The sequence below is a fragment of the Rhamphochromis sp. 'chilingali' genome (assembly GCF_963969265.1).
Source record: "Rhamphochromis sp. 'chilingali' genome assembly, chromosome: 3".
Classification (NCBI taxonomy): domain Eukaryota; kingdom Metazoa; phylum Chordata; class Actinopteri; order Cichliformes; family Cichlidae; genus Rhamphochromis; species Rhamphochromis sp. 'chilingali'.
In genome coordinates this window covers 13840372-13984550 of record NC_137931.1, presented here as the reverse complement: position 1 = coordinate 13984550, position 144179 = coordinate 13840372, and the positions used below count along the sequence as shown (strand labels likewise).

The 144179-nt window shown below is 40.4% G+C and overlaps 1 protein-coding gene and 1 long non-coding RNA gene across 2 annotated transcripts; one reads left to right on the top strand and one right to left on the bottom strand.

Moving 5' to 3' along the window:
- Window positions 1-56693: 56693 nt before the first annotated feature.
- Window positions 56694-57937, top strand: LOC308394023. Its single transcript, XR_013971082.1, has 2 exons — window positions 56694-57025; window positions 57635-57937. It is a non-coding gene; the product is annotated as an uncharacterized lncRNA (long non-coding RNA).
- A 9760-nt stretch (window positions 57938-67697) lies between these two features.
- On the bottom strand, window positions 67698-142440 carry LOC308394123 (cholecystokinin receptor-like; the record flags this gene model as incomplete). Its single annotated transcript, XM_080878295.1, has 5 exons — window positions 67698-68661; window positions 70500-70627; window positions 81045-81306; window positions 111181-111429; window positions 142320-142440. The coding sequence occupies 5 exons, from the start codon at window positions 142438-142440 to the stop codon at window positions 68093-68095; spliced, it is 1329 nt and encodes a 442-aa protein (XP_080734421.1). The 3' UTR covers window positions 67698-68092.
- Between the last annotated feature and the right edge of the window lie 1739 nt (window positions 142441-144179).

Sequence of the window (144179 nt, the reverse complement as noted above, 5' to 3'; positions counted from 1 at the left end):
CCCCTGATAGTTCTGCGGCGGTTCAGGGCAATCTCGGGCCCAGTGTCCTTCTGCTCCACATCTCAGACACGCAGTCCAAGACACACTGCCAGGATTCCCCGGATTCCGAGCCCTTTGTCCTCCCCTCACGGATCCACCACGCCCTCTCTGCGGTCCACCGGTCCCCCAATTCCCCACTGGTTGACGCTGCCTTGGTGGATTGGCGGGCCAACGATCGTCAGGGTAGAGACCTGGATCCTGATTTGGCCAGTCAGGCACAGGATCAGGCTGGGGCCTTGCCACCATTATTTTCCTTGCGCTCTCTTTATCCTCTTTCTTTCTGTCTCCTGCTTTGCTTTTTGCTTCTGCCAGCTGCAACTTGACCAGCCACGCCTGGGCTTCCTCCAACTCTTTCTTTTGTTTGTTTGCCAAGTCCTGTTCCTGCTGAAGTCTGTGGGTCACATGTCTGTCCCACTGCACCAAGTCTGCAACGGCAAAATCTGGGTTCTTTTCCAAGTCAACTGCAACCTGGTTGGGCAGCCCTGCCAGCACTGCCGAACGAAACCACGCTCTACTTTCACCCTCCTTCCCCGGATGTATTCCTGTTTCTAACAACCATTGTTCCTTTGCTTTAGCTAAGAACTCTCTGGGTGTGTTTTTGGGATCCCAAATAATTTTTGGAATGGCTCCAGAGTTAGGAGTTGGGTACTTCTCCCGGACTGCATCTGCTAAGTCATTCTGCACCTCATGGTATTGTAGGTCATTTGCATATCTGGTTGTTTGAGCTATCTGCTCTACATCTGCTAACCCACCACCCAGCATACAACGTCCGGCCAAAGCGCGAAAATCGCCCAGCGCTAATTCTTCTCCTTCGGTCAACGCGCCCAGCCTTCTCAACCAGCTAGCTCCTCCCTCAGTTATTGGTGGAAGTTGTTTAACCAATGCTTCCAAATCTCTCACCTTATAGGCGCGATAAACTGGTTCGTTCTTTGGACCTGCTATTAGAGGCAGATTTAAACCAGGGTCAGGAGCTCCTTGTTCAAAACTCACTTTTCTACTCTTCCTCAACTTTCCTTTTCCCTTTGAGCTCCTAAATATGGGCCGTCTCTGTGCTTGGTCTCTCTTCACACTTCTTTTCCTCAAAATTAGGCTTGTACTTGGTTGGGGCTCAGTTCCTCCATCTTCGTCCTCCTCATCGTCCTCTTCTTCTGATGACCTCGCACGGTCTTCATTCTCCTCTTCTGGCCCTCCCTGCATTACTCTCTGCTTTATAACCTCCAATGCCGTTAATGCCTCTATTAACGCACGTGGGGGCTCATGCATTTGTCCGTACACTTCTCCTTCCCAATGTTCTCCCTTGGTTATCACTCCTTGTGGTATTTTGTCCTTCATTCTAGGGGTCCTTTTGGCCTCCCCGTCCTGCTTTGGCTGTTCCACTATAGACACTTCGGCCCGTATGATGTTTCCACTATCCACCAAACTGGGAGGCGAGGTCGAGCCTTCATCTGCAGCTGAGGCTATCATTCTCCCTCCCATATCTTGGGACTGACATTCCACTGCCCTTATCCCTTCCTCGGGGATATTCAGGGGAGTAGTAGTATATTCAACATCTGCTATTCCGCCAAGGACAACTCCAGTCTGTCCATCAGGACCACGAACTTGTCCCCCTCCAAGGGTCATTACAGGCATGACATATGGTGGTGGTGGTGCACAACGTGCCAATTCGGCCCAAGGATATAGTTTCGGTGTGTAATACCTGTTAGCCTCTTCTACCTTCGGAGTCAAGTCCTTCACTTGGTCCTCTAGCTTTTTATTTTCCTCCTTCAAATGTTTCAAAGACTCCATTATACTCACCATGTCTCCTGATTTTCCTGTGTCATCCTCCTCCTCAGTCATCCAGGAAGAGGCTGCCCTCCACAGGAACAGCCACTTACAGCACCTGTCATGAGTTTCTTTTAGGTCCTTAATTTCTCCTCTGGCTTTCCTGTTCACTGAATGTCCCTTAGACTCCTCTTCTAATTGTTTCAATTTCTGTTCACATCTCTCTCCTTCAGTTTTTAACACCAGGCTCAGAGCTATTTTATCACCCAGCCCTTTCTGTTGGGATGTAATAAGTTTGCTTACCTCGACCTCCATCGCTTGGCACTCTTTCTCTGCTGATTTCAATGCTCCAGGGGAAGCCAAACGAATAGCTTTCTTAAGCTGTTCAAGCTGATCCTTCAGAGGTTTGCATCCCCTTTTCCCACTAGGTGTCACACCCGAGCTGTCAGCCATTCTCTGAAACACAGACTTACCTCTTCCAATGGCGTTGGTCGACTCTACCTTCTAGGTCTAGGTCACCCAGACACGCTTAACTTTCGGTTTCAGTCTTCGTCTCGCTGTTCTCGCAACCACTGGCTCCTCTTCCCCTGCTCGGTGACACACAAAGTTTAACCCAGCACTTTAGACGCTGTCCTCGCGTTCTCAAGCGTTGACACTCAATCAAAATTATTCGCCCTCAAAGTGTTAATATATGACACCAGCAACCCTTATGTGCAACGCGCTCACCTCCGTATACTTACCTCTCCAATAGTTCCTCGGATTAGTGTTTTTTCGTTTTTTCATTTATTTTAAACCCATTAACGGCGCTGCGCGTCCCTTATATACTTTACAGCAACACACCCTCAAGGGTCCCTCAACTTGTCCCGTACTAATAAATCTAAAACCAAGAAATCACCTTTATGTCATTATGTCAAAGCTTTCTCCATTTTGCACAGCCTGCCACAGGTTTAACAAAAAAATCGCTGCCCGAGAAGGCTCCCACATATCAAGGTGGTCGTTCTCACAAATTTCCAGCAGACCCTCAAATAAACAAAAACAACGACCCAGGCAGGCTTCCAGTTCAGCCTCCTCAATTTCTATGCACACCGAAAACTCATGGGGAGATTCTTCTGTCTCCCCGTGTCCTACACAATTCACCTCCAAATGATCCCCTACAATTGAAATTTCAGTGTGGAATGACGCAGAGATTAACATTCCCTTATTTATTTACTATATGTAACCTGAATTTTTCTCTCTCTTATCAAATAACAAAGGTTATCTTTAAAATTTGTTATTGAACTACTAATTGAGTTGCTTTTTATGGTATCAGTGGTAAACTACCCCTAAAAAGTCCACTTTATTGCGTGTTCATTGAGTTACTTCTATTAAGGCTATTTAACAAGTTCAATTTACACATACTCATTAATCTGTCACGCTTATTAGTGGCTCATGGTTGCTTAAAGCCTATGTCTGACTTGACCACAGAGTTAGAGCATCATTCAATCCTCTCAGGATGACCACTCCACTTACTCTGCATCCAGTCAGCTCATGAATTAACAACACTTGCAGACTGTAACCCTTTTATTTTTTGTTTATGCCTTCAAATCCACCTTAAATCTTCTTACCTAAACGTTGGTTTTACACACAAACAATTCTTATATTCTATTTTGAAACGCTGTCACCATTCATATATTTACAATGTTATTATTTACTAAGCCAGCATTTTAATTGCAGACATTTATCCACATTTGCAAACAATAGTTATAGAGCTGAATGACACAGAAAACCGAAAGCATAGTCCTCTCATGCGCTCTGCATCAGCTGCCTCATTTGCATGCACACACACTCTTCATCTAAGAATAGCAGCAGGCAGTCAGTGCATTGCTGACTCGACCCACAGAGATCTTTTTTTTTTATTACAGAGACGTCTTATATTTACAACTGCACAGATTTTAAACCTTTTAACACCTATCGAATTTCGACAAATTTAACATAACAGTCTAACCGATAAACTCCCTGAGTTTTTTGCGATCAATTAACCAGTATCAAGACTTTAACTGTTTCTGGCCTCATTTCTAAAATCCCTAACTCAATTTAAAAGTGTCCAACACCCAAGGTCCAACCTTTGCTGCCCAAAAAAGCGCAGATACCGTTCCAAACGGTAAGGAGACTCTAACTCCTAGTTATTCTGGAGTGCCCCAAACTCCACAGTAACCAACTGACTATCCCTCTTTGAGGACAATGCCTAAGCGTCCTTGGCATTGGCAAGCGTTACCTCTGAGCACTGCGCTTCCTAGAACCCCCACGGTTCCGTTCTAAAATAATTTATAATACTTTGAAACAACAATCAACACCCAAAACAAGTGTATAACTGAAGCAGGTCCAACCTTATAACCAAAAAATAAGCAGATTCCCTAACATACTAAACGGTCCAACCGCATTCAATCATTACCAGCAGTCCAACTGCTTTAAATCCTCAGATTCTTATCAAAATCAAAACAGACATCCACCAGTAATTTCAGTGAGTAGACTTTTAATTTTCACAGCCCAATTTGACACATTTTGGAAATAATTCAACAGGTAGTGTCTTACCTTTTTAAATATGATGCGCTGGCGTACGTCCACTCACTTTTGACCACTGGCCAAGTCTGCCCGTCTGACCACCTCGGACCACCGCTCACACTTTAAAACATCGCATAAGTCAAAGGTGAATGAAGTTGTGGACCCATTAACATAGTTCAACTCTAAACCACCATATGTACTCAGGCACTCATCCCTTTTACCCGAAACCTCGCGTTTTGATCTCCTTTTTAGCCCTGTTTCAATAAACGGTTTCTCTTTTGGTGCTGGATTCAACTGGCCCCAGTGTTCAGACAGTTCGCGGGGGCCTCCCTGCAAAATATAAACAAGCAAACATAGGGCCATTATCAATATCATCACAGTCATCAAACTAACAATCACAAGCAACATTTTAATCAGTCCTTTCTCCACACGAATCTCCGGTTCGCGGGATGGCATTGTGTTATGTTGTGTTATGTATATTTATACTCAGCATAAATTTTAAAACTTCTCACCACTGAGTTCTCATCGCTCCGTACCACATGTCCGTACCACCGCAGCCTCGCTTCTTGCATCTTATCTGTGATTGGCGCGATTCCCATCCTCTTTCTAACGTCGGTGTTCATGACGTGGTCCCATCGTGTCAGGCCTAGGCACCATCGCAGCATCCGCATTTCCATCGTGTGAAGGGCTTGTTCGTGCTTTGCGGTGGCTGGCCAGCACTCGGATCCATAGAGGGCGACGGGGCGCACTACACTCTTGTAGATCTTTGACTTGAGGCGATTGGGCATTCTTCGGTCACACAGGACGCCGGTGACTTGGCGCCATTTCATCCACGCTGCGTTGATCCTGGCTCGTACATCTAGTAGGATATCGCCGTCATTGCTGATCATCGATCCGAGGTATTTGAAATGAGGTACTTTCGCCAGATCTTCTCCATCGACGCTGATCGTGCCGTCGGTCTGGGGGCCAGCCTCTAAGTATTCGGTCTTGTTGGTGTTTAGATTATCCATTGGCCTGTGATGAGCATTTTCACCATCGCCATCTTTAGTGTTTTGAAACCAGATGAGATAGGTCAAGAAAGGATCTCGCTTCCTCTGATCCGCACGCTCAGTGGCTAATGAATTTTCACAAGTCATTAGCCAACAAGCATACCCTGAATAATCCTCGTCTGTGGCAGTTAGAATGACCAAATCTGGTAAATGGGCTTCAAGTAATGCAGTATGACCTGAATCGAGTGACTGACCCCAACACTTGCTTGCCAAGCAAGTGTTTCTATTAAAGTCAGGGATTTTGCATAATAAAGTTAAAAATTAATTTAAATCCATCTGTTACATCTCAGCTAACGTTGGCTGCACAGAGAAATTCTTCTGGTTTGCCTGCTGTTCAGAGCCTAATCTGCAAAAAGCTATGTGCAGACAAAAAAGTGAACTGTTCATGCACGAACTCTGGACAGTATTACAGGTTAGAAGAGTGTATGACTCTACAATAATAGAAAGAAAATCCCAACAATCAGATATCCCCCTATAAAAAAGCACTTAATGATGAAAACTCCCTTTTAACACAACGAAGCCTCTGGCCAAAACAGATTCAGGGAGGAAAGCTTAGTGCACCTGGTATTCCCAGGCTATCTCTCATCCAAGGACTAACCAGGCACAACCCTACTTAGCTTTCAAGATAGGACAAAGTCTGGCATGTTTATGGTGGTATGGCACGAGACCTCAGGAGGAAGTCTCTCCAAATGTATGACAAGCACCCTTTGATCAACAACATTGGTCATTTTAGTTTAATTTAATGCTATTAGAGACATCATAAAAGAGAGAGAGCTGAGTTTAAATCAAAGGGGGATTCTATGTTTTGTTCTATGTTTTGCTTGACTGATAAGTCTTTTAACTATACTGCATAAATAACATGAATGTTCTGATTATATAACATATTTAATCTCTTAAGCCAGTATCCAGCTAGATTTTTCTAACTACAGTTTATTAGCTCAGGAGTTTATTTACAGATCCTTTAGCTAACTGTTGCAGACCATTGTAAATATTCTTACTATCATTCTAACTTTTGTTGTCTTTCATATATATTTAAACATCTCCAATTTTTTTTTAGCTATTTCAATTAGGATTAATTAAACTCCCAAAGAAGGGTGATCTGGGCGACTATAGCAAGTTGCGAGGAATCACAATGCTTTCAGTTCCTGGAGAAAGTATTCTGTCTAGTCCTCCTGAACCGATTACAGCGGGCAGTCAACAAAATGTTACGTGACGAGCAGGGCGGATTTCGATGTGGTTGATCAGGCGTGGAGCAGATCGTTACTTTGCGCACCATCATCGAACAGACCCTGGAACACCAAAGAAGCTCTCGATCAACTTCATTGATTTTGAGAAGGGCTAAAACTATTAGAACATCTTCTTTTTTTTGGCTAACTAGCTAATGCGTTTATTAGGCAACTATATTTAGATACATTTAAGCTATTTAAGACAATTTAAACTCTTTCAAACAGCGTCTGATACTATTTAAGGGGTTAAAAAATTACTTCTTCTTTTCCTTTTAGTTATCTTTGCTAACTGTTCACACCATTGCTTTGCTTTGATTTCTCCTGCATTATGCCCCAAATTTATTTGATCAGATGCTATAGTTCAATATCCCATGATCTCTACTTCATTAAATTACTTCTAGGTACAACATGGGATACAAAAACTCTGCACTAATACTGCCAGGCTGCTGTTTCTAAATAAAAATGTAACTACAGTCCCACCTTATAGTGTTAATTACAACAATATTCCTTTTCTATTTTTGTAGATAAAAATATGTGTTTAAGAAGTACCATTAACCCAAGTGAGAATTCCACAGCCACTATGGTCGGGGTTGTGACATTGCACTCTGTATTGTGATTTACATATTGTTAAATGCTTATTGGTATGCTGAAGTCTGGCACTTTTTTCAAATTGTCTCATTTACTCAAAAACTGTATGAGGAATATACACCTGTAGAAAAACAATCCCATGTAAAAGAACCCTTTCTTTGATATAAAATACTGTTTCTCTGGATTCTCACTGAAGCAGGACTTTTCATCTACACAAGTATAATATTTCTTTTGTACTACTAAGTGCATTTCAAAAATACCTTTCATCTCAACACTAAAGTTGAAAAACTTGCATGTGGAAGACACAAGAACAAATAGTAAGTCAAATATTGTTCTTTCTCTTTTCTGTGTGAGTAGATCGAGCACGTGTGTTTTTCTTGAGCAGCTCATCACTAACGCTAAAAAACCCAGTCTGTGTTCTCGCTGTCACATGCTCAAAATGAATCGGAGATGCCAGCCTCCCTCCCACATCTTGTCCTCTTGCTGCCCACTCTTCTCTCCAATCGCAGTTTATTCACTTAAGAAACTGGCATCCAGGCTCATTCTTAGCCACTTCAATAACGTGACACCTCAGCTGCCGGTGACCAATAGACTGCCCAGTGCCTGGGCTCATCTGCATCAAAGGCCTCACTGCGACTGCAAGTTGGCAAGGTTACAAAAAAACTCCTGGATTTGTTACTGCAGGTGCCTGAGGGAGAACAGCTGGTGCTACGAGTGCGATGCTCTCCTTTGAGGAGTTAGTCAGTTTGACATCAGAGTGAAAGAGAATAATGTGTTTACATGGTCTTTTTGTCTGAAAGGAAAGCAAAGGAAAAAAGGTGCAACACAAACAGCAATGCTGAAGTCCGGCAATTCTGTAGTCTCGCATTGTGCCCTCGGGACACACGTGTCACTTCCCATCTGTCTTGTGCACTCTTGTCGAACAAGCTCCCAGAGCCATTGTGTTTTCAATCTTGGTTGAAAGAGCAGCTACTCTATCTTGTACAGCACATTAAATTTTAATGCTGTCATATGAGTTTCTTCATGTGTTTTGTTGTGTTTAAAGAATCGCCTTGTGGTGCTCATGTGTCTTCAGCAAAGGCGAAGGGGAGTTTATTAAAAAGTTGCGACATGTGATCTAATAGTTTGTGCTTCCTGACGCTAATTTTATTTCTGTTTACAAGAACACGAGTGTTCAGTAGACCAGACTCATATCTATTTATCGGTGTTGATGCACAAAGTTTGACAGTTTTCAACATGTGTTGAAGACACATTCTTACTATTGAATTACAGTACATTATTTTTAATGACTGCCACAAAACAATCAGTAATTCATGTAGGCTAAATAGTCAAAGTTTTTGGTGTTTCACTTTAGTGTTTAGTGATTTTTTTTTTTGTCTGTGTAGGTTCTCAGTCATCCACGTCATGGAAAGAAAAGCGACTGTACTTGTTAAAGTTTCCTAAACCTCTCATTTGAGAAGCTTCTTCAGTTCTAAGACTAAATGGTGGAGAGTCCCACGTATTTAAGCCCTAGTGGGAGGGAGTAAAGAAGGTCAGACAGTCCCAGGGACTAAAAACACAAACACAAACTGAACAACGTAGTGTATGCTGTATTCAGTACTCAGACCTCTACATTGGAGAGACCAAACAACCACTTCATAAGCGCATGGTACAACATAGAAGACCCGGCTGTCCATCTTCATCGCAAGGACAAAGCTCATTCGGTCAAGGACACCAATGTCCACATTTTGGACAGAGCTTACGACATCTGTCACCTAAAATCCACCTTTGAGATCTCTTCCTGGTCGCGTCAGATGGCCGCCCCTCCCTGAGCCTGGTTCTGCTGGAGGTTTCTTCCTTGCTCATAGGAGGTCATGTGATTGTTGGGATTTTCTCTGACTGTATTATTGTACGGTCTACCTTACAGTATAAAGTGCCTTGAGGCGACTGTTGTTGTGATTTGAAGCTGTTTAAATAAAATTGAATTGAACTAAGTTGAATTCCCAGACGCCTTAACGCCCACTCACATCTTGACAGTCTGTTGATCTCAATAGGTTACATGATAGGGTGAGGCAATGTCTCACAATGGTTTGACCTGAAACCTCTGCTGATAATGACCCAAACCCTTTTCCACACCTTGACTCGTGTGATGCGGCACACGATCAATATTGGGTTGACGACCCTCTTAAGGGATAACTTCCACTAGGGCTTAAACACCTGGGACTCTCCACCATTTGGTCATAGAAAAGTGTTTCACATTTTGTCTTGGCTGGTTTCCTTGTATGAAAGCACATAAAAGTCTTCTTCTAATCTCTGAATCTTGTCAGCAAGCAGCTACATAAATGCAAAATTTCTAAGAGTAATGTTCAGAAACTTCTTGTTAAAAATGCCACAGATGGTCATTAGTGAACTGCAGGCAGTATCCTGTTGCTCACATGAGTACTCACTCTCTGTAGGAAGGCGCAAACGAACATCCTGGCCATCAACCAAAAGAGTGACATGAATGAAGCTGTTCTCATGCATATGCTTTGGAAAATGTGGGGAGAGTCAGGCTGGATTTTGTTGAACGTTTTCTGTTGTGGTGTGTAGCGCTTACCAGAAACTGTTACATTTCGTTAAAGAAACACTGGTTTCAACAACAATTCAACAACAATCCTGAACATGAACTCCGGGAGTCATTCGTCTCCACAGAAGTCCTTGCCGTGGTGGTCTGCTGCTAGCTAAATATTTACACTGTTTTTGGCCACACAAACCCTGAAAGTCACTTTATACTCTCGCAAGAATCAAACTGAACACAATGTTACTGAATAACATGCTAAATGATGTTAAGTTAAACAGTCCTGTGAGGCTTTGAATTTACCATTGCACAAGTATTCTATTGGCGTGCAGATTATTTATTTTAAACAAGCAGGAAAAGGAGTAGAGGTAAGTCAATATTACCAAAATTGATTCAAAAAAGGGTTTTTGTTTTGTTAATATCTCGTCTATGTAATCTCAGTGTGGCAGGGTGTGGTTTGTGGCTCAGCTGCAGGGTATCACAGACTCTCACACTCAGGCTACTGCGGTTTCTGTGGGATTTATTGCACTTATTGATAGTCACGCTCTTTGACCATGGGGAAAGAAATAAAACAGGGAATCAGGCTGTGATTAATTGTCTTTCATTGGGAAAAAGAAGGCGCACAAACTGACGCCTTTCCTTAGCAGAAAACAAATATTTTTTAAGGTGTTGGCAGAAGCTACTGAGGCAAACTGATCAATGCGAAGAATCTCCATTCAATAAACTGACAGTATTAGAGGTGAGTAATGTAGGATGGACATAAATAAACCCAAAACACACACACACACACACACACACACACACACACACACACACACACACACACACACACACACACACACACACACACACACACACACAGACTTTTCTTTTTTCGCCCCTGTGTCCAAGAATCTGTAAAAAGTCACAATTGCCAGATGGCTTGAGAGACGTTCCCGGCTGAACCAGCATTGAGCAGATATCACTTTTTGTAAACCTCCTCTAGCTTCTTGCCTCTGTGCTATTAGATCCTCTCACTGCATGAATCATTCATAAACACTAAGCCGTATAGCTGAGCTATAGGGGACTGTTATCAGGGGCCTGTTTTTCTTCAGCACATATTAACCACCTTGTTTCATGGCCTGATGCACACCCAACATCTCCCTTGCTTCTCATTCCACAGACTTTGGAGCTCAGATTCTGACATGCGTCTGAGGTACAGGCAGAGAAGACTGTGCTGTGATTATTCAGCAAAGTGAACTGAAGGCAGCTCGGTAGTCAAGCGTCCTAGCCTTGGCTGATAATTTCATCCTCTTTTCCAAATATGGCAACATGTTGTTTCAAGAAACTAGCATGGAAGCATACCAAATGCGCATGCATATCATATCAGTCAGTATTTGATAATCAATATATTATTAAGTCTCCGTGCAGGTTTCTGCCTCTAAATGCACAAATGTTTTTCTTAAAGTAGCAAATGATAGATAGAGTGGAAATGTCACTAGATTCAAAATACACTCATAAGACACAAGACACAAAGCTCTATCCGTGAGCACAGAAGTCCAACCCACATCCCCTTTAAACCATAATATAAAACATGGGCTCTCACTCACCCTGATTCTTCTGGAGGTTTCTTCCTGTTAAGAGGGAGTTTTTCCTTCCCACTGTCACCAAAATGCTTGCTCAGAGGGGCTCATATGGTTTTCGGATTTTTCTCTGTATTACTGCAGAGTCTTTACCTTATAATAATAATATAAAGCACCTTGAGGCAACTGTTGTTGTGATTTGGTGCTATGTAAATAAAATTGATTTAAACTGGATTGAGCACGGTGCACGGTGCTTAACACTGTTGCAGCACAGCAAGAATTCCACGATCACGATCATATAGTATATTTCTAACTAACTAAGCAGATCATTCTCTCTTTTTTTGGACAATACTTGTAAAGGTGAAATCAGAGGTCAAATGTGGTAAGAAAAGGAAACTAAAGGTTGTGTATGTAAGGTTGTGTAAAAGTATGTAAACTGGTAATTACTGTCACTTTATACTCCTTGGAGTAAACTGGAAAAAATGTAAAGAAAAAAACAAGAACTCAACTGCTATTAAGTCTCCAAAAAAGCAGAGGAATAGGTTTGAAAAGTTCAGAGACATGCTTGAAATATGTGAATTTTTTTGCTGTTTTGTGGCACATAATTACAGCAACGCACCTTTTTCAACATCAATGTGTTCTTCCCACACAGCCAGTGTGACGGCATAAAGGTTGGTGAGAAGTGGGAAGCCCAAGGCGAGCCGAGGCTGTCAGCTACCCAGTTACCTGCAAGGGATGGAGAAATGAGGGGGTGCAAACACTTAAAAACCCACAGCACCCACACACATTGATTGTAATCAGTGAGCTGAAACACGGCGAGCAGATGGAAGTGTTTGTTGTAGAGAGACAAGAACAAAATCCAGGACTGCATGAAAAAAACAAAGCTTCTCTGCATATCTATGACTCAAGTAGCTCTTATGAATCATAACCTCAATGCTTTTTTTTTTTTGGTAGAAAATGAAGGCAGTGTATCTATTGTGTATTTTAATAGAAGTGTGTTTCTGTGCATTTACTGAAACTCTTCAGTCCTTACAATTGTAAGATTTCTCCTAAGGAACACTGGTGGTACATTATTAATCTTGATGTAATTTGAATTTCCTTCCGGTGCTAAAATTAATTTGACCTCAGATCAATCATGAACTACTTTGACCTTCAGGCACATAAAGGAGATTGGCTCCAAAATACATAATAATTGCTGCACCCCATTGTGGCACTGTCAGATAGCTCATATTTTCACTTTAATAACAGTAACACAATGGAGAATATTAATAAAGGATATTTTACCGTGTTAGGTAAAGTAGTTAAGTTAGCACTGAAGTTTGGATGGAGTCTGATGGAGTGATGATAATGAGCTGTGATGGCATGAACATTTTCACACTTTTCTCTCTTGTCTAAACACTCTCAAAATTCAAACCATGTAGAAAAACAACTCCAGTATTATAGAATGAAACCAAAGGCGACACAGTACAGCACTTCAGAGTCACACTGCTACCAATCGAAGATTTATGTAAATTTGACAAGCTGAACGCACTCTGTACTGCACAGGAGACAGGGCACAAGATTGACTGACAATGGTCTACAGCCAGAACACAATGCGCTGTAAAAAAAACCCAAAAAAACCCCCCAACCCAAACAAACAAAAAAAAGCATGCAAAATTGAACACAAAGAAATCTGCAAAACAGTGAGGCCGCGAAAGGTGAATCACAATATAGAAGAGATGGCAAGTAAATTTAGCATTCCTATTTGAAGCACGGTGAAACTAATATACAGATATAATATCTAACACTGAATCACTATTTTTTTTATAAACAATGCAGTCATACGGCAACATCAGGAGGGGTTACTAATTAATTAGGATTCATGCTATTAGTTTAGGATTCCGCAGTAAGCTAATCCTAAACTAATAGCATGAGTGCTAGTCAATAACTTTCCCGTATAGATCCCATGGAGATCACCAGGATCTGATTTTTCCTTTGATATGCTATGTTAGGCCTTTTTTGCAGCCAACTTCCGTTGTTGTTTGTTTGTGGATCTTTCTGCCACTGGGTTGACATAAAATGACCAATCTGGACAATAATTTGGTCAGAGGGCCCGGTGGCGCCAGTATCCGGCAGCCTCGCCTCTGTCAGTGCGCTCCAGGGCGGCTGTGGCTACAATGTAGCTTGCCATCACCAGTGTGTGAATGTGTGTGTGAATGTTGCACTGGCAGCCATGTCAGCCCATGCTATAATATTGCCAGGACTGTTTGACAAATAACGATGGGACGAAAACTCTTCCCATCTTTCTGTTACTTCTTTCTTCCTTTTTCTGCAGACTCTTTTTGATGTTTTCTGTCTTTTTAAAATCTGCCCTCCTTGTTCTTCAGTGCATCCGTTGGTTTGTACTTTGTTGTAAACTGGAATTTCATTACATTCACGAAAGCATCTCAAGACTGTACTGTAGCAATTGAAAGAAGTCTTCATGCAGTTCAGTTGTCTTCTGTGGTATTTCAGACCTTGCTGAGTTAGCCAGTGCATTCCTTCTTTCAAAGAATCCACCAAATTGCTGAATTTTTGCTATTTTGCTGACTGATTGAGTTTGTTTTTTCAGTGTAATGATGGCCTCTGTTCCTTGCATCAACAACTGAGAGTACCAGGTAAAGGTAAAGTTACCAAATGCAAGTTCAAAGCTGCAGACTTTTTTTTTAATCATGTCGCCTCGTCATGAGTGAAAAGAAGCAGCCCTCACCTGACCACAGAAACCGCTTTCCTGTAAATTGTGTAATTAATTTTGAGCCACTGAAAAAGAACAGAACTGACATAACTGAAATAAATATCTACCAAATCTCACAATCATTTGTCTTTTAACATACATAAGATCAGCTTATTGCTATGTGCAGGCTACTTTTAACCACATGACTAAACGTCTTTTTACTTAGGGCATTTTTAAAGAGTTCAAAATATATTTTTTTCTGATTACATTTCTGTTTTCCCCTTTTATTTCCCAAGCAGTAGCTAGCTACTTGGATTCACTGAATGCTAACAACAAGCCAACAGCTTGTTATAGCAGCCCTGAAGGACTGTTAACCTATTGGAGAGAACAGATTGGACCAGGACTGCAGTAGTAACTAGACTATGAAGGGGAACAGATGGATAGTTCTGCACTGATGGCACAGCCTTGGACCTTTCTGTCTGGCGAAGAATTCAGAAAACACTTCATTTCTTTCATAATTTTAGCTAATACAAGAAAAGGCACGTGACAAAACTTCAGGCACCTCAGACAGATTAAATAATACATATTACATCCATTTACACAGTGTAGTATATGAACACTATAGTTCATATACTTCATCAGGTGAACAGTGCAGAAAAAAGTACATACACGCATTTAAGCTGGATTAACTGATTTTACAGGTGTGTTAAAATTACTTTTTTTTCCCAGCACAGGGATCAGTAGTAAGCTACTGGCAGTGGTGATGGCATGCATGCTCAGAAAACAGCAGTGTTTGGTGTCTAATGAAGTACGATTCTCTCCAAAGAAGCTCTCATAAATAAATCAGTGTCTAAAAACACCAAAAGAGTGGGATTAAGTCAGTAGTTCCACATGTGGAATCGGATGTTCTTCTGAAGCCCTCAGTGAATAATGCAACTCTACTAAAGAGAATGATGTGAAAACAGGCAAACCTGATAGATGAGAACCTAGAAATTCAAGTTACAGGATTAATAAACTGTTTACGCTCTCTTTGTGTGAGCTACAACAAACAGCGTTGAATTTTACAAGAACAATCATGAATACTGCTGTTTGTGTGGAGAGAAGCACACAACCTGGTGGCAGACAGACAGACAGTTAAACAGACAGAGAGAGGGGGGAGGCTTGATGGAGTCATAAGGCTTAAGAAACTTTCAGCTGAAAGTATTTTCTTTGAGTGGAGTGTAATTCATTCACACTCAACTCTCAGACCGCAATTTTTCATGGTTAGGTGGAGTGATGGAGCGAAAACCCTTTTCTGCCTCATTTCCATAAATCGGCTGTTCTAGGCTGTTTGAATACATTTAAGAAAAAAGCATTCTTTGTAAGGCTTTGCTGAATGATTGAACTTTTAAGTGTGTTAGCAACACTTATTTCCAAAAGCTAAAGATGTTTTACTAGTGGGGTCAAAACCATAAGAGGTCTGAGATGGTGCCTCACAAAACTGCCATTATGATGATATGAAGACAATTAGCATTGTAAGGAAGTGTCTCTCTCTATAGATGGAAGTTGGCACCTCACTGGCAGTGAAGCCAAAGTATCTCAAACAGGCTGTGAAATGGTTGCAATATAGGTCTGAAATCCTGCTCAATTCAGCCTGCAGGAGTCATGGAGGCGCCTGCAGACAGGTCAGAAGTTGTACATAGGAACGTGTGGTTTATTGACTGTTTCAAACTATGAGGTGAGTTGTGCTGTTGAAGGATCGCTGGATTTTAGCAGTTTTTTATTTGGCAAATTAATGCTAATCTGACCTTTAAGAGCTAAAGATGCTTTTACACAGGATGCAACACACACTGCAGGCGAAGTTCAAATTAAACAGCTCTTATGCCCAATTGAAATGAGCCATCTAGCCAGCAGCAGGGAGTTTATGTTGAGCGTTGTCCACCTAGGATCCTAGTGCAACAGATCTATCAAAGCTCTTACGGTAATGAGAAAAAGAGCCACAGAAAACAGACTTCCTACTCTGCCCTCTGCAGCGCCCCCGAACCTTGAACTAGCTAGGCTGCTAGTACTTAAAACTAGCAGCCTAGAAAACTGATAATTTTCAAACTACAATTAGCAACTAGCTAGTTACAGTAGCAGGGTGTAGGACTTAATGGCTGAATCGATAGACCAAAAAACAATGCTAACAGGCCTCTGCATTAGCGATGTATGAATACCACAGACTGTTTTTAAAAGATGGATGTAGTCGCCATAATGTCAGCCATTGGTTCCAAGTCCCAGTGTGAAGCCTCATAGTTTCACCATCACTGTTTTCGAGTTTTGAAAGCGGCTTTGGCTGACAATCTGCACACTCATTTGCTAACACATTTTCTAAAGCACGTCCACTTTAGATTTCACTTTTCAGACTCGAAACTTACAGCCATCTTTTAACTGGGGGCTATAGAAATAATATTTAATTCAATTCAACTTGAATCTAGTCTATGGTAAACACAGATGACTATTTGCTAACCAGTGGCTTTTACAATTCAATTCAATTCAATTTTATTTATATAGCGCCAAATCACAACAAAAGTCGCCTCAAGGCGCTTCATAGATACAGATAAAAAAACCAACAATCATATGACCCCCTATGAGCAAGCACTTTGGCGACAGTGGGAAGGAAAAACTCCCGTTTAACAGGAAGAAACCTCCGGCAGAACCAGGCTCAGGGAGGGGCGGCCATCTGCTGCAAGAGAAGGAAGAGGGGAGAGAGAAGTAAAACAGGATAAAAGACATGCTGTGGAAGAGAGACAGAGATTAATAACAGATGTGATTCAATGCAGAGAGGTCTATTAACACATAGTGAGTGAGAAAGGTGACTGGTGCTCAACCAAAAAAGGAAAATTTTAAGCCTAATCTTGAAAGTAGAGATAGTGTCTGTCTCCCGAATCCAAACTGGAAGCTGGTTCCACAGAAGAGGGGCCTGAAAATTGAAGGCTCTCCTTCCCATTCTACTTTTAAATACTCTAGGAACAACAAGTAGGCCTGCAGTGTGAGAGCGAAGTGCTCTAATAGGGTGTTACGGCCCTAGCTGGGCCTCCTGATACTGCCCTTCTTCTTCTTCTTCTTCTTTGTGTTTAACGGCGGTTGGCAACCAACGTAAAGGAGCATTACCGCCTCCTACTATTCCGGAGTATGGGTCAGACAGTGAGTTCACAAGCTGCTGATACTGCCCTTGTGTGGGCGTGGTGTTTTTCTCCGCCTCCTCCTCTCTTGCTCCACCCCTCTGTCTCTCTCTTGCTCTTCTCTCTCCCCAGAACACAGCTGCTGCTCATTGGACTCATTTACCACCTGGGCCCAGTCAGCAATCACCTCTCTGAGGTCATATAAGCTGGGAGCATGGTGGGATGTTTCTCTGGTGTCTTCTGCTTTGTGTTCTTGGTGTGTAGTTATCCTGCCTGAAGTGTGGAGTTGTGGAAACAGTATAGCTGCTTTACGTGAGTAGTGTGGGCTTGTGGGCCTCGGCGGCAGTAAAGCTAGCTGCTACTAGTGACAGGGTGAGCTTGTGGGCCCCTGGAAGTGCCTCCTCGTGGTGTGGAGTTTTTGTTTGGTTGTTGTGTTCTTTGTTGTTGCAACCTTTGTTTTTCCTTTGTTTCTTTGGCATTATTGGTAAAACGGCATTGCCGGCTCTTTAAGTTAATGTCGTTTGTAATAAAGCTATATCATTTGTAATAAAATATATCAATACAGAACAACTCTGTCTGTTTTCCTTTTCATTCTGTTTCCGGACTCATTTGTTACTGTTCCCCTCACTCGCATGCCTAGACCCCTTTGGGGGGAACGTAACATAGGGTGATATGGTACTACAAGGTCATTAAGATAAGATGGGGCCTGATTATTTAAGACCTTGTATGTGAGAAGCAGGATTTTGAATTCAATTCTGGATTTAACAGGAAGCCAATAGAGGGAAGCCAAAACAGGAGAAATATGCTCTCTCTTTCTGGTCCCTGTCAGTACTCTTGCTGCAGCATTTTGGATTAGCTGAAGGCTTTTCAGCGAGTTTTTTGGACATCCTGATAATAATGAATTACAGTAGTCCAGCCTGGAAGTAATAAATGCATGAACTAGTTTTTCAGCGTCACTCTGAGACAGGATATTTCTAACTTTAGAGATGTTGCGCAAATGGAAGAACGCAGTCTTACATATTTGTTTAATATGTGCGTTGAAGGACATGTCCTGGTCAAAAATGACTCCAAGGTTCCTCACAGTGTTACTGGAGGCCAAGGTAATGCCATCCAGAGTAAGAATCTGGTTAGATACCATATTTCTAAGATTTTCAGGGCCGAGTACAATAACCTCAGTTTTATCTGAATTAAGAAGCAGAAAGTTAGCGGCTTCCAGGTCTTTATGTCTTTAAGACATTTCTGCAGTTTAACTAATTGGTGTGTGTTATCTGGCTTCATAGATAGATAGAGCTGGGTGTCAGCTGCATAGCAGTGAAAATGTATGCTATGTCTTCTAATGATGCTGCCTAAGGGAAGTATGTATAATGTAAACAGAATTGGTCCTAGCACTGAACCCTGTGGAACTCCATAATTAACCTTAGTGTGTGAAGAGGACTCTCCATTTACATGTACAAATTGGAGTCTATTAGATATGATACAAATCACTGCAGCACAGTACCTGTAATACCTACAGCATGTTCTAATCGCTCTAATAGGATATTATGGTCGACAGTATCGAATGCTGCACTGAGGTCTAGCAGGACAAGCACAGAGATGAGTCCACTGTCAGAGGCCATAAGAAGATCATTTGTAACCTTCACTAAAGCTGTTTACAACATACAAGTTGATTTTTTGGCAAAGTGTTTCACACAATAGGTAACAAATTAGCTATTGTTGGTTTAATTTGCACCTTTGCAGCCAAAAATAAATTCAACTTCAAAGTCAACCTCAGTGCCCGCCCACTCTCTCGCACACTCACATAAACAGTCATATACTTTTATATAAATGACAATTGCATAATTATTAAACATATGTGGCAGCTTCAAATTATGTTAATAATGCTTGCAGCCATAGTCACACATGGAGAACAGATGGCAACAGCACTTACTGTGATTTCACCTCACATCTTTGTCACAAAATCTCTCTGTGTTTTACAGTCAGATGGTAAGAGGTAGGTGTTAAACAGTGTCTAGCGAACATAAACAAAAGAGGAAGTCCACACATGCAGTGTGCAAAATTTCACATATTGGAAGAAAAAAACCGAGAGTCTGTACCTGTATACTAAAGAGGAACGAACATGTAAAAGGTTGATATCCTGCAGTTTTGAATTGTTGTGTAAGTCAGAGGTTAGCAGATGTTAAGGTGGTTTGATAAGATACAATGGATATGCGTTTGTCCATTAATATCAGCATTATTTTAGAAAGTTACAAGTTTTTTAATGTGGCCTTGTGAATTGGATAGTGGGGTCATTTTTCAACATGTAGCTTGATTTTCAGTCTAAATTTGTTTATATTTTGAAAAAATTGCAACCATTATTTTTTTTTCATCAATTTGAATCTGCATTCTTTTGAAATGGCCAGCAGGGGGAGACTCCTCTGGTACAAAAACCAACCAACCAAACAAACAAACAAAAAAACTTACCAGGCTTCAAAAGGCTTTAAGTGATCAGTGAGGCTAGAAAGGCAGGGTATGAAGGCAAGCGCAAATACATTATGTCATAGTGGCTATGACGTCCATGTTTCATATACAGCTGAATGTGGCAAAAGTTAAAGATAAAAGTTAAATGTATGTAAAAGTAATCTTTGTGAGCTCTGGGGTTTTCATCTTCTCCTACAAGCTGTAAGAACACCTACAATATAAAGGCAGCCTATCACAGTGCTGGTGTGCTGCCCCTCAGTAGGCTTCAGAAAGCTGGCCATTCAGAAGAAAGTGGGCTTAAAGAGACAGTAACTTAGACTGCTTCCCAGTAGAACATAAGGAATTATGCAGATATGCACTAATGAATAAATAGCCCCTACAGATCCAGATATCAGCATTTTTAGCTCCCCATAAAAACATGATGGTACTACAGTTTCTTTGTCATTCATCAGTAATTAAGAGATAGTCATAAATACCAGATAAGGTCTGTTTTAGAGTATTAGTGATTAACGACTGCATCTTTTTCCACAGTGCTCTTCTTACTTAACTAAAAAATACCTTAAGAAAACTTGCCTGATTACGTTTTTGTCAGTTAAACAGCGCAGTAATATGTAGCCTACCTGTTTTATCAGAAAAGGTCGAGTTTTGACTCAAAATTTAGAACAACTTCTTTCAGAGACCTCGGATTCGCAGAGTAACCAAATGACAGTAAAACAAAGCTTCTCGCTCGACTGGTTTGTGCTTTCTTTCAGCAGACTGAGTGAATATAATACAGCATGTTTTTAATCAAAGTGAAATGCCATGTGCTTGGAGAAATGAGAGACTGAGGGAAAGCACGAGAATGCAGGACCTCTAAATCGTCTAGTGGCTACTTAATCCAACACTGCACTGAAAGAGTTTGAGGATGCTCATTTATGAGGCTGTGAAAAGCCCAACCCCGTCTGTTTGTGCCTGTCTTCTCTTTCTCCAAGAAAACCACGAAAACATTTCGAGCCATTATCTTCTCTTTGAGACTTTGGGAAATGATCATGTGTTCGAAAGGAGTGGGTTTCTTCCCACAGAACTGTACATGGTCTGAGTTTGACAGAGAACATGTTCCTGTGCATATGGTGCTTCCAGCTGGAGGTTTGAACAGTGATGCACTTACAGTATGCAGATCTGGACGTAATGTACATGACCACGTGGACTATGGCTAATTTCTTATAATGGCAAGGTGATACATGTATATACACTAAATGATGCTGAATAGGTTATATAACAATTCTTGCACAGCCTGCGTATATATTTTAGTTATTTCTACATTTCTAATACCTAGATTTGCTTTTTTTCGCCCATCACTGTATTCTATCAGCCCAATTTCCCCACAGAGATTGTACATTGCTTTTTCTTGGCTCTACATATTGAGCAGTTTTTGAGCATAATGTTGCATAGGAGAGATGTGGAGATGAAGACAGTCTTGCATTAAAGCGATACCACCCTAATTTTATGCTTTTTACATTTTTTTTAATTCCCTGATTGTTCTTTCTCTCTAGGAGGACTGCCTTCGTCTGTGAAGTTGTCAGACCGCAGTTCTTCCAGATCTACTAAAAAGCTCATTATGAAGCCTGGGTTCATTTTAACTCTGACCTTTGCTCCATTGGGGGCCTGTGGCACAACCCAACCATTTTCAGAAATAAAAGTGTAACTTATTGCTCATGGAGTTAACAGACATGGTGGAGCTTATTTGGGCTATGCAAATTGGACAGAATTTAAAAAGCACAGTTCAAGGGTCAATATTTGCATGAGGCAAGTAGATAAGACTTGAAAGTAAGCAGATCTCAGAAGTTTCCAAGGCTCCCAAAAAGCATAAAAAAATCTTTTAGGCAAAGACTAAAATGTAAATACATTAACACCTTTATCTCTGCCTGTATGTAAGGAAGAAATGTGAGCTCAAGAAAACAGTGCAGACAATAAAAACACAATTTACCTATACGTTATATAAAAGACCATCAAAGTGCTAGCATTTTGCATATTTCTATTTATGGTTCCTTTTTTTCTTTTTTCTTTTTGGCGGGAAGAATGTGCATTGCTAAATCATGCCAGTAACATTAGCATGCGATTACACAGAAAATGTCCGAAAAAGAATATACTGGAAGTGATACTGCTTGTCTGATTATTCCATTATGAATTCTTCAAAAGTCACCAACATGGCAGAGAGGTCAAAGTACTTGAAAGAGCGGAGCTGAAAGCCCTAAAGGTTGTTGCTTGATTGAATATGAACAATACCGTGTGGGAGAAATAATCTTTTAAGCAAACTGGAACTGTTGACTTACATACTGTATGACTTGTTGAATAATAATCTAAATCAAATATTTATAGATTCCCACATTACCGTTACTGTGATACTCATCAGGAGGAAATGACTAAAGCATTTATACAGTGAAATAAAGCATTTATGACAGCTGAAAAACACCTGAAATCAGCACACTGAGAGAAAAGAAGTCTTTTTAAAGCTTAAATATTAGTATTATGAAAAGGGAGGGGCATCCTCCCCTCCCTCCTTTTCCTCCCCATCCCCGGCTACCTCCCTCTTCCCGCTCCACCACACTCACCCACACAGGTAGGGCCTTGGGGTGCGGGTGTGTCACAAGGGTGCAGGGGAGACATCAACTGTGGGAGCAATCATCAGAAAATGGAAGACATACAAGACCACTGATAATCTCCCACGATCTGGGGCTCCACGCAAGATCTCATCCCGTGGGGTCAAAATGATCATGAGAACGGTGAGCAAAGATCCCAGAACCACACGGGGGGACCTGGTGAATGACCTGCAGAGAGCTGGGACCAAAGTAACAAAGGTCACCATCAGTAACACACTACAACGGCAGGGAATCAAATCCCGCAGTGCCAGACGTGTTCCGCTGTATTTTTGTTATTGACCAAATACTTATTTTCCACCTGATTTCCGAATAAATTCTTTACAAATCCTACCATGTGGATTCATGGATTTTTTTTTTCACATTCTGTCTCTCACAGTTGAAGTGTACCTCTGGTGCAAATTACTGACCTCTGTCATCATTTTAGGTGGGGGAACTTGCACAATTGGTGGCTGACTAAATACTTTTTTGCCCCACTGTATATATAGGGCCTTGAGGGTGGGCACGTTAACGGCGTCCAGTGGACGGTCTGTGTACTCAAACCTACCTCTGGCGCTGGTGCCCACCTCTCAATTTTAAATCCATGTAGACATTGAGGGTTCTCGGGAGGGGCCGTGCTAACACCTGCTGCTCTCTGGCAGCAGCACCATGCTCTCCCTTGTTTTAAATGCACTTTAGAACAACATGCAGCAACACTACACATGAGCGGGAGGAGGGAGGTATGGGGTCTTCACACACCCCCGTTCTCTGCTAGCCATTGGGGCGGGGGGGCTGGGAGGAGATGTTAGCTATCCGATTGGCCTCCCTGCTGCTGCGGAGCCTGGGACGGTCTGCTTGCCTCCACCCCGGGGGGAAGGGTAACATCTCTTGGGTCTGGGTTCTGTTTCCCCCTCTGGGGGCGAGGGTACCTGGACCCGGGGTATAGAGTATGTTTGGGGAGTGTGATTGTGTGTACATGTCCATTTATGTCAATCCTTACGTTGGGTGAGTGCTGAGTGTTTGTATATGTGTGCATGAGGGTGGGAATGCATGTTTGTGTCTGTGTGTGCCTGTTTGTCTGTGTCTATATGTCAGGTCGGGTCTTAGACTCCACCTCTCTGGGAACTCCCAGGCCCTCCAAGGCCTATCTCCCCTCACCACACTCCCTGCCGGTGACTGATGCCCTCAGGGGTCGGTGCATTGGTGGTTCTTGGTGTCCGGGGCTGGGCGCTCAGGTATGTACCGGCTCACTCCCGGTGGCTACCTGGCGGGGCCTGGCGCCTGTTGCTCGGTCAGGCCTCCTCCGGGGTGCGGGGGGCCCTTGGGCCTCTGGGCCTGTGGCTTGGTTCACTCTGGCACAGCTGGCTGCTGGCAGAGCCGGCGGGCACGCCGGTACAGCCCCCTCTAGCTTCTGCTAGGTGGCTACTGGGTGACACCTCGTCTGGGGATCCTCAGCCCTTCCCATGAGGGTGGCACGGATGCCCCTCCGGTGGTCCTCCTTGGGCTCTCGCACTCTGAGGCCTCTGGATGTCTGGGGCCTGGATCTCCTCCATGCCTGCTTCATGCCCTGGGGGACGGGGCTATGGCTCGCTACATCCTCTTGCAGACCATTACATGTGGAAACCATTTGAATACAAGCGCGCTGATCCACACAGGTATGCACACGGGTGTTCACTGCTCGTAGACTTAAATTACACCTTTCTTGGCTGCTACTTCAAAGCACATTGTGCGCTGTCTGTCCTGCGTGCTGCACAACAACATTGAATATTTAGTATTTACTGCTGTTTACACTTAGCTAGATTAATGCGAAAAAAAATATTATGAAATATGATTATCTGCTTTCAATTGAATATAATTTATGTTATTTTGGGGTACTATTAAAACTTGATGTAATCTTAAAGTGTGATAGTGTTATAGAGCAGGGATTTTTCTGGAGTGACTGCACCTGGAAACACTGGAAACACAGTCCATTTGGAGTGATTTTATTCAACTGTGCACATAGAAGTACTTATGAAGACCATTATGATAATTGGCATACTTTTGTTTCCACCTCCAAGAACTTCTCCTAAATTGCCCCTTCTCTCATTTTAGTGGGACTGACAGAGATCAGCAGATTTTTACTGCTTCAATTATTACTCTGTCATAGTTCTGTGTTCTGTGATAGAACATTTTCATTACTGTAACCATGGTTTTTATTTGCCTAGTAGAGTATTCAAATTAGAAATTAACCGTCTTTTGTGACAATATGGCTCTGCCGAGGCAACATTTTTCAGTGCAATTTGGGCAAAAACTGTCCTAAACTGTTGAATTGCTCTGCTGGAGAGAGCGCTTCTCTTTGTTTCATGAAAGCTTCAGGTGTTATGAGCTCAGTCTTTTGTCCATGTGATTTTCCTCTCATTTTCAGTCACTTTGGCCTTGCGCCTGTCAGGATGATTGAAAGCATCTAGCCTGGCAACTCAAGTCAAAACCTTTCTGCTGGATCAGTCACAGAGTGAGGTTTTGCCCAGAGGAGTTAAAATTACATTTCATATTTCATGTGGCGCTCTCACAGGACTGTCAAAATCTTTTACTCTGGGTACAGTGCCATATTTGTGACATTTTACTTAAGCAGTGAGCAGTAAAGGTGGGTATAAATTCTGAGATGATGGAAGACATGTTTTATCTCCCTCCCACACACACACACACGCACGCACGCACGCACGCACGCACGCACACACACACACACACACACACACACACACAGAGAGATGAGATAACAAAGGAATCACAACTACAGCAGGTTTAACTTAAAACAAAGCACATTTAGCCTGTTATTTCACAGTGCACACCAGGCTGGCTCCCAAAAAAGAATTCAGCTCTGTCAAAAATTCAATCAACATTTCCCTCCACAATGTGCAGTAACTGCCTTTAAATCAATCCTAGAGATTTTTATTGATTTTAATTGTTCCAATTAGGATATCACAGCTACAAACAGCCAATAATTGAATACTGTCTTCATATGTTCGCCTAACACGAGAAAGAACTCCAAATCTAGACTGGGAGTAGGGTTGTGTCAGGAAGGGTATCTGGTCTGTGCCAAATCAAATATGTATATGTGAATAATGATGCAGCCAAAAGGAGCTTTTAATTGAATATTGAACATTCTTCTGTGAGGTACAATCATTGACCCTTTTTGTGTTTTTTCATATTTATATTCAAATACTCATGCTGCAAGAAGTTTTTTTAGTTTATGATTGAAAATAGGAAAAATATAATAGTGCATGGGATCATGACATCACTGGTATGGATACAAGGTATTATTTTAGCATATTGTAGAATATTACAGATTATATTCCAGGTATTGTAGAAACACTAATTAACCTAACCCTAATTACTGCATGACTTTTAACTATGGCAGGAAACCAGAGTACCCAGAGAGAACCCACTGCAAACTTGGCCAGATTGCAGATTTGAACCCAAGACCATCTTGCTGCGAGGCAACAGTGTTAACCACTGCGCCACCGACCTGTCAATCTAGACTTCCAAAAAAAATAGGGAAGCAATGATTACAAGGCTTGATATAGAATTTTCTGTACGTTTTAATCCTTTACAGGTTAAACCACAATAAATAGTGAAGGCATATACATAGTGTGTGTATGGTTGTCTGTCTCTTCTGACCCCAGTGATTTTCCTGTGGTTTGAACTCTTGTGTGATCTTATGAATTTTGTGAGTTGAGGTAACTAACCACTTTACTAGATTGTATCATGTCATCTCAACAAGAATAAATTAAGTTGCTGAATATATCAGTGCTGAAAATATCAGTGCAATAATGTAGGCAGACAAATGACACGACAAACAAATAAGACTGTACAGCTTCTGAAGAAAAACACGGAATGTTTTTCTTCAGGGGGATTAGGTGGATTATGTTTTAAGAAGATGGCTTTAATGAGGTGATTTTATTGGTCTTATTGGTCTTTTTTAACTTCTCTCTTTTTTCTACATGATTTAATTACGTTCACCACAGAACCATGAATTATTTTGTTCACAGTACAAGTTTGAATTTTGTAAATGTGACAACCACCCAATTTCATTTTTTCGAGTGCTGATCGAAGGTTAACTGTTAACATTTAAGGACATTTATAATATCATTTTATGTATTTATAAACAGTATTTATCATAATACAAACAGCAGTCCTACCTCTTACTCAATGTGCACTACCACCGATTACATGGCGATTGTGGCTCAAGAGTTGGGAGTTCGCCTTGTAATCGGAAGGTTGCAGGTTTGAGCCCCGGCTCGGACAGTCTCGGTCGTCCTTGGGCAAGACACTTCACCTTCCGCGATATGGCAACCTCGCTTCTGTCAGTCTGCCCCAGGTATGGCTACAACTGTAGCTTGCCACCACCACCAGTGGGTAGATGACTGGGTGTATAAAGCCCTTTTGGGTCCCTAGTGGGGACTAGTAAAAGCGCTATACAAATACAGGCCATTAATTCTTGTATTGCACCTGCTCCTTTATATGGCTAACTTGTACATATCTGTGTAGATACTTACATTATTAAGTTTAATTTTTTGGTTTCTCTTGTCCTAAAGGAATTTTAATGTAAAAATCTACATGCTGCTATTGGAGAGATGCCAAACTGTGTTTCATTGTTCTTGTAACAGTGACATTAAAGATCTATTCTATTCTAAAAAGGTTGGATCTGATTGTAAAATCAAGTCTACCAAGGAAAGACCACTCTTTGGCTAACAATTTGTGGCTGGCAACTCATTTAAACCCTTTTTCTCAACAAAAATACTAAAACAGATCAGAACAATAACAATTTGAACCTCATGTTGTATCTAATGTGACATGAAATTAGCCAATAAACCAATTAAGTCATCAGTAAAGTTGTTACTAAGGTGACAGATGAACGCAGCTGAGGACATTTTTTGAGGCTTTTGCCCAGAACCATTTATTAAAATCTTTATTTAAGCCTGTGGCAAATTCACCTAGGGGAAAAAGTAAGCAATCCACATTCAAGTGCCCACATCACAGTGATCTGAGTAATCCTTTGGAAGCCAAGAAACATATGTGGTATTTTCAGCCTCTCTGCCTACAGTAAGAACGTCTGTGTTTTGTGCTTAGCAGCCAAAACTTGCGTCATTTCAGCCTGATTTAGAGTTTAAATGTTCATGTATGTTCACGTTTTCTTGCTCTCCTCTGCCAGTCATCCTGTCATAACACACTCATGAAGAGGCCAAGGAAGCACCCTCTGACTGCCCTGCTGGCTTACAGGATGTCTCAGAGAACAGAGCCAGCAGGCGACCTTGTGCCACAGTGCCATGTGGCGTGGCCTCCTGAGATCACCATTTTCATAATTAGGTGTCAGCGAGGACGACGGATGATGTCTCTTCTCCTCCTCAGTTTGGATTCCAAGGTGCAGAGACTTGATAAACATCACCAGGAGGAAATCAGAATGCAGAGGAAATGTGGGAGATGTGGGCAGCATGACTACATGTTTTTCCATCTCTCTCATTAATAGAGACATCAGCTGTGACGCAAGCGCCGACAAGTGCCACAGTCCCAGATATTACTGCCAGGACTACTGATCGGCTGATTTCTTTGGGCTTAATAATTCGATTTCCTCTGAAGCATGGGTGTTGATCAACACTCTGAAATGCTATTATGGCTATTTTGTGCTGTGAGCCAGTAAAATTGCATTTATTGACACTTTAAGCGTCAGCTGTAAATCAGGTTACTCCTCTCTGCTCTCCCTCACTGCCTTTCTTTGTTTCACTCCATGATCTCTAAATGTCTGTAAAGACAGAAAGTAAAGTTTTCACTCTTTGCTTCCATCACTCCTTGGTGGAAAACTCATTTATGGTTGGGACCAGAATGCATTTTGTTAGCATTTTTGTTTGCTTCAGTTTGTCTGCCATATCGCCATATTATCAGAAAACAGAACAAAAGTCAGCCAACATCCAAAAAAGGATTTCAGAATAAATAATGATGACTATGTTTATTAATGAATAAACATAGTCATACCAAATATTAACATGGAAGTTAGTACAGAAGAATTCTATCTGGTCTTTAAGTGATGATGTATGAACTCTGCTCTGCGTTTATCAAGGCTGTTGTGTTTTTAACTTGTTTTAATGCTTTGTATCTTGTTCTATTTAATCTGAACAAACCCTTAAAAAAAGTGATCACTATTGGCCTCTCTCAGTTTTTATTACCACTATTCACTATTTTAAAGCAACGTGGATGGATTATCTCTATACTAACCATAGCATTCAGTTATGGTTAGTATATGTTATGCTAACCCACAGCACCTCTCCCAGTGCACATCCTCAAGGAAATTGCATAGTTGTAACAGTAAATGAAAGGAAGGCGTTATATCATGTGCACCTCTTTCTGGAAATAAAAACCCCATCCCGCATTATTACATCATCTCTTAAAACGGATGTATTGAAGAAAACTGGGTACCAGGCTAACCGGCTTGCAGGTACTGGTAAATGCCTTGAGGTTACTGTTTCTGTGAACTGGCTCTCTATGAATAACAGCGAAATTGAATTTTGAGGGGAAATGGTGCTCTATCTATATATCTTTTCCCATCAAAAAATATCTATCTTTTATTTTAAAAAAAGAATTAAAAAAGAATCAAATCGATTCCACCTTGTGTATTTCCTACTTTACCATTTCACTCATTGAAATTTTAATCTTTACTACAGGCTCCTGTGTGATATTAGATCTATTTGCTTTGTCAGATAAAAATGATTTCTCAGGAGCTACAGTACTGTGCAAAAGTCTCAAGCACCCCTCATTTCTTTATAGTTTGCTAGGAAAACAGGCGCAGCCATTTATTGAAACGTATCAACATACATGGTAACAAACAGTATATAAGTCAAAAAGGTTGGTACAAGAAACTAAGGTTTGTCTAAGAAACTAAATATTAATAAATTAATATAGATTAATATAGAATAGAGTCGAAGTGGTCTTTAAATCTGACGTCATTAGCCATTTCCGGGTCCATCTTTAATAAAATGATCGGTGTGGCTGCTTTGCAATTAAGTTTAACATCCAGACATCCATGAAAACAGGATTTATGAAGTTTAACAGAGTTAGAAGTTAGCAGGAACTTCTAACTCTGCTAAACTTCATAAATCCTGTACATGCACATGATATAGCACCTTCCTTTGTATTTATTGTTACAACGATGCCATTTCTTTGAGGATGTGCATTGGGAGAGGTGCTGTGGGTTACATTACAATAAGCACCTTGAGGCGACTGTTGTTGTGATTTGGTGTTATATAAATAAAATTGAATTGAACTGAATAGTGCAGAAAGAAAATAATGACCAAAATCTGCCTATGCCTCTGAAAATCTGTGATGGTTGAATGCTGATATCAGTGATCTCAACTTTTTTGCTATGCTTAGTAGTTGAGGGCACATGTGAATCACAAGTTATCATAGCACATGTGGATCATCACATCATTACAAGAAACATAAAATGATTTAGAAATGTAAATGGCTGTAACATGGTTGACTAAATAGAAAGTTTGAATCCAGCTGTGCTCCAGATACTAATTATGATTTTGGTTGTATTAATGATACTCAAAATGAGTCAAGACGTTATTAAATTACCAACCAATTATTGCTGTATACGGAAACCTGAGGTGTTCACAGTGTGAAATGTGAAGGATCTGGTTGTTTGATGTCAGCTCAGTCTCCCTGGCAGACTTAGAGCTGCACTAGAAACAGTTATGCCTCTGCACTCAGTAATTACTTCATCCAGCCAAGCATTCCTAATTAGAAGATCGACTTGATGCCAGAATTAAGATGAAATTAAATTTAGATTAATAAATAGCACTGGAAAACTTACATTTTAAGTTATAGGCCATATATGTAGCAGTACTGTAACTTACAAATGGAGGTTCCTATGAACAAATTAAGCCAGAGATGATTATACAAACCAGGCCCCCAGTGTGCTCCTTGGTGCCACTGTAATAATTAGCAGTGCGGTAATGATCAAGTTAATGAAGGTCCTGATGATGACATTCATTACCAGTGATTGAGAAGATATTCCCTTTATGTGGTGCAGCTACTTGGGATATTTGCAGCAGCCCATCACCAGTATTGATTTATTCGGTGCTGCTCATTAATTTTTCTTCAGGGTTGCTAATGTTAAGCCAACAGGTTTCTTAATGTTACTTCATCTGTACTGACTGAGCATTACTGTGCCCAGTGTCTGTTACATTAAACATGCGTTGCATTTGACCAATCAGATGAATCTGTTATGACTCCATATCAGGTGGGTTTGTGATAGAGTACTGTAGACTGCAGCGCACATAGATGTTATACACCAGGCACAAATGAGGATTTGTATCTGTAAATGTTTTTCAAGTTTATATATATACTAATACTATATGTTCATGTTTTCCTCCTAAAATAGCATGTCTTCAAGGATTCAAAGGAGCTTGCAAAGAAAAGCGTCTGGACTTCTTTAAGTTACTTGAAGACGTTTCACCTCTCATCCGAGAAGCTTCTTCAGTTCTAAGGTCAAATGGTGGAGAGTCCCAGATATAAATAGATATCTATAATCCAGTTTTGAGATCCCTTCCCAGACGCCTTAACGCCCACTCACATCCTGGGCCATCTGATCTCAGGAATTCGCATGATAAGGTGGGGCCAGGTTTCACAATGAACTCACCCGAAACTCTGGCTGACTGGGACCCACACCCAGTTTCACACCTTGGCTCAGGCGATTAGAGGATCATCAGGGGGTCCTTTTGTCCCTCTGTGGGGGGATACTCCCACTAGGTTTATATCTGGGACTCTCCACCATTTGACCTTAGAACTGAAGAAGCTTCTCGGATGAGAGGTGAAACGTCTTCAAGTAACTTAAAGAAGTCCAGACGCTTTTCTTTGCAAGCTCCTTTGACTATGATGACCTGGCTGACTGAGAACCTTCACAGACGTCTTCAAGGATTGCTATTTGGTAAACTAACAAAACTAACATTTGCTGTAATCATGTCATACTTTTTGGTAGCGCACTAATGTCACGCATTAAATGCATTGAATTCAGAAATCACTTAAAATTACAACAATGTATTTATTGCATTACCAAGGTTATTCAATTATCTGCAGGATGTCGGGAAAAACTAAATAGCAAATGCCTTTTTTCTTCCTGCACACTTAGAGTTACCTTATTTCAGAGGTAAATGGAGAATTAGCCTCCAACTTTTGAATAGTAGAAATATAGGCATTAATTTTATTTTTATAGTACAAAAGAACAAGACACAGACAGTATGGTAACACAAAGCTAGTGATGAAGTCAGGTACATACCTACCCCTGCCCAGTCTGATATCATACAGGTAAACTATCACAGTGATGAGCAGTCAGGCTTCTGGCTTTGTCGAATCAATTGTATATTATACAGTTGTATCAATAGAAATATTGTGGTGATTGGTTTATAGTTTTTTTGGACTTGTTTTCAACATGTGTATCTTTATTAGGTTAGGGACTTCAGGTTGTGGGACCATAGCCCAAGGTTCATATGGTTAACTGACCGAGAAGTTACAAAGTAATGTAAAAGTGAGATAGTGAGTAATGTATCAAATGAACTTTTTCCAGGGTGTGTTAAAATGTAATGAATCATGTAATTCATAGCTTTGACAAAAAGTAATGTGTAATGTGATATATTTTTTTTGCTAGCTAGTTAGCCAGATCTCACACAGACAAGATGGTGATATGAGCACATGGTCTCAATAGCTTTATGTTTTAGGTTTCATTGCTATGACTGTGCATCATGTCAATCAACAAAAAACTGAAATGTAAAAAGTATTCTTAAGTGGTAGTTAATAGGCTTACTCCTCTATATTATTTGCTGACATTTTTGGGAGCATGTAGCATAACTAAATTGCTAAAATAAGTTTATAGGCATTCTATTTTTGTCTCACAAATCTATAAAAACTATGTTTGCGAAATAATTTATATTTGAAACCTTTAATAAAAACACTTGGCATTTTATAATGCTAACATGATAGCCTAAACTCCTCTCCAAAAGCGGTTTACTCGCCATTTATTTCAAGGTTAAAATTAGCTTAGCTCAGCAGCTAATGACTCTCAGCACCAAATTAGCAGCAAATCTGGAATTTCATTCACATTCCTTTAACATATGTTGATATGTTTCAGTGTTCTTGTGGGTTCAGTCTTTAATTTTCTTCACGGTCAGTGCTCACAAATTTAAAGCAGTCAACTTTGGCACATTTTGACTCGCTATTCAGTGAGTTTTATTTAACGTGAACGACAACGCTGGTGTGATTAGACAAATATAGTTTATCTTCTGACATGTTACAATGCTTTGCGGGTAATGTTCTAAGGCTATCCATTGTAGTGCTAAATATTCTTCCTATAATTACTACAGTTTGAGCCCATGATAATGAACTAAATAGTCTCAAACTAGACCAAGTTTTGCCGGATTACCCTTGCGGAATATGTTTTAATTGCGCATAAAATTATAAAACTGCTATAATCATGGAAGAAATGTTCAACTTAGTTACATGGTGCAGTTTTAATTAGAAAATGAAAAAGATTTCTAACTTCGCAGTAGAGTCGTACCTTAAGAGCATTAAGTACTGTTTATCTTTCTCTGTTCTTCACAGTTTCACAGTACAGCACTCGAATCCATTTTCCTTAAGAGGAAAACTTCAAAGTCCTTCTGAGGCTGCTTATGCTACATGTGCGAATCTTTTTTTATATGAAGCAGCAAAATGTTCATGTGAGGAAACAGTCATGCTTAAAAAAACTGACAGTGGGTGGGCTGAGCTTGTTTACAATTCTTTAGGGTTTGCTGGATTTAAGATCCAAGCTGGAAACATCAATCACAGACGTACATTTCTCTAGAGGACAACCCCCATCTGCTGGGCAGCATCTCATGGCAATTTTAGTTTAAGTGCAATTCTCTTGAACCAACGTCTTGAACCAACACAGAAAAGAGACGAACTGTGCCATGCCAAAGATGAGAGCGTAATACTGACACTTCCCTCTGGTGTAGGAAATAAATGCACAAGGCTTGCCAAGTGCAGCAAGCTGTTGGTCCTGGCTTGGACATAGACAGGACAGACAACACACATGCCAAATGGGAAGGTGAAGTCCAATCTTATTACACCCATAAAACAGGCCAAATGATTACTTTCTGCAGTTAAACTCCAATGCAGTGCCAATCCCATCAGCAAGAAGAAAGCTGAGGGAGAGGGGATTCTCAGAGGCTGGCATGTGAGAAGTGTGTGTGTGTGTGTCTTGTTTTGATGATGACATTGGAAAATATACTACGTATGTGTACAGACATGTATGAATTTACATGCAAGTTTCTATCTCAAAACATAGGCTTCACATTGTATCTCTAAATGTAAACACCCGTGATGGCTCTTCATATCCTCATAACCAGCCAATCTGTGTGTTTTATGAGGAATATGTGTAAGTTTTTGATGTACAGACTGCTCTTTTCACTTCAGTTACTTAGCAACTAAATGATTGGCTGCAGACTCCCATCTTTGCAGGACCTGTACACCTCCAGGACATTGCGGCGTGCAGCTCGGATCTCAGCTGACCCTTCTCACCCTGGACACAGTCTGTTTGACCTGCTCCCCTCAGGCAGGAGGCTCCGGTCCATTCGCACCAGAACCTCTCGCCATAAGAACAGTTTCTTCCCCTCTGCTGTTGGACACATGAACAATAACCATATGACTGTCCCCGCCACTAACACATGACCCTACGCTGTGTTCACTGTATCATTCCATGTTTGGCACTGATCACCACCTGCACTCATGTATATATCTTTCAACGTAGCACTCTTAATTCTTACTCTCATGTATATATCTCATGTATATCTCATGCATATATCTTTCCACGTAGCACTTTTAATTCTTATCCCCACTTTTATTTTTTCCATGTCTATTTAAGTGTTATTTATGACACCATGTTTGCACTGAAGCACCGCAGCAATTTCCTAATGTTGTAAACCGCTCAACATTTGGCAATAAACCCCATTCTGATTCTGATTCTGAAATGACACGTCACAAAAATAAAAACATAAGGCCAGAGCAGGGAGAAAAACTTTGGAGAACAGAAGGACGTCACAGCGACTGTTCGCAATAAATCTGTCTCCTCGAGGCCGACATATATTCAAGGTGGGAGTGTCAGCCTCGAGGCTTTCCTCCCACATCAGACCATTAGCGCATCCTTCCTTGGCAATACGAGTCATTAAAGCCACCTGAGCTCTGGGTTAAAGGACAAGAATGACAACTGGTTTGTTAGAAATTAATTTGGGCATCTTCCAATGTCATTTATAAGCCTGCGTGTCGCATCACCATCATTACTGTCTAACATTGGCTGCCTGGAAAAGTTCATTCGATTAGCTTAAGTGAAGGAAAAGTTGTCTGACAAGTGTTTGCTCGTTAGCTTTGTTTCTTTCACGCTGCACCATAAGGGTACTTGAGAGAAAGCCTTTTCTGGTCGATGTTTAGGTCTTTTCGTTGGAGGCTTCATTTCAAGGGTGACCTTTCACTATGCCACTTCCTCTCTTCCATCTATACCAGAGTGAGGGCAAGCTAAAGGGCTCATTATATATCTGAATTGCTCTCTGGACACAGTGCGTGTTATAGCACCTTTTCTGTGCACTATGGATGATGTGTGAATTGAACAGAATAGACCTAATAATTGGTGATTTGAAGGCTTACATAGTTCACGTGGGTTTTCTTTACAACAGGGGCCCATTTGTTGAGATTCTGTACCTACGCAGGCTCCAGAAATGCTCAAAAGCTGCACTGAGTCAGCAGTGTAATAATATTATAGCAACACATTTTTGTAGACTATGAAATGAAGTATAGAAGTGACCCCTTTAAGACATTTCTGTAACTATATGCTCTTTAGGTCCTAAATGCATGGATCCTGTAAGTTATTGAAATAGCAGAGGTTTAGCCTGCTGGTCAAAGCTTCTTCATTTCCTTTTCGTGGAGCTGGTGTTGCATGCCAACACAGGCGTGGATAGGTCATCAGTAGTACCTAGTAGAGTCTGTTGTTACAGTGAGGGAGGGGGGAGGGGGGGGGGGGGGGGGGTTACAGGCTGGGTGCAGCACAGAAGCAGCATACATTTACTAGACGCTGAGCTGCTGACTTCCATCACTAAACCCTGTAGCGGAACAGCAGCCATGACAAATAATGCAGGAATTGGCATGCCAATAGCATACAAGACACAAGCGTAGGCACCTGGAGCTTGTGGCACTGGGAAAACATGCTGTTGGCTGGAATTACAAATGAGTTAATTGCAGTGTGGAGCTCGCCAACCTTATAGGTAACTGCTGAGTTGGAGATATCAACAAGATTGTGTTTTAGCTGTTGTAGTTTCAGAGGACAAAGGAATGAGCAATGCAGGAGCTAGTTCTATCTGTTGCTGAGGCTCGTGGGGCATTTTTACAAGCTTTCTTACAAAAGATTAAAAATACAATATCAGGCTTCAGAGCAGACCAAATTTCAAGTCCTAAAGGGCCTCTTACATTGTCTTTCCTCCCTGAAATTCAGTTTAAACTCATCTCAGGAAGAACCCCATTTGGAAGACGGCGTAATTGTGACTGGACTGCATTTTCTGTTAATGTGATGGGGACATGTTGCAACTGGCAAGTTAAAATTAATTTACAAATACCACATTTTCTTATCTGGAAATTTTAATTTAAATGATACTGAGATCTTCCTCTAAATGCTTTTGCTCCCTAAACTAAGCCTGGATGCTGGTTGCCAGCTGTAGTGTCTATGGAAGCATAAGTCACCCAAGAAATGTGATTCTTGCTCTTGTGGCAATGTCAATTACCCCAGTAAATATTAAGCTTGCAACATATTAACTGGGTGTTCAGTTCTGAGACTGCTTTCTGCACAGATGAGACAATATGTGTCACACCAGCCAAGACCTCATCCCAACTGCGACACACGGAGGAGGGAGCATTATAGCTTGGGCTGCTTTGCTGCCTCTGAGCTTGAATGGCTCGCAGTGGAGTCAATTTTTTATTTATTTTTTTCTTTTACAGGAAAATGGTGAAGCACTCTTTAGAGGAAATGTGCGATGCAACGCTTTTGGAAATTTTGGAAATTGTTCTTTTGTTCATTGAGCTGCTGATTAAATTTGTTCTTTTTAAAAGGGGTGTACTCATTTATGCTGAGCACTACATCTCTCTCTCTCTCTCTCTCTCTCTCTCTCTCTCTCTCTCTATATATATATATATATATATATATATATATATATATATATATATATATACATACATATATTAGGGGTGCAACGACACTCGTATCGATATTGAACCGTTCGATGCAGTGCTTTCGGTTCGGTACACATATTTATCGAACAATACAAAATTTTTTATTTATTTTATCAACTTTTCTTCTGACGATGCTGTCTGTGTTGAGCGCTCAGTGAATCTGTGTTCGACTACTCCGCCTAGGCTGCACTGTCGAGCGCAGATCCACTGAGCGCAGCGCAAGCTAGCGAGACAGGAGCTAAGCTCGTTGCAACATGGCAAATTGAACCTCCCCCACCCTCATTCAGATCTGGCCTTTGGAACTATTTTGGTCTTCATGTGAAGTATGACCTTGATGGTAAGCGCGTCATGGACAAAAGTAAAACAGTATGTTGGATGTGCCACGCAATGCTCAATTACATTGGTGGGAACTAGTGCGTTAGCGCAGTTAGCTCATTAACGTGTTGACGTCGTCCAGCCCCACGCACGGGGCGAACCGCGGTAGCTCGTTAACGGAGATTTGCCGTGTTGTGGCGTTAAGGTCATTTCAACGAGATTAACGCTGACAGCACTAGTGGGAACACAACGAATATGACTGCACATTTACGCCGTCATCATCGTAGTGCAAAGACAAGTGGAAGCAGACAAAAACAACAAGCATGCTACTAACTTTAGCCGAGTCATTTAGACAGCCGTTAGCACATGATTCTCCTTATGGGGACCTGATATGTTTAATATGCTGCTGAGAATATAGCCCAGAAGAAGCGGATAGTATAGCTTTTATTTTGGAAAGAGACATTTCTCTGTAATAAACTCTCTTTTCCAAAGATGAGTGATTCCTCAATCAGATACAGGGCTCGCAAAATCGCTAGCCCGACGTCCCGGGGCTAGCGATTTTTCCAGTCGGGCTACCAAAATCTATCTCTGCCCTGCCCGTCGGCCTATCGTAGGAAGGAAAAATATATGTCAGTGCTTTTGCATTCTGTCGGAAATGTAGCTGGGTAATTATGTCATTGGCATCGGTGAGCCACTGTCAATATGTGACATATTGAAATCCCGTTTGAATTTGCGCTTGTCTTTTGCTTTCACTTTGCAATCGCGCGAACTGTGTATAGAGAGCGACAGCACTGATCTGTGAGTGATGATAATTTGCGCACCAATTCCTCTGACATCGTCTTATTAATCGTTAGCTTACTATGCAAACATGACAAGTGAAATCTCTGCTGAGCCAAATAAGACAGGTCAGGGTGAAGAAGTGACAGCCAAAGAAAAGCTTACCACAAAACGGAAAAATTATGACAAATCAGACTATAAGGCAAAAAGAAAGTGCAGTTTTATGGTTTCATGGACAAAAGAATTTCTGTGGCTGCATTATGACAAGCTAAATAACCAGGGCTGCACATAAGTGGTCCGCAGGTGCGCATTCGCTGTCAAAATAAAAAACGCGCACAAGATAAGAAGTTGCAACGCGTGTTTGCGTACATGAGACAGACATTTGTTTAAAACTCTTAAAGATGTCGAAGAAGCTCCTTTAAGCAATTACTGTGGTGTTCCTCCACCTCCAAAGAAATGTCAGAAGGAGTCCGAACCGCAAAAGAAGCGCGTATTCTCAGAAAAGTGGTTGCAGGAGGTGAGCTGGCTTCAAACGAATGATGAAGGCACAGAGATGTGGTGCAGAATGTGCCGTAAAAATCCCACTCTAGCGGACAAAAACACTGCCTTTTATATCTTGGTTCCACTTGCCTCTTATCCGTGACTTCAGTGGAAATTTCAAATTCAGGATCTGACACAGACTGATTCATGTTCTACACAGTTCTTACAAATTCATAGAAATATCTGTTCAATTAGAACCAAGTATTTGAGTTGATGATTGTAATTTTTATACAATGTTGTAATTTGTTTTTCAACAATTTTTTGATTAATGTTTTGTTTCCTTTACAATATTATACTTTAATGTATAATATTGTAAAGGAAACAAAACAGGAAACAAAACATCAATCAAAAAATTGCTCTCTTTTTTATTCGGGCTACTTAAATTTATCTTGGGCTACCAAAAACTGAAGAGTCCCTGCCCGAAGGGCTACCAGGGATTTTGAAATTTCGAGAGCCCTGAGATACATATATATATATATATATATATATATATATATATATATATATATATATGTATATATATAATTATTACTTTTTTGTTGCAGCAACATTAAATTTAAAAACTGTACTTTTGAGTTAAAATATATATTTATAATTTTAATAAATGACAAATTAAAAAGGCATGAACATTTTTTTTTTGTATCGAAAAAATATCGCACCATGACACCAAAGTATCGAACCGAACCGAACCGTGAATTTTGTGTATCGTTGCACCCCTAATATATAAATATATATTGTAGCGTCCCTCCGACAGAAGACACAGACGATCAGCGTTCCGGTTACCGGTGTTCATTCAGAATAGCAACACGGGCTACTGTGGGCCGTAGCCAACAGCAAAACAACAGGGAAAAAGCGGGCTCTCCAGCAACAAAAACAACCCCCGACTCTCCCTTCTAGTGATGCGCAAATCATAAACGAATCGTTCAGTACTCGAGAATCACTTTACTGACTCATGAATCATGATTCACAAGCCCAACTGACTCACTGACTCATCCCTGTTGCTGTTAGCAGCAATATATCTAGCTTATAATTAAAATTGTGGAGAAAAACACAACTTCCAGTATGTTGTTAATTTTTTTGTTAATTAACAAAAAAATTTCTGCTCTGAACTGGAAGAAAAAACCCTGAGTAGAAGCTCACATCAAGAAAATAGCTCCTCGGTTCACAGTAGCATCGCTCTGCTAACATGCTAACAGCACATTTGAGCTACTTACCCCCTACCTCCTGTGCTGAATCGTAAGCGTAAGCGAATTACTCAGGACTCGCTCACCCCCTCCCTCCTGTGCTGAATCATAGACCGAACGAATCACTCACTCACTGGTCGTGTCCAAATTCATGGGCTGCATCCTCCTGAGGACCCGGCCTTCGCGGGCCGGGTCCTCAGAAGGTCGGGTAGGCCGGAAGTAAACGGCTGGGGAAATTGGACGGTCTAGCCTTCTGATTAGCATCAGCGCAGTCTCGGTGGAGTTTTATAAACTCAGCCGTCTGCTCCTTGCTATCTAAAATATAACAGGACACTGGTGTAAATTCTCGACCGTCTCACACTTCTGTTTAATCAGTTTTCTATTTGCCGTTTATTCAGCTGTGTTATTTAATCTAATCTAATCTAATCTAATAACTTTAATCTCAGCCAAACCGATTTACTCACGAACAAATAAAACACTGAAAAAAGCCCAACAATAACATTTTTAGGTTGTCTAAGTGACTTATTTATTACGTTTAACCTGAGTAGCGAAACTCCGCGGTGATCTGAAAATGATGTGCTGGGAGTTGTGCCGTTCTTGGCGGCTTCAGTGACCCTCGAGTTCCCAGCTTGCTATCGAGCTGGTGGGTAGCAGATGCTCCGAAAACGTCGAAGCACTTTTGCAAATATGTTTACACAGCTACTTTCTCGCCTGAAAATATGTTAAAAGTTTATTTTGTGACCCAGAAAGATTAGTAGGAGTAATTTTAAAACTTCGTAGCGGCCACCGTTATTGGAAACTGGAGTTTGGCTGGGCTGCGCTATGAATTCTGGGATATGGTAAGCCACGAAGGACACACCCGACCCATCCTTCAAATTCGGGGAAAGGGAGGACGTATTTGTCGGCTGCATTCGGAGAAGTCTACGAATTTGGAGAGCCTTCGGCGCGTCGCTGTGACGTAATCGGTCTACAAATGTGGCCTCAGGAGGATGCAGTCCATGAATTTGGACACGACCACTCACTCACCCCTTCCCTCCTGGCTCACAGCTTCTTCTTCTTCTTGGTTGGCAACCAATGTTAAGGCGCATTACTGCCCCCTGGCTCACAGCTCAGTGGACATTTAGATGAGAAAATATATATTTGTTATATATATGTGTTGTTTAAATCAGAAACTGCACTTGTGACAGAACAATAAATATTTTATTTTGATTATATAAGTAATGTAAGTACAAAACAAACTTGTGGTGGGCCTAAACTTATTTTCAGAATAATTAGATCTGAGACTTTGTTTCATTGTAAGATTATAACAGTGATGGCAATATAATTGTTTGTTGTTCAGCAGAACAGTGTCCAGTATGTTGGCTGTTATACTTCGTTGTGTTTGAAAATAAAAGTGGGCTCTTTTTAACATCATTACAAAAAGTGTTGTTAATTATTTTTAATCATATTCAGGTTACCACAAATTGATTTTTCATTTAGTTGAACTTGAAAACAATTAAAATTGTACAGTCAGAAATATCAAGTTATTCTTAATACTGCAGACTTGCAATGTGTAAGTTGTCCTAACAGTCATCTTAAGTAAGCTTTACTTAGTTTTTTTGAGGCAACGAGTTTCCTCAATTTTTTTGAGTTCTGGGAACTAACAAGGTTGTACAGTGTACTCAAAATGAGTAAGTCGTCCTAACTTGGTCATCTTACGTAAACTTGATCCAATTTAGATAGATAGATAGATAGATAGATAGATAGATAGATAGATAGATAGATAGATAGATAGATAGATAGATAGATAGATAGATAGATAGATCGATCGATCGATCGATCGATCGATCGATCGATCGATTCCGCCTGTCATCTCTCCACCTTGCCAGCTCTTTCTGTTGTGGAAACCAGCCCACCCAGTGAGGCATTACCTCACCTCCTATTTGCCCTGGATCACAAGTAAGACAAGCCCATTCATTCACTGTGGCCCTTTAACTCTCCATCAATTCAAACTAACATTGTGTTTCCCTGTTCGTAGACTCTCCCAGTTCTCTGGCGTTGTATCAGTCTGCAGCCTTCTGTGTTTGGCTACAGTTTGGAAATAAACAGATTAATCTCACACGGTGTTGTCTGAGTCTGCTTTTTGATCCCGAAAAGGTGTAAACATGCCAAAATCCAAAAGAGCATTAGAGTAACTAAAAACAGGGAGGCAGAGCTCCGAATGGGGAACAAGGCAAGAGAAAGATTAAATAGACTCCAGGTACAGAGGAGTGAAAAGGAAAAGGCAAACTCCAACATAAACAAAGGCAGGAAAAAGAATAAAGGAGGCTGTTTTTTTTTTAACAAAAGGGAGAAATAAAACTAAAACATTAAAGAAGCAGTAAGATAAAGAGGGCGAGAACACAGGGGGCACAGAAATGGGAAAACTCTTCAAAAACACAAATGAAGAGGAAAACTAAGGATTTAAAACCACAGAACTTCACAAAGATGCAACATTTTAGTTTTCAGAATATTTCGCTTTAGGGTATCGAAACTCCAGGAAAGTGAAGACCCCTAAGAAATATTTCTAAAGTCTCATGCACATGCTTTATAACAGATAGTCATTACCACAGCAAATAGCACAAACACTACGCTACGTACTGAACAGAATCCACTTTTGGGGATTTCCTTACCTGGATGATTGAGCATGCATCTAAACAGCAAGCAGCACAGATTTAATTGACAATCAGGAAACACAGCATATTTTGCTGTTCACTCTGACTGTGTAAAATATTTAAAAAGCCTGCGTGGACTTGTGCGCCACCTGAGAAAAAAACAAATGTGTTTCTGTTTTGATGCAGGGCAAAATTCACATCTCTGAAGAATAACTTGGAAAAAAATAAAGCGTAGTTTCTGCTCCAACACGATAGAATAAAGTTGTGGCCGGCGAGTTGCTATGGCGATGACTCCTGAGCATTCAGGCTCATCTTCATCTTTGTGAGTTTGAACTTCCTGGGGGCTTCTTGTTCCCTGTGGACTTTGATTCATACCAGCCTGCATTCGCTTGGGAAGCTGACTGTCGATTGTTTGTTGCTATTTTATTATTCACCACTCTTTTTCATGTTTTGAGTGCTGAATAGTTATTCACAGTTCAGCTCTCCTGTGCTTGAGATGACATAGTGATTCAAAACTTTAATGCAGAGCGATTAATGATTAGCATTTGTGTATTTTAATCCAGGAAACGGAATACAGTAATCATCTCTTATGTGTTTATTTTTGTTGGATAATTAACACCGAGCACCCTAAACCAAATGTGTCTCTATAATTACATTCTCCTGCAGATGCAGTGAAAGTAAGGCATCAGCAATCACATATATACCTCTTAAACAGTTTTTTGTGTCCCCTGCAGGACTCAAACATGGCAGCGTTTTAGTCTGCAGATGGTTTCTGCAAACATTTGTCACATGTAGATGCACAAACACATCAGCCGAGGTTTACCAATGCTAATAAGAGCTTAATTTATGATTTCATCACCTCTTCTCTGTGCTTTCTCTCTGCCTCAACACTTCAGTCTGGTGGAGTCCTTTTATTCCCCTGAAGACATTACACTGGCTTCGCATGCTCCCTCAGAAGACGTTGAGAAGCATTTTAAAAAGAAATCTGGTCTCATTTTCCTGTAAGTCAACCTCAGAGGAGGAAGTGCAGCCTTACAAAACATGTAAAAAAAAATTGCAAACGTGAAATGGAGCAGATGATAGAAGATTTTTTTCTTTTTTCATAAGTCACATTTAGACTCAAGTGCAGAAGCTGTAGGTGAAAAAATCATATTTTATCTGGTGCTCTGAGGTAAAACTGTAGAAAAATCGCTCTTTGCAATTATGAATTGTTCTGCTAAAGGAACAAAATGAAAAAACTCCAGCAGAGGCATGTTTTACTCGCAGCCATCTTCCAGAAAGGCATTATAAATAATTGAGAAAGTAATTTAGTTATGGTTGCTTCACCAGCGTTTGCTGCTGGCTGAAAACAGTGTAACTTTTCAAGAATGGAGAAAAGCAGCTTTGTTTGCAGCAAGTAAGGTCAAGGTGTGCAGAGTTCCCTCCGAGTAAGTAAATCCTTCAATTAAAGGAAAATTTTTAAAATCACTCTAATGAGAGGTTAACTAAGAGCAAATGATAATGAGCTGCTTAAAAGGCAAATAAGCTGTCAGGCTTAATTACTTGTTGCTTGAAGAGACTATTAAATGAGCAGCTGTAATTTGAAAACTCGCAAAGCAAAAAAGATTTGTCGCAAACGTGAGGTTACGCTTCCATCGCCAGGGAGGAGACATCTGTGGACACCACAGCCTCCAGTTTAGAGAACAACTCGGGGTTGCTGTGGTTCAGCAGATCGAGCAAGACATAAGCAGGTAGCTGGGGGTTCAATCTCTTGCTGTTCCAATCTGCATATTAAAGTGCAAGATACTGAACTACAAGTTGCTCTGTGATGTGTTCAGGTGGTACATAGGGGATGACAATGTTGTTGCGTCAACATTGTCACAACAACATTGTCATCCCTTATGTAGCCGGTGTATCAGAAAAACTCAGAAGAGTTTTCTCCAAGCATGACATCCCGGTGCATTTCAGACCCAGCAACACGCTCAGACAAAAACTGGTTCACCCGAAAGACAAAACTCCAAAACACAAACTTAACAATGTGATGCATGCTGTACAGTGCAGCGAGGAATGCCCAGACCTCTACATTGAAGAGACCAAACAGACACTTCACAAGCGCATGGCACAACACAGAAGAACCACCTCCACAGGACAAGACTCAGCAGTCCATCTGCATCTTAAGGATAAAGGACACTCTTTCGAGGATGCCAATGTTCACATTTTGGACAGAGAGGACAGATGGTTTGAAAGAGGAGTGAAAGAAGCCATCTATGTCCACTGTGAGCGACCATCTTTGAACAGAGGCGGTGGTTTACGACACCAACGGTCTGCCATCTATAATCCAGTTTTGAGTTCCCTCCCCAGATGCCTTAACGCCCACTCACATCCTGGGCCATCTGACCTCAGGAATTCGCATGATAAGGTGGGGCCAGGTTTCACAATGAGCTCACCCGAAACTCTGGTTGATTGGGACCCACACCCAGTTTCACACCTTGGAAACTGGGTGTGGGCGATTAGAGGATCATCAATTAGAGGATCATCAGGGGGTCCTTTTGTCCCTCTGTGGGGGGATACTCCCACTAGGTTTAAATCTGGGACTCTCCACCATTTGACCTTAGAACTAAAGAAGCTTCTCGGATGAGAGGTGAAACGTCTTCAAGCAACTTAAAGAAGTCCAGACGCTTTTCTTTGCAAGCTCCTTTGTCTGCATTTAATGAAAAGGGAACTAAGGGAAGTTACTTGCCAGTCGCACCTGCCTGTCCTTCCTCCAGTGCTCCAGGTTATCTGAGGAACCCAGTGCAGTCTCTCTAAAAACCAGCAAGAAGCATGATTAAGATGTTCTAATTACACCTCCGAATATTCTGTAAATAAACTTGTTGACAGCAGCCTGTCTGGTTGTTGGATTGTGAATTTAGGGTCCAAAACTTTAGAGCCAACTTAGGCTCATGACAAGCCTAATGTTTGTTTCATTGAGCATTAATACTTGCAGAGCAAAAGCTTGTAGCTGTTGCTTTAAATGCACTGGAAATTCTAGGAAATACACTTATCTCTCTTGCCAAGAAAAGAGTAAATAAGCGTCGTTATAAATAACAATTTGTCCTCGGTGACTTGCCTGGTTAAAGAAAATAGATGAGGAAACCACTTGTGTGAAAACCTCTAAATCACAACACTCATGGCAGGGATTTAATATGTCCTCAACAAGTGAATATCGCTGTATTAACTAATTAACAAATCTATAAGCCATGTGAGAGGACAATAAGCCACAAAATCCATAAAAAACTGAACATCACTATGTTGTGCAAGAGCACTTTTCAAGTACTGCTCAAAGTACATTTGTGCATGACAGAGAGAGACACCAAGTGTGAGAGAGGCAGCAGTAGCAACCTGGTGTGCCTAGTGTGAGGATACTGTTACAGGCTCACAAAGTCCACAATAGGAAGTCAGTGGCAGGTTTGTCAGTGTGACGATCCAGGTGTGCCTCTAGCTGTATTTGTACAGCAAACATTTATTTAAACAAATATTATAACATTTGTATTCTGGGATGATGAACTTGAGCAGCAAAGTTTGCAGTGAAAAGAAGAAGTCTGAAAACAAAATTAAAGATCCCGAAAAGTCCTGCATGAACCTAAAACAGTGGCTGCATTGAACAGGCCTCAAGCCTAGAGACGGGTCCTTGATTATCTGGAAACCACCAATCAGTGGGGGAGAGCCTACATTCCCCAGCTCATTGGTGAGTGGTCACTGGGGATGAATCACAGTCATTCTGAAATGAATTGCTAAAGCCCAGTCATGCAGAACTTGAGACCGGTCAGTGACCTCCTTTGAGCCACAGGTCACCAGCAAGAAAACTATATCCCCCAACCTGTTGGTGCAACTTTTACTTTGAAAGCGAGAACAAAATGCTGCTTCATCTCCAACTGAATGGTGGGGAATATTTGATTTCTTATTGGTTTGTTAGCCCTTTAGAGTCATTGAACTTACATGTGAGTCACTGACCCACCCAGCCATCATGTGATTCTTACTAGTCGTTGAAGTCCCATGTGAGTTGTTGACCTACTCGGTCATTGTGTTAGTCATTAGGGTTGCATGAGTCAAGGTGTTGATGGATGGTAAGCTGTCTGCTGAAGGATGCTTAGTGACAGTTGTTCCGGCTTGAGGTAGATGCCTTCTATCACTCCTCCTTTGAATCTGCACTTTTCTCTGGCCAGTTTGTGTCCATTATTGTACTCAAATGAATGTTCTTTTGTCCCTGAGATGTAAGTGGACTGACCCGAAGAGTCAGTCCACTTACAGAGGGTTTTACACATTTCTCTACTGAAAAACCATGGCCATTCAAATAGCTGAAGAATCAATATATTCTGATGTTAAGTCATCTGTTAGAAACGGATGATCTTGGTGGTGAAAAAATCTCAGGAAAATACACCTGTTTTATTACAAACATTCAATCATGTAAAATTAATTGTCTTTGAACTGCATTTTCCTTGCTTACTGCCACAGTGCCACATGCATAAATAAAAGTGCACACACACAGTCACATTCACTGACATCCAAATATATTTATTTTTTACTGTTATTCAAGTTGCTTCAGATCTGTCACATTAATTTCTGTATTCCTGTAACAAAAAGCTTGATCTGATACTAAAGGGGGAAAAGGAACTACATATTCACAATACATAAGAGTTCTGTGTACACACTGCTGTGCACAGACAAACATAGGATTTTGAGTTCGCTACAGTTTTTGTTATGGTCTGATCTCAGGTCAACTCTTTTTTATGAGTTGGTCTTCCAAGGAGGGATGCCACTCTGTTCTACCTCATCTTTTACCTGTGAATAACAATAATGCACAATGATTGCTTGTTCTTCCTCCCCACTATCCTTGTAGGCACTCAGCTTATTCTTCATTATCTCGCAAGAATAAAATGCTGAAGTTTGTCTATTTAACATTACCTCTGTCATGTTTCTCAAATGGACTCAGGTGCAAACCAGGAATCCTTTGCAGGGAAACAGTGATTTTATTTACAGTATAAACACCAAGTGCAGATATATAAAATGTGCGGGGAGGGATTGCGGGGAGGGATTCAGGGCTGGTCCACACACACGCCTCTCTTCTCAGAATTCCTCTCCACTCTCCTCTGCAGCCACTCACACTTCCACACACTTCACCACTCTTCGCTCACGGGACTCTTGGGTTTATGGGGACAGGTCTAGGGAAGATCTATATACACAGAGACCTCAGTTAGCAAGAGGTTCAGAAACAAACACATGGATTCAGATTACAAGTGACGGATAGACTGACGCAGATTACTCAACAACCCGCAATCTTAAATAGGGCTCAGGATTACAGGAGATCAGCAGCAGGTACAATGATTGGAAACAGGTGCGTGGGCCAGAGGCGAGAGCTTGTGATGAGCACCGCCCAGGCAGAGGAGAGAGAGAGCACATACAAAACAAAACAAAACATATTGCCTAGCACAGGGGCAAACTTCAATCAATTAACACTGTCAGCATCTCTCTTTTATATGGATTTGTTGCTAATGCTGTTATTTTTGTTCCAGCATTTAAACATTTAGATAATGTTCTCTAGCTTTTGCTAATTGTAAAAATGGCAACGAATAGTTCATTCAGCAACCATAAAAGAAAGCCTTAAGATGTGCCTCTGTCATCTTTTGGTTCCTTCCCACTTCTGTAGCTGATTTAGACATTATACTGTATGATATACTAGCTTATGTCAATAAACTTCCATCCATCCGCTTATCCTTTTCAGGGTCGCGGGGGGCGCTGGAGCCTATCCCAGCTGTCATAGGGCGAGAGGCGGGGTACACCCTGGACAGGTCACCAGTCTGTCGCAGGGCCAACACACAGGGACAGACAACCATTCGCGCTCACATTCACTCGCACATTCACACCTAATGGCAATTTGGATTTTCCAATTAACCTATCCCCTCAAGCTGAATGTCTTTGGACGGTGGGAGGAAGCCGGAGTACCCGGAGGGAACCCACGCAAACACGGGGAGAACATGCAAACTCCACACAGAAAGACCCCGGCCTGATGTTGGAATTGAACTCAGGACCTTCGTGCTGTGCGGCAACAGTGCTAACCACGATTTTACAAATACGGCCTGCATGGGGGGGTATATCACGAAAAAGCCTTTGCTGTCCAACAAAAAAATACAGTTTGCCCTTGAAGGTAAATAGCACGCTCAGGACAAATGGATCAGTAGAAATATATGGCTGTTTTTTGGGTGAAGAGCTGTGAAGCACAGAGGTGAAAATGAAATTGTTTGATGTGGCTTTGCTACCTGAGGGACAAGCCAGCTAGCAGCCACTGAGTCAGCTATGAATTCTGGATCATGTCAAAGAGTGCTTGAAAATAATGAGAAGCTATCTGTCTGAAAACTGAAGTTGAACTGGAAATGGATCTTTCAACAGGATAATGATACTAATCATGGTAGCAAATCCACCAAGGCACAGCTCATAAAGAAAAAGAAATCTGAAATGTTGTGAAGTATTATTGTGGGGGGATCAAATGGGTGCTACAAGCATATAATACGCGCAATAATATATATATATATATATATATATATATATATATATATATATATTTATTTATTTTTTCCCTTCCTACGATAGCCCGACGGGCAGGGCAGAGATAGATTTTGGTAGCCCGACTGGAAAAATCGCTAGCGTCGGGCTAGCGATTTTGCGAGCCCTGTATCTGATTGAGGAATCACTCATCTTTGGAAAAGAGAGTTTATTACAGAGAAATGGCTCTTTCCAAAATAAAAGCTATACTATACGCTTCTTCTGGGCTATATTCTCAGCAGCATATTAAACATATCAGGTCCCCATAAGGAGAATCATGTGCTAACGGCTGTCTAAATAACTCGGTTTGTAGTTGTAAGTTTGTAGCATGCGTGCTTGTTGTTTTTGTCTGCTTCCACTTGTCTTTGCACTACGATGATGTCGGCGTAAATGTGCAGTCATATTCGTTGTGTTCCCACTAGTGCTGTCAGCGTTAATCTCGTTGAAATGACGTTAACGCCACAACACGGCAAATCTCCGTTAACGAGCTACCGCGGATCGCCCCGTGCATGGGGCTGGACGGCCAACACGTTAATGAGCCAACTGCGCTAACACACTAGCTCCCACCCATGTAATTGAGCATTGCATGGCACATCCAACATACTGTTTTACTTTAGTCCATCACGCGCTTACCTTCAGGGTCACATGAAAACCAAAATAGTTCCAAACGCCAGATCTGAATGAGGGTGGGGGAGGTTCAATTTGCCATGTTGCAAGGAGAGCTTAACTTCTGTCTCGCTAGCTTGCCCTGCGCTCAGTGAATCTGCGTTCGACTACTCCGCCTAGGCTGCACTGTCGAGTGCAGATCCACTTCAGAAGGAAAGTAGATCAAATAAATTAAAAATGTTGTATTGTTCAATACATATGCGTACCGAACCGAAAGCACTGTATCGAACGGTTCAATATCGATACGAATATCGTTGCACCCCTAATTAATATATATATATATATATATATATATATATATATATATATATATATATATATATATATATATATATATATATATATATTATTAGGGGTCTGTGCTGTCTGTGTTGAGCGCTCAGTGAATCTGCGTTCGACTACTCCACCTAGGCTGCACTGTCCAGCGCAGATCCACTGAGCGCTCAACACAGACAGCATAGTCAGAAGGAAGAGCGCAGGGCAAGCTAGCGAGACAGAAGTTAAGCTCTCCTTGCAACAGGCAAATTGAACCTCATTCAGATCTGGCGTTTGGAATTATTTTGGTTTTCATGTGACGTATGACCCTGAAGGTAAGCGAGTCATGGACTAAAGTAAAACAGTATGTTGGATGTGCCATGCAATGCTCAATTACATTGGTGTGAACTAGTGTGTTAGCGCAGTTAGCTCGTTAACGTGTTGGCCGTCTAGCCCCATGCACGGAGCGATCGGCAGTAGCTCGTTAACGGAGATTTGCCGTGTTGTGGCGTTAAGGTCATTTCAACGAGATTAACCTGAAAGCACTAGTGGGAACACAACGAATATGACTGCACATTTACACCGACATCATCCTAGTGCAAAGACAAGTGGAAGCAGACAAAAAAAAGCAAGCATGCTACTAACTTTAGCCGAGTCATTTAGACAGCTGTTAGCACATGATTCTCCTTATGCTGCTGAGAATATAGCCCAGAAGAAGCGGATAGTATAGCTTTTATTTTGGAAAGAGCCATTTCTCTGTAATAAACTCTCTTTTCCAAAGATGAGTGATTCCTCAATCAGATACAGGGCTTGCAATATCGCTAGCCCGACGTCCCGGAGCTAGCGATTTTTTCAGTCGGGCTACCAAAATCTTTCTCTTCCCTGCCCGTCGGGCTATTGTAGGAAAAATATATGTCAATGCTTTTGCATTCTTTCAGAAATGTAGCTGGGTAATTATGTCATTGGCATCGGTGAGCCACTGTCAATATGTGACATATTGAAGTCGCGTTTGAATTTGCGCTTGTTTTTTTGCTTTCACTTTGCAATCTTGCGAACTGTGTATAGAGAGCGACAGCACTGATCTGTGAGTGATGATAATTTGTGCACCAATTCCTCTGACATCGTCTTATTAATCGTTAGCTTACTATGCAAACATGACAAGTGAAATCTCCCGCAGCAAGCTTAAACATGTGAGAGGTTGATCGCGCAGAGAATCGCTGAGCTTATGTGAGTGCGTGTCTAAAAGCAAAATAAGACAGGTCAGGGTGAAGAAGTGACAGCCAAAGAAAAGCTTACCACAAAACGGAGAAGTTATGACAAATCAGACTATAAGGCAAAAAGAAAGTGCAGCTTTATGGTTTCATGGACAAAAGAATTTCTGTGGCTGCAATATGATGAGCTAAATAACCAGGGCTGCACATAAGTGGTCCGCAGGTGCGCATTCGCTGTCAAAATAAAAAACACACACAAGGGTTAGGGTTAAACTTAAAAACTGTACTTTTGAGTTAAAATATATATTTATAATTTTAATAAATGACAAATTAAAAAGGCATGAACATTTTTTTTGTATCGAAAAAATATCGAACCGTGACACCAAAGTATCGAACCGAACCGTGAATTTTGTGTATCGTTGCACCCCATATACACATGTGTGTGTGTGTGTGTGTGTGTGTGTGTGCATATATATATATATATATATATATATATATATATATATATATATATATATATATAATATAAAAATATCTCTCAAGTGCAGGATCTACCAAGAAGATGCTCTGTCCCCACTGCTGTTCTGCATAGGCCTGAACCCCCTCAGTGAGATCATTAACAAGACTGGCTACGGATACCGACTACGGAACGGAGCAGTTGTCAGCCACCTCCTGTACATGGATGACATCAAGCTGTATGCCAAGAGTGAACGAGACATCGATTCACTGATCCACACTACCAGGCTATACAGCAATGACATTGGAATGTCGTTCGGACTGGAGAAGTGTAGTCGGATGGTAACAAAGAGAGGAAAGGTAGTCAGAACTGAGGGGATTGAACTACCAGAAGGCAACATTGCAGACAGAGGACAGTTACAAGTACCTGGGGATCCCGCAGGCGAATGGGAACCATGAAGAGGCCGCTAGAAAGGCTGCAACCACCAAGTACCTGCAGAGGGTCAGGCAAGTCCTGAGGAGTCAGCTGAATGGTAAGAACAAGATCCGGGCCATCAACACGTACGCCCTGCCCGTGATCAGGTACCCTGCTGGGGTAATAGGCTGGCCAAAGGGGGAGATAGAAGCCACTGACATAAAGACAAGAAAGCTCCTTACCATGCATGGAGCCCCAAGTCCAGCACCCTGAGGCTGTATGCTAAGCGGAAGGAAGGGGGCCGGGGACTGGTGAGTGTCAGCACCACAGTCCAGGATGAGACAACAAACATCCAAGAATACATTGGGAAGATGGCCCCAACTGACCGAGTGCTCAGTGAATACCTTAGGCAGCAGAAACCCAAGAAAGAGGAGGGAGACGAGGAACCATCATGGAAGGACAGGCCCCTGCACGGTATGTACCACCGGCAGATAGAGGAGGTGGCTGATATCCAGAAATCCTACCAGTGGCTGGACAAAGCTGGACTGAAAGACAGCACAGAGGCACTAATCATGGCAGCACAAGAACAAGCTCTGAGTACAAGATCCATAGAGGCTGGGGTCTATCACACCAGGCAAGACCCCCGGTGCAGGCTGTGTAAAGATGCCCCAGAGACAATCCAGCACATAACAGCAGGGTGCAAGATGCTAGCAGGCAAGGCATACATGGAACGCCATAACCAAGTGGCCGGCATAGTGTACAGGAACATCTGTGCCGAGTATAACCTGGAAGTCCCGAGGTCAAAATGGGAGATGCCCCCAAGGGTGGTGGAGAATGACCGAGCTAAGATCCTGTGGGACTTCCAGATACAGACGGACAAAATGGTGGTGGCTAACCAACCGGACATAGTGGTGGTAGACAAACAGAAGGAGACAGCCGTAGTGATCGATGTAGCGGTTCCGAATGACAGCAATATCAGGAAGAAGGAACACGAGAAGCTGGAGAAATACCAAGGGCTCAGAGAAGAGCTCGAGAGGATGTGGAGGGTGAAGGTAACGGTGGTCCCCGTGGTAATCGGAGCACTAGGTGCGGTGACTCCCAAGCTAGGCGAGTGGCTCCAGCAGATCCCGGGAATAACATCGGAGATCTCTGTCCAGAAGAGCGCAGTCCTGGGAACAGCTAAGATACTGCGCAGGACCCTCAAGCTCCCAGGCCTCTGGTAGAGGACCCGAGCTTGAAGGATAAACCGCCCGCAGGGGCGTGCTGGGTGTTTTTTTTTATATATATATATATATATATATATATATATATATATATATATATATATATATATATATATAGAAAATATTTCAGTTTCTTTGGGATGAACTTTTATTAATACAGGTTAGCCAACGTGATATGTCATATGGCCAAAAAGTAAAATGTATTTCACAAGGTAAATCTTAAAACCTTATAATACAATAAAAATTTAAAATGCTTTCTTTCATTATTCATATATATTCATTTATAATACACATCTCTTTCCATTTCAATAAATTTTAAATCTCACAATCTCATCCACATAAATACTGCAAGAGGAATGAATGCTTGGGCATTGAAATAAATCCACGAGATTCTCCAATGCGCCAAGTACTGGCAAATATATGGAAATCTGTCACAGTACGGCTGTGTGCAGGCAAAAGTAGGACCCAAACGCAAACTCACAGAGACAAAAGGTAAACTCAAAAAACACAGCTTTATTGCTGGCGTGGAGTGGGACACGAAAAACAATACAAAATAAACTAAACTGGGAAAACTAAAGCACAAGGAGCCACAGGGAAAAATCACACAGCTATGATGGAGACTACGACACTGACAAAGAGAAACACAGGGCTTAAATACACAGAGGGATAACGAGGGAATGAGACACAGAAGGAGGGCACAGCTGGGAGAAATCAGGACTGGACGAGACAGAGACGCAAAACTAGAAACACTCACATGAGGCATGGACCTTCAAAGTAAAACAGGAAGTATCACACAGAGACGCGAACTAGACACAGTGGAGACAGCAACTAAGAAACAGAGACAAACCATAAGGCAGAGGTCTAAGAACCAAAATACACAGAGGGAAATACTCAGCTTTGAACACAAGAGACTAGACTAGAGGGAGTAACAAAAGACCAACCATGAGAACATAATGCACAATGCAGGGTGACAGAAAACAAGAAACTCAAACATGCAAAGACACACCATAAACAGAACAGAGGGGGCACAGAGAGACATGAAGGGCAGGGGAGACTTAACATGGGTTGAAACACAAGGGGGAACTAATAAGCAAATCAACATAGGAGGCCTAATGAGCTAAACATACTATAAACATCAAAATGAACTAAAACTCAAATCACTGGGTCCTAAGACCCAGGATCGTGACAGAAATCACTCATTGTCTCCTGCCTTAATTACAAAAGCACACACAAAGTGGATGCCGCCAAACCAAGCATTTACACGTAAAGCTCTCTCAGGGATTTTTGTGTGCCAATTGTCTGCCTGCTGAACTCACAACCACCTCTGCCGCGTCCCTAAACTGCTCGTGGACAGTGCTTGTGTCTGCAAATCTCAGTTGTCACCCATACGCTATTGTCATTCATGTATTCATATGCCTCTGCACCGAAAGGGATAAAAAGCTGGGTGGTAAGTGGGTGGCAGGGGGAATGCAGGGACAGGGATTGCAAAGCAATGGGACGACATGAAAAACGGGCCACACTTGAAAGTGACAGGATGTGACAGTACTAAGCTGTCAACATGCACCATATATAGGACAAAGGTATTACATCATGCTGCTTAATACAAATACAGTTTATAAGCTGTGAGGCCAAGTGATACAATTAGGACTGAGCACAGTGTTAAATTATTCACAGCAACACATAATTTAATGTTACTGATTGAATTCATGAATAAAATTTGTGGAAATGTGGTTTGTTAATGAACAGCAACTGCAACTTCCATTCAGACAACTGGAGAAGTTCAGCTTATTTATACATTTTTAGTCAAACAAATGCGCAGATTATGCATTATGTGCAGGATTCTATGGCTAATTAATGTCCATGTCTGGGATGAGTTGGTTCTCCGGGTAGGGGAGTTTAAGTATCTCGGTGATGCAGACGCTGTACTGATCTGTTGTGGTTCAGAGAGAGCTGAGCATGAAGGCAAAACTTTTAATTTACCGGTTGATCTACATTCCTGCCCTGTTGGTAATGGGTATTTGCTACTAACTGAAGGAATGAGATCACAGATAAGCAGCGGAAATGAGCTTCCTTCGAAGGCTGTCTGGGCTCTCTCTTCAATATTGGGTGAGCATTTTGGTTAATTTGGAAGGGCTCACAGTAAAGCCTCATCTTCATCCAACAGAGCCAGTTGAGGTGGTTGGATGTTACTAGGATGCCTCATGGACACCACTTAGGCCAAGCTAATTTCTCCAACTCATTCAGGGAGACATCAAATGAGCTGGAGGAGCACAAGTAAGATAAGATAAGATAACCTTTATTAGTCCCACACATGGGAAATTTGTTTTGTCACAGCAGGAAGTGGACAGTGCAAAAGTTATGAGGCAAAAATTAGAATACAATAAGAATAAATACAGTACACAACTGTACAGAATAGAATAAAATAAAATACTATATACAGTAGAATAAAATAAAATAAATATACAATAAGATAAAAATAGAATACAAATACAAATACTATATACAACTGAGAAGTAGCTGAGAACAAGGACGACAATAGTCTAAGTTTCTGTTTTAACTGCTGCAGTTATAACTTAAATGCCATGTCCCATTTTGGACCCAGGGGTTTTGAGTTTTTGTGGAATCATTATGGTTTCTTTTTGATATTTTATGCTTGAGATTTAGATTTAGTTTTCCCTTGTGCTTTGTAGTGTTCGCCATTATGTTGTGTGTTTCACCTTAGTGTATGGTAGTGTATTTCCATGCCAAATTCCAGTGTTTCTTAGTTTGTGGTTGCATTATAAGTCTTTACTGTTAGTGTTTACTGTGTTGTGAGTCCTGCATTTCAATTCAATTCAGTTTAATTCAGTTTTATTTATATAGCGCCAAATCACAACTACAGTCGTCTCAAGGCGTCGTATCCCACATAGCAGACAGGTCTGGCCCGGATCTGGTGTCAAGCTGGCACTGATGGCTGACTTCTGGCATGGTAAGTGGTATGCCATCCAGATATGGGCCAGGCCTGGCATAGATGACACTGTTTATGTGATGGCACGCCACATCTAGCCTGATTATGGTTTGGTTTTTGTGACCCAGGCTCATAGAAAACAGCTCTGGCCCGGATCGGGCATCAAGCTGGCACTTCTTACTGACTGGTGTCACTGCTGGCTGACTTCTGGCATGGTAAGTGGTATGTCAACCAGATGTGGGCCAGGTCTGACAATGATGGCACTATTTATGTTCCTATTTTCCTATTTTAGTTAGAAGACCCAAATGCCATGTTGCAATACTATACTGCTATGGTAGCCAACATTTCAAATGCAGGTTTGACAGGTTTGTGAGTGTACACTTTATCCAAAACCTAGTGAGGGTTTACTCATGTTTACCACCAGGTGACTGTAGCTCAGATGGTAGCACGGCTCATCTAGAAATCGGAAGGTTGGTGGTTCGATTCCTGGCTTCTCCACTCTATATGTCAAGAGCGTGGATGTGTATGAATGTAGTTTGAAAGCACTCAGTTTAGAGAGATTGGGTGAATGTGGCCTGTTGTATAGAGCACTTTGAGTAATCCGGGAGAGTAGAAAAGCATTATATGAGAATCAGTCCATTCACTGTCTGACTAGAGTTTCGTCATGTTACTTTTGCATTATTATGTTCTGGCACATTGTTATTACATGGCTTGATTAAAGTACACATTAAGCTGACATCTGGGGTCAGAGCTGAAACTGTTCTGGGCCAGCACAGTGCCAGCAGTGTGTCTGCAACTAGCCTTGTGCTGGCCCATGTGTGGGCCCCCTCTGGCAAACCTGATCTGGGCCATCAAAGGGCCGTCATTTTTAGCGGTATGTGGGCCAAGTGTAAGCTCATTGTGTGGGCCAGTTCCAGGACATACCAATTTTGCTATGTGGGATATTGTAAGGTAGACCCTACAATAATACATACTGAGAGAAACCCAACAATCATATGACCCCCTATGAGCAAGCACACAGCAAATTCAAAAGTGTTAAATGTTTTGGTGTTAATAGTCTTCTTGCAAAAGTAGAGTTAATTTTACTCTAAGCAGAGTCACATTCTTTTAATGTAACTCTGAGGTGTAAAATGATAGTAGTTAAAATCGAGTGTTAAAAATGAGTGTTTCTATGTCAAATCTGGAGGTGTTACAATGGAAACATTAACTCTTGACCTCTTAACTCTGAACTCCTAGAGGGGCTATGACACCAATAGAGTAAATTCACAGACTCCGCCCCCAGCACGGCTCCAATCGAAGCTGAAGTGAAGCCGTTTCAGAACATTTTGTTCTACATATTTGAGTTGTTTGCCATGCTTGGTAAGTCATTTTTTCAAAGATTGTTTCAATTATTATTATGAGCTTTTACTTCTGTGGCTCTTTGGAGTTGAGACAAAGCTGTGTGAAAGGCATTAGCCATGTTGCTCGCTGATAGCATAATATTCTGTTTTAGCTAGCTGAAAGGTATTGTTTGCGGGCAAATACCACAGCCTTGAAAAAAGCTTGCATGTGAATTTTCAGTCAAACTTTTGGTCAAATACACCTAAAACAATGTCTAGAATGTGAAATGTTGGTATAATGGTGCTACTTGAAGCCTGAAAACGATCGCCCGTAAAAAAAAAATAAAAATAAAAATAAAAAACACGAGCAAACAGCAGTAGCAGGCATCCTGACTGGGTTCTACGTTAGCATAGATCCCTCCAGAGTTTTGTGCACACGGTTTAGGTAAAAATTAAAAAGGTTGCGGTTTTACATTTAGTTCAGTATTACCTGTTGCCTGTGTCCTTGTCTTTTGGGAAAATACTTTACACAAGTAATGGCTCAAAGAGGATTCCTTTTTTTTTTTTTTTTTTACTGTGCTGCAATTGTTTACTGGATTATTTGTGCCATTAATTGGCGTCAACTAATTTTTAGTCAATCTCCGCACAGGATATGCTTGTGAAGATGGAATATGGGGGAGAGCAGAAGTGCGTTGAAGTTCCACAAAGGGATGAATGAAGGACATGCATATTGTATTGAAGAAATAAGTGATGAGAATGCTGTTATTTGCATTTACCATGTCAGACCTTTTGATAAACAAAATTCTAATGAAAGTGAGAACATGTATACTGTTACATCTTTCAGAAAATGTTTTGAAATTGTGGTGCACAGTTCAGAATAAATGTTTTTCAAAAACCATTGCATCTTTTTAGTAAATGTTTATTTCCAAAATAAATTTCTAGAAGTTCAGAACAGTAAAATTCCCGCTTTTTAGAATGAATTAGAAGATAACTCTTACGTAGTTAAACTAAAATACTCTTTGAGAGTTAATATATAAACTCTTAACACCAAGTGTTAAATTATCAACTCCAGACAGATTTGGTGTTTAACACTAAATCAGAGTTAACGTACCAACTCTCCAAAAAGAGTTAAATTAACACTCTCTGGTGTGGACCCATATAGACACTTTAATAGTGTTGAAATCAAATCCGACAGTGTTAATTTGGACATGCTGGATTTGCTGTGCACTTTGACGACAGTGGGAAGGAAAAACTCCCTTTTAACAGGAAGAAACCTCCGGCAGAACCAGGCTCAGGGAGGGGCGGCCATCTGCTGTGACTAGTTGGGGAGAGAGAAGGAAGACAGGATAAAGACATGCTGTGGAAGAGAGACAGAGATTAATAACAAGTACGATTTACTGCAGAGAAGTCTATTAACACATAGTGAGTGAGAAAGGTGACTGAAGAAGAAATACTCAGTGCGTCATGGGAATCCTCCAGCAGCCTAATTCATTTGGGTCCTACCCTACCACAGTGGAACCTGACACTAAACCCATATAAGTTGTATTAGTTGTCTAATTAGTTATCTGCTTTAATTAGAAGTCTTCCATGTGAGTTAATGCAATACCTGGAGTTTCATATGATTACCTACACGATCCTCATGAACATCCCCAACTTGGAAAGTTGTTGCTGTAGTTGTAAATTTGTACATTTTTCATAACTATTAATTGTTGCTGACACATCCAACAGTAAATCACAAACTATGCTTTTCTCCGGGATGAGTCTGGACATATATCACAGCTGTCAGGACATTTTTATTGTTGACTGCTCTAACTGTCTAATCATATCACTTTAATCAGTCAGAAAAATGGTTTATTTTTCCCAGGTAGCTAGGTAATGGTAAAAATACATTTATGGTACCAGAGTTTCATCAGTAGATATGCAATATATGCACATAGACTGATTCAGTTGTTGATTTCTTAATGCATTTCAGCACTGGTTTTCTTCACTCACCTGTATCACTCATTATGGGTTTATAAACCATTCTGCATTTAATCATTAGTTATTATTTATCTCTGGCTCTCTTCCATATCATGTCTTTATCCTGTCCTCCTAACCTCACCCCCAACCAGTCATGGCTGATGGGCACGTCTCCATGAACCTGGTTCTGTGGGAGGTTTCTTCCTGTTAAAAGGGAGTTTTTCCTTCCCACTGTCGCCAAAGTGCTTGCTCATAGGGGGTCATGTGATTGTTGGGGTTTTCACCGTTTTCTCTGTATTATTTTATCTCACAATATAAAGCACCTTGAGGCAACTGTTGTTGTGATTTGGCACCATATGAATAAAATTGAATTGAATAATAATGTAAAACTGCTGTTTTGCCCTGGGAAACACTTCTTTGCACATAAATCTCTTAAGCGGTCAAGCAGGGTTATTTTCTTTAAGAATGTCAGGAACCGAGGTGTATTAATTGAACGAAACTAATAATATAACTTTAAAATGCATTCTGGTCTCCCACTGCAGACCAGGTTATAAAGACTTACATGTAAGAACAATTGGGTGGCACAATGGTGTGATGATTAACACTGTGACCTCACATCATGAGAGTCTTTGCTTTGAAATTGCCAGCCGGCTGGAGCCTTCTTCTGTCCTGTTTGGCCATCCCCTGTTCCCTCCATGCCCGAGTGAGTTCTGTCCATGTACTCCAGCTTCTACTCATGGTCCAAAGACATCCATGTCAGGTTAATGATTCTAAACTGGCCATTTGTGTGAATGGTTATCTGTACCTCTGTGTTAGCCCTTTGACAGCTAGGATAGGCTCCAGCCCTACTGCAGCTGTGAAATGGAAAAAGAGAGTTTCAAGATAAATCTGAACAAGCAGCTAAAGAATGCATTCTCACATTAGAATGGGTTGTTTTGCTACAATTACATTAGGTATTAATCACATTATATATTTCTCTTGATTCTTATTACTCCAGTCTGTGCTCCTTTGTGTAGGCTTCATAAATCAAACTTGTTATGAAAGACCTGAATGATGTGCATTTGTCATGCTTTTGGAGGCATTTCTCATCAGTTTTCAAAGGCAAAAATATGAAATTTACACTGCAGGAGAAGATCCCTGAGAAACACCTTGTTAGTCTCAGCCTGAAAACAAGAGCTTTATACTTAGGTAATGCTTACTGTAATTGGCAACATTGCCGCAGAAGGTACGTAAAAGATGCCACAGAGATAATGGAACTTTTTTCAGTGTTGCTCGTAGCAAAGGCAGGTTGGAGGATTCAAGCAGGTGAAATCTGCACTTCTCCTGCTAATTCACATTCTAATGTTAATGTTTGCATCAGTACCCAAAATACATTTTCAAGAATGACTACTGATTTAAGTTCCTTAACTAATCTTGGTTGATACCAGTTTTCTCTGCTGCATGGTAGATCAACACAAGAATAAAGCCAGATTTTATGTACCAGGCTTATTTTATACATATCAGCAAATGTTTAAGACAGAGTCGTCAGATGTGGCTATCTCATCTGCCTTAATCACAGGGTGATGGTGCAAAACTGTCCAGAGAGCTTGAGTTGGTGTTGGGAAAGGTGTAAAAAAAAAAAAAAAACCCCGAATAAATGCATAAAATGTGCATAAATGTAGAAATACACCTGAGTCAATTATGTAGCAGATTAATTTTTGAAGTCAGCTGATTTGCAAAATGAAGCTCTACGTATTTTATATTACACACATTGGCCACTTTGTTTGGTAGTTGTTGGACCAACTCACTGCATTTAGACATTGAATTGGGAAGAAAATATAACTGAGTGTCTTTCAACATGACATGGCTATTGGTGCAACACAGGCTGGTCGTCAACTGGGATTTTCTCATACAACAACCTAATGACCAAAAAAGAAAAATATATGAGTGAGCTGCAGTTCTTTGCAGGATTTTTTTTTTTGTGTGTTGATGCCAGAGGTCCGAGGAGAATGGTCACAGATGAAATGATGAGTGTTGATTTGTACTGCAATATTTGGATTGTATGCTGAGAATCTGGTTTTAGTCATTTGGTTCAGTTATTCTTACCAATTTTATTTGTATGAACTTTGTGTTTCTTTTTTCACTTGTGTTTATTTAAATGATCTGTGTTTTCAAAGATTCCAAAGTGGGTGAATATCCAATATGCTTCATTTCATTTTCTGCCCACTGTTGAGTGCTTTAATTATATAAGATATTTCAGCTGACATCAGAAAAACGTAACACTGTAAATTTGAAGTGTTTAATATCGAGCATTTTTGCTCATGTGTTCTCCAGTATGTGGTCTTTTACCACACGTTTGGGTAGGCAGGCTATAATCTGAAAACAAACAACTCTTTTTATAATGATGTATAGAATAGCTTTGGAAGTTCAAAGTTAAATAGACAATGTTTAAAAATGACATATTTATCTGAATGCCATGAATCTCTCTCTAGTGGTTTATTATTGAAAAACTGTCATTATTGGCAACTTCTTGAGAAACTCTAAGAAGACAGAATGTATTGTGTTTAGTTTCATATGTAAAGCTTAGTTGAGTATGTTCCACAGTAAGAATTGTGTGGGAGGTGTGAAGGTTTAAAAATAAGCTGTGTTTTCTAACTAAACGGCTAAATTGAAACTGTTAGAATCTCTATGAAAATGAGCCGTTCATCTGCTAATATAAAGTTAAACTGGAAGATTGAATTCTATTTTTCAAAATTGTATTTAATGTTGTGGGTTTTTTTTTCTTGTTTTCCTTTATTAAACAGGTACTGGTATGCCATCTGGACCATCTCCCTTTCCAGTATTCATTTCCTTCATAGCCACCTTTATTTCCCTCCTTACTAATTAGCTGCTCTTCATTATTCACAAGTTTCCTTCCATTCATGCTCCTCTCTCTCATTGTCTTCATTCATCAGCTGCTCAAACTACTCCTTTCATCTTCTCAGCATATTAACTCGTTAGGAGATTTTTGTCTCTGTCCCTAATCATTCTAACCTGATGCACACTCTTTCCATTTTGGTCTCTCTACCTGGCCAACAAGCTGTTTTCTCCTTCTTTAGTGTCCAGCCTCACACACAACTCAATATGAGCCTCTTCCTTTGCTACTTCCCTCTTTGCTCTATGCCTCCCAGTATTCCTGTAGACTTTCTTCATCTCCTTGACCATCCCACTTCTTTATTTATTATCATATTCCTATCCTATATTCCTATTCCACCAAACACCTTCTTGGCAGTTTCCCTCACTTGAGCTGTTTTCACCTACCACTCAGAGTTTTGCATTTTATTCTTAACACCATACCTATCAAACACCTTGTCACCTACACGTCTACTGAAATTCACTCCAATCACCAGTCTCTCTTCCTGGGGACAATCTCTACCACTTCACCCAACTTACACCAGAATTCCTCCTTTGAATCACCTTGTTGTTGAATTGTGCTATACAAATAAACTTGCCTTGCCTTGCCTTGCCTTGCCTTTTCTTCTGGCATCCAGCCTTTATTATCTCCCTTCAACAATCAGCATCAAACCTTGGGTTACCAGCTACCAGTGTTGGGAAGGTTACTTTTAAAATGTATTCCATTACAGAATACAGAATACATGCCCCAAAATGTATTCTGTAACGTATTCCGTTACGTTACTCAATGACAGTAACGTATTCTGAATACTTTGGATTACTTAATATATTATCATGCTTTTTACAACAACGTGAATGTACTATTGCTGTGATTTATTACTATTACTGAAGGTCCGCGACTCCGAACTGTAGTAAAGGGACCTCTGACTAATACGGCGGGGTCCCTGTCGGCTTGTGTGGGTCGACTTTGCTAGCGAGAGACAAAGAGAGGCGTTGAAAGACTGCTCCAACGGAACTTATTGTTTTCGGAGGAAAACACGAACACGGTGTACAGTCGAGTCTTAATAGCTTACTTACAACTGGGCTCGTCAGGCACTCTTATTGGCTGAAGTGGTTATTATTATATTTACATGCTTCCAGCTCCCGTTTTTCCTCGATGACAACTCGTACCTTTCCACTCCCCTTTTTCTCCCTCCTCGCGCTGAGAGACCCATAACGTGTATGGCAGTCCATTCTCCCTGCAACACGGACTACACTGCCCATGATGCTACATTCTTTAGAGCTATAAATGGTAAATGGCCTGTATTTATATAGTGCTTTACTAGTCCCTAAGGACCCCAAAGCGCTTTACATATCCAGTCATCCACCTATTCACACACTGGTGCTACATTGTAGCCACAGCCACCCTGGGGCGCACTGACAGAGGCGAGGCTGCCGGACACTGGCGCCACCGGGCCCTCTGACCACCACCAGTAGGCAACGGGTGAAGTGTCTTGCCCAAGGACACAACGACCGAGACTGTCCAAGCTGGGGCTCGAACCGGCAACCTTCCGATTACAAGGCGAACTCCCAACTCTTGAGCCACGATCGCCCAGAATGCTTGTAGCATTCTGCCTGTTAGCTTAGCACAACAACAGCAACAACGAAAAGGTGCTCTCTCACCCAGGAAACACACAGTCGCAGAGAGAGAGAGAGAGCGTCGCCCTGTAACCATGGCAACCGTAACGCTGCCGCCTGGAACAACAGAACGTAGCTGTCAAACAAAACCCAAACAGTCCTGACCCGCGACAAAATGAAACAGGAAAGTACCGCAGTGTATTCCATTTATTTCAACAAAGTAACTGTATTCTGAATACCACCTTTTTAAACGGTAACTGTAACGGAATACAGTTACTCATATTTTGTATTTTAAATACGTAACAGCGGTACATGTATTCCGTTACTCCCCAACACTGCCAGCTACAAACTCATTACCCTATGTAACCTTCACCTCAACAACACAATTAACATACTCTTTCTTTAAGGTTGCTCCTACTGCATTTTGCTTTTTCTGCTTCCTACCATTGTAGAACAATTTGAATCCAATTCCAGTGCTCCTGGCTTGGCTTGCCTTCCACCAGATCAACTGCACACACAAATACCTCTACCTTTCTTCTCTCCATCATATTAGCCAGCTCTCTTGCTTTACCAGGCATAGTGACTACATTTAAAGTCCCCACTGTCACAGCTTCACTCCTGCCTTTTCTTCTCTCATGCTGCCTCCTTATATTGTAACATTATCAACTGAATGATAACAAAGTTTGTTTGTTAGTTTGTTTATTTGTTTGAGGTTTTTTGTTTTTTTTGGGTGGGGGGGGGGGGGGGTAATTAAGATTTACTGGGAAAAAAAAACATTTTAAAGGAGAAAAATAATCCACTCTTTGAAATTGTGAGGCATTTATTTTTTCATTTAGTTTTTATTTCATTTTCAGTTCTGGACATGACAGCATGACCGCATGTACAATACAACACTGAACGAAGAGGTTTCTAGAGTAATTTCAACACATAAACACACTTTGCAAACTTTCCAAGCTATTAACATTTCCCAGTCCCTCCTCTCCTGCTTCCAGTTGAACATGTTTCTGTTAAAAGGGGACCTATTACTCTTACCAATCTTTTTTTGTTATCCTCATGCACAGATATAGCTTTGCATTGTCCAAGCTAGATTGTAGGGCATTTTATCTCATGTTTCTTTATGCTCCCTCCTTTCCCAGTTTCCTCTGATTGACCAGCTTTCAGAAGCCTGCAAAGGGGCATCCAGTGCCTTGTAAACATCCTTCTTGTTCCTTTTGGGCATCAGCTGCCAATTTTTTTTAATATAAATTATTCATTTTCTCTTCAGCTTACAGCTTGAGCATTCTGCTTTCAGCGATTAATTTTATGTATGTTTGCCTAAGTATTTGATCCTTTGCTATACATGAACAACAAGCATTAATACATTACACATATGACATAAAGTAAGGCAAAAAATAACAGGTCCCCTTTCATTCTTAGCAGGTAGGTAAACTTCTGTATTGAACAACTATCTCCGACCATCTCATACCTTTGTTTCCCTGAAGGATCAGCTTTACATTATAGCATTCTTGCTAGCTATTAGCAAGGTTTTCACCAAACATTTGTGCTTTCTCTCTCTTTTTCACCTTCTTAACAGCTGGTTATATATTACACATGTAAAGCTTTAGTTTAGTTAAACATGAGAATGGTTGACCTCTAAGGTGCCGCAAAGCCTCTAAAACTGCTGCTGAGTCGCTACAGTAGTTGCTTTTGATTTGGTGAGTTTAAGAAGAAACTAGCTAAATATTCCCAACTAAACTGTTGCACTTTGTGCTGCAGAGATTTCAGGCAGATTCACATTTTCTGATATGCGCTTACCACCAGGCCTCAAACAAGCAGAATAAGTGGATGAACAGTCCTCACCTCTTTCATTAAAGCTCTCACATTAGTAAGTATATGAAGAGATATGGATTTTTGGGCCATTTATTGTACACGTTGAGGTTTTTAATTACATAGAAAAATTAAAAACTTGTGTTCCTTTCTCCTTTCTGTAGTATAAGAAAGTGTAGTGGGGGGAAACATTTACCCAGTTTACCCAAAACAGCACAATAATTAATTAACCTCCTAGGACCTGGTGTCCACATATGTGGACATCACATTTTTTTGTTGTCTAGACCAAAATATAAAATTTTGCTCTACAAGGGCCTGATATCCACTTACGAGGACGTTAGACTGCCACTGTTCTATCAAAATTTAAAGCGAATGTGCTCGTATGTGGATCTCATTTTTCTCAGAAACAAAAATCAGGCAAAAAAAAAATCATATAATTCTTTGTTTTTACATTCATCAGGTCCCAATGAGCCCAAATAGCAAAGAGAAAATATAAATGCATGCCATGAAAAAGTTCGGGTCTTAGGAGGTTAATGATCAATTATGTCATCCAAAAAACAATATTATACTTCATTTCCATTAAAACTTTTACTTGTGGCCAAATACAGGGAGTGCAGAATTATTAGGCAAATTAGTATTTTGTCCACTTCATCCTCTTCATGCATGTTGTCTTACTCCAGGCTGTATAGGCTCAAAAGCCTACTACCAATTAAGCATATTAGGTGATGTGCATCTCTGTAATGAGAAGGGGTGTGGTCTAATGACATCAACACCCTATATCAGGTGTGCATAATTATTAGGCAACGTCCTTTCCTTTGGCAAAATGGGTCAAAAGAAGGACTTGACAGGCTCAGAAAAGTCAAAAATAGTGAGATATCTTGCAGAGGGATGCAGCAGTCTCAAAATTTCAAAGCTTCTGAAGCGTGATCATCGAACAATCAAGCGTTTCAATCAAAATAGTCAACAGGGTCGCAAGAAGCGTGTGGAAAAACCAAGGCGCAAAATAACTGCCCATGAACTGAGAAAAGTCAAGCGTGCAGCTGCCAAGATGCCACTTGCCACCAGTTTGGCCATATTTCAGAGCTGCAACATCACTGGAGTGTCCAAAAGCACAAGGTGTGCAATACTCAGAGACATGGCCAAGGTAAGAAAGGCTGAAAGACGACCACCACTGAACAAGACACACAAGCTGAAACGTCAAGACTGGGCCAAGAAATATCTCAAGACTGATTTTTCTAAGGTTTCATGGACTGATGAAATGAGAGTGAGTCTTGATGGGCCAGATGGATGGGCCCGTGGCTGGTAAAGGGCAGAGAGCTCCAGTCCGACTCAGACGCCAGCAAGGTGGAGGTGGAGTACTGGTTTGGGCTGGTATCATCAAAGATGAGCTTGTGGGGCCTTTTCGGGTTGAGGATGGAGTCAAGCTCAACTCCCAGTCCTACTGCCAGTTTCTGGAAGACACCTTCTTCAAGCAGTGGTACAGGAAGAAGTCTGCATCCTTCAAGAAAAACATGATTTTCATGCAGGACAATGCTCCATCACACGCGTCCAAGTACTCCACAGCGTGGCTGGCAAGAAAGGGTATAAAAGAAGAAAAACTAATGACATGGCCACCTTGTTCACCTGATCTGAACCCCATTGAGAACCTGTGGTCCATCATCAAATGTGAGATTTACAAGGAGGGAAAACAGTACACCTCTCTGAACAGTGTCTGGGAGGCTGTGGTTGCTGCTGCACGCAATGTTGATGGTGAACAGATCAAAACACTGACAGAATCCATGGATGGCAGGCTTTTGAGTGTCCTTGCAAAGAAAGGTGGCTATATTGGTCACTGATTTGTTTTTGTTTTGTTTTTGAATGTCAGAAATGTATATTTGTGTATGTGGAGATGTTATATTGGTTTCACTGGTAAAAATAAATAATTGAGATGGGTATATATTTGTTTTTTGTTAAGTTGCCTAATAATTATGCACAGTAATAGTCACCTGCACACACAGATATCCCCCTAAAATAGCTAAAACTAAAAACAAACTAAAAACTACTTCCAAAAACCTTCAGCTTTTATATTAATGAGTTTTTTGGGTTCATTGAGAACATGGTTGTTGTTCAATAATAAAATTATTCCTCAAAAATACAACTTGCCTAATAATTCTGCACTCCCTGCATGGTAGTACTCATTCAAAAGCCATAATATCAAGTGGGAAAATGGTCATAAATAAATAGGATAGTGATTAATTAGCATTAATATTAATGATAAGATCAATGATTAATGAATATAAAAATAAAATAATAGTAATAATAATACTGGCACCAGAAAAAGATGCCCTGAATGACTGAAGATGAACAAAAATGGAACCGAAATCCTTCCATTCGCAGTAGGTTAGCCGGTCTTCATTATTTAGCAGTCTCCATCAAAACGTTCACCTTAAATAAACTTAAAGACAGAATAATATGTACACAGAATTTATATTTTCAACATAGTTTTCCCACTAAAATGTCCGTCCCAGCTAGCGAACAAACAAAGCCACACAAAGAGCACAGGCACTTGATGTTCTTTTCAGGATGCAACAAAGCAGATGCTGCTAGTTAAACTGGAGTAAAAGGATGTCACCAAAAAGAAACAGTATTTTCTCCACTTCACATTCTGCAACCATGCACGAAGAATTTAAAGAAGACCTTTGAAAAAGACCTCTAAGCAAGGGCATGGATATTACTCAGCACATGACTCACACCATAATAAGATGAAGAGTGACAAACAGAAGATTAAAAAAAAAAAAACAGGGAAAAAATAAAACAGATGGCACATACACTGTAACCACAGCCACTGATGCGACCACCCGGCCCTCCTCGAGGCTTAGCAGGTGCCGGTGGTGCTTACAGTGGTGTAGCTGAACTTGGACATTGAGGTCGCCATCGATGTGCCCATGGAGGTGGCGTTGATGCCGTCTTCCCCACCTTCCCTCCCACTGCACCAACAGCACAGACGGTTGCGACTGCAGCAGGCAAAAGTGGACAGCAGAGCCTTGCGAAAACGTGTGTTCATGAAGCAGTAAATGATGGGGTTGACACAGGCCGACGTGTAGGACAGGAGGTGGATGAAAGAGATGGGTGCTCCTGAGAGGGCTTTGGTGACAGACTTCATGTCAAAGGCTTTCCAGGTATTGACTGTGAACAAGGGCATCCAGCAGATGAAGAAGAGTGCTACGATCACCATCAGCATGCGGATGACGCGCCTCTTAGCCTGCAGCTTAGCCTCGGAGGTGTTGCTGCGGGCGCGCTCAGTCTTGACCTGCACGGTGCTAGATGAGGCAGAGAGGGTGGGAAGCTCCACAGAAGAGGAGGGCTTTTTGGATACCTGGATGTAGCAGCCATCATCATCGTCATTCGGCCCTGTCAAAGGTCTGTCTACACCATTTTTCTGGCCTGTAGAAGTACAGGGGGAAAGCGTAAGTTTGAGTCACCTTAAATCACGTGTCATTAACAGAAACAGGTGACACATGATTACAATACATTTTGGCTTCCTGCAGCTGACACAGCTGCAGACAGTTAGAAACACCCCACCTTCCCTCACTAACAACTGAAGTGGTTAAATTTCATAACACTGAACAAACCCTTTAGGAGGAATTTCAGGGGTCGATAAATCTCCCGTTTGAACAACATTTAAGTATTAAACAGTTATCATAAATGCTATCCTGGCCAGCACACGTTAACATTAGCTGTTTAGCTATACCGATATTTTGACACATAGCTTCAGTATGTCCAGAGTTTGGAGAACTAATTTCACTATTTGTTTATTAGTAGGTTCTAAAAATATATTCTACCTCATGATCTTTAACGAAATAATCATCAAAATCAAAGTAATTTGTAAAATGAATAAAATTGTGGCTAGGATAGGCTCCACCCCTCCCTGCAACCCTGAATTGAATAAGTGGAAGAAAATGGATGGATGGATGGATGGATGGATGGATGGATGGATGGATGGATGAATGGATGGATGGATGGATGGATGGATGGATGAAATAACATTTCTAAACTTAATCTTAAATACTTATTTTGTCTTACCCTCAAACACTCTCCGTATGTATAACCCATGTGAACAAGAACTAGTCAACGGCGGGGATGAAGAACTCCCTTTTAACAGGAAGAGATGTCAGGCAGAAACCAGGCTTTCCTCTGATCTTAATCATGGATTAGCAGGTGTGTTTGGGTTTACTTCACATGCAGTTCTTGGGTGTAACGTTTCCAAAGTTAAGCATTAATGACATTAGATTTCTCAGTAGTGTAACAATATAACAAATTGCTTGGAGCACTTTAGCCTTCATTTCTGTTTGTTCACACTTCTACAGTGGAAACAATGTGGCAATGGCTTTGAAAGGTTCATTTCCATTCTTACACGCTTTCATCTTTTTAGAACACCTGAATGAAACACATTTAAACAAAATGACTGTGATGCCAACCAAAATGTAAAACCTGATTTGCAACGCACCGTCTGCTAGTGTCTGAAAATTGCATAATTATCCTGTAGCTTAAAATAACCCTAACCCAACTCTAAATGATTCAACTCCATGTGGAATTCCATGCAAGGATGGAAGTTTATTTTGCTACGATCTATTTTCTAATTTTATTTCAGTAATAAATTACCATCACTACTGAATTCTGTTTCACATGTTCCCCACCTTGATGAATCACACTCAAGACTGGACTCCATGGAAACTGGTGCTGCTGATACACACAGTTATAGCAGCAGTTATAATTGACCTAAAGTGACCGTATTTCAGCTATATCAGATATATTTTTTTCTGTTTCTGTTTAAATGGAGAATATCAGCCGCAAGACAACAACCCGAGTGGTTCCAAGGACAGTGGAGTATATTTTTGGATGGAACAGGTGCAGAACCTCCAGGTAGCAACAAAATATGTCATTCTCTGCTTGAGGCAGATTACACAAATGTCCCTTTGTATATGTGTAGAAATATTTATTTGCTGCTGTTGCCTGGAAATGACAGTGTGCTATCTAAGTGCATAACAATAAAACTCAAGTAGGCACATGTTTATTTTCACAATAGCATATGTCTTATATTTACTAGCCATTTATAGTCGGGGAACATTTACTGGCCCTTCTGATTGTTTCCTGCCTTCCACATGTAATTTATGGCAGCCCCATTTGGGTCTGGAGAAAGTGATTTTTCATCTTCACTACAAGTTAAATCAATGCAAACAACAATCCTTTCACAATTGGATTAAATGTATAATGGATCTCACCAGTTGCCTCCTTGCTCTGGCCCAGCTCAAACTGAATGCCCCGGTAGAGCTCTCTGGAGATCAGACCATAGGCTATACTCATCACCACTCCCGGGATAAAGAACAGAATGAGCAGCAGCAGCACGTACCTGAAAACAGCCAGAATGGAATAAAAGGGGTGTAAAAATCACAGATTTGCAACTAAATCAGTCCTCAAAGCTGAAGAAATCCAGCTGAAAAATTTGCTTGTGAGCGTAACTGTTTTTCTCTTTGCCTCTGTATTGCCATGCACATCCAGGAGATGGGCTAAAGGCCCTACAGATGCTCCTCCCAACAGTTATCTTTACCCCCTTTGCTTCTTAGCAAAATGTACTGCAGCATCTCAGGTCAGTTCTGCAGCTCCTCTCTGCAGACCATGACCCCCCTCAGCACCCTGCAGTGTAACCCGCCTTTACACTCTGTTTTTCTTTGAGCTGTTTACCTCTGGTGATACTCTTGATGCTGCAGCGTTTGTATATATCACCAGTAGTGGGGTTTTTTTGGGTTTTTTTGCCGCAGCCTTATTGGAAGACCAGAACAACAGTATGAAGTTTTAACTTACTTACTGTACATGAAGACCAACTGGCATAATAATTACTACAAATTCTTTCCTTAAACACCTTTTTGAGATGCATGACACAACAGGGCTTTGCACCATGCTTTTTCCAGTGTCAATATCCCAACATATGTAGATTAGAAGATCATAGTGTAGAAAGTACTGTTTTTGTTTTGTCATCAATCAGTACAAGTTTGAGGATCTTAAGACATGTCTGAAAAACACTGGAAAGTTTGATAAGTTGGCGCTGAAGAATCCTGTCCATGCAGGACTATGTCATCTGCATAAAAATGTATTTTATATGTTTAGTTTTGCTTTACTTAGAAAAATGTTTGCTAACAAAAAGACTATGATCACCTCTCACCCAGTAAAAACTTGTTCAAAAGACAAATTTCTCAGTTTCTCAACATTTTCTACAGGTAAAAGGCAAAAATATCAAATATTACAAGTTATAAAACTATCCATCCATTCTTACGGCCATGGGTGGTGTCTAAAACATTGCCAACCACTATACTGCCAGGTATAAAATATAGTACATTTGAGTTAAATCTTTTTGGTAGCTGTCTTTTTTTGTAGCTTCAGCACTGTGAAAAGATATTTGCCTGCTTCTTTATTTCTTAGTTTTTTGCACATTAGCCACACTAAAATATAAATCATTTCCAAAGCATCTCAATCTGATTTGACTCCGACTTTGACAAGGCCACTCCAAAACCTTCATTTTGTTTTTCAAACCATTCACACCATTGCTGATGTATTTCAGATCATTGACCCACTGTATAAGTGGGTGCACAAGTGCACTTGAGCTTCAGGGCATGAACTGATGGCTCGGTATTCTCCTTCAGGAGAATCATTTATATCATTGTCTGATAGAGAGCACAAATCATGGTTCCATCAATTATAACTAATTTGTATCAAGTCCTGAAGGAAGAAAGCAGCCCCGGCCCACTAGCACACTGCCACCACCATGTCTGACTGTTGGTGTGAGTTTTATGCCAAATGATGCATACGTCCCAAAAAGCTCATTTTTGGTTCTGCTCAATTTTTGTCTCACCAGTCCACAGAGTATCCCAGATGTTTTTTCCCCTCAAAGATGTGATTGAGTTCTTTTCAGTCAGCTGTGTTTTTCTTCTTAGAACCCTCCCATGAATGCCATTTTTGCTCAGATTCTTTCGTATTATTGAATCATGACCCTAACTAAGGCAAGTGAGGCATGTAGTTCTCTGGATGTTGTTCTGAGTTCTTTTGTGACCTCCTGGATAAGTCATCAGCGTGGAGTTGGAGTAATTTTGGTAGGGTGACGACTCCTGGGAAGGTTAACACTGTTTGAATTGTTTTCACTTTTTGGATTAAAGCTCTGACTGTGGTTCACAGGACTTAGAAATGGCTCAACAAAGCCTTAGAGATGTCTTTCCCTTTCCTCACTAGATATCAGTGGCGTGCTTTTCAGTTGTTTCTTTAGATTATGGCATGATGTGTTGCTTTTTGACATTTTTAGCCTATTTCGCTTTGTCAGACAGGTCCTGTTTAAATAGAAATCGGGCCTGGGTGAGGCTAGTGAAACTGAATCTCATCTCTCAGGTTTCAAAAAAATAGTGGATAATAGCAGTTAATTTATGACTTAAACAGGAAGTTAATTACTTTACCACCTCGGATCAGTTTGGTTTGGATAGTTTTTTTTTTCCTTAATAAATGAAATCATAATTTAAAAACTGAATTTTGTATTTACTCAGGCTATGTTTGTCTAGAATTTAAATTTATTTGATGATCTGAAACATTTAAATGTGATAAAAGGCTGCAACTACTTTTTCACACTGTTTCAACTACCATATTCAAACAACAACATATACATAATTCGGGGTTAAATTGAGCACAGTGCCACAGTGGTTTGCCTCACAGCAACAAGAGTTCAATTCCACTCTCCGGCCGGGGCTTCCTCCCACAGTCCAAAGACATGCAGTTAGTGGGGATAAGTTTATTGGAAACTCCAAATTGCCCATAGGTGTGAATGTGAGTGTGAATGGTTGTCTGTGTGTTAGCCCTGGATACGCGGCAGAGCCTGTTCTGAGAGGTACTGTAGCTGTAAAGATGAGATCCAACCTGTAGATACTATAAGGATAAAAGGTAGAATTTAGTGAGTGAATCTAATCAGCACCAAACTGTCTAGTACAGTATTATCACAAAATGAGTTTAGACCTACTTCAATTTGTTCTGCAAAACATTTCACAAAAACATAATTCAGCAGCACAGCATGCATAGATTCAATATCTGACTTAAAAACTTTAAAACGAATTAGAACAATGGATTTGGTGTGCAGTCCTAACTTTTGAAAATAACCTCTCATCTTCCTCTCCTGTGCGCAACACTAAGAGTGGGAAACTCAACATTCGCTAGCAGGCACGCTGTGCAACAAACTGCACCGACACAGTTTGTGAGTTTGGTCATGTTTGTCAAGCTGTTTGAAAAGTTCCAGTGGAAAGGACTTGGCACCTAAAAAAAATCCATTTATGCTTGCTTGTCTTCAGTAGCTCCTATCTGGATGCTGAGTATCATAGCATGACTTAAACGTTGTTTTTTTTACATCTGCACCATAAACGCATCACTGGGAAGAGAAGGCCAAATGAATGCACTGAAGATGTAAGCAGCCCGTGGGCTAACAATATTTTCTTATTACTGTGCAAGTGTTTCCATACCGCCGCGGGAAGCAACAAGAGTCTGCAGCACAAGTAAGAACTGGTCCATTTGACAGTCATTCGCATTATTAACCTGTCTACAAGATTCTATTGCTCACTAATTGAAGGGGCCAGAATGCCATTCTGGATCATTTCAGCCCAGTTTAACACTTGTTTATAATTGCAATGGGATTAAAAAGTCCCAAACACACTTATGTCTCAATCATGTCTAATACTCAGTACCCCAGAACTGCTAAACACAAACTAGCTGGAAAGCTGTCTTAAGTGAAGGGTAAAGTGACCTTAAACAGCTTGAATCAGACCGTTGATGAGTCGAATGAAAATTAGATAAATAAGCTACTAATGCTGTCCAGGTAGAAGCGTGTAGTTGTAAATGAGCATTTAGTACACATCAGCTGTTTGCTGCAGTTAGATAACTTGGTCATTTGAGATCAATAGCAAGAATCTCCACTCAAACCACTGAATAACGCCAATGATTTTAATTGTGTTCCACTTTAAACCAATGTGCGAGAGTTAAATATTAGAACTTTCTGTGTGGCTCTTATGCTGCTGATAAAAAAGGCTGTAAACTATTAAACCCAGAGTGTCCGGTTTGTATGTAAATGTGCACATAACATTTACAAATACAGTTAAAAGATTATCTAATTATTGGGGATGTTTTCAACTGATTTAGACTGGGTACACGAATGTTTTCTATTCACAGACGACAAAGAATACCAATCCCAGCTTTCTGCAGTGCTTAGATTGGTGGCACATCAAAGAAAAAGTTATGAACTGAGTGTAGAGCAAAAAAAAGAAAAAAGCAGAGCAAAATGTTGACAGAGGAATTTCTGAGTAGTGCAAAAAGGTTCAAAGGGCTTAGAGCCTCTGTCAGCTCTGTCACAGTATCTGACGGAAACCCCTCCGCACATATTCTGTGGAAGTCCTTCGACGCTCTGGAGCTTTGTTTGAAAGCTGCTGAGTTTTCCCACCTGGGACTGGAAAACCAGAGACTGTATTAGTGAATCGAATGAACGAATGTGTGTATTAGAGAGAGAGGAGAAGGTGGCGTGTACAAGTAAAGCAAAACACGAGCACGCACAAGCAAGGTAATAAATAAATGGACCGGCGCTGAGTAGATGCAGCCAGATCTCCCATTTGATTGGTAGTAATGAGAGAATGCTCTTCTTAACTGCCGGTGTCTGCGGTGCATCAGTCAGCACATAAAAGCGACAGCACACAGGAAGAGGCCATGTTTCATTCATTGTCTGATATTCTAATGTCTGCTTGGGCAACTCTCTGAACTCAGCACTTCTCATTAAAAATAAAAAAATAAATAAAGGCGTCTATCAGCTGGCAGTTTAATACTGTGGAAAATCTGTTAGACAAAAGCTGTGTGGAAGTGACCACGCGGGAGTGTGGAAACAGCATTTAAAAACAGCAGTAGTGGATCTGCGCTTGTTTTGCCTCAAAGGGAAAACCCAGATGGGTAGAGCTGAAGCAGAGGGAAAAAAACATGTTGAATATTCATAGCTACCTCTTTTCCCACATCACCTGAAAGCAACATGATTATCAAGCAGGAAAGATGCGTTTGGCTCGCATTAATCATCAAAGAAAATGATGGTGCATATGTCATAAATTTCTTTTGCACTTTTAATTTCCAGTCCTGTTCAGTCAGAGCTGGAAAGCACTAACTCAGCTAATAGTGCACCTGCTGGAGGGTCGCCACAAAGCAGGAGGCTCTTTTTTTTTAATGTAAAAGGCTTTATTATTCAGACCAGAAAGTAAATGAGCAAAGCATAGCAGTGTTCAGAAAATAAAACACTGATTGGATTAAGTCAGACTACAGGTGTCACTCGCCTCTGTCAGTGCGCCACAGGGCAGCTGTGGCTACAATGTAGCTTGCTATCACCAGTGTGTGAATGTGTGTGTGAATGGGTGAATGACTGAATGTAGTGTAAAGCACTTTGGGGTCCTTAGGAACTAAGTAAAGCGCTATACAAATGCAGGCCATTTACCGTTTACAGGTGTTCACGGCGCCAAAAACTTGAAGGTTATCAGAAACGAACACGTGTAACAGCAGCAAGTAGTCGAGTCAAAAGTTCTCCAACTAAACTAAACAACCGACTCTATAAAGGAAGATTCTAACCTACATGTTTCAGGGTTCAACTTTTTATTTGCTCTGCGTGGCGTTTTGAAACCAAAAACTCTGATGTTATAATGACAATAACCGAGGCAATTCAATATTAATAGAAACCATTTTCCTAAAATGTAACTGCAGGTCACTCTGGTGACCCGTGTGCCCTATCTCTTGCCTAATGACAGCTGGGAAAGGTTTCAAGCAGTTGAGGAATTGGTTGGATGGTTTGATGGATGGAGGTCATAATAACAGCTTGCATTAATGACTCATTCAGTTGGATTCCAGGGAAGGAAATTAGAGGCAATTTTTAAAAAAACAAAACAGATAAACTGTAGAGTTATTTGGGCCAATAGACCCTGGCAGTAAATCCTAAAACAGATTTACAATGAAACAAAGAGCCCTTTTGAAATGTTTAAATGTTGCATTTACAATGCAGCACACAGTCATAAATGATCAAGGATTGTCAAGCTAATTTAATATTTGTGAATGATGCAAAATATAGTTTAAAAGCAAACATTTTCCCTCAAACGCATTCTCGCCCATGTAGGCCAATGTGATCAGTGAGCTGACGCTTTAGACTGGCCTTACCCCAGAATGCTGAAGTCCTGGAGTCCCAGATTTTTACTCATAACATGGCGTACGGATTTTCTTCACCATCAGTTACAGTGAAATATGCTGTGTTAGGCAAAAGACACCTGCTGCAGACAGATTATCTACAGGCACAGCACCGATGATGAGGCTGATGATGATTACTGTTTTGAGTGCATGAATCCTTTCAAGTAAGCACACAATATTTAGTCATATAGCACTTCACAGACAAGAGTCAAAGAGTGCTTTACAGTTTGCAGTGTTTTAAAGGTTAGAGTCACTAAAAATGTCTGGTATCATTACCATCTTGAGGGTTGTTTTTGGCAGTTTTCCCTTTGGGAATATTCTTCAAAAATACTTAGCATATCTCACGGCTCTTTATTTTTGCCCATTTATATACTATAATCGAACCCACAGAGGCTGATGCTCCAGAAAACTTAACAAGCCAAATCTATTGCTTTTTAATTAGCACAACAGTTTTCAGTTGTGCAATCATGATCAATTTGGTCTTTCACGTGATCAAATAGCATTAGGGAACCCAATGTGTCACTGAAAAAAAAGGAGTGATGGCTGTTTCTAGGCCTACACAGATTAAACCATTCAGTCATTAAACCATTAATGATTTTATAATGATTGATTACATCTGTCTGTTTTCTTAGCCACTCACTCAATCCAGGGTTGTTGGGGGTGGCTGGAGCGTGTCCCAGCTGTCTCTGGGCAAGACCCAGGGTATGTCCCAGTCAGGTTGCTAGTCCATCACAGGGCCAACACAGACACAAAGAAACCATTACAGCTGATGTAGCAGTTACATGGATGTCTTTGGATTGTGGGAGGAAGCACACGGAGAAAACCCATGGAAGCGCAGGGAGAGCATGGACGCTCCACACAGAAAGGCCCGACCAGCTGGCAGATTCAAACCCTTGCTGTGAGGCAACAGTGCGAACAACTGTTCCACTGTGTCATAATCATTATTTTCCATTCACAACAATTTTGGTCAATTTAATTTTAAATTAGAGAAAAAAAATATGCTTTTCTTTCAAAAATGAGGACATCTGAGAATGATCCCAAGCTTTCCAGCAGTAGTTTATGTTAAGATCAAAAGGGGGCTCTTCAAAACTCTTCAAATGGCTACAAAGGATATTTGTTCAGCTTTATTTATATCTCAGATTTTAGTTGGACGATAAGGTCGAGAACTTAATACATCTTCAAATTGTCTCTAAGGTTGTGGATTTTAGCTGTATGGTTATGCATCTGAAAACTACTAAAACAAACAAAAAGAAGAATTAACAAATTAATTGCAAGAGTCATCTTTAAATAAAATTGTAAAATCCAGCTATGCTTTGCTTTATTAAGTCTGAGATAGAAGCAGAGATTGTACATAAAAAGAAATCCACCATAGTTTCACTGAGTAGGAAGTCCCATGGTGAAGCCTCCAGCAGAATTTATGGTACCACATTAGTCTATGTAGTTTTTGGCTCCCAGAGTGATGCCTGTGTACAGAACTTAATCTGCCATTGATAATGTTTTGCGTTGGTAGAATGCTAACTGGTTGAAGAAGTGCTTGAACAGGAAAGGGAGTGACAGCGCACACCTTCATGAGGAAGAAGTGCAAAATGATAATAACGATCAACATATTACACTGGCTATAGTGAAGAGCTGTCATTATTATTAATACAGTTTCACAATAGAGAAAATCTGTTCTTTCGTGACTTTTATTCTGGCTGCGGCAAGAGCTAAATTGAAAGGCCAACAACAGAACAACAAGTTTTTTTGCAGTTGCATTGAATGTTAGATAGAAAGCACTTAGGCATAGAAAAGAGTGCCTTTATGAATAACATGCTTTGAGTGCTCTAGTAGAGTAGAAAAGTAATGTAATGTGAGAACCAGTCCATTTACCAATCACCTAAGTCACCTACAGATAGCTATTAAAAGGAATGCAGATGTGCAACACTAACATAGGCTTCTGTTTTAGACCCAAATCTTGCACTCGTTTATCTACTGAAAATCAGAGCTCTGATCTGAATAGTTGATCAGCTGTAATTTAGATACGATTTAGATGTATTTTAGGTCTAAATAAAGGTCCAACGCTGATAATGAAAAATCGACAGAGTCAAAGACACTCCATTCATAATGTTAGAACCATACAGTTTCCTTTTTAATGCAAAATGTTATCTGCTCAGATCAAAACGTGGAGTGAATAATGAATAAGATTAGTCATCGTTTCAGAGTACTTTTTGCAACTTTGTCAGTGAACATGATGTGTAAGTGCAAATATATACTTTGCTTGACTTTGACTTTTAACCACTTTATGGCTCTTTTATGGATCTCAACCTAAAAATGGCTGCTTCGGTGATTAGGTGTCCATTTCATCTAGCGAAAGCTAGATTGTGTTATCTCTTAGGAAGCTTTAACCCCTGACAAGGAATTAAAAGTTGAAATGCGCTTGTACTCTGTGACATGGAAACTTTTGACATCTGAGTCTTGATTGTCTTCTCCTTCCTCCTCCACCTCCTCACTGAACAGGCTAATTAACTGCTCTCCCACTGCCTCATCTTTCTCAGTGAAGCTTAAGAGCTTGATAGACAGTCAGAGAAAAGAGAATTCGTCAGTGTTCCACCACAAAAGGCTGTCAAAAAGAGAGAAAAAGAGATGTACAAGTTCTGGCCATGTTCATCTTCTTCTTCACTTTAATTGCACCATCGTACAGAATCCAAAGTTTTCACAGACAGATCTATAAAAATCCCTGAGTAGTATATCCCAAGAGGATTTAACGTGTCTTCTCTGAGGTGGTATCCATCTATTTGGGGGAGCTTTTGAACAAGAAAGCTGGTTTTACTGGCCTTTAGAGAGCTATAGATGAATAGATGAATTTCCTAACGTGGAGCAATCCAGACTGTAACGGCAATAATCGGTTCTCTCTTGACCTTCTCATAAGATTTGCTCTTCCCTCTTTCTAAGCAAAGAGTAGGGAAAGAAGAAATTATTGCATTAATTTAAAAAGACAGTGAAATGATCACACTGAGGGTAGACACATTATCTGCAGAATATTTGTGTAATAATGTAGTTATTTCCTTTTTTTCCTAGTGCCTCCATTTATTGGTATACGTTTTCTGCATAATCCATCATACAAAATGTAATCAAATGGAAAAGTCTCTTTTTAAAACTTGTTTTATCAGCTTTAATCTTTCAACTTTATGCATCAAGCAAAAATTTAATTATATGCAACATTCTCTGACTTGAATAAATTAGTTTAACATTTAAACCTATTTTCTGCACATTCCAGCACATAAAATAAAATGTTTTTTGTGTTTACACTCACTCTTTCAAATAGATGCAAGTAAAACACAGCAGAAAATAAATAAAGTCAAAGACTCAGCGGTCCTGTTGCTCTATTTTCACCTGTAAAGCAGGACTGCGGTAGGCGGAGGTTTACCCTGGTGCAGGTGTGCCGCGGTCAGTTGAAGAATCCACGAGTTTCTTTGTGAATTTCCCATTATGTCATAGTGCACTCGGTGCTTGCTTGGAAGTTTAGGGGTTATTTTCGCAGTAAAAAGAAGTTTTCTTCCCACGCACGATGGACGCTAATGTTTTTGTCACTTTTTATGGAATCAAACTCAAAGTAAGGTCAGTACTTCCACGCTTTAAACGCTGCACGCTCATACTCTCTCCCACAATCGATATATGATCCACTGTTGATCTGCACACAGCTGTTGTCACTAACGGCGCACTCACTTACGTCACTGTCGTGAGACATTCTCGCAAAAAAATCACGGTTTTAGTAATCTAATACGGTTCTGCCCAAATAGCAAAATCACATTAAATTAATGTTGTTTTTTTCATCCAAATCATCATTATGGTCAAGATTGAAATCTCAATGCTAAATAAATATCAAATCAAAGTTAAAATATTGATGAAACCTGACAGTGTAATAGTAATGCCATAGGAAAAATATTGATTCAAAGTTGTCCTGTTATAATTAGCTACTGAAAAGACTTTGATCTATAGTTGACCAGATTATACTGACAGGAGATGGATTTGTAGTTGACAGGAAAATTGTATTGAAATGTCATCAATTTATAGTCGAAAACTTGATCCCCAAAAAGTTGATTCTGCTTATCTGGACGCAGCGTTTTCAGTAAAAGAAACTTTTAGTTACTTCTTCTTGGTCACAAATGACATAATTCCACTTAATGTAAGTGAGAATCCAAGAATTTCCACACTTTTGGAAGCAAAGCCATGGAAACTGTATTCCATTTCCATTGCATTCATATTTTACTCACTTATCCCTGTCAAGGTTGTGAAGACATCACACCAAATAATTGTAATGCATGTGAAGTCTTGCTTTTCACAGACGCTGGCAAGAGTTTATCTATTGAGAATGGTAGATATTATTGCTTTAAAATAGCTGGTAGTCATCATTTCCAAACTAGTCATCCAGCCCACACAGATATTTTTTTCTTTACATAAAGATATGTCTGATAAACTGATTACAGACCATGCTTTTTTTCACCTATCTTTTATATTTCTTTCTCTGGCGGCAAATAGTTTAACATAACATGTTAATAAGCACTTACCAGGCCTGCTCAGATTGTGGATTGGGCCAGTCCAAGCGGCACATGCGGCCCACAGTACCATTATGCCTTGGGAAAGACTTGAGAGTGCTAAACACCGGATAGGGCACCATGATTAACAATGACACCACCCAGGTAGCAGCGATGACGCGATAGGCGTGAGATCGGGTCTGCCATGCACGGGATTTCAGTGGGTTACAGATGGCACTGTATCTTTCGATAGCAATGGCCACCAGGCTGAAGGTGGAGATGCTGACGGAGACTCCTGGAAGAGAAAATAAATGAGACTAAGAAAACATTTGCAAAGCCAGTCGACTCACTTCTTATACACAAAGAGACACATTGTTGCAAAATTTACATTCTACGTTCGTACTTCTCAATAGATAAATCATTTGGTTATCCTTCAGTTTGGACTCTCCACAAGATTCTCCGGGTGCCACCCTGAGATACCGAAAAACATCTGAACTGAACTAAAAGCATAAAGTGAAAAAGAAGGCAGACATATTTGTTCATTCATTTGACTGAAAACATGCTTTACTCCTGACTTTTAAGTGGCACACCTGGCAAAATCGCTCTACATCATGTTAAAATTGCATTTAACATTTTGTATTGTGCTGCTTAATTGGATCCCCTGTGTCCACAAGAGGAAAACATGAGAAAGAGAATATTACCTGAATTATTTTTATGACATAACCCATCCCCTTGGAATATCTCACAAAATGTGCCATCACTTTTACTCAGTATAACAAATATCAACCTGTTGACAAGAAACATGTCTATGTACTAATGGCACATTTTGGAAATAGAGCAGTACTAAGCACATACATTTAAGTCTAATATTTGCTCATCTTTTAGTTAACACTAACAAACAAATTGTTTGTTTAAACATGTCATAAGCAGCCGTGACTATTTACAGAGGAGAAAAGTATGTGAAAGAACACACCCTTGCAATACAAGAGCCTCCTAGTTCAAAGTCAAATAAATGTCAGGCTGCTCCATCAACAGTAGCAATGTGGCCCTGTTTTCTCTGGACCAAAACTGACTGATGGCAACAGTTCAGCCACAGATCCAACAGGATACTTTTCAATGCTGTAACTAAGTGCCAAACATCGCCCAGATTAGGTTTAAAGTCTCTGCTATCTGGATATCAGTCAGACTAGAAAGCCAATTTAACTTGTGGGCTTTAAGCACCCTTTTAGAAATGTGAATGCACTATGCACTTTAGACGTGAAGCATACAGAGCATAATTTATGTGATAACAATGTTACCAGTGATGCCATATTCACTGCCTGGAGAGTGACATCGCTACCCAGACTGCATTCCAATGTAAGCAAGAACTTTAGCTTAGGAATGAAAGGACCTTTACAAGTCTAACAGGTTTTTGGTATGAGTTTTAAATAGCTGGTGTTAAAATCCAGGTTATGGTCACATTTTGTTTTAGACACATGGGAAACAGCAAAAAAGGCTAAAGGATGTTACATTTCAATTAAGTCTTGTAACGAGTGAAAATCAGCTAAACTCAAACTTTACCACAAAGCCTAACCCAGGTCACCAGAGACCTGGTGGATGTTTAGAGTTTACAATTCATTTCAACTTTATTTATACAATGCCTAATCACAACAACAGTTGCCTCAAGGTGCCTTAAATTGTAAGGTAGACCCTATAACACAACAAAGAAAGGGAGGCGACCCCCACGTGGGGGTGGGAGGGAGGCCTCCCATATTCAACGTGCTGGGACATGATGAGTTTGTTGTTGTTGTTGTGTGTATGTGTGGCTGGCAGCTGAAAAGCTGCAACTGGGGAAAAAAAGTGTGTCAAAAGTGTGAACTATGTGGTCGGGTCCGTCCTTACTCCCACAGACACAAACCAAGGCCAAGTTGAATTTGCAATAATCAGCTGAGGGGGAATGAAATAACTTGTTGTGTGTCTGTGCTCGAATTGTGAGTCCAGATGAGGCAAAAAGCACACGCACATACCTGTGTGTCACAAGCAGGAATAAATTCCCTGCACTGAACCTCTGTTGCTATGAGAGGCAGCAACCTCAATCCTCCATTTCTTTGTCACGCAGCATATTAATCCCCATTCATTGTTCCTCCAGGACGGAAGAACATATCCTGCCTAAACCAGGGCTTTACGTTATCACTCATGGGAGGAAGTCATTCTGCATTCTCCTGTGAGCACGGTGCAACTCAATTTACAGGAACAATACTAAGCTTTTGAGTGGTGGTCAGAAACTGTTTCCCTTCATCCTTTGGTGCAGGCTTTTCCTGCAAACCTGTGATTAAAAAAACCAAAACTGTGTTCCTTTCTATTGTGATAAGCTTTTCTATCTTATCAAAGGTAAAAGATTAAGGATGTAAGTATATATTGAGTGAAAAACGCAAGGATTGAAACCCCCAGAGAAAAAAAAAGGGGAAACAGCAAGGATAGTTGGTGTTGGATTTGATGTGGATCTGATGGGAGCAGGGAGGAGCTGTATCTTATTCCTGCGCCACCAGAACAAAGGAGCTGACTGGCAAAGATATTCAACAACAAAGAGAACATCAGCTGCACAAAAAGACGTCTGAATGCCTTTTCTGTTCCATGAGCTGTAGAAAAAACAGTATTTCAGTTCTTTGCAAGACCGGTAACCTTTTGATTGCTGCTTCACTTGCATGAAACCTGAAGGGATAACAAAGCTGCCCCTTGATAATCAGGCAATCATTAGTCCAACCAAATCAGTAAACCCAGTGCAGTAAAAAGTATTTTCCCCTCCTTGATTTCCTAGTTTCTTGGTATATTTGTCAGATCATCAAACAAATTTTAACTCTAGACAAAGATATTCTGAGTAAGTACAAAATGCATTTTTTAAATATTATTGTAGGGTCTTTGCCTAACAGTATAAAGCACCTTGAGTTGACTGTTGCTGTGTGAAAAAGTACTTGCTTTCTAAACCTAATAGATAGTTTTGCCACCCTTTACCGCAATAACTGCAACATGAGTCCTTCACATCGTTGTGGAGGAATTTTGGCCCACTCATCTTTGCAGAAGTCGAGCATTAAAGGCCAGTTGAAGGCCGTGGAGAAGCATAAGTCCGGTCTTTGACTTGGCCTTGGACAGAAACCTTCCAAACCATCCAGCTTTTGTCTCGTCAATCCACAGAACAATTTCCCGAAAGTTGTAGGGATCATTAAGGTTTTGTCTTTTTTCTTGTGTTCTTTTAAGTCAGCAGTGGTTTTCTCCTTAGAACCCTCCCATGGATGCCCAGTCTGCCCACTTTCCTTCTTATTGTTGAATCATGAACACTGAGCTTAATTACAGTCAGAATCAGAATACTTCATTACTTACTTCAGGGCCAAAGGTATAAGATAAAGCGGATATTTGAAAGAATACTCATCATGCAAAGCTCCTCTAGCAAAATGTAATCTTCCTTTTTTTTATGACCCTCGAAAACTATATGAATAGTGAAATTATTATCCTAAATATGCAATGATTATTTGAATACTTTGGCTTAGCACGAGTGGGGGCATTCAGACTATAAGGTACTCCTCTCCCGTGGGGTGTGCAAAAATACCGCAGTGTAAGAAATGTGCGTTGCTTTGTAAAAACTGCAGTGCAGCTTGTTGATTTGGCCCATCGCTAATACTGTCAGACTCACATTATAACTGTAGAACATCTTCCTGCATCCTTAATTTTGTGTATGTCATGGTTTTTGTAACAAACTACACTTTTAGTTAGAAGTCCTGTTTTTTCTCGTTTTGTTTCTTTGATGGTTTTTCCCCTACTCTTTTATCTGTTTTATCTGTTGACTTTACTTGGTTCACCCTTTTAGTCTTGTTAGTTCTTGATTAGTTCTTCTTGTGGTTTTTTTACTTTTGCCTTCCTCTTTTGTTCTTTTTCCACCCTCATCAGTGTTTGAGTGAGTTCACCTGTTTTTATTGCCTCTCTCGGTCTATGGTGTGTATTTAGTGTGTCTCAGTTTCCTCAGTCTTGGTCTGTTTCCCATTCCTTTTGTCTCCACTTTGTTTAATTCTGGCTTGCACCTTTTGGTAGCTCTACTTCTCTTTTAGATTTCTTCAAGTTTTTTGTTTTTCCAAGCACGTTTGTATAAGACCTTCTGTTTAAATACACAATCTTTGAAATTACTGGCAGCCTGTTGCCCTTTTGTCTGCTTTTGGGTGAGTCAGTGAGCTCATTCAACAGGGCCAGGAGCATTACAAAAAGAGTTGCTAACAGACAATTTGATCCCAATTGTAATGGTGCCAGTTTACCAAAATATGTAGAAACTGCATATGCTGCACAATGTGCAAACATAATGTATGTTTACAGGGTACCCTGTATTGTGTCCATGGATTTTTTTTCTATTAATCAAGAAGAGCAGTATGACCTGTTACCAGAGTGCTAAATATGCTGTTACACTTTTTGTCAAAGAGACTCTGACTGTGCCAGCCTGTTTCCATGAAAGAATCCTGACTGCCATCATTGTTGTCCACTGTCCACTGCATGTCTACGCAGAAGGAGGTGGGTGGCACAGTCAGCACATGCAAATCTTAACACAGAGCACAGACACTGTAAGTCGTCTCACACTGTAAGTCTCTCACGCCCACATGTCTCTTTCAAGTGCTAAGCACAGACATGGAGAGAGATCAAATCGCACACAGGGGTTTTCTTTTGTTATTGCTTGAAGTCGGCGATGCTCAGCCACGGCACCGGCTTACACTGATTGCAGAGAAAGGGAACACGGAAAGGGAGGAATGTTGTTATGTTCATTCTTTCACTGCAAGGCAAAGAAGAGGTATAATCAAATAAACAATGCAATGATGGAGAAATGCAAGTGTTATTTATATAGCACATTCAATGGTGCATTAGAAAGCAAACAAACAGCAGGATTAAAAGAAAGGGCAGTAAAAATCATTTGAAGTCAAATGTATTAAGTTTGTATTATGTTGTGTGTGTTTGTGGATGTAAGTTATAAATGAACACATGGTTGGGGACCAAGCCAACAAACATGGAAGATGCAGGTTTTAGGAATGAATGACTGCAGCAGTGACACTTTCATATATAGCCTGTAAACTGCATGAGGACTTCTGAGGACATATTAATAAAGATAAGTAGGTTTATAGTCATTACTGAGGCCTGTAGAGTCACAAGTTCACATGAGTGATGTTTTTAAACCCTACACTTATAGTAACTGATGGCCGTGAGGCTCTGTAGATCCATACTGACAGGAAATGCACTTTCAGGTGATGTACAGCACTGATCCTTCAGTGATTTAAACTCATGACACTGTTACACAGACAGCACAAGGAAATTCAAACCAGACTAATGTGCTCTTAGTCGGAAAGTTTGGCCCTAATTCTTCAACCCTTTCAATATTTCAGAGAAAAAAATATCAGACCATCTGTTTTATTACAGCCACTAGAAGTCAACACTGAGATGAGATCAGCACCATCGATGGACCGATTTATGAAACCTCTAAAGAAAATTAAACTCCAACCAATACTGAAGGGGTTCCCCCACACTGGCCTCTGAGGTGTATTTTTCATTTAGCATTTTTCAGGTTTTTGACAGGACAAAGCTACCTACAGTGGCCCCCTCTTTCTTATTTTTAAAGTTCAGTCCCTCCTAACCAGGTAGAACTGCTTATATTGGTTTCGTAATAGCTGGCTTGTTAGCCAGGTTTTAGCTGTGCTCGGTATCATTCAGCCAGGCACCCTACTCCAGAGAGGATCTGTGCTATGAGTTGTAGAACCTGCAGCAAATAGCAAAATGGGTAAGCAGAGTTGGGGAGTAACGGAATACATGTACCGCCGTTACGTATTTAAAATACAAAATATGAGTAACTGTATTCCGTTACAGTTACAGTTTAAAAAGGTGGTATTTAGAATACAGTTACTTTGTTGAAATAAATGGATTACATGGCGGTCCTCTGTAATTTTGGTCATTCCACGCCGCGCATTGCGGCTCGAAACCCAAACAAAACACACGAGAAGAGGCTGTAAAAAAGAAAAAAAAGCGTCCTGTTGGTGGCGTTAGTCAAACAATGGAGCCAGAGCCAGCCGGAGCCAGCCAACAGAGTCAGCAGTGCACGTTGGGCAGGAATGCGTTTCAGAGTTGGAAGTTCCAACACCATTTCATATTCAAAGAAGAAAGGGATGGGCGGAATTTCACAGTGCAATGCAAACTCTGCTTGCCAGCAAAGAAGATGCTCTCTGCGTCAAAAGACTCCACCTCCAACCTAAGAAAACATCTGAAAGTAAGTTATTTTAAAAAAACTAAAGTTAACATACTGCAAATATCTTATTTTAGTTGTGGTAGCTACCTAGGCTATGTGCCACTTCAGTAGCTTCGATATAATATTGCTGTGATTTTAGCTAACATTGTTAGCTGGCGTTAGCTAACGTTAGTTCATAGACGGGTAAACTTGATGGATAGCATTAACGAGCTGTAAATTATGGTGTGCAGTTGTGAAAGCCATCCCAAAATGATTAACAGTAGGGTGGACATTAAGGTTGGGCGAGTTTAAAATTTTTTCCAACCGACAATCGTCAGTCAAACGATAACCAACATAATCGTGCAGGTGACTTGTTAATGGGCGGAGCAATGTAATAATGCACGGACTGATTTGCGCATTTAGAACATAAATAGAAAGTTTAGTTTTGGGGGGATATTTTTTCTTTTTTCCTTGTTGGAGTTTCTGTATTAACATAGCTACTTTTTGGATTATTCATTTATTTATTCGAGATGCACCAAATTGCACAAAAAACTTAACTTTACCTCTGATATTTTTTTATGGTCGCTGGAAGTGACATTTTGGTTTTTAACTTATTTGTTTTTTGGTCGAGTATCTAAGACATAAACACTGGAACACAGTTAAAGTGGAAAAAGAAGTCAGTTTCTTGGTATCCCTCCCCACCATTGTGGTTTGTTTATTTAAATTAAATGTTTTGTTTTTTTCTGAAGATAGACTACTGCTTTTCTTTCATTCTGTTATGAGTTTGAGTAAATGAATCGCTGCATTTGTTTATGCCGTTAAAACACCGCTATTATATTTTCCATTGACTGCTTCTCTTACCTTCAACCAACATTATTATTATTATACTTACTCATGGGCAAAAAAAATTAAAAAATTCCTCTTGTAAAAACAATTGGCGAAAGGCTCAACTTATTGTTGATAGTCGAGATATTCGTCCAGTTGCCCAACCTTTTTGCAGTGATCTCAAATACAAAACAATTTCTTCATCAGTAATATTTTACTTTTTGGTTGGTCTCTCTTTTTTTTTTCCAGAGGATGCATCCCAGGGTTATACACAGTTTACCCAAAGCAAATACATCGGATCATGTTGATGATGGCAAAGACACAGCCCCTCCTCCTCTCAAACAAGCCATCCTTAGCACTCCAGCCATCACCCAAAGGAGAGTAAATTCCTTGATATTTGACTTCATAGTCAATGAAGTGCAGCCCTTTTCTACCGTTGAGAACACCTCATTCCGTAAGATGGTTGAAGGACTAAGTGGGGGCAGGAGTCCTGTTTGCAGAAAAACATTGATGACTCACATTGAGAAAACCTTTCCAAAAATGAAGGAAGCAATAACTGAAATTCTTCTACATACTCAAAATGTGTGCACAACAGCAGATATCTGGACTGCGCATCACAGAAGTTTCATTGGCATTACATGTCACTGGATCGAGTCAGACACATTGGATCGCAAGTCTGCTGCACTGGCATGTGAGAGGATAAGAAGCCATCACACTTATGATGTTATTGCCGCCAAAATAAGTCAGGTTCATGCTGAATTCCAAATCCAAGGCAAGGTTAGTGCTACAGTCACAGACAATGGGAGCAATTTTGTAAAAGCTTTCAATGAATATGGAGATTCAGAAACAGAAGATGATCTGGAAGACACAGATGATGTACAATTTAATGATGTCACTACAGTACTTGAGGAGGAGCAAGAACACGAGGAGGTGAACTTCTTTTTGCCACCACACCATCGATGTGCTGCGCACACACTAAATCTCATTGCCACGACTGACCTTGATAAAGCTGCTTCACAGCAGGGTGTTTCCAGAAAATTATATAGGAGTGCAAAGGCAAAATGTGCAGCCATCTGGAATAAGGCTCATCGCTCATCAGGTGCTTCTGATGTAATTGAAGAAATTGCCCAAATGAGATGTGTTGTGCCTTCAGTGACTAGGTGGAGCTCAGAATACCATGCAATCGAGAAGCTAATGAATCTACCTGAAAGTCAGCTCAATGAAATCTGTGAACAACTGAAGGTGGCAAAACTGCATCCTCAAGAGACAGTGTTTCTCAAAGAGTATGCAGCCACTCTGAAACCACTTGCCTACTCAGTCAACCTGCTCCAGGGGGAAAAGAACTGCTATTTCGGATATGTGATTCCCACCCTTCTCAGTCTGAAAGCAAAGTTATCTGAAAAGTTGACACAAGTGCAATTTTCAACTCACATCCTCTTAGCAATCATCAAAGCAATTGACACTCGATTTGCAGCTGTATTAGCCTCCCATGAAGCAAGGATGGCAGCATCCACCATCCCAAAATTTCGACTCTGGTGGCTTGCTGATGATGAGAGAGAATCCATGAGAAGAACAATGGTCCAAGAGGCCCGTCTCCTCAACACAGAACCTTCTAATGACACCAGCACCACTGGACATGCCTCAGTGGGAAATGAGCCGGAAGATGATGACGACAGCTTCTTCAGTTTTCAGAGTACACAGGTGACCTGTTCTACAGCGGAGGATGAGGTACAGAGGTATCTTCAAGATTCAGATAAGACATTGACCTCATTAAAGGGATATCCATTGATCAGAGCCCTCTTCTTAAAATACAATACAACTCTGCCGTCAAGTGCTCCTGTCGAGCGTCTCTTTAGCCACGGAGGACTTGTTTTCACCCCACACCGTAACCGCATGACAGACAAACACTTTGAACAGGTGCTCTTGCTGCGTTACAACCGCCTTTACTGGACTGTAGACTAGGCGAAACAGATGTAGGTAGTCTGCTGAAACTATCTTGATATTCACAGATAGGGCTCGAAACCTCAGTATTTTGTAGTCTTTAGTATTTGTTTTTGGCATGCATTCAAAAAGCAGCACCTCATATGTTTACTGCAATTGTTCGCCAATTATTTGATTTTTGTGGCCAATTAAGGTTTTCAACCAAGCAGTTCAGCACTGACACCTTGGACAGTTCTTTGTTGCATGCCTTTGTTAAATGGCCATAAGGTAATGTTGCTGAGTTGCATTAAAACATATGTCTTGTTTTAAAAATTATATCTAGGGGTAAGGTTTAAAATGTAATTTCTCATTGTTACATTGAGTTTGAGTATCTGAGTTGTATTGAAAAATCTTTTGTAATTTAAAATTATTGGTGGAAGAATAATATTGACAGTAAATGCCAAAATAATATATTTTTCATTTTTGAGTATAATTTTATATATTGCCTTTTTTTGTCCTAATAAGAAAACAGTCATTGAAAATGCTGATATTTTTTCTCCTTGTGCAAGGCTACTTTTTGTTTTAACTAAGTGATGTTGGTGACCATAACAGTAAATACTTTTCAATGGCATATTTTATGTTTGTCTTCCACTTGTCAGCTTTATAAATAAAAAAAATGTTAAGGAAAGACTGTGCTTTTTTTATTATCTTTAAGAAGACAAAACAGCTTATACAAACATACCCAAGTCTTTGCTCCTCTACATTACATATATTATCTTAAGTTGGGCCTAACAGTTAATTGGTAAAGAAAAACAAACAAGGATTTGCAGGATGTGATAGCAACATTCATGTAGTTGTAAAAAGCATAACAATATATTAAGTAATCCAAAGTATTCAGAATACGTTACTCACATTGAGTAACTTAACGGAATACGTTACAAAATACATTTTGGGGCATGTATTCTGTATTCTGTACTGGAATACATTTTAAAAGTAACCTTCCCAACACTGTGGGTAAGCCAAGCTCACCAAGGCTGACAAGTAAAGAAGGACTACCAGCTGCAGCCCAAAATAATGGAGATACTTGGTGTTGATTATTAAATTCACTTCTGGGACCTTATGAAGTGGAGTCAACTTTGGATACCATGGAAACCATCGGTACATCTCTCAGAGTTCAGTGAAGGCAAGCATTAAGCAGGACCGAAACAAATGTCCCTCACATACCAAGGGTAAGAAAAAAACTGGTGGTCAGTGGTAGTTATAGTAAATCAAAGGACATTTAGAGTGTTTTTTACTTGTTATTGTGTTATTTTCAGTTGAATTCCTATTTCAGGTCCAGTTTATCTTTAAAACTAGGCACAAACACAAGATGAAATGTCTGGAAATTTGAAGTATCTAACTTGATTTGCCCTAATTTCCTTTGGGATTAATAAAGTATTCTGATTCTGATTGATTATCTTTCTTATTGCTACTTTAAAGTATTTCATCATATTTTCAAGCTAAATTTTAAAGGTACATATGTGGTTATTCGTTTATGTGCTTGAATGAGAAGTCTTAACATCAGTGTTGTTTTTAAGGCAGTATTTGGATCATTTTTCTCTAAACTTACTATCTTTATGTTTGTCAGAGCTGATAAACTGATGGAGGAATTTGTGGAGCCGAGTAACACCAGCAGCCAAATGCTGACAGCGGCAGAGGTAAGTCACTTTAACATGACACATTAGATAAGGAGGAGACATGGCATTCCAAGTGTAACCCACCTAAAATTGCCTCATGAAAATTAACTGCTGATCCCAAGGAATACCAGTAGGTGGCGCTATGTTATGTAGTGCTTGTGACCTTGAGTAGCGAAGTAGCGAAGGAAAACAACGTTAAGGCTATTAGTGATGGGATTTCCGGCTCTTTTTAGAGAACCGGCTCTTTTGGCTCGGCTCACTAAAAAGAGCCGACTCTTTCGGCTCCCAACCGGCTCTTCGGGTTGTTTTGTTGCTTTATCTAATTTATTATTAACAATAATATAAAATTATGCACAAAAGGAATTACTAATGTAAAAAAAAAAAGTGGTTTTATTTATATATTCATTCATTCACTTCCGCTTATCCTTTCCAGGGTCGCGGGGGGCGCTGGAGCCTATCCCAGCTGTCCTAGGGCGAGAGGCGGGGTACACCCTGGACAGGTCGCCAGTCTGTCGCACATATATTTTTATATATAAATATATGTGGTGGCCCCTAAAGACAAAACATGTACAAACTCCAAAACACATTTCTAGCATGAACTGAACTTCCAAAACAGAGCTACCTAGATCACTTAAATTACACAATTGAAAGCATATGTGTATTGTCTGTGTATTTATACACAAGCACTCATATATATTCAAATAATTTAAAAAAAATGTTCATTTACCTGTTACTACCACACACCAAATCCAGTCGTTTGTACTTGCTGGCTTCTGTAGCCACTTGGTAACAAAAGATCAACACTGCGCCTAGCATCCTGGAGCACTTCTGTTGTGTTTTGTACGTGCTTCAGAGTTCTGACGTGTTTTGAAGTTTGTACGTCCTTTGTCTCTTGGGGCCACCGTAAATATACTTTTATTTATTCACTCCACATAAAATGTATTCTCTGTCATATGGGCCTGCATGAATAAACTTTTTGAATCCTTTATCATTTTCATATAACTGAAAATAGTTGTGGATGATTACTATACCTTTCTAATGTGCCGTTGTTGTCCCTGGCTCTCTTTCTCTCTCTCTCCCCCTCCTGCTCTGTTCCTCCTCCCCTCTCATCCCAGCGTAAGGCACAAGACTCGCATGCGGAGTGAAGCGGAAAAAAAGTGCGAGAGAAGGTGAGAGAAAGGAAAAAAAAACGCACCCACGGCACGCGATAAGGAGCCGGCTAGTGTCGTTCAAAGACCCGGCTCTAAGAGCCATTTCGTTCGTGACCGACACATCACTAAAGGCTATGTATGCTGGTCGGCGCAGCTCACTGGGAATTTTTCCTTAGTCCTTGTTTAAAAAAAAAAAAAGTTATGTGTGAAGACACGAAGTTGGATTTTACTCTTCCGCCTGTTGGGAAATGGAATTGTTGATGCCGATGTACCTCTGTTTTTATGATTCCTGTTCATTTCCGGTGAATTGACTAACTTTGCTAGCATAGCAAGCTAATCGTTAGCTAAATGTAATGTAAATTTTATTTGTTCCTTTTAAGTGCTGTATTATCCTTTTTTTTTCACTTGTGAATAATCTAAGCCAATTGGAGATGTTTTTTTCTGAAAGATAGGAAGTACGTTTTATTTCCTGTAAGGAGATGATAAATATGAGCAGTCTTTGGATAAATAGTACTGCGACCACGTTTTGCACTTCCCTCATGCATTGATAAGGTGCATTCTCACAGTTCAGTAAGAGCTGGATTAATGTGACTGCTGTTCAAATCCGATATTTTCAAATCCGACCTGGGTCACTTTCGTATGTGGTACTGAATCCGATACATATCTGATGTTTTAGAAAGCGACTGCTGTGTGAACGGTCATGTCGCATTAAATCCGTCTTTTACGTCACTGACACAAAACAGACGCCAATTATCAGCGCCGGACAAGACATCGTGAGCGCTTCCTGGCCATCCAGTGAAACTGTTGGGAAGACAACGTTGGAGAAACGTGAACATTTTATTTGTACTGTATAATCTGCAGATTCTGACAAAAATCTGCAACTATCCTTTGAAGCACCACTCATCTCTAAAACAGCAATAAGGATAATTATTAGGCCATATGTAAATAACAAAATAACTTTATAACTTAATGAAAAATTGGGAAACGTAAAGTCCGAAACAAGTCTTTATATTAAGGCCATCAGTCAAACAATACTGTTAGGTCTGGATCTAACCAGAGCACGTTGTGTGTGATGTCTTCTTTTGCGCATGCGGGCCGCTTTGAGGGTTCACACTAGAGCGCGTTTGTTGTCACATTTTATTTGTAGTGTGAACAAGCAGACAAAAAAATCAGATTTGATCAAATAATCGAAATTGAACATTAAGACCTGCAGTGTGAACGTAGGCTAAGTCTCCGTGTGGCCAACACCAGACAACATGCCCACATCGTGGCCTAAACCAATCATGAAGGCGCTGCTTAGAGATCGACAGACCACGTGAGTTTCGCGCGTTGCATTGTAGGTACTAGTGGCAGCAAAATTGAAACACTGCATCAAGCACTAGCATTTCCAGCACCGGTAATCATTAATTCTGCGGTTTTAATCCATACCTGCATTTTATTTGCCCCAAAAACAATTATGTACAAAACGAAGGAGAACACAGCAGGTCTGTACAAAGACCGACTTGACAAAAAGGCAAAAACAAAGTACGAGGAAAAAAAATCAAAGGAGTGAAAGGGTTAGACCCATAGGAGCATACAGAATGGAGTAAAGACGTTAGCGTGCTGCCTAGGGCTGCCACGATTAGTCAGCTAGTCACGATTACGTCTAATTTAACAGTCGACGCGTCGTTTGACGCTTTGTAAGATCCCAAAAGACGCAGGAATAAGTAGTAGTATTTAAGAGTGTAATAACGGACTGAAACAGAAGATGGCAGCACTGTATGTACAAGGATGCCAGCTGCCGTTAAACCCCGAAGAAGAAGACGCGGTGTCCCAGAATTCATAGCGCGGCCCAGCTCAGTTGTCAACAATGGCAGCAGCTAGTTAGTTTTAATATTACTCTTATTATTCTTTCTGGGTCACAAAATAAACGATTAACATATTTTCAGGTCAGAATGTAGCTGTGTAAACTTCAAATATCTGCTCAGTTTATCAAGACACCACATATTTTCAAAAGCACTCCAACGTTTTCGGAGACGTCTGTTACCCACCAGCTCGATAGCTAGCCGGGGTTCAAGGCTAACTAGAGTTTGTTGAGAACACCGGACTCCCGGCAAATCGTTTTCAAACCCTCCGCCGTCTTTCGCTACTCAGGTTAAACATGATATATAAGTTACTTAGATAACTTAAAAATGTTATTGTTTGGCTTTTTTTAGTATTTTATTTGTTCCTGATTAAATTGGTTTGGCTGAGATTAAAGTTATAGTTTTTACCCAGCTGAATAAACGTCAAGCAGATTAAACTCCATTGAAACAATCTGCAAATGTTATTAAAATTTAATAAACTCTCATCTTGTCTTTATTTTTAGTTAGCACATACCTTAAACACTTATAGCTGTAAGCTAATAATAGTTATATAAGAGCAGATGCTGGTGCAATAAGCTGTACGTTTTACGTCCAATGGATGCATGATTTAATTAGTCGACTAATCGCAAAAATAATTGGTGACTAGTCGACTATCAAAATAATCGTTTGTGGCAGCCCTAGTGTTGCCCAACTTTCATCACGCACATATTTATTATTATATGGTCCTAAGTGTGAGTGCATACACTCAAAAAATGTTAAGTAACTTCAGACCCCTGCAAAAAGCCCAGGTCCAGTTTCTTTGGTGATTTGGACTATTCAATTTCACAGCTGTTGTTAAATTTTTTTCTTTCTTCAATGCAAAAAATAAATAACCATATCAATACAACATACTGGAAAAAAGTTATTCATCACTTGATTGCTTCAATACAACTCTTGGGCACATATATGCGGGACTTCTCGTGGCTGTTTTGATGTCGCTCTCCCGCTTAACCGATCAAATCTGGCTGTGGTAGCAGCTTTAAACTCCGTATGACCCAGGCTGATAGAGGGTGCCCAGTCTGGATCGCATTCCAGGATTTTGTAGGCTGGTTTTCCTACAAAACACAACAAACATTAGCCCGCAAAGCCACAGCAAACAAAGCAGCATAGTGCAGCGAATTCAATTCAAATCAATATAAGACTTATTTGTAACCTATATCAACAATTTTGTTATGATAAATTACGTAATAACTACAAAAGAAGACTTACCTTTGTGGAAATGCTTGGAGCAGACTAACATGTGAGCTGGAGTGTTCTGGAATGTTATATTTGGTCTTCGAATGGCTGCAATCCAGGCCATCCGTTGGCTCTTTGTTACTTCGGAAACATGGCTTGAACAATTTCTCTTCCACAACGGAATCCGATTAAAACCAATCTCTCTACCCATCGGCTTCCCGTCACTGTCATGCAACCGGCTATTGCAGTTAATAATACAACAGCTTTTGGCTATTCTTTGTTTCTTTTTATTGCTGTGTGACTGTTTTCTTGTGAAAGCCTGCGTGCGCTACTACCACTTGCCACTCGTACCTACAATCCTTTGCGGTTTTGATGTCACATTTTCAATCTCTATATGAACACGCTGCTGAAGTGCCGCAGCACCGACTCCGTGCTGCTGCACTTTGATCTATTTGTGTGTCACGCGCGTGTCCCTGCACAGACGCACAGAAAGGGGAAATTGATGGGTTTAGATTTTGTTATTGTCATTTGTATTAAGAAATATTTAACCATATATGCTTAGAGGTGTATAATCATTTGTAGATTGAAAGAATGTCTCATCCTAGGAGGTCTGTAACAACTCTGTGTAGCACGAAGAGGGGGGGGTGCGTTCACTCCTCTACAGAGTGTTCTGGCATAGATTACACACCTCCTAGGAGAGGTCGTATCTTCTCTTGTTGATATATGGCACATGTATATCTCTTTAAGTATAAGAGCCTTTTGTTCAGATGGACCCGCTCCTGGCACCAGCGTTTGGGGAGTCTTCACAGGGTTGACCTCACACACACACACACACACACACACACACACACACACACACTATTCTTTGTTCACATGTATACCTATGTAAGATGTTATATGTTAATGACCCTATGCATATTCATGTAACCACAATAAAAGGAGTGCTATGGGGAACCTGGCTGAGAGTCTGACGGTGGTCAAGTGGTGGAACGACACTTGGCCCCAGCCAGGTCTCCCTCATGCATGAGTAAACCAGAGAACTTTGGTGCCTTGTGTCTTGCTTTTTGCTGCGTAGCAGATTGTCCTTAACTTTCCAGCGAATAGGTTTATGCTACAAACCTATCAGAAATAACATAGGGAATTACCACAATATCCAGTAGCGCACGGCAACACCCGCACATTTTGCCAATGTGCCGCCAAAAGAATCCTAGGTTGCACCGGTGCTACCAGCCAGCTCGAGTAAAAAAAAAAAAGTCTCCGCAACTCTGTGTGATCAACAACAAACATATTATGCCCATATCATGGACTAAACCAATCAGAGATAGTCAAAGGCTGAACCTCTCAGATGCCCATGCCCAAGGTAAGATGTTTAGATATTGAGATGTTTGGTTCGAATCCTTTGAGGCATTATAAAATTTTGACTTTTTTCATTTTGACTTTTGACCGTATTTTTCGGACTTTAAGGGGTGCTTAAAATCCTTTCATTTCCTCAAAAGTGTGCCTTATGCATGAGTTCTGGTTATGCTAACTGACCACGAACTGATTTTATGTGGTACACGGCACTCAAAAATCTGTCAAAATGTTTTAGTACGACTTTGGTAAGCTACGAAGCCGCAATGCTGACAGCCCTAAATTTTGGGGGGAAATTAGTTTCTCCATGTATGGATTTCCTCTGTGTTGTAAACGTGCAAATCAGTCCGTGCATGATTACATTCCTATCAAAAAGTCTGTGTATGTGCAAATGTATCGCCCATCGTTGATTATTGGACTGACGATTGTCGGTTGGAAAATTTTTACATATCGCCCAACCCTAGTGTGATACACAGTAGTAAACTTGACTGAAATTTGCCAAACTCTCTCTTTATTGCTAAGAGCTTTTACTCTGAAATTTATACACTCATTATGTTTACCTATCCCCCTTATGTGCAATATCACTAAGTGCAATTTTTCTGATGCAGCATAGTATTTTATTCTATTTTATCTTGTTCTACTCTATTGTTTTTCTTAATTTTTGCTGCTCTTAACTTTTTACTGTCCACTTTCTGCTGTGAACAAACAAATTTCCTACGTGTGAGACTAATAAAGGTTTATCTTATCTTATGTGAAGGTGAAAGGTCAACAGTGACATAAAAATGTTGCCAAAGTTAGTTTAGCATTTTTGGCATTACAGGTACAGCCAGGATATATTTTTACTTACCTTTCACTAAAATTGCATAATTGACTCCAATTATGAGAAGGGGGTAGATTCAGTTGAAGAACAGCTGGATCTGCGCACGAAAGTTGACACCAAACAATACCTCTGTGAGCAGTGTGGGAAAATGTTCAAAACATTAAGTTTGAAGGTCCATCAGCGTCTGCACACTGGATAAAAACCCTACTCTTGCGATAAGTGTGGCCAGAGCTTTGCTCAATTAGTTCATTTTCAGGTACATCAGTTTGGGCACAGTGGGGAAAAAAACATTCCTATGTGAAGCGTGTGGACTTACCTTCACTCACTTAAGTCCTTTGAAAAGACATCAACACACCCACACAGGAGAAAAACCATTCCCCTGTGATGAGTGCGGAAAAAGGTTCACTCACTCAGGTAACTTGAAAAGACCAGTGTACTCACACGGGAGAAAAACCATACTGCTGTGATAACTGTGGCAAAAGCTTCACCTAATCAATTCATTTACAGAGACACAAGTGCATGCCACAGGTGTAGGAAGCGCCCCCCCTACATCGGCATTTCCACAAATGTTTATCAAACTATTTCATAAAACCATTAACATAATTTGCAAGCGTTGTCATGGTCCGGGTGTGTGCTAGTGTGTCTCCCTCTGAACTGGCATCTCCACCCCTGGGAGGGGCCTCTGTGTTCTGCTGATTGCTCGCACCGGTGGGTGATTAAGCCGGGGACTCATAAGGCCAGCGCACTCAACCTCTCTTCACCAGATTCTCAGCTAACCCTACTTAGTGCCGGCCACCACAGTGATTTTGTACACGCCTTGAAAACTACCATGTCTCATCGTGTATCTTTCTTTCATAGCCACGCACCAAGTTAGTTAGTTACTGCTTCTTTTGATAGAGTTTTCAGATGCACTGATCAAAGCTTCACTCTCTGCAACTTGGCAGAATTGTGAGGATTTTGTTTGACGAGAGGATTTTCTGCTGCAATTCTGGATGAGGTGCTGACAAATTAATTACTAGACAACTAACCGAACCAAATGTTTACATTTCCCCCCTGCACTGTCTCTGCTCCAAATGAAGATGCTCTAATCCTTTTTTTTTTTTTTTTTCATTAAACCTGACTCGAGTCAACACTCACAGCCTGATAACTGGCTTTTGAAGCTCTGAAGTTTGTTGTTGCAGATCTCTCGGCACACCTGAGCCTGGGAGAAAAGATTTGCATTCCTCGGGTGAAACCATGCCTGTTTATTCTAGTAACACCTATGTTAGGTTTTGTATTGACTATTAAGGTTTGATCCTTAATAGTCTGCAAACTTTGTGTGCATTCCAGAGCACTCTGGAAGCATGGGAGAGGTCGTACCTTGTCTTATTGTTTTATGGTAGGATAAACGTATCTATATCTGTTTTAGTCTAAGTGCCTTTTGTATAGATGAACTGCTGGACTTCCAGACCAGCAGGTTTAGGGAAGTCATTTATGGGGTCACACTCTGACCCCACACACACACACACACACACACACACACAAAGGCAAGGTACTCTTTGTGTGTATGTATACGTCGTACGTTAATGAACCTATGCATATTCATGTAACCTCAATAAAAGAGCAGTGTTACGGGGGAGCAGACGAGAGCAACTGGGGTCAAGCGAAGGAACGGCGTTTGTCCGGTTCTCTCCCGTGCACGAGAAACATGAAGAACTTTGCCTACTTCGTGTCTTGCTTGCTGTGTAATTATATTGTCTTCAACGTTCCAGCGAATAGGTTCAAGCTACAAACCTATCAACCTAATTTTCTGCTTAAGGATGGCCTCAAGAAGTACAAAGCTCTTAAAACTGTACCAGTGGAATTAGTGTGTTACAGGTGCCAGATATCCTTACAGCTGTTTCTGTTCAGAAGTTTACTGTAAGCCACGAACCTCCCAAACTCTAATGCATTAATGCAAAGTGCACCTCAGAGGAATTGCATCACACAGCCAGCAGCAAAAACACAAACATGGATGCCTAAATATGATTGAAGATTGTGCTCGTACATGAAAGCATACTCTCTGAATATTACAACATCAATCTCATAACTGCCATGGAAACAGCACAGGGGCTATTATTCATATGATTACCGAGCTGGGGCAGATCGGTGGATGCTTAGATGAATGGGCAAGTAGAAGGATGAATGGTGTATTATACGTCTAGTGTGTGGCTGTGTCCCAATTAAGAGACCGCACGCTTGAAGTACGCATTTTGAGTGCGATTACGTCACCGCCACGCGACGACAGCTGTCCCATTTCGAAGTGTACTTCAAATGCATACTCCAAATGCGCCGTCAATTTCCCCAAATATCAAGCGTGGTCCGGTGCATGCGTCGTGGTCCCATATATCCCACAATCCATAGCGCGGCGGTGGGTGTGGATAATTTTGCCGCAAAATACGGCAGACAGCAGAAGGGAGCGGCCGAAGAGTGAACTGTCAAAAGTAAGTACTGAATATGATGTCACTTATTTATGTGCGAATGTTTAATAATGAAGAACATTAAAACATTGCTGTTGGCCACATGTCGGCAAAGTTATGTGACAATAGTGATGTTTGTACTTTCAGCGTTAACTTGGTTTTAAAGCCTCTACTTCAATATATATATATATATATATACACACACACACATATACACACATACACATATATATATATATATATATATATATATATATACACAAAAAAAACACCCAGCACGCCCCTGCGGGCGGTTTATCCTTCAAGCTCGGGTCCTCTACCAGAGGCCTGGGAGCTTGAGGGTCCTGCGCAGTATCTTAGCTGTTCCCAGGACTGCGCTCTTCTGGACAGAGATCTCCGATGTTGTTCCCGGGATCTGCTGGAGCCACTCGCCTAGCTTGGGAGTCACCGCACCTAGTGCTCCGATTACCACGGGGACCACCGTTACCTTCACCCTCCACATCCTCTCGAGCTCTTCTCTGAGCCCTTGGTATTTCTCCAGCTTCTCGTGTTCCTTCTTCCTGATATTGCTGTCATTGGGAACCGCTACATCGATCACTACGGCCGTCTTCTTCTGTTTGTCTACCACCACTATGTCCGGTTGGTTAGCCACCACCATTTTGTCCGTCTGTATCTGGAAGTCCCACAGGATCTTAGCTCGGTCATTCTCCACCACCCTTGGGGGCTTCTCCCATTTTGACCTCGGGACTTCCAGGTTATACTCGGCACAGATGTTCCTGTACACTATGCCGGCCACTTGGTTATGGCGTTCCATGTATGCCTTGCCTGCTAGCATCTTGCACCCTGCTGTTATGTGCTGGATTGTCTCTGGGGCATCTTTACACAGCCTGCACCTGGGGTCTTGCCTGGTGTGATAGACCCCAGCCTCTATGGATCTTGTACTCAGAGCTTGTTCTTGTGCTGCCATGATTAGTGCCTCTGTGCTGTCTTTCAGTCCAGCTTTGTCCAGCCACTGGTAGGATTTCTGGATATCAGCCACCTCCTCTATCTGCCGGTGGTACATACCGTGCAGGGGCCTGTCCTTCCATGATGGTTCCTCGTCTCCCTCCTCTTTCTTAGGTTTCTGCTGCCTGAGGTATTCACTGAGCACTCGGTCAGTTGGGGCCATCTTCCCAATGTATTCTTGGATGTTCCTTGTCTCATCCTGGACTGTGGTGCTGACACTCACCAGTCCCCGGCCCCCTTCCTTCCGCTTAGCGTACAGCCTCAGGGTGCTGGACTTGGGGTGAAACCCTCCATGCATGGTCAGGAGCTTTCTTGTCTTTATGTCAGTGGCTTCTATCTCCTCCTTTGGCCAGCCTATTACCCCAGCAGGGTACCTGATCACGGGCAGGGCGTATGTGTTGATGGCCCGGATCTTGTTCTTACCATTCAGCTGACTCCTCAGGACTTGCCTGACCCTCTGCAGGTACTTGGTGGTTGCAGCCTTTCTAGCGGCCTCTTCATGGTTCCCATTTGCCTGCGGGATCCCCAGGTACTTGTAACTGTCCTCTATGTCTGCAATGTTGCCTTCTGGTAGTTCAATCCCCTCAGTTCTGACTACCTTCCCTCTCTTTGTTACCATCCGACTACACTTCTCCAGTCCGAACGACATTCCAATGTCATTGCTGTATAGCCTGGTAGTGTGGATCAGTGAATCGATGTCTCGTTCACTCTTGGCATACAGCTTGATGTCATCCATGTACAGGAGGTGGCTGACAACTGCTCCGTTCCGTAGTCGGTATCCGTAGCCAGTCTTGTTAATGATCTCACTGAGGGGGTTCAGGCCTATGCAGAACAGCAGTGGGGACAGAGCATCTCCTTGGTAGATCCCGCACTTGATGGTAACTTGTGCTATGGGCTTGGAGTTGGCCTCTAGTGTTGTACGCCACATCCCCATTGAGTTCCTGATGAAGGCTCTTAGGGTCCCATTGATCTTGTACAATTCTAGGCATTCCAGTATCCAGCTGTGGGGCATTGAGTCATAGGCCTTCTTGTAATCAATCCAGGCAGTGCACAGGTTGGTCAGTCTGGTCTTGCAGTCTCGGCTGATTGTTCTGTCTACCAGTAGCTGGTGTTTTGCACCTCTGGTATTCTTGCCAATTCCTTTCTGTGTCCCGCTCATGTATTGACCCATGTGCCTGTTCATCTTAGCCGATATGATGCCTGACAGGAGCTTCCATGTAGTACTGAGGCAGGTTATTGGTCGGTAGTTGGAGGGGACCGGTCCCTTCTTGGGGTCCTTGGGGATCAGGACCGTCCGGCCTTCAGTTAGCCATTCCGGGTGTCTCTCGTTAACTAGCAGCTGGTTCATTTGTGCTGCCAGACGCTCGTGGAGTGCAGTCAGCTTCTTCAGCCAGTAGGCGTGAACCATGTCGGGCCCTGGTGCTGTCCAACTCTTCATACTGGAGACCCTTTCTTGGATATCTGCCACTGTGATGGTTACTGGACCCTGTTCAGGGAGGTCGCTGTGGTCTGCCCTCAGATCCACTAGCCACTGAGCATTGCCGTTATGGGTTGCATCCTTCTCCCATATGCTCTTCCAGTATTGCTCCGTCTCCAGCCTTGGTGGTGCTGTTCTCTTATTGTTCCCTTGCCACTGAGAGTACACCTTTGCTGGTTCTGTGGAGAACAGCTGGTTTATTCTCCTGCCTTCTATCTCTCTGGTGTACCTCCTCAAGCGGCTGGCCAAGGCTGTGAGTCTTTGCTTGGCAGTTTCCAAGGCCTCAGGTATGGACAGCTTGCTGTATTTCTTAGGCACCTTATTTGTCGCACCTTTCTGCAACTCTGTTAGTTGGCTAACCTCCCTCCGTGCTACTTTGATCTTGCCCTCTAGCCTCCTTCTCCATGGAGGGTACTGCCCCTTGTGGCTGTTCAACTTGTAGCCAAGCATCTCACTGATCACTGCTGCCGTACTGTAGATCAGCTTGTTAGTGTCGGTAATCGTGGTTGTAGGTATTGCCCGTAGTGCTGCATTAACATCATCTAGCAGACCTTCTGAGGGTACTTCACGTAATCTTGGTAACCGGCTACGGGGGATCCAGGTTTCAAGCTTGGCCATGATCCTATTTTTCAGGTCAGTTCCTCTCGCACTCAACGATCCTTCTCCTATCGCACTTGGGGCTATGTACCCAATCTCGGGTGGGGGTGATGATATCTCCCCCCTGACCTGGCGTCCTGACTCCTCCTTGCCGTAGCATTTGTGTTGTACCTCGTCAATCTCTAGCTGTGAGAGCAGTCCCTTCTTTCGAATGTTGGAACACTGAGCTACTAGTTGTTTCGCCGTCATTGTGGATGTTGGGTATCGAAGAATCCATAGGTCCCTCATCCTATTCATGTAGCCCCTTCCGCCGGGGTTACTTGCGTAGTAGCATTCCAACAACGCCCTGTTTTCGTCCCTTGCCCACCGATGCCTTCTTGTTCCAGTAGCCCACTTTTCGTCAGGGTGCCCTGGTTCCTCAACACCTGACGCGGACCTTGTTGATCCGGGCGACGTCCGAGCCGGCATGCCTTCATATTTATCTGTCTCGCTCATGTCTGCGGTAGGCTTGCTTAGCATAGGGGGTCTAGCCTTAGGACCCTTACTGGATACAGACGCCCCAGGCAGGAATCGAACTTGCGATCCTCTGTTCCAAAGGCGTGTAGTTTAACCACTACGCTATCCAGCTGCTGTACATATATATATATATATATATATATATATATATATAGTTGACCTTAATCTTACAGAGAATGTGATGATTTTATGGATAATTAAAACACAACAAGCTGAAAGTCAGTGATGCTGCTCAGTTTGCAGTCCTGAATATCACAGCACAAGCAGGATTCACTGCACTGTTAATGTTAGCCATGTTATATTGCTGCCTCTGTTCGGTGGTGTCGAGCCAAACGGACTTTAACGTGTGTTTGAACGAGCTGACGGTTCACTCGTTAAGCTGAAAGTAAGATGCTTTAATCACAGGAGTCACACATGTGTCCACTGTACCATCTGGGAACTCTTCTTGTTTAGCACTCGTAATAACACAAACACTAAATCCTCCTTCTCTTGTGCTGTTGTGTAGCAGTGTATACACCTGACACTGTCACCTGTCACCCAGCTGTATATAAACTCCGTCATGCAAGCTAGCACGCAGTACGAGTTATTGTAACTGACTATAAAAAGTCAGCAATATATGAAATATGAAAATAAACTACACCTAAACTTGGTTTATATCTGACCCAGATAGACTGCAGGTCATAACTTCTTACCTGGAGTTCAGTTCACCTGACACTTGCACCGGTGGCCGCCTTGAGCCTCTCCTCCTCCTGCCTCCCCTTTCCCTCATCCACATGCTGGCCTCTGTGGAAGCTCTACCATGGTTACCACCAAACAACTGAGTTATTTTTACACATCGGCCAGCATCTTGCCAATACACCACCTTTCATTGTTTATACAATTACAGAAAAACCAAAACATCGGCTCATAAAAAGAAAAATCACCACCGGCCCGGAGCTGTGGCACGCGTGCCCAGGGTTGCTGACCCCTGGGCTAGATAGAAGATGTTGCTCTTGGAAGTAATGGATCAGATGCTCGTGGGGAGTTTGACAGGAGATGTTAATGTTTGTATATGAACATTGTGAGGAGGACGTGAGATTGTTTGGGAGAAGCTCAGGGTAGAGCTGCTAATCTTCCACATGGGAAAGGAGCCAGCTGAGGCGGCTGACTAGGATGCCTCCTGGAGACCACCTAGGTGAGGTTTTTCAAGAATGTCCAGCAGGGAGGAGACCCCAGGGTGCACGCAGGACATTCTGGAGATACATCTCTCGATTGCCCTGAAAACAGCTTGTTTATCCTAAATGATGGGTGATTGAGGAGAAGGAGGCATGGGCAGCTCTGCTTAGATTGCTGCCACTGGGCCTCAGAGATGAATAGAAAATGAATGGATTCTAACCCTCAGTAAATTGAAAACCATTCTTGCCTAAATACAGGGACAGGGTCAGAGCACTTGCCATCTTCTTAGACATTGCAGGGTTCAGAATCTTGGTTTAAGAAATTATTCAATACAACCATAGGTCAAACACATGACCCAAAAATGGCAGAAAAATCAAAGGTTTAAAACAAACAAACAAAAAAAACCTACAGCTCTCAATATGACAAGCAACTATAATAGGGGGATAGAGGAAATGCCAAAAAGAAAGTTGACTGTTAATAGGACTCTTTAAGACAGGAAATTATGAATAACACTTTGTTTTTCAAGACTGAGCTCAGGTCCTTCCTCTCCTTTTCTCTCAATATCTGTTCCCATTTTCTAACTTTCACTAGTTTCTGATCTCACTGCCTGATGAGACCAGGGCTATGACTGCTGGGATTTCAATTGTACTGCATGAAATATGAACTGGCCTGACAGAAGTTTGGTTTCTTGTCAGTCCAGTCATGTGTCTGTGGCAATTAGGGATGGGTATCGTTTAGGTTTTATCCGATACCGGTGCCAAATCTGTACTTTTGAAATGGTGCCGGTGCTTAAACGGTGCTCGAACCGGTGCTTAAAGAATGGAGAACACAAACTTTGTCCAAAAACCTATCATGTTCAGCTGGTTTTTTTTGTAAAAAGATAACAATGTGTGCCTTTTCTGCAGCTATGTGGCATATAAGGCATCACTCTTGGCTGGAAGCAGTGCTTAAACAATGGAAAAAACACAAACTTTGTCCAAAAACCTCTCATGTTTACCTGATTTTTTGTAAAAAGATAACAATGTTAGCCTTTTCTGCAGCTATGGGGCATATATGGCATCACTCTTGGCTGGAAGCAGTGCTTAAACAATGGAAAAAACACAAACTTTATCCAAAAACCTCTCATGTTTAACTGTTTCCCACTTTTTCTTTGGTCATTTTAGCCTTTTTGGCCAGGGTGAAGGGAGTATCTGCCATCAAACAAGAAGACAGCCGCATGTAGCTATGTTTGCTAGTTCACCTTACATGCATTAATGTAATAACGTGGTTAGCCTACTCAACGTAAATTACACACGAACAACATGAAGCTACTCACGCAGAGAAGAACGGCTGCTGCTGCATCATCATCCTCATCATTTCTGCTACACTGGCAGGGCTAGGGGCCAGGACTCTATTCTTCGGGTTTTTGGGGGATGTTGCTCCGGGTCCGATAACTGGCAACCCACCCGACGTGCACGGTGTGAGGTCTCGCAGCAAGCTATCAAATACGGCGCATTTCTGGGCTTTTAAAAAAAACGCTATGCGTCGCCAGCTGTTTCATCGGATTCTTGGTGTTACCTCCTTTGACAGTATCACAGTAGCAGCTTAAAGCACTTGTTGCAGGCTGCTGAGTTTGCATCTTTTGCTGTGAAGTACAGCCAGACTTTTGACCGCTTCGCCTTGAGCATTTTAATCTGTAGCTCTGCTCTAACAGAACGTACGTACCTGGCCCCGCCTACTATCCTCGGAAACGTAAAATTATTGGCTAGAAGTGTATCACAGCTCAGGAAAAAAAAGCACCGAAATAAAGCACCGAAATGTGCGCTGCTTTTCGGTCTGGTTACTACCGTTTATGTCAGAACCGGTGCCATCATGGCACCGGACACCGGTACCCATCCCTAGTGGCAATAATCCAATCAGACCACAATTTAAATGGAGAGATTAGGTGCTGAGTTGGGGTGTCGGGTTCGTTGAAAAATGAAAAATCATCCCTTCAAATACAATGTTCTGATGAATTATTGTTGTCTTTTATTAAATTCATATTATCCAATAAAATACTTCCTTGAGTTTCCAAACACAAAATGAGAGGCAGAGCTTTCAGCTATCACACTCTTCTCCTGTGGAACCAGCTCTCAGTTCTAATTTTAAAATCAGTCTTTTGATAAAGATTAATTAGTTTAGATAGTTGGGCTTGAAGCCGGTGGCCTTAAACTACTCTGCAGTTATGCTGCTACATTATGAATATTAAATCACCTATCCATGGTGATGGGTGTTCCCATCACTTCCATGGCCACAGGTGTATAAAATAAAGTATCTAGGAATGCAAGCTGCTCCTACAAACATTTGTGAAAGATTGGATTGCTCTCAGGAGCTCAGTGAATACTGTCATGAAACTGTCATGAGTCATAAAATTTCCTTGCCGTTAACTATTTCACAATCCACTGTTAGTGGAATTATAACAAACTGGAAGAAACTGGGAAAGACTGCAACTCAGCCACAAAGTGCTAGGCCATGTAAATTCACAGAGCGGGCTCAGCAGAGGTCACCAACTTTCTACAGAGGCAATCACTACAGACCTTCAAACTTCACGTAGAGTTCAGATTAGCTCAAGAACAGCAGGTAGAGTGCTTCATGGAACGAGTTTCCATGGCTGACCAACTGGTACAAACCATGCTGCCACTGGACTCTAGACTCTTGTCCAACATCAGTGTCTGACCTCATAAATTTGCTTCTATAAGAATGGCCAGAAATTCTCATAAACATACTCCCAAACCTTGTGGAAAGCGTTCCCAGAAGAGCTGAAGCTGTTATAGCTGCAAAGGGTGATGTGGCATCATGTTAAACTCAATGGATTAAGAATGGGATTTAACTCGATTTCACGTGAGTTTGAAGGCAGAAAATACTTTTGGCGATAAAGTGTATTAATAAGAGATGGCCTCTTGGTGTGCCAGCAGTTACTTTACTGTTGGAGGTCTCTTCCTCTTAAAAGGGAGTTTGTTTTTCCCCACTGTCTCTAGTTTTGGATTGTTACAGTTATGCTCTTATATTTTATGGTCTTCACCTTTCAATAAAAAAAGCTTGTGCTGTACTGATCAGCAGCAGAAAACTGAATATGTATCAGGATGATCACTGTATTTCAGTTCACCTGGTTCTAATGTTGTGTCTGATCGGTGCATTATAATGAGCAGTATTCTGAAGGATGGGTGTACAAACGTGTACACAATACATATTTTTTGACTAGGTATAGTGACATGTTAGCAACCATGTCCAATCCAGAGAATAGAAAGACTAGTGGTAACTCTGTAGATCATTTGAGGTTATCTCACCAAGAGTGACTCCTTCAAATGCATTACCCTGCTAGAAGAGTTCCCTCATCATCTTTTAAGACATCTTAATCATTTCATAGGGAGAAAATGAAATGCTTTGACAGTTTTTTTGCATAGATGCAGCAAAGAATGATCAACATCTGCAGAAGAAGACACCATGCTAATTCCTGTGGTTCAGTGCTTCATCATTTCACTCATTCATTATGAGACTACTTTGTAGCTTAACTAAAACAAGCATAAAATTAAAGAAAAGTGATCAAAAAACCAAAAAGTTTGTATTTTAAGTCCAAAGCAGCTGCCCCTCCTGCTCTCTTCCTCCTTATCACAGCTGAGAGAGCCCAGTAATTGAAAAGGAGATTCGGCAAGCCTGTCCTCACAGATGGTACGTTGCATTTCTGAAACAATAATAGGATTGCGATCCTGACCGCTCGATATCGTTTCTCGACCATTCAAAAGCTCAAAGTGGAGCAAAGAGACAAAGTACTGCAGTCTATCTCAGTTTCGTGGCACTCTCTTTTGCTTTCAGTCTGACTCAGGCCTCACGTGGCACCTCAACTCTGGCCTGATGAGAGCCAGCTCATCGCTAAGTCACACTCCTGAAGATGTGTGACTGTTCGAGCACTTTCAGAGTGATGGTTAAAAGAAGCCAAGAGAAAAGCCTCTTTGCGAGACAGACCCTTGTTAAATATCAAGCAATTTTCGGCAGGGGGATCACAGGGTCTGATCAGCTGTGAGTCACAAAAGAAGGCCAGATTTCTCTTTTAGAAGAATAAAACACATAAAGCCCAATGACCAAATGGATCTCATATATTTAATTTAAAAAAAAGAACATGATAATAATCACATTAATGTAAACTCTCCCTTATTCTGGTTGTGCTAGTTGTGTAAGATTTCTGAAATAATGAGCCCAATCCGTATGTAACCAGGTCATAAATTACATATTGTTATATTTACACAAAATGTGTTCTAGACAAACCGTTCCTTTTATACCTGATTTTTAGGACCTCCAAGCCTGTGGTTCATTATCAGTTAGAGCCCCTCCTCATTCTTCTTCTTCGGTGCAACCCTATAAATACAGGGTAACCCTTTGGCCTCTCCCCTTTTCTACAATTCCCCTGTGGGAGAGGTTGGTGTCATTTCTTTACCAGCACTGTAAAACACACATATAATTTATATTTAGCCACCCTGATGTTTCCGATTGTGTTTTTAGTTCAATTATTGTCATCACTGTGCCTGTCTTTGCTAGATGCTGTAAATGTGTAGTACATGTCTGCCACATACGTGTTATAGGCACAGTCTATGCTAGCATGAATAGATCCTTCTTGCTGGCTTGGAAGTTGTGGTGGGTTAAGCTAACCCTCTTCCATACTGTTTGTATTTTGTTGTAGGAGCTGGAGCGGGCAAGTTAATGACTTGGAGGTCTGTGTTTCTTTTACCATTCATTGTCAGACACAGAGCAGGAACACAACAGTTACACGTACAAAAGTGGCCTTTTTACTTTTCTTATTCCATGCATATATATATATATATATATATATATATATATACATATATACATATATATATATATATATATATATATATATATATATATATATATATATATATATATATATATATATATATATATATATATATATATATATATATATATGACAGCTGGGATAGGCTCCAGCGCCCCCCGCAACCCTGAAAAGGAGAAGCGGAAGCGAATGGATGGATGGATATATATATATATATATATATATATATATATATATATATATATATATATATATATATATATATATATATATATATATATAGTGCCTTTCAACTCTAACTGAGCACTCAAACACTTTTTAGACTACAAACCACATTCACCCATTCATAAAGTCTGGGGTTTATTATTTTGCGGAAGTACACTTCAACATGTAGCCTGGAGGAGCTGGGGAATAAACCACTGACCTTCCAAGTAGCACACAATGGCTGACGCATCCAAAAAAATTGGCAGCAACTCTGGAGCATGAGCAATGAGTATAGAGCCAAGGCCCACCTGTATTCATATTTACATAAAACAACTTCTTTGGTTCTTTTCCTCTGCTTTTGATTACACTCTGCTAGCATATGGCTTGCTTCCATCTTGTAAACCCCTTTTTCAAGTTACTCTCAGAGGGTTTGTTTGGTTTCCAAGCTCCACTCTGCCGATAGATGATCATCACAGGCAAATAAATGTCACATCTCCCATTCAGCTAAATCCATTAAACAGGTAGCATTTATTGTAGTGACCACAGTGGGTTTTGTTTTTACTAATTTCTTTAGAGTGTGAGACTTCTGCACTGGTGTTTAGCTGCTGTTGTTTGCTGCACACAAGACAGTGATCCATTTTCCCTTCCTACAGCAATCCGCCTCACTGTCAATCATGGCTTTTGATGTGTTGTGCTCTTATAATGAGCCAGCTTTGCAGTTCAGTTATGTAGCACCAGTTTATAAAAACAGTTGCTCAGAGCATGTTATACTGTAAGATAAAGACCCTAAAATAGTCCCTACAAACACACAGGTCAGATGATCCCTTCTTTGAAAAACAGCACAGGAAGTGGATCTCTTTAAATGCCTCATATACTAAGAGTGTACAGTTCAGCTCAGGTTTGGTATCAAAAGTCTCATGCTCACCCATTAAGTAGGTGACAATCTTGCACATGGTGGCTCCAAAGATGAAGTCCTCTAGCATGTTGGGGATAAGTGTAAAGGGCATACAGAAAATGGCCATCATCAGGTCGCTGACCGCCAGCGACAGCAGGAAGGAGTTGGTGACCGTCCGCATGCGCTTGTTCAGCATCAGGACCACGATGATCAGGAGGTTGCCGAAGACGCTGAGCAGGAAGATGAGCGAGTAGAGCAAAATACGCAAGGAGTCCATCTCTGATAGACACAAAGAGACACAGGGCATTTTCAGTTATAGGGAGGAATATTGTAAGCTTCTCTTAACAAAAACCTCAGTTTCCAGGAGGAAGTATTTTGTGCTACTGTAGTCCTGGGAGAGAAGAAATTGTACTTGTAACAGTAATAAACAAAGAATAAGAAGTGGAAAAGCAAATAAAAGCAGCATAAGATGAACACGGGTGCATTAATTGAACTGGCTGGCTGACAAACGTCTTTCACCAGGATCTATACACCCAAATTAATCCAAAAGCAGTTTTATTCATTTGCATGCAAATGCAAGTAACACTTTAATTATTCATGCAACCCTTGTATTAAATTAGATATGAATTAATAAAAAGAAAACATCAAGATAAGAAAATTTAAAAGGAGATAGTTGCATCAATACATGAAGACAACAGCCTGGATCAGGTTGTTCCCCTGGGAAATAAGACTCTGAGCACATAAACAACACCAAACTCTATTACAAGGCAGAATAACTTGGCTTAATCAACATCTTAAATCGTGCTAATGTCAATATTCCTCTCCTCACCCTGTGAATGGAAGCATTAGTAGTAATCTTCAAGAAAAAGATGAAGACAATATCACAAGCACAGAGCCGACCGTGTCAGGTGGCTCACTTGGGAATACAACCCAAACTGGAAAAACAAGATCAAAATTAAACAGTTCTCTTTTCATCAACAATAATATCCTTTCAGTTTGTAGGGGCAGGAGGAGGAGCAAGATTTGAGCAACAGCCAGATGTAATTCCAGGCCACAGTCATCAAAACGATTACAGTGAGACGCAAAAGCGACTAAGAAGAGATACAACTGACAAAAAAATCATAAAGAGACATAAATGACTACAAATTGATGCATAATGACTGAAAATAGACACAAAGTCACTGATTAGAAGGTAAATGACAACTGAACAACACTAACAAAGTTACAAAAAAAAACAGTTGAGAACTACAAATCAAAGATAATGACTACATGCTTATGAAAATAATGACACAAAGACCCAAAATGCATAGTGACTACAAAGGCTCCGATACAGATACAGGGTTAAGCAAAAACATAGACTGGTTTAATTATACAAATTGATCATACAGACATGTGGTGGCATGCACTGAGATCTTAAAAAAAGAATATAATGAAACAGTCATCTACAGTGTGTTTCATAAGATTTCCTTCTTTCAGCGCTGCCATACAGCTAAGCATCAGTGGGTGCTGGATGGCCCAGCCAGAGGGTTTTTGGGATGCTCCCTTCACTAACACCGGCCTGCCACAGCGAGTCTGTTTGAGAATGAGAGTATCTGACAGGACAAGGCCGGGGCTGGCCATGTGCTGACTGAGTCCTCTGATTAAACACAGAGACATGCGAGAAGTCCGGAGGTTTACAGCAGAGCCTGCGCACAGAATGTAGCACATCACCTTTAAGGCAAGCATTGCTCATCAGGAGTAGAAGCAGGACTCAAACAGTGCGTGTTTGTGGGGCTTAAAACGCATCTTTGTGCCACAGTGAACACTGAGACAGCCCTTACTGAATCCTGTTAAAAAGAGAGGTTTTCCTTCCCACTGTCGCCATCTGATTGTGGGGGTTTCTTTCTAATATTTTAGGGTCTTTATCTTGCAATTTAAAACACTTTGAAGTGACTGTTGTTGTCCTCCCACACAGATGCATATTTTGAATTTCAATGTTTGCAAAACTTAAAGACCCACATAAATGACCCAGTTTTTAGAATTTGACTCAGTGCTTTTAATAATAAGGTATGTTTGATAGCATTTAATTTAACTACACACTTGAAAGCCTATTGCCAGAGCTGTTGAGCCGCAGCTGCTACGGTTATGTGACTTCAGTGTGCACATTAAAATGATGTATTTTTGATCTTTTGTCATTATTGTTTTGGTATCTTATTACCAACTTGCCCCATGTCCTCTGCTGTTTGCCTAATAGCTGTGCTTGTCTCTGTGTGGGTGTATTTACAAGTATTTTATGAAACACTGTGGGATAAATTGTGCCTTATGAGTGTGTGCAGCATGACATTACGTTTTAGTGTGAGAAAAAAAAGCTCTTTGTATCGTTGCTTTTATCCTGCTTCTGTGACTTAACTCTAAGCTTAATTGGCTGGAGAGCATCTTGCCAAAGGAGTGAAGATGAAAGTTGATTCAAACTGGCATATTCATAGTAATGTCCTCCCTATAAATAGACAAATTAAATAACATTTTTAAAGCAAACTATGAAAAAAGTTTGTCTGCAGTAACAAGTACAGAGTGATTAGACGGTCCGGTTTTGAACCGAAGACATTGCAGGTTAATGCTGATCACCTCTGCCACGTGAGAGATTCTGTCCCCCTTAACTGCAAGTATGAATTATTCCTTTGATGGAGAAGAGTCCTCTGCTTTTTGAAGCTGTTTCATTAGCCAAAGATTGCCCCATTTCAGAGATGTGACAGCATTCTGCCATGCTCTGCCATGGGCTACTTTTACGTTAATGTTCCTCATAATAACAACTTTTTAACTACAGGAGGGTGAGCATACCTTTAAACATTCTATTCCGTCCAAACCTGGTTCGCCCAGAGTTTTCTTCCAGTTCAAAAGGGACTTTTTTCCTCCTTCCAACAAGTCCTTCCTCATAGGTCTCATCCGATTGTTAAGGTTTGTCTCTAATATTTTAGGGTTTTTGCCTTACAATATAAAGCACCTTGGGGTAACTGTTGTAGTGATTTGCTGCTATATAAATAAAATTGATTAGAGTTGAGTTGAGTTAAATTCCATTCTTTTCATCATTTGAGCAATGTGTGGATGTCGGATGCTGCAGATGTTGCTATGCCCCTCTCACACAGGGTCAAAGGGAAAAAGCCTTCTTCTGGATCACAGAGGATTGTTTTAATCTTATTGCATTTTTTTTACCTGATTTGACAGGTGAGGCATGGATAGTTGTGATTGCTGTCATGACCTTTAAAGCAGGGGTGTCCAACTCCATGCCTCAAGGGCCGGTGTCCTGCAGGTTTTAGATGTGTCCTTGATCCAACACAGCTGATTTAAATGGCTAAATTACCTCCTCAACATGTCTTGAAGTTCTCCAGAGGCCTGGTAATGAACTAGTCGTTTGATTCAGGTGTGTTGACCCACGGTGATCTCTAAAACCTGCAGGACAGCGGCCCTCAAAGCCTGGAGTTGGACACCCCTGCTTTAAAGTGTTCAGTCAGACACAAAGCTAACGCATTCAGATCCCATCACATCAGGGGAACATATACTCAGGGAAAAAAATTATTTGAACCCCTGCTGATTTGGTACGTTTACCTGCTAACAAAGAAATGATCAGTCTATAATTTCAGTGGTAGGTTTATTTGAACAGTAAGAGACAAAACAATAGCCAACAAAAAAATGCATTTCAAAAAACTTAGAAATTAATTTGCATTTTCATGAAGGAAATAAGTATTTGACCCCTTTGCAAAATGTGCTTCAGCACTTGGTGACAAATCACAGAGGTCAGATGTGTCTTATAGTTGGCCACAAGTTTTGCACACATCTCAGGGGAGATTTTGTCCCACTCCTCTTTGGAGATCCTCTCCAAGTCATTAATGTTTCATGGCTGATGTTTGGCAACTGTAACCTTCAGCTTCCTCCACAGATTTTCTATGGGATTAAGGTCTGGAGGCCACTCCGAAATCTTATTATGCTTCTTCTTGAGCTTCTTCTTCAGCCTTGGCCGTGTCATGTCACGCTGGAATACCCACCCACAATGCATTTTCAATGCCCTGGCTGAGGGAAGGAGGTTCTCACCCAAGATTTGATGGTACATGGACCCATCCATCCTCCATTTGATGCAGTGTAGTCCTGTCCCCTTAGCAGAAAAACACCCCAAAGCATACTGTTTCCAACTCCATGTTTGACGGTGGGGACAGGGTTCTTGGAGTCATAGGCAGCATTCTTCCTCCTCCAAAGTTGAGTTGATGCCAAATAGCTCAATGTTGGTCTCACTTGATCACAACACTTTCACTCAGTCCCCCTCTGAATCATTGAGATGTTCAGTGGCAAACTCCAAACAGGCCTGTGCTTTCTTGACCAGGGGAACCTTGCAGGCACTGCAGGATTTCAGTCCTTCACGGGGTAGTGTGTTACCAAATGTTTTCTTGGTGAATATGGTACCAGCTGCCTTGAGATCATTGACAAGTTCTTCCTGAATAGTTCTGGGCTGGTTCCACACTGCTCTTATTATCTCATTATCATGAGATCTTACATGGAGCTCAAGACCGATGGAGATTAACAGTTATTTTATGGTTCTTCCACTGGCGAATAATGGCACCAACTGTTGTCACCTTCTCACCCAGCAGCTTGGCGATGGTCTTGTAGCCCATTCCAGCCTTGTGTAGGTCCACATTCTTGTCACTGACATCTTTGGAAAGTGCTTTGGGCTTGGACATGGTGCAGAGTTTAGAATCTGAATAGATACCTGCGTAAAATAAACCTGTGAGCCAGAAATCTTGCTGATTGATATTGAGGATCAACTACCTATTTCCTTCATGAAAATGCGAAGAAGTTTGTAACTTTTTTGAAATGCATTTTTCTGGATTTTTTGTCTTTGTTCTGTGTCTCACTGTTCAGATAAACCTACCATTGAAATTATAGACTGATCATTTTGTTGTTAGTTAGGGCAGACTTAACAAATCAGCAGGGTTTAAAATAAATCTGGCGGGGGGCTAAAGACATCCACTTTCAGTAACTAATAAGATGTAACTGGAACATGCGTTTCATTTTCACATTCAGAATCAGCACTACATTGTGAGGCTTTCATCATTAATTCCAAGCAGTAAGCTGTCACTGGCTCAGCAGCCTCTATCGTGTTAGATTTTACGTGATCCAGCCAAATGAAAATGGAATTATGTCTTCATTGAGCACCAGCGGTATACTGGCTCCCTTGAGCCTTATATCTGCAGGACAATTCACTTTGCTTCCTTTGACTCCCTCAAGCGTGACAGCTGTGCACAAATCAAAAGGCATCTAAAAACATGTGAATGAAAGGACAGGGTTCACCTCTCAAATGTTCAAGCCTTGACCCAGGGCTGGGTCTGTTTCTTTAACCTTTACATTGCTCTATTTGCATCCTATTGGCTGCTGCAATGCAAACTGTAATTATGTTTTCCCACAAGGTTCATTTAAGTTTCATCACATCACTTCACGTTGTCTTATCTTTACGAGAGGATTAGCACAACTTCATAGGCACAGCAAGCCATTTAAAAGTGTTGTCATTTTTTGGCTGTGGATTGTGCAGTGAGAGGAGTATTTTTTTTTCTCCTTTCACTTGAGTGATGGGGCTGGTTCTCATCACGATACATGAATAAATCGCCACAAAGTTCATGAATAATGGATGCTAATAATCTGCAGGTCTGCGGTTTTGAACTATCCTTTTAATCACAACCTTACCGTAAGGCTGCAATTCATGTAGAAAGTCCCAGTGAGATGATGAAATAGTCCAAATTGTTAGAAATTGCTGTCATCTCTATCGAAATATGATGTTTCTCCTAATTACAAAGGGGTAGAAAACCCTTTGGAAGTGAACCTGAGAACCACAGACATGAATAAGGAACTTGCGGCAATCAGCAACAACAGGATTTGCAAGAATTTGCAACACTCAAAAAAAAGCAACAGATTTTGTTATTTCAGTTGATTACTTGAGCATTCACTGAGCATTAAATTCGTTAATTAACGTCTACTGCTCATCAATTATTGGACTAATCTTTCCTGCACTAACATAAGCTCCTCTACTTTTCCCATTCCCATTTTTCTGTTTAGCCACATATATGAAAAACCAGCAGCCCTCATGTAAAGGTCTTCAATAAGTGGGTCTCTGTTATGTTTGTATCATTCACTAAAATAGCACAATTCACATCCTGCCATGTTCACGTAGCTTTATTGAGGAGTGCTCGCACTGCATGCAAACAACACTCCATCTCTGCTTGTGATTGCAATGCTCTGAAAACCTGAAGGCATCATGGGAAGCACACCAACAACATCCGTTTTGATGCACTATAAATAAATCAATATTGAGCGCACAGCTACACATAATATAGAATATCTATAGCAACTGAAAAAAAAGTAAGTTTACCTCCAGTAACATTCATCTCGTGTCCTGTTTTCTGACAAATACCCACAAAATGCAAAAGAGACTCTATGACCACACCTGTAGAATTACACAATTACACAATTAGTTTTTATATTTTGGTTTAATTTCTGTGTTATAAACATGTAACATCACAGTTACCTTCAATACCTATCATAGCTAGAACAACAGAATGACGGACAGAACGTGTTTCTACCAGTTTTCTCAAATTTTCACAGAGCATTTCAGTGCATTTTGTGGAAGAACTACCTTATTGAACTCCAGTGCATATTCCATGGGAACAGTCACTGACTGCACTAATTAATTAAGTCATTAAGTAATGTGTCATTAGGTTGTAGGGAAAAATAAAAGCTAGCAAGCAAACCCAAGGGTTCAAAATTAGTTTTGGTGAGCAGACACTAATAAAAACCCAATAATACTTCTTTAACATTCCTACGAAGGATCTGATCACAGTGTATCTGGTATCTGACTGAGGACATACATATATCCATAGGTTGCCAGTTGACGTCTTGGTCCCTCTCTCTTCTCTCCTCACTGTCATCAACTTTTTCTTTCTGTAGCTTTTGCAGTTTTGTTTGTTAATTGTGTGGATGCCTTAATAGGCATCCACACTATTGAGTTCCTGTTTCTCTTTATTCTTTATTATTCCGGGTGTTTCCGTACACTTTTCGCCGTGGATCTACTTCCACAATTTTTGTGCTATTTTCACCGTTCAAACTCTAAACTGTTCTGCTCTTTCTGCTTATGCCGGCTATGACTTTTGGTGTTTATTACTATTATACTTTTTAAAATATTACACTTTTTTCCTTTAATTTGTCCCATTGAAATGAATGGGAAACTTCCACAATTCTGCTAAAACTTTCTTGTCTTTGAAACTTAACTACTGCCTCATACTTTCACCTAGAAACTCCATTCAAACTTTAAAACGTTCTCAAATGATTGGGCCATTCCTGTATGATTCAGCTTTTTCAGATCTTCTACTGTTTTCATCTTATCTCTCTTTAAGTCTTCAGTTGCAAAATTGTGATTTTTCAGAAAATACATGCGTTGCTATGGTTGCTATGCAATTAACTCAGAGGGGACAGTGAAACTGTGTGAATTTTCTCTTCATGTCCAAACAACTTCTTGCTACTCGCTCAATTTCCACTCAAGCCCCACAGATTATACACCAAAACGTAGGTATTTTTACTGGCTTTCAGAAAATGTCCCTATCATTGTTGTGGGACTCATAGTTATTTTGCAAATCTCCTCAGAGTAACACAAAGTCAGAAAACTCTCCATATAAACTCAATGGAGAGTTTGTTCAAAATCACCGCTGGATTTCTCTAATGAGAGGCATTTTCAAATTGTCATATCTCCTTAACGAAGCGAAGTTAAGACATAAGGCTTGTCCCTGTATATCTTCAGACACTCCTGATGCTCACAATTCAAGAATTATTTTCTCACCTATTACCGTTCTGAGATGAGTTAGACTTGATTGAGGGGTGGAAATTTGTCCCTCGCTCAGATTTCGTCAGATTTCAATCTCTGGAAATGAGGCACTTTTTTCTCTCATCATATCTTTTCGATGGATTTCCACAGAGCCCTGAAAATTTCCATGACTGTTCACCAAAGCCTGCTGTTTCTTACGGTGAAAGAATGATTTTGATGCTCCATATAGATTTAGAGTTACCAAAGGTTGTTTGAGAGCAAGTCAAGGCAGTTTTTGCTTCGCCTCTACTCAGTTACAGTGTATTACAAGTCATATATCTTTAATAATTTATATTTTATCTCTGAATTATGAAGACCTGAAGATTCCCCCATCTCTTCTGAACAAAACAATGTCTGAATGACCGTTCTAGCCTCTACGGTTAGGAAATTATGGCCATTTGTTCGAGGGGAATCCTGAATGTCAGAAATACACTGAAGAAAACTCACACCTCTCTCTGTGTCTGCGTGTGTAAGGGCTGACTACAGCAGGTGCAGCTAATTTAACTGACCTACATATACCAAGCCCAGACTCTCAACAGCTCCTGTTCCCTTTACTGTCTGTGTATGTGTGTCTGTGTATCAATATTTCTCCTATGTTTAGGTATTACTCCTCAATCATAGTATTTCTGCTAAAGCAAAGTACTTCTACTACATCTTAGTACTTCTGCTAAATCATAGTATTTTTTGAAAAATCATAGTATATTTGCCAAATCATGGTATTTGTGCAAAATCATGGTTTTGGGGCCAAATCATAATATTTCTGTTATGTTATAGTATATGTGCTGAATATATTATATGTGCCAAATCACAGTGTTTATACCAAATTATAGTATTTATGCCAAATTACAGTATTTCTGCTAAAAAGCAGAAATAGTCCTTTTTAGCAGGAATTTCTGCCAAAAGATAGTATTTATGTTAAAACATAGTATTTCTGCTAAATCAGAGTATTCCTGCCAAATCATAGTATTTGTACTGAAACATAGTACTTCTGCCCAATCATATTATTTGTACTAAATGATAGTACTTGTGCCAAATCATAGTATTTGTGCCAAAGCATCGTATTTGTATGGAGTCATAGTATTTCTTCTAAATCATAGTATTTCAATCAAATCTCAGTAGTTGTTGTTAAAACGCAGTATTATTGCAAAATCATAGTATTTGTACCCATTCATAGTATTTCTGCTAAATCATAGCATTTGTGCCAAATCATGGTATTTGTGCAAAAACATAGTATGTCTGCAAAACCATAGTATATCCCTTATGTTATAGTATTACTACTAAGGCATAGTATTTCTGCCAAATCATAGTATTTGTACTAAATCATAGTACTTGTGCCAAATCATAGTATTTGTTGCACATCATAGTATTGGAACCAAAACATAGTATTTGTCCCAAAGCATCGTATTTGTATGGAGTAATAGTATTTCTTCAAAATCATAGTATTTCAATCAAATCTCAGTAGTTGTGTTAAAATGCAGTATTATTGCCAAATCATAGTATTTGTACCCAATCATAGTATTTTTGCCATGTCATCATATTTGTGCTGAATCATGGCATTTTTGCCAAATCGTGGTATTTGTGCCCAATTAATAATTCTGTTATGTTATAGTATTACTACTAAGGCATAGTATTTATGCCAAATCATAGTATTTATGCCAAATTACATTATTTCTGCTAAAACGCAGAAATAGTATCTTTTAGCAGGAATTTCTACCAAAAGATAGTACTTCTGCTAAATCAGAGTATTTCTGCCAAATCAGAGTATTCCTGCCAAATCATAGTATTTGTACTAAATCATAGTACTTGTGCCAAATCATAGTATTTGTGCCAAAGCATCGTATTTGTATGGAGTCATAGTATTTCTTCTAAATCATAGTATTTCAATCAAATCTCAGTAGTTGTTGTTAAAACGCAGTATTATTGCCAAATCATAGTATTTGTACCCAATCATAGTATTTCTGCTAAATCATAGCATTTGTGCCAAATCATGGTATTTGTGCAAAATCATAGTATGTCTGCAAAACCATAGTATATCTTTTATGTCATAGTATTACTACTAAGGCATAGTATTTCTGCCAAATCATAGTATTTGTACTAAATCATAGTACTTGTGCCCAATCATAGTATTTGTTGCACATCATAGTATTAGAACCAAAACATAGTATTTGTCCCAAAGCATCGTATTTGTATGGAGTAATAGTATTTCTTCTAAATCATAGTATTTCAATCAAATCTCAGTAGTTGTGTTAAAATGCAGTATTATTGCCAAATCATAGTATTTGTACCCAATCATAGTATTTTTGCCAAATTGTGGTATTTGTGCCCAATTAATAATTCTGTTATGTTATAGTATTACTACTAAGTTGTAGAATATCTGTTATGTTATAGTGTATCTGCGGAATATAGTATGTGTGCCAAATAGTAGTATTTACACCAAATCACAGTATTTTTGCTAAAACATAGTATTTCTGCCATATTGTGGTATTTGTGCAAGAACATTGAACTGTTATGTTATAGTATTACTACTAAGTCATAGTATTTCTGCGTTGTTATAGTATTTGTGCTAAAACATAGTATCTCTGCCAAGTCATAGAATTAATGCAATTTCATAGTTTTTTTTTAGGAAATCTGTTATGTTATAGTATTACTACTAAGTCATAGTATTTCTGCCAAATCATAGTATTTGTACTAAATCATAGTACTTGTGCCAAATCATAGTATTTGTTGCACATCATAGTATTAGAACCAAAACATAGTATTTGTCCCAAAGTATCGTATTTGTATGGAGTAATAGTATTTCTTCTAAATCATAGTATTTCAATTAAATCTCAGTAGTTGTGTTAAAATGCAGTATTATTGCCAAATCATAGTATTTGTACCCAATCATAGTATTTTTGCCAAATCGTGGTATTTGTGCCCAAATAATAATTCTGTTATGTTATAGTATTAGTACTAAGTTGTAGAATATCTGTTATGTTATAGTGTATCTGCGGAATATAGTATGTGTGCCAAATCATAGTATTTATACCAAATCACAGTATTTGTGCTAAAACATAGTATTTCTGCCATATTGTGGTATTTGTGCAAGAACATTGAACTGTTATGTTATAGTATTACTACTAAGTCATAGTATTTCTGCGTTGTTATAGTATTTGTGCTAAAACGTAGTATCTCTGCCAAGTCATAGAATTACTGCAATTTAATAGTTTTTTTTTAGGAAATCTGTTATGTTATAGTATTACTACTCAGTCATAGTATTTCTGCCAAATCATAGTATTCGTGTGAATTTGTATACTGTAATATCACTGTATTATGTAGTGGCTAAGTAGGGGCTGTTTACTAAGTGCATCAGTGTAAATAGGTCATCTCTTGTGTTGGAGTGCCCTCTTGTGGCGCCTTTTGGGTAGTGCCTTAGTAAACGGGAACCCTGTAAAAAGTGGCATCAGACTGATTTGTAGTGGAGGAATTTGTTACCAGTTTTCTTAATCTTTAATCTGTATGCATGTTGTAATGCATACCCTGTTCTTAATCATAGAAACCACACCATATCACCTCTCCACATCCTCCTACTGTATGCCATACCTCCCTGTACCATCCATCTGACCGCAATAAACTCCACCTGTGGTAATCTAATCCCTGGATGTCAGCCTCTCCTTCTGACTGAGGATAGTTATAGTATTTGAGCCAAATCATAGTATTTGTGCTAAAACATAGTATTTCTTCCAACTCATAGTATTTGTGCCAAAGTATAGTATTTCTTCCAAATCATAGTATAACTGCACAATAAAGGTTCTTGAGCCACATCAGTGTTTGTGCCAAATCTTAGTATTTATTCTAAATCCTAGTAATTCTGCTCAATGATAGAATTTCTGCTATGCTTTAGTACTTTTTTCCTAGATTGTAGTACTTCTGCTAAGTCAAAGTATTTCATGTAAATCATAGTATTTCTACCAAGTCCCAATGTTTCTGCTAAATCATAAATAATGTTTTAGTACAAATTGTATGATTTGGTGGAACTTTCTGTGTTCCAGCACAAATGCTATGATTTGGCAGGAAAAAAATATTATTTAGTATAAATACTAAGTTTTAGCAGAAATGCTATGTTTAAACTTTAAAAAATTCTGCTATTTCTGCTGATGTGTGTTATGACTTTTGACCATTGAAATGAATGGAACACATTATCAATGTGGTCACTGATTTTGCATGATGGGCTGAGCTGTGTTTTACCTCAGTGAGATAAGCATCCGTTCTCAGACTGGGAGGCCTGGGTTCAAATCCAGCTTATGGCAACATTTCTTTCACTTAACAGTTAAACTTTTTTTAAACTCTTTTCAACACAAATTTCATTTTTTTCACCCCTTTTCAGCAAAATTTTCAGTTTTTTTAACCCCTTTTCAGCACAAATCCAAACTTTTTCAGCTCTTTTTCAGCAAAAACCTCTTTTCAGCAGAATTCTGCTCATTCACCTCTTTTCAGCAGAAATTCTGCTGATTGAACTCTTTTCAGCAGAATTTTCACCCCCTTTTTTTTGCCCAAATTCTGCTAGCACAATTGTCAATCTCTCCACCTTTTCTTTGTGAGAAAGTGTTTGGCTCAGTGAGCTAAATAGCTGCCCTTTGACCAGGTGGGCCAGGTTCGAATCCTGCTCAGGGCATTTTTTTTTTTTTTTTTTGTTTCAACTTTTTCAGCTTTTTTCAGCAGATATCTTCAGCCGTTAAGGCATCCACACTGCATTTTCGCAGGAAATGCAAATTTTTCTAGTTATGAGTTGAGTTGGGAGACTCTGCCAGTCCTGTTTTCAGTTTTGGTTCTATTAGTTTAGCTCACTAATATTGATTCAGGGAAAAGCCAGAATCTGATGGCCTGTCATGTGATTTGTTAATTGTCTTCTTCCTCTTTTCTTTGTTGTAGCGAGGGCTCTCATCTCATTATTTCGCTGTGTTCTTTATAAGTAACTGTACTTTCATTATACAAAGTTTGTTGAACTGCAGCAGCATGGTGGCGTCTCAAATGTTGGGTTCCCTTTGAGCCAACATTATGAAATCATAAGGGTGCGCTCTGTGCTCACTGTAACATTAGAGAAACTGAAGAGGATTCTTGGCCCTGTCATTTTGCATTTAGTTCCTTTACATTCATGCAGTACAAACAAAATCTGCTCGACCCATCCGATTTGATCATTTTGGCAGGAAGTCAGATACAACCAAATCAGTCAATGTAACCTTAGCCTCGAATGAAGAGCCTTTCTCCATTCTTTGCTGTTATTTCCCATTTATAGTGTTCCTACACTAAAGACTGCATGAAAAACAAACTGACTGAATTCATGTAAGAAAAGGCTGTTTTGAAATTGATCCATGTTGGTCTGATAGGCTTTCCAGGCACAAGACCCTATTGGTTATCACATATAAATTTCCTTTTCCTTATAACCAAAAGTGGCCGTGTTTTGGCGTCATTTCGCTGTTAACTAGTAAACACTCCACACTGTGAATAAACTACTACAAGCACACTTGGCGTTTAAGCTTTAGAGTGCTTCCTTCTAATGCCTCGTTTATTGTGTCCACGCAGCCAGTAGGTCAGCATCTTACATCACTGACTTCCTGTCTCTTTAATCTGCCACCTTGAAATTGCAAAGGTTGCTTCAAAGAGTTGACAGCCTGTCTCGTATCCAAAAAGATTCACTAAAGAGATAGGGATCAGGGCAGGGTGTCACACTCCACGCTTCTCTTTACTGACAGAAGAAAATCACTGAATCCCCAGGACTGATTTCACCCAATGACAAGTATGTAATTCTCTTTTCGACTTGTCTGAAATGATAAAAATGGATTCCTGCATTTTGGTGCACATTATCTGGTGGATGGATTTTAGCTTTACACAAGCCTGACTGATTTCATATTTAACCTCTGCACTACACATTACCACACTGTGATGCTTAGCTTTAAAAAAAAGTGGTAGCAGATGAATCCTTTCACAGTAATTTAGCTCAATGTGCAGAAATCAGTCGACGTGTTGCATTTTACCACTGTAATGAGGTGAGTTACTGTAGCTGTCAGCACAATTCAACTGAATTAGTCTTTCCACTATGGCTCCCCATGAGAGAGGAATATTGATCCTACATTACTTAGATTTTTTTTCAGAAGTTGGAAGGATCTTGTTTGTACTGCAAGAACAAACTCAGCATGTATTCAATTACCCACAATGCTCTCTGTCTCTGATATTTTCATTTGCTTCTGATGCCACTGATTCCTTTTTTCATCACTAACATGTTTTATTGCCATTAATTGAATGTTTTTGCTTAGAATCATCCAAGCAAACCAACCCACAGATGAAATATTTATTACAGCGGAATATGTAAAGTGTGAGAAAAACTTAATGGAAACAGCACATCCATAGTAGCAGTATGTGTGTATTTAAAGAAAAGCCGCTAACAGGCAGACAAATGTTGAGTACTACACAGTACCCAATGATGAATGAACTCTTTATTAAATTACTTTTTTTTTTAAAAATGAGACTTTGGAGGTTTGACATTTTCAGCTAATGTTCAGTGGCTAGCTAGCTTATTAGAAAGGTCACTGTGGTACTGGGTGGGTTGCTTGTTCTGGCTAGTGAAAAGCAGCTAAACTCCTTCTTAGTTTGCTCATCTAACTGCTCAAAAAATGAGAATAAGTTTATTTCCTCATACTTTACATTTGAGACCTACTTGCTTCACATAGCTTTCTTTGATTGATTAACATTTCTTGAGTTTAAAAAGTGTTTCCATATAAGCTAGTTTTTTTTGGTCTCTTCTTGTAAATAGGCTCTTAAAAACTGATTTGTGTGGTGCTATATGAATACGTGTTTCTTTGTGCTCTGGGTGAATCTAAAGCCCTGTCCACAGAACCGCTCATCAGGCATCACTGTATCTAGCACATGGCTGGTCGCTAGGCAACATTCCAGGATCCTGTTGGCTAGTCAACAGTCTAATGTATTTACCAACCATATATCAATGAATGGTATGTTTCATTCTCTTCAGTGACTTGTATGCATGTCAATTAATTGCATAAAACCTCATATAAGTTTTAAGGCACAGTAAATCATTTTTTGAGGCTATTTAATAGAAAAAAATTGTTGTACTCAAATATACATTGTTTACTGTGTAACTACAAATTAATGTATTCTCATAATCTTTTTTTATGTATGTGGCTAGAGACCGACCACATATGTAATACGTCTTATAAGTTACTTTTAGTTTAAATTTAAAGATTGCAAATAGCTTTTGATTGATTGATTGAATCTTTATTTTGAACATGTTGAAAAAGTACAACAAAATAGAATTAAAAAAGACAAATGAACAAAGCAAAACAAAAGGAAAACGAGCAACCACAACTCCAAATAACGTTCATGTTCAAAAAGGAGCAGGAAGAAGCATAAGCTTATTTAATCCCACCCCTTTTCCACTATCTAGTATAAATAGACTACAGAAATACCTCCTTGCAATTACATTACATGTTATGTGTAACATATATATATATACATATATATATATATATACCCATACCAACATACCTGTGCACCCGCACACACATGAAAATATTAGACAAGAACACCCTATCAAATCTCTACCTTTTCCCTGTACCCTGTAAAAACCATATCCTTAAACCGCTTTTTAAACTGCGCCATGCTTGGACATTGCTTCATATCTTTACTTAGTCTGTTCCACAGCTTCACTCCACACACAGAGATGCAAAAACTTTTTAATGTTGTACGGATACGAGGATGTTTTAAATTTTATTCCCCCCTCAAATTGTATCCCCGTTCCCTTTTAGAAAACATTTTTAGAATATTGTCAGGAAGCAGGTTATTTATTGCTTTATATATAATTTGTGCAGTGAGAAAATGAACCAGATCTGTGAATTTTAGAATTTTTGATTTTAAGAATAGTGGATTTGTATGATCTCTGTAACCAGTTTTATGGATTATCCTTATGGCCCTTTTTTGTAATATAAAGACTGATGATAGCGAACATTTGTAAGTATTGCCCCAAACCTCTGCACAGTAATTCAAATACGGTGCAATCAGGGAACAATAGAGAATGTAGAGTGATTTGTGGTCCAGAATGTGTTTTACTTTACTCAAGATTGAGACACTTCTTGAAATTTTGTTATGTATATGATTTATATGAGACTTCCAGTTTAATTTATCATCTATAATCACACTAAGAAACTTATGTTCAAGTACTCTTTCAATTTCCATACCATCTAAATGAATCTGCACCTGTGCATTTCTAAGGGAATGCCCAAATAAGATAATTTTAGTTTTACTTAGATTTAGCGATAGTTTGTTCCTGTTAAACCATTTTTTAATTTTGCACATTTCTGAAGTAATTGTATCCAGCAGCTCCTTTAGATTCCCCCCAGAACAAAAAATATTTGTGTCATCTGCAAATAATACTAATTTTAATATATCAGATGCCTTACAAATATCATTTATATAAATAATAAATAATTTTGGACCCAGTACAGAGCCTTGTGGAACACCACAAGCAATGTCCAAGCATGATCAGGAACGGACACCCAGCTTCACAAATTGTTTCCTGTCACCTAAATAATTTTTCACCCATTGCAGTACAATCCCCCTGATCCCGTACTGTTCCAGTTTATTAATTAATATGTCATGATTGATTGTAGGGCTGCACGATTTTGCATAAAATGAGAATCACGATTTTTTGGCTTAGAATTGAGATCACGATTCTCTCACGATTTTCTTTTCCAGTACAAATATTTATTGCACTTATTAACTGCACATCATCTTCGTAACAGTTGAGACTGAACATGAAAACAATAAATAAACATAAAAACAACAAATGTCTCACAAGTTTTGTTGTTGCCGCTGTAAAATTATGATATTATTTTATGCCATGTTATACCCCTAATTAAAGATTGTGAATTATTATGTAGTTTTAGTTTGCATTATTCTCCTGAATTAGAAGAAGCTGATAACTATTGCATTAGTTAAACTGATTTGCATTATATTAAATTGCTGACTTGTTGTGAATGAATGATATTGTTTTATGATGCATTATATTGCTGAGTTATAAGAAATACTGTTCGCAGAAGGTTATTGTCTAATTTGTCTGAGTAGAAGAGAACAGAGTGTGCTGGAGTTTTCTGCCCCATTTCAGCAGGAGCAGATAAACAGGGAGCCAAGGTCGTAGCTTAGGCGCTGTGTAAGAGAAAGCATGTGAATGTTTAGGCTTTGTATGATAAGGTGGAGGCACCAGAGGTTATAAAAGTTTGAGCAATGCTCCACCATTTTGAGATTTTGAGGCTGTCTGCATCAGTGTCCATCTCCCACGTGTGTGATCATTAAATCATCGTTTGACTCAACCCGGCCGGACCAGTGTTGTTATTGTGGTTTTTTCTCTTGTCTCCATCCCCAATATTTTGAACCTTAACAGCTTGGGGGCTCGTCCTGTGGTATTGGGGTGGAATTTAAAAGTTTGGACGGTCCGAGGTTGTCGAACGGACAGGCACGAGCCAGTGGTCTGATGTGAGTGGACAAAAGCCGGCTTATCTAAAGGTAAGGCACTACCTGTTGAATGATTTCCAAAATGTGCCAAATTGGATATGACTAAATTAAAGTCTACTCACTGAAATTACTGGTAGAGTGTCTGTTTTGATTTTGATGAGAATCACCGTGTGTTATGCAGTTAAAGTTGCTTAAGAATGTTTAATGAAGTTGAAGAAATATGAAAGTAATAATGTTGGGTTTGAGTCCCTGGATATTGAGCTGAAGGCTCAGGTAGTTTGGTAGGGAAATTAGGACAGAAACTGTTCCAGAAGTAACAGATACTGTTTAATAGTTTTACAAATTAGGACAGAAACTGTTCCAGAAGTAACAGAGACTGTTTAATTGGTCGTAAAAAAGTTATCTTTCTTCGGTGGGACCCGTTATGGTAAAATTTTTCAAAATCGGTTAGGAAGAGAGGTGTTTTGGTTTTCTGTCTCTTACAGAGAAAGGAACAGACACCAGACGAGGTCACAGAGATGCGAGGATCCTCCGTAGCAGAGTCAGACACAGTGACTGCCGAGACATCAACTGGGTCCAAGGGTCATGGCGTTTGGGCTCCAGCTAGTCACCACAAAAGGATGGATCCCATAAACACAGCAATAACCATGAAGGGGTTGGCGGAAATCCGGGAACACCAGACCAACGAAGTTCGAGAGGCTTTTGGGCAAAAAGGGGGACACCTTCCTGTTCTTTTCTGGAGGATACACAGATCGTTGTTTGAAATCGGAGCAGAATAATCCCCTGATCTGTGTTACGACTGAAGGGTTGTCTAACCCCTAAGGTTGGAGAATTAAGAGCAGAGGATCACCCAACTGGACGACACTGGTAGCTGCAGCAATAAAATAAAGGTTAAGAGCTCTTCGGACAGAGGTTCTAGTCTACGTCTGAATGGTATAAGGGAACACCAAATAAAGCAGTGGGAGACAAGGACATTGTCATCTGGACCTGCTACTGTTGGAATCCTAGTTTTTCTTGCACCTGACTTGCGTAAACACAGAGGTCATCTTACATATGGTTTGCCCCTCAGGGGGACAAAGGACCTCAGGAGTGAGAAGAGATGAACCCGGCCACACTGGGCTACAGGGTGTTTGTGAGGTCATTATTCTAATGACCTCATCAGGGGGAATTGTAAAATTATGATATTATTTTATGCCATGTTATACCCCTAATTAAAGATTGTGAATTATTATGTAGTTTTAGTTTGCATTATTCTCCTGAATTAGAAGAAGCTGATAACTATTGCATTAGTTAAACTGATTTGCATTATATTAAATTGCTGACTTGTTGTGAATGAATGATATTGTTTTATGATGCATTATATTGCTGAGTTATAAGAAATACTGTTCGCAGAAGGTTATTGTCTAATTTGTCTGAGTAGAAGAGAACAGAGTGTGCTGGAGTTTTCTGCCCCATTTCAGCAGGAGCAGATAAACAGGGAGCCAAGGTCGTAGCTTAGGCGCTGTGTAAGAGAAAGCATGTGAATGTTTAGGCTTTGTATGATAAGGTGGAGGCACCAGAGGTTATAAAAGTTTGAGCAATGCTCCACCATTTTGAGATTTTGAGGCTGTCTGCATCAGTGTCCATCTCCCACGTGTGTGATCATTAAATCATCGTTTGACTCAACCCGGCCGGACCAGTGTTGTTATTGTGGTTTTTTCTCTTGTCTCCATCCCCAATATTTTTTCAAGTACCCCTCTTCGGTGGCGAGAAACTGTTGGTGTGATCAAGCGGGTGCTGTAAAAACAAAAGCTCAGGACAGAACAGTCACCAGTCATGTACTTCATTCGAAATTAACAAATATCAAGCTTCATATTGATCCTCTGAGTGTAATGGTACATTTTAATTTGCACTTCTAAAAACAATATTTTCTTTATTTTACTCTTGTTCTTGTGCAGCACCACCCCTCAGCACATGCCCCTGTTATTTTATCTTACTTTTAAATTGTTGACTACTTCAAGAGAGCGCCCAAAAGACGGGGACCAGTGTTTATCATTACATATCTCCATTTTGAGTGTGGCTGTCTATCATTCCCCTCTTATTCATAAACCTCGGTGGAGGGTTTTTTGTTTGTTTGTTTTTTTCTAAAATTAATTGACTCTCTATAGTGACCCACTATGGTTAATAATAACATGCTCAGTCATGAGTGGGATCAAACCTTTTCTTCACTTTAGCATTTAATATTCCCAACAATATAATGTAATACCTTAATTAAAACACAGCTACTAAAACACAATTTCCTTAATGCAAACATCAGTAGCTCAAAATTAGCAACCAAAGGGTTCAGTCTGCAGTTCACACTGCTGTGAAGCTACAGCTCTTTAGTCTCTGTCATTCTTCTGTTCTTGCAGACAAAACAAAGCAAAACAAAACATCCACCCATCTTTTACAGGCTGGGTGAATTGTCTGTGGACATTCAATAATCCTAAAGTCAGCACCGTTTTTGTCTCAGTATCAAGTCAGTTAAACTTTTAGTCGTCAGTCCATGACTTTTAGTTGTCAGTCATATGCATACATCCACACACATTCATACCAAAAGTTGCTGATAATGGAGTCTCACGCGCAGCCTATTCGAGGCTCCATCACCAGCAAGATGACGTCATCATTTTAAAGGAAACAGCTCCTTGTTTGTTTTTCCTTCTTTGGACTGGATTGACTCGCTGCAATCCTTTTAGGCTTCAGGATCAGTGTCCCATATAAGTCAATTTTCTCCCAAGCCCATTATAATCATGGAGAAAAAATACTTTGCGACTGTTTTCAATAAGAATATTTTATAGCGCTTTAAAGTTCAATCTCTCAGGCCTGGATTAAAGAGCTGATTTATTAAATCAGGAACTCACAAAATACCAAAATATCACCACCGGTGGATCACACCTCTCAGATGTTCTTATCTCAGTGCACTGTAACAAAAGCAAACACAGACGTAACCAATTAAACACTCATATAATAACAGATACTGGGGCCCATTGCAAACATGTCCAAAGTTCAAACCATCTTTCTCTCTCTTAGAGAAAGAGAACAATCCAAACCTCACTGATAGAATCAACCTAGTGTCAAACAAAACCCAAAGATCAACCAAAACTCCTTTTTGCACCAACAAAACATGTTGGGTTTACTTGACTCAATAGTGGACACTAGTTACACACCAACTCTTTACCTTGGCAAAAACGTAAACAACTAAGTTGAATCAACACAACCTTTTCATAATCTCTTCGAAATAAAACTCACACCATTCATTCATCATTTTCGCTCTGTACCACTGCTCCTTGTTAGACTGTGTGAAGCACAGTAAACAATTCAGTGGAGGCTTTGAGCCATAAACAGACATCACGCACAGACATTGTTTTCATTATCAAAGTGCTTCAGACCATGTCCTCTAAATCTACACAAATGCCCTCTGCGTGGCATGAAATACATTTAAGCAATAAATAATCAATCAGTTCTTGCTGTTGTAACCAACTCCGTATTTGGATGTTTGTGTGCAGCATTTGTTAGTAAAGCATTCTTCATTGCATCAGCGTGTGTGTGTGTGTGTGGATCACTTCTCAGTTCATTGAATCAACATTTTAATTTGTGTGTGTGTGTGTGTCATTTCTCCCTCAATCAACGAGTGCATATGTTCATATGTATGTTTCTTTTCACTCTGAGTCGGTGCATGTAGATGTGTGTGTTTGTGTGGGTGTTTGTGTTCATCACTTTCCTGTTGTAGTGTTCTGGGTAAACCACGGCCTGAAGCGTGCCCTGGGTCCTGCCCTCCTCCTTTTCAGTCTGTTTGCATCCATTGGTGCTGCTGCTCAGAGTTCTGTCCATACTGGTTCTGGCCCCAATTGAGGCAGTCCTTTTCTCCAGTGTCCAGCATCTTCTCCTTATTTCGCTCCTCCTTAACTTGACCCTTTTGCTTCGGTCTTCCTTCAGGGTTTTGATACGCAGCTCAATTGTCTGGATGTCCGTTTGTTGCTTGCAGAAGTGCGACTGCTGTCCGTTTGTTTGCAGGTGGAACGGCTGACATCCAGAAGGTGTATAGGAGAGTCTGCAGCTTCCACCTCCCCAGTGGAAGACCTCAATCTTTGTTCTGTTAGTTTTACACAGGCCTCAAGGCTCTCTGGGATCCCTGCTTGCACTCTCAAGCCCACGGCTCAGGTCGTAGTCGTGGTCCCATTCCAGGGGAATGGAGTCCATGGTTGTTTGGGTGTCTCGGCCCGAGCGTTCAGTCCAGAGCTGGGCAGCCCAGGACGCCGCAAAATGTTGTAGTGCTTGAAATTCCGTCTCCACCGTTGCTCGACACTGCGTGTATAGAGCAGGTAGTGCAGCAATAGAAAAATAGTTGCAGGACGGCACTGTGTAGCGTTTGTCTAGGGTGTTGATCATTTTCCAAAATCCCTCGTTTTGCACAGTGTTGATGGGAGCCATATCTTTGGTCAGGTGATAAGTGATAGCCTCCATAATTTCTTTGTGCCTGTGGGAGTTCGACGTGTATAGGGAAGCGCTGTATAAGGTTCCCGTTATTGATGTTTGGGTGGTTGACCGGGACGGATTTTCTCCTGTCACTTTCCTGTCATCCCTGACGTGCTCTCCGTTGTTTTTTCCCTGCTAATTTTAGCATCACACAGCTTCTGTACCACGTGGTATAAGGCTCCGTAAACAGGCCTGTAATTTGTGAAGTGGCGTCTATCCCCGGTTTTATACAGCGGCACAACTTTGGCTATTTTCATTTTGTTTGGCACTTTTCCCGTCTGAAATGATAAGTTGCAAATATATGTTAGAGGTCCTACAATTCCTTCAATTACCTTCTTGACGATTTTTATGTCAATATCATTACAATCAGTAGATGTTTTATATTTATACATGTGTACAATGTCAATTATTTCTTTTTCCTCCACTGATGTGAGGAACATTGAGTTAGGGTTCCTATCAATCAGGTTTTCACTACAGTCTACTGATGGCAGTGACTCAGGAATTTGTTCTGCCAGTTTTGGTCCAATATTTACAAAATAATGATTAAAGCTGTTGACCTTATCAGCAATGTTTTCCATAATATTGCCATTGTCGATAAAGTATTGAGGATAACTTTGTTGTCCAGAATTATTTTTAATGATACCGTTTAAAACATCCCATATTCCCTTCATATTATGTTTATTGTTGTTCAATATTTTACTATAATACTCCTTTCTACATACACGTATAATATTGGTCAACTTATTTTTGTATTTTTTATATTTATTTTCAGCATCTTTTGTTCTTTGTTTTAGGAATTCCCTATAGAGTGTATTTTTCTTTTTACATGCATTTTGTAAACCCTTAGTGATCCATGGTCTATCTGAATATTTGTGCTTTCTGTTGTATTTTATTGTTGGACAGTTTTTATCGCACAACTCCATGAATATTCTTAAAAATATGCCATATGCAATATCAATATCAGCTTCTTTGTACACATTGTCCCAGTCCTGATTTAATAGATCGTTCTTAAGTGCATTCATAGTTTCTTCTGTCCTTACACGTCTGTATCTCAGTTGTTCTTCATGCTGATTTTTCTTATAATTAGTGTCATAAACTGCAAAAACTGGTAGGTGATCACTGATGTCATTAATTAATATTCCACTCACAATGTTGTTTTCCATATTGTTAGTGAAAATATTGTCAAGTAAGGTGGCACAATCTGGTGTAATCCTGCTAGGCCTGGTTATTTTAGGATGTAAACTCAAACTGTACATAGTGTTTAGGAATTCGTCGGTCATTGTATGCTTTTTCGGATTCAACAGGTCAATATTAAAATCACCATAGATAAACATAACTTTTTGATTTGTTTTAGAGAATATTTCCTCTATGAAGTCATTAAATACTTGAATACTAGAGCCAGGTGTTCTATATATACAGCTAATTATTACATTTTTTCTCTTTTTCCTTATAAATTTCAATTGTTATACATTCTAGTAAATTATCAATTACAGTTGTCATACTTTCTACCACCTTGTAGTTTAGGTTTTTATCCACATACACAGCTACTCCCCCTCCACTCTTGTTCCTTCTATTTACAAAATTCACTTCATATCCCTCCAGTCCAAAGTCCATTCCTTTCTCCGCATTGATCCATGTTTCAGAAATGGCAATAATTCCAAATGGATTTGTCAACTCATTTAGATATTCCTTTATATTGTTGAAGTTGGCATACAGACTTCTGCTATTAAAATGGATTACTGATAATTTATTTTCCGTGTTGATGGTGTGCTTAAACTGTTCATCAGTGAAGTAGCAGCAGTTACTGCTAATGTTGTAGAAGAAATTATTTTCCGGGTCTATATCCTTTTCTAAGTCTAGAGCATTATGGTCTGTGTATCGAAATGTTCTCAGTTCCAGATTATCATAAAGAGAATTCCAATGAGTTATATTGATATTGATATTGTTGCCGGATGCAGATGAAGTTCTTTTGGACTGTGCCATGTGTTGTGTTGTGTGTCACGTCACATGTGCATTCATACCTCCAGAGTAAGTTGACCTCAGTATTTGTCCAGCTCCTCCATATTTCTGATGACCAACACTTTGGCTTGTTCCGGTGTTCCATTGAGTTTAATGAATACTTTGCAGTTGGTGGTCCATGTATTTTGAATTTTTCCCTGTTTCTTCAAGTAACGTGCTTTCCTGGCAATGTCCGCATTTCTTTTTATCAGATGTTCGTTCATGAAGACATCGGATCCTTTCAGTTTCTTTCCTTGTTTTAACAGTGCTGTTTTGTGTTTTCTGTTTGCAAATCTCACAATGATGGCTGGTTTGTCACTGTCATTTTTTCGGGGTAGAGGGTAGCAAGCCTCAATGTTGTTATAATCCACTTCCACACCTTTGGACCGTAGAAAGGTAACCACTTGATGCTCCGTGGAGTTGACATCTTCCTCTAGCTAGTTGATGCTAGCATCCTTCCTCTCTCTCACCGCTACGGTTCAAAAACATCAACTTCTGAGTTTTCGAGAGGTCGCAAATGACGAGCCACCACTTCTGGACGGTTTCCCACACACGCTCTCAAAGATTAGTATCCACCAAACTATATATGACTATTTACGTATATAAATCTTGTAAACGTTTATGTACAAGTTACTTATAAACTTGGACCTATTCCATTACAAATACATATGAGCAGGCTGTTCATAGAAGCCACCATGTTGCCGCGTTGGACCGTGGCCAAGCTGGGCGTTGCCTTCTGCCTAATCACATTTTATGTAAGTGGTTAGAGTCGGCCACATATGTAGTACACCTTAGGAGATTATTTTAATTCAAAGATTTGAATTTCACAAGTAGCTCTTGCAAGCTAAATATGACCATTTAACATTCCTGCATTTATTTTAATTGTCTCTTTGTGGTTATGTCTTTCCCTTCCTTTTGCAATTGCTTATTGTCAGCAGATTAGACATGCAACCCTCCCGTTGTTAAGTGTTAGGCTGAGTGCCCTGAAAATCACACATTCCCTCTGATAAACAGCTTGATAACATTCTTAAATTGTATGAGAATTTAAGTGTCTGTGTAAAAAAATATTACATCCACTTCAAAGAAAATGTTACTAATGCCAGCTAACAATGCTCAACAGCAGCTAGCAGAGCTAAAACAAACAAACAAACAAACAGCTGCAACCCCAGTATCACTGTCATCAGTCAGAAGTGAGCACATTGACTCATATCGGACTCCTTTCACAAAAATGTACAGCTTTCTCTATAGTAAATAGATGTGACACTCGGGATACGGACGCTGCAGTCATATTGACAGCTGAGGTAAACAGCAGACTTACGGCCTGAACTCACTACAGATGAACAGTGACCAGAGATGTTTGTCCTTCAGCAGCCACCATAGCTGGGATTATGAATTTGAATTGGGAGGGGTACAAAACCAGAATTAAATTAACTGCAATTTGTAATCTACTGACATCTAATAGTGAGATTTTACCCAACGTTTAACTCAGGGTCTGCTCAGGATCATCCCTAATAGATATGTTGCCTGTCATCACTAAAAGTGATTGAAATTTACTGGCATTCCAAGGTTTGTGTTTGCTACAGGACTGGTAGTCTCTTTCTGTTTGAAGACCCATTAAGAAAACTTGCTGATCACTATGGAGTAAAATTCCTGTCAATGAAGTGTTAACCAGTAGGGGTAAAAGTAGGGGAATTCACTGTTTGACCCCCAGTTTACTGAAACTAATTCAGTGGTGTTCTCATTCGCTTCTGTTCTCTAATTGGAGCCAGCAACTCATAGCTATTACAAGAGCTTCCCCTTTAGGGATTTCTGTGTTGAATTAAACATTCAGTCAAGGCGTTTGCCACTGAAATTCTATAAATCACGCTGTAAACTGAGCCAGCAGCGAGGCACCAGGAGACACGATGCAGCCCAACTACTAATTGGAACCTAAAGTTCACCAAGTAAGAATCAATCAAATATTAAAGCTCATATTTTAGATTCAATAAACTTCTTTTTTCATGTGCCACAGCTGTAAACAGGTCTTTCTTTTGTCTCTAAGACCACTCTGGTGAATCGCATGACAAAGGATTAACTGAGAATGACATTAACCACCCATTATATGCACTGAGCCTAACCGATATTGGGTAACCTTATATGACTGTGGCTTGGGCTTCATTCCATTCTTCCGCTGTCGTGAGTTAATAAAGCCAGAGTGCAGACAGAGAACATTACAGATCAATACAGCTATTCCAAGGATTTGAAACCGTGCTCCTGTTTGATGTGATCTTCATTAGTGCTGGTGTCACTATACACCGTGTAGATCTGTGATATACAGATGAGGACAAAATTATTAACCCCCCTTAAAAATCTCCTATTTTTTTAAGCATTTCCCAAATTCTTTTAAATAGAGCAGGGAATTTTTCCAAACATCCTACTTTTATTTTGGATCCTTACATTATTATATATTGTGCAAAAAAACAAAATTGTTTCACAAAAACCAAAAAACTCATGATTAGCCCCCTTGATGCTAACAGTATATCCTTTACTGGATAACAGTCTGCAGACACTTGTTGTTTTCAACAAGTCTCACACATGTCTCCTAAATAATCCCAGTCCAGTCTTCTAGGGTGAGTCTCTCAGACTCCTCCAGACTTGATGGTCTTCCTGCATGGACCTGAGTTTCCAGTTCATCCCAAAGATTTTCAAAGGGATTAAAGCCAGAGCATTGTGCAGGCCATACAATAACATTCTCTTTGGTTTTTTGGAGGTAGTTCTCCAGAAGCAATGTATGTTTTGGGTTGTTGTCATGTTGGAAGACAAAGCGATGACTCGGAATCAGTTTTGCTACAGACTGCTGGAGGTTTTCTTTAAAAAAATTTCACTTATCTTTCTTTTCTCATGATTCCTTCCACCTTGACAAGATTGCTAGTTCCAGAAACACTGAAGCATCCTCACAGCATAGTGCTCACGCCGCCGTGTTTCACTGCAGGGACAGTTCTTCATGTTGCATGCCCCTTCTTTCTCCAAACATAAGCAGCATTTCTACGGCCAAAGAGCTCTAGTTTCATCTTATGTGACCAAAGGACACACTTTCAGTATACATAATTTTACTCCAGGTTGTTCTTAGCGGTTTGAAGATGTCTCTTCTGCAGAAGTAGAGATTGTCTTGGTCTGTAGCCTTGCAATCCAATCCTGTGCAGGATTCTAGTGATTGCCTTCTTTGGCTAAGTCACTCACTAGTGTCTTGGCAGTTTTTCTGGGGTCTTTATACCCATCTCTCACTAGTTTCTTCTTGCCAGGCTTGTTCTAAACTTTGTGACCCTCTTTGAATTTCTTCATACTTCTCACTCCAGGTCTTGACACTCAGAAATGCTCTGATAACTTTGTATATCTGTCTCCAGCTTTCTTTCTGGCATTATGCTTTCTCAAGTGACAACTCAAATCCTTGCTGAGTTTTTATACTATGTGTAAATGAGAAGAAAAACCTCTGTTTTAACTTGATTTTAAAAGCTTTGAGCGTTGAGTTAAAGCACATCATTGCACAGCAGTGGTTTTTGTTATGGCTCAATAAAAGGGGGCTAATGATTCTTGCTTTTTCTAAAATAATGCTGTTCTTGTGTGCAAACAGAAAATTCTAATGGAAGCTAGTATGTTTAAAAATGCTATATTAAAAATCCCTCACTCTGCAGAAAAAAGCACTTGAGAATTTTTTTGACAGAAGCTTTAATTCATATGTGGCCTGATAACTTTATTCTCATCTGTATGTGCTGTTTTAATGGAGTAACCTGATGAGAGGGCAAAGGCAGGAACTGTTTACTAAGAGACCAGGATTTTATCAAGATGCAGCTTCTCATTATCAGGATGATTCAAATCTTTATACTCACAGTGCATTCATGCAATTTGTTTCACCTCAACAAGTTGCTTCAAAATGTTCCAATTATTAGCTCTGATTACTGTGATCGCGTTATGACAGACAACACCACTATGTAAACACCCCAAGGGGACAAGATTCTAATTTCTTCCACAAGATACAACATTGTAGAAATGGGTACAATGTTAGAAACTCCCAGCTCTTTTACTGTGTATACTGTGCACAGCTGACTCTGCAGCAGCACGTCTCTTGTCTTGCTCTCCGGTTTTTCCACTTTTGCTCAGTGCCCAAGGCGACTTATTGGATTCCTTCTAAAAACAAATGTTCATTTAATGCTCATGAGATCCACTTCAAGATAACTCATCGCAAGACAGGGTGAGCTCAGCAGAGTGCCACTTTGAATCATCTGGAGAACGGAGAGTGTCTAAGCATAGCCAAGGTGCAGCTACAGATATTCCACATAAGCAGCACCATGTCTGAACTGAACTGCTCTCAGGAGTCCAGAAGGATTATTTTTGAAATGATGCATGTCCGATGTTGTTTTAGTTCTGTGCAGTCGTTATTTTACAGCTGCTCTATCTGTTAAGCAACTCTTCAGACAAGCGGTAAAAACATGTCAGTCATCTGCAGAATGTAAATTTAAAAGAAAACCATACAAAGAAATCAAAATCAGAAAGAAAAAGGTGCAAGTGAATGAAAGCAATATATTCTTCCCACTGACCTCAGTGTGGACATCCTGAATTTCTTTCTTTTTCTTTAAAATCAGGTATAGCATAAGTCTTTCACATCCTGCCGGTTACTTAAATAGGGTAGGCTGGTTAAGATATATTAACCTACTCACAGTTTCTGTTCAACTGTCGCTTTGCAGCCCATCTCGACCTGAGGGCCTCCTTCTTTGCTGCCTTTGACACAATCACTGTCACATCTCATGTCACTAACGCCTGCTCTGTTCTGTGTTCCAGCTTTTCTGTTGCACTCGCTGACTTATGCACATCCACATGCATGTCTAATCCAGGACAGAGACACATAAATGACTGCAGATAACAACAGAAGTCTTCTTTTGAGCTGCCCTAACTGAAATCTGTTGGTTCTTCTGTAGTTAAAAAAGAACAAAACATTAAATACACCTTCTAAGTGCGTTTCAAGATGTTTAGTTTAATAATGAGATCCCTGCAAAGCTTACGCCATGTGATTTCTAAAAATACATTCATCGTATATTCATGTTCAGACCTGCCTGAGTGAGTGTGGAATCTACTGTACGCCAGTTTTTTAGAACAGCAGCATGCTCCCATTCCTTTCACGTTGTACAGTAGTTTGTGTCACGTCTCTCTTTTTGCTCATGCTTTAAACTTCCATTCCAGCCCAGAGAGGTAAACCTCACGACTTGAAGACTTCTATAGTAACTAAGAGAAAAGGAAATGCTTAACAGCGCAGGCTGCAGTTGTGATATAAAGCTGAATACAGCACCCTGTAATTGTTAGAAATACAGCTATAAACCACCCACCCATCACTTCTGACTGTTCATTAGACAAAATAATTTATTTAAAGATCCCATTCTGGGCTACAGAAAGCTGTGACTGGGATCTGTCACTATACAATGATGTCTTATAGGAGAAACAAGTGGGAGAGGAAATGATCTGCTCATTATTCTATAGTGAAAACATAGATTTCAGGAGTTCAGGAGGGATGCCAGGGACAAAAAACATAACTGTCAGCACAGTGACTGCAGATTTTTGTGTTTTCTTTTACATAAATAACATTAATAACAAAGTAAACAAAAGATAAATGAAGCATTCAAATGAGTCAAAACTCTCCATAAAGTTTCCAGGGTGAGCATCCCTCTGGTCCTCGCTTAATGCCCAACCTCCAAATGTGCAAACAAAACCTTCACCCATGGCGGAAGACAGTTACTAATTAATATGAATCTACAGCTACACTGTATAAACTAATGTGGCTTTATTTGAAATGTTCTCCCATTTTTGAGTTGATGAAACTGATTGTTGCTAAATAACTGAAGCTACTTTGTAGAGTAAATGAAACCCACTTCAGTGTGTGAGAATATATTTGCACTGTGTTCATCTACTGTAATAACTTTTTAAAATGAATTTCACCTAAACTACTTTTGATGTGGAATTTAACCTTAAATTTAACACTTTATGTTGAAAGCTATCATCAAGGTCCATTTATAATATTAAATTGATTTCTTTGTTTCTCCCCAACATCAAAACAAACCATTTCTGTTCCTTTTGCATCAGGAATTCAAGTGACGGGGTGGGGCTTTAATTTACTGCCCCAGCTGTGGATATCTGAGAGTAACAATACACATTCATATCCATCACTGTCTTATGGCCTGAGGAGACCCTGAAGGATGAAGATGAATAAAAAGAAGTTTATGTGCCAGCCAGCCATGTGAGGTGGACGTAGCAATGTGACCACAATTCTCACAGTGTTAGATTGCTCTCTGGGTAGATCACCCCACTGATGTTGATGCCTGCCTCACATATAAGGTCAATAAAAGTAATGCAGCACACAAGGAGGAATGGCTCTGAATTATTTAGCGAGGAACGATTTGAAATTTTCTCGATACTGCAGCAGAGGCGGGGGGTGGGAAAAAAATTAAAAAGAGCCTCTCAACCTCATTTTCCAAATCAGCCTGTGTGCTCAACTGGTGTCCTGATAGACTTATTGTGAGAGCCTTATCTTCTCTGGTGTTGGGCTTAATCTCCTGCCCACTTTGAGAGCGAGAAGAACAAACACTCGGAATTAGAGCTGCTTTTCACTCTGCACAAGGCTGCCGCTGCTGCTGCTGCTGCTCATTCTGATTGGGGCGTTATTGATGCAGAGAGAAGCAGCAGTAAATTGGAAAGCTGGGTGATTGGTTACATACAATGAGGATGAGGAGAGCTGATTTAAAAAGAAGAAGAAGAAGAAGAAAGAAAGAAAGAAAACAACTCCTGATTGCAAATGGCTTTCTTTTAAAAAATACAGATCTGACACAGTGTGGGGGGGAAATGATCTGTAGGTAAAACATCATTTGGTGTTCTACATATCTGAGTAAGGAGAGGAAATTACATGAGGTCTATTGATTGCATTTTTGTAACCAAGGAATTAGTCATTTGTCTGTTTGTAACTTGGAGGGAATCACCACTGTTAACAAGAAATGAAAGCTGTTTTTTTTTTAATCACTCACATTTAGTTTGTATGAAAAGATGAATATTGAAGAACAATGTTGGCAATTTAAGCCAAATCAGACTAATAACAATAACAATAATAACAACAACAACAACAACAACAACAACAATAATAATAATAATAATAATAATAATAACAACATTAGGGTTTAACACCTTATCTGTTTATACCGGGTCTGGGGCCAGGTGTTGGTGCCATCTGTAGCGGTTTAACACCTCAGCCTGGATGATTCATTTGTGGAAAACTGTGTGCTCTTACCTCTGGCTCTGGCCGGTCTGCTGGGGACGGAGCGGTTCGTGTTGCTCTCGTTGTAGTCGCTAACTTCCACGCTGAGGTTCCCCCACTCCGTCACAGTCCCGTTCCCCGTCCGTAGAGCCATCCTCTCTTCGCTTCTGGTTTCACACCTGCGCTGAGTGACTGAGCCGATCAGCCCGCCACCTTTTCCTTCATAACAGCCGGAGAAGGGGCGTTTAGGAAACTTGGAGGCGGCCCAGAGTTCTGTTTGCTTTTCTTTTCCTTCTTCTTCTTCTCTTTTTAAAATCTCGAGCACGGTGGAATAAATGGAGACCAGGCGGAGTGTGACAGGGTTAACTGATGGGGAGCCGTGAGGGAAGCCCCGGGAAGCGCGCAGTACAGCGGACTGAAGCCCGACTGTGGAGGAATGAGGCTGCGCTGCTAAGGCAACTGAGGAGCTCTCACACTCTCTTCCTCTCTCTCTCTCTCTCTGTTCACACCACCGTCACTGCAACAGTTTAGAGAAATCATACACAAACTGGCTGCTGCTCATCCGTAGGTGGACTGACTTCAAGCTCGATCAGCTCCAGAGCTTCCTTTTCTAAGTGACACCACAGCAGTGGTGGAGACACCGTTTATATGAGGGTGTCCATGCAGGGCTACGTGCTTGGGGTGACGTTGGATCTCCATCCATTTTAACAAGATTTATTAAGAATTTGTGATAAATCCACCTGACCAAACCAATCATTTTCTTTATCACTCACTAGTTCTGTGCCATACTTATTCACTTGGTATTGATCTGATGCCAAGTAAATATGAGTATCTATCGCCAATACAGATATCGATATTTTCAGCTATATAGGCAGATTATGTAGGGGAGAGTAGTATGTCATGATTTGTGAGATGAATCATCAATAATTTGAAAAGGTTCAGACGTTTTTCACAGTGTGTGTTTGAAGGTTTTTTTTTCTTTTCCAGAAAAATAATTTGTTGAACACAGATCAGTGGGCTGCACGCTGAGGACAGAAACAAAGTAATCAGATACCAATACTGATTACTGATATTTGGATCGATCCACCCACATCTGTGTCTCACATTTGTCATTTGAATTGGCCAAAAAGCAAAAGGACTCATGTAGAGGAGGTACTGCTACGCTTGCATCCAGTGCTATATTTTCAATTCTGGACTCTATAGATTCACTTTGCATGATTCACAGCCCATTTTTCTCAGATGTGGGCCTTGGTGCAGCAATGTCAGCTCATCCTCTGTCTGAAACCAGCTGTTTTAGCACCTTCTCTTTAAGCAAGTTTTTTTTTTCCTGATCTACTGTCCCTCATAGGTAGAAGGTTTAAGCATCAGGTGTGAACCAGCATGGCAGCGTTTGGCTCAGCTGCATCACTTGTACATACACTTGTCTCACTCTTTCAATATGGCCTTTTTTGATATGAGCTCCCATAAGTACATCTGTATAATAAAAAATGGGGAAACACCATGCGTCTGCTTAATTATTATAATTTAAAAAGAGTGTTTTCATTGTTAAAATGTTTTTGGAGGAGACTGAGAGCAGTGTACCCCAGGAGAGGCCCAGGCGTTGTCCACATCCCTGGGGCTGGGCCTGTGGTCAAAGCACGGGCAGACCAACTGCAGGCCTCCACCATCATTCCCATCCCCAAAAGGTCTGAAATAGACCATCTCAATGACTACAGACCTATGTCCCTCACGTCTGTAGTCATGAGGTGTTTCAATAGTTTCTCACCACATCAGAGACTGCTTACCTTCCTCTCGGAGTAAATCGGTCCACGCAGGATTCCATCACCATCACATAGCACTGAGCCATCTGGAGAACTGGAAGAGCTACATGATGCACGTCATGCACTACAATTC